The following is a 144,179-nucleotide window of genomic DNA, read 5'->3' on the forward strand; positions in this document are numbered from 1 at the left end:
TTTCTCTTTCTGGTGACAGAGACAGAAGTAACCTGATGAACAACAAGATCACTTCTGGCCTTTATAAGTCTAGGAACTTTTACATCCTACTTCCCAAGGCTGAAAATTTTTATGCTATACCATTTACTTTATATCCTTTGCATCTTGCCCAGGGTAACACATCCAAAAAGTACATAATAAAAAGAGAAAATAAAATTTAAAAAACAAAAAAAAATCTTTCCTCTAATACTTGGCTACAGATTGCATTCAGGGTATGAATAAGAGACGCTACCATAATAGACTGGTAATTTTTATTTTACAATGACAAGGCAAAATAACTGCTATTGAGTTGACCATGAAGTCACATTTGAGTTCATACCTTGCAGCTGAACTTTCCCAGTTCATCAATTAATTCCACTGAAAACAGACTTAAACCTCTGTCTGTAGATGAAGTGTAGGCCAGATTTAAACATGATGATGGAGACGGCTGACAAGATTAAGCAAAGAAAATGACTGTACTCTGTTTCAAGTTCTTTTTCTTTTTGGAAACATTCTCCATGGTAATATAAGACTCAAAATAAAGACAGATTGTCCTGGCCAGAGAAGGTTAAAGCTGTCATAGAGAACTGTAGGCTATTCTTCTATCTTTGTCCGGTGATATCCATGTCTCTCAGAGAGGTCTGGCTAAACGAGAATATTCTTTGCAATAGCATTCAAAGTCCTTACTTGGGTCACATCTGTAACCTTTAGAGAATATTCTGAGTTAGAAAGAGAGGCTCCCATAGCAACAGAGGAATTTCTGCAATGGAAATAATAAAGAAACAGATAATTAAATAAGTTGTTAAATGAACCCTCCTACTGGCACTTCATTTTAGGGTAGATTTCATGGCTCAAGAACAAGGACCCTGAACTAACATATTTCATAATTTTTATTAATTACTTGAAACACCTAGTGTCTAAATAGACCAGATAGTATATTTGATTTTATATCTGGAATTGTAAATCTGAGGCTCTTGCTTCTTTTATACCTAATTTTCCCCAACTTATAAACAGAAATAATCAACTAACTATTAAATTATAGGAGTCCTCTCAAGTATGATAGAAAATACATAATAGTTTAAATTCCTTAAAAGTGATAAACTTTCAAAATGACTAAAAATAGGGAATTCCTTGGTGGTCCAGTGGTTAGGACTCTGCTTTCACCGCCAAGGGTGTGGGTTGAATCCTTGGTCAGGGAACTAAGATTCCACAAGCTGTGAGGCATGGTCAAAAACAATAAAATTAAAAAAAAAAAAAAAAAAGAAAGAGTAAAGGTGAATAAATATTTTAAGTATTAACAGTAGGAAAGATAAAAAGGACTACAGTTCTTCCATCCTTATTACCATAGTTATTAACTTTGCCAAAGGAAATCATAGATGAATGGGCACACATATATATCTACTTCATCTGAAGCTTAGCTGCTGAATTAGAGTTTACTATTAACTGGTCTAAGTTCAGCAAAGCCTTAAAGATTTGGAGGTTAGCCTATGTTCAGAAGAGCCTGCTTATTTAAGGCAGGATAAGAGCCACTCTGCAATTAAAAAACTTTAAAAATGACTAATACTTACATGCTAATCACAACATTCTATTCATTAATCATGCCATCAACTAAGCTTTCCCTATTTGGATAAGTAAAAAGTAATCCCATTCCTTTTTGTAGGAGCCAAAGGAGTCATTTTTACCGAAACTTCATTCCTGAATCTCTAGCCGACCGAGCAGAACAGTGGAATTCTGTAGCACCTGAACCCTCAAGGATCCTTTGCAGATTTCTATCTGTTATTCCACCCCCTGTTGGAAAGAATAAGTAATATAGTAAGTAGAATAGATTTTCACATAAAATTTAGTGACTAATATGACTGCTAGCTCTACCTGGAATCTTTGTACTGAAATTCCTCATTGATATTCTCTCCTTAACCAGTTAAAATGAATTTAGAAACAAATGATGAAAGACAAGACTGCAGACTCTGGAAAACAAAGAACCTTTATGACAGAACTGTACATGCCCATTGGTTTGTATAACAATGCTCTATGTTACTGATTGTAAATCTAAAAAGATTACTCTGGGGCAAGGAAAATCATTGAGTACTCAAGCCCTGCTTCCCCTTAATTAAAGCAAAATCAAATTAAAAGGAAAGGAGGAAGGAGTCACAAAAGCAAAGACTCAGAAACATATCTCAAAGAGAAAACCTCAAAACAAAATCAAAAACAAAAATAGAACATCTCCAAGGTTCTTTCTCTGACCCATAACACATGGATTTCACTGGAAATGGGAACAATGCAAGGTGCTACACAGTCTATTACAATGCCAATTTTTTAATTTCATTTTACATAAGAATTTGATTCTAATTTATTAAACTTGCATAATCAAGGATTTTGACTCATTTGTTTTGAGAAACAATCTTTTAAATGTCTGTATATAAAGATTTATATTCTGAACTGATATCAGATTAGATGACTGTTAAAATATGTATTTTTTTACCTCAAGCTATTAAAGTTGCTTGAGATCAACTTGATTATGACCAACCTAGACAGCATATTAAAAAGCAGAGACATTACTTTGCCAACAAAGGTCCGTCTAGTCAAAGCTATGGTTTTTCCAGTAGTCATGTATGGATGTGACAGTTTGACAATAAAAAAGCTGAGCACCAAAGAATTGATGCTTTTGAACTGTGGTGTTGGAGAAGACTCTTGAGAGTCCCTTGGACTGCGAGGAGATCCAACCAGTCCATCGTAAAGGAAATCAGTCCTGAATATTCATTGGAAGGACTGATGCTGAAGCTGAAACTCCAATCCTTTGGCCACCTGATGCGAAGAACTGACTCACTGGAAAAGACCCTGATGCTGGGAAAGATTGAAGGCAGGAGAAGGGGACGACAGAGAATGAGATGGTTGGATGGCATCACCGACTCGAAGGACATGAATTTGCGTTAAGCTCCGGGAGTTGGTGATGCACAGGGAGGCCTGGTGTGCTGCAGTCCATGGGGCTGCAAAGAGTTGGACACGACTGAGTGACTGAACTGAACTGACTGGTTAAAGTTGCTGAAATAACTTGACTTACACATTCTTTCAGACTCATTAACTTTTTTTTTTTTTTTAGTCATACAGTACAACAACAAATACCACTGAGCCCTGAGAAAGAACACAGACTGAGAGGTCAGATTTAGATTAGAATCCTGGCTTTACCACTGTGGCCCTTCACAGCTATGTGGCCTTGGATAAATTATGCAAGTCTACTGAGCCTCAATTTTTTTCATCAAAGAGGGGTAGTACTGCCTACTTCACAAACTTGTTGTAAGGATTAAAAGACAAATATTTGTTACTTTCTTCTAACAAATAGCAGAATATCTGGTCACTGAAATACATGTTACTCAGTTAGCAGAACATAAGTAATACATTTCCCAAACATAGATTAACAGTTGGGACTTGAAAGAACAACTAGTTCAATACCTTCTCTTTATAAAGATAAGGGACTGGAGCCTAAATTATAAGCTTCGTTATGAAAATCCCCTAGAGGGAAACTGCTATGTTTTATCTTTATATTTCCCAGTGATGGACAGGCATTCAGGCTGATGTACCCAGGAATTTTTACTTGCTGGTATTTATTTACATGAAATTATTGTAATTTGTTTATAGATCAACTCGGTAAGCTCCTCAAGTAGAAGGATTACTTCATATACATTTCTGTGTTTTTACATCTACCACAGAACCTGGCATATAATCAGCATTTTCTTGGTAAGGTTTGTTATATAATCACAAATACTTTTGGATATAACATCATCTCACTTAAGACTATAAGCCTCTTGAGGAAGTAGTTTCTTGTGTAACTCTGTATCCCAAGTAGTGCCTTGCACATAGCACATAACTTAATAATTACATATAATGCAAAAGCAATCTTAAGTTAACAACTGTCTAAGTGTGGGTATTAGTCGTCAAGACTAAATACATTTAGTCTTAATGGAAATGCATCAGACACAATTAAGTCTCTTTAAGATTCCCTGATTAATCTTTTACGGGTCTCAATTTAACAGATAATGTATGCTTTCTGTCTGCTTATGTTTCAGGAACTTGCTACAAGTCAAAGCTTTCCTAAAATTCTGACACTATACCTCTATTTGGCCTCTTTTTAAAAGTTTTTATCTAACTATCACCATTTTGACTCCTGGTCAGTCTTGGTATTACTGGTATTAAGACAACCAGACATTATATGCCTTCTGATGTGATGAAACGTGAAGTATACAGAATTACTGTGAACTATTTCTACTAAGAATATTTAACCACAATCTAACCAAGCCTTATGATCTGACTACCAGTTTATAGGAAATACAGAGACTAGGAAATACATGCTAAACAATATTGAAAGGAAACAATCCAATGAAACCAGAAATTAGGACATTTTATAGCATAAGTGGTTCAAACTTTTTAAATGTCTTTTTTTTTTTAAGCAGAAAAAGAAAACTTCTATATTAAAACATATTAAGAAAGATAACAACAAAGTGCAGTCCTTGTTCCTTGATTGAATCCTGGTTTGAACATATCAGCTATAAAAAACATTCTCGGTACCATTAGTATTGGCTGAGTATTAAATGGTATTTTAGGGAATTAGTGTTTGTTTTGATAGATGTGATAATGATATTGTGGCTAGATGCCCACAATGCCCATGATGTAGTTAAAATCCTACCCCCCCACCCCCGCCACATTTTAAGAGAAGTATAAAGTGTCACAATGCCTTTAGTTTAATTTAAGATGCCTCAGGATGAAAAAAGATGAGACCAATGTGACAAGATGTTAAATACAGAAATTGAGTACGTCAGTATTTATATGCTATTTTCTACTTTTTTTTTATCTGTTTGAGAAATTTAGTAAGAAAAAATTAAGACTGTCTTTATATTCATCTCATTCTGGATCTAGGTCTGCTTATCTAATTCTTTAAAAATGACCGACTTCTAATGAGCCATCATGTACTTAATTGACCTTACAGTTATTAGGAGTATGTGATCTAACTGTTCTGACTACAAGAATTTGCTCATTAGAGATTTTTAAAAAATTGTGTATTACATTATTCAGGGATATTACCTAAACGTTTACTTATACTTTGTCACCAACTAGGACATGTGGCCCTAATCCAGTGTAGCAGCATCAAACTTGGTAAGTAAGCATCACCAGAAATGAACATCTACATTCACAAGATTGTATACTATGGGAAAGCAAATGTGGAGAAATCCCAATCCTTATCTGCTCTTCTCTGAGCTAAACCTCACACAAAGTTCTAAATTGCAGTCAGGATCTCCCAATCTTAAACATTTTAATAAAATTAAACACCATGTGCTAATACTTCTCCCCAAATTGTCCTGCCTCTTTTGCTCTTCCTTCCCATTTTCAGGGTTACACTAGTAAATGGATAGATACATACCTGGCATTACCACAATCCTGCCTTTGGCCTGAAAAAATAAAAAAAATTAAACAAGTAAATTTTAATATCTTTCTCTTACATGGGATAGTAAGGCAGTGAAACAGAGAATAACTATACTAAATTATTACTAATATCTAATTTCAATAGATCTTTCTAATTCTTTGGAATCATGCATAAGTAAAATGCTCAGCATATTAATTCCTTCTATCCAAAAAGGTTATTTGATTGTATTGCTTTAAAGACTTGTACTGTTATGAACATAAGAATAGGAGAACTATATATATTATATATAATATATATATATTTATAATATATAAATATAATGTAAATAAATATAAATACTAAATAATCACATTACCTTAAGAAAAGCTCTTACTGAAAATAACACTAATTCTGAATTCTTGGTATGCAATGGAATGAAAGTAGTTGAATTTAAATAAGATTTCAGTATAAAAGAAAGAGTATAGGGGAGGGGAGAAAAAAAAAAAAAGAGAGTATAGCATAACTGTAAATTACTGGTGGAAAAAAATCTGTTCAAATCCTATATCCTCAAATCCTAAATATAGGAAATTTATATCCTATAAATTACCTAGCATATTATACCAATTAAAAAACACCAGAGGTCCATTTTATTGGATAAAATGAACTATAGGAATTAATTTAATTTCTGATAATTCCAGAAGATAGGTATTGAAATCTCCTTTCATTTTAATTTTATATTTCCTAAATAAATGTAGGCGATACATACTCAGTATCACTCAAAATCAAAAGGAAATCACCCTTTTTACAAATGTATGCTCACTGGAAACACTAGTAGCAGGTAGGTAATAATAACAGAATAAAAATAACATGCTATAGCAAGCTCACTAATTTGCAGAATAAAACCCCGATCACATTGCTCTATCATGATAGGGTTTATTAAATGTCACTTGATTTACCTTTTCATACTGTTCATGGGGTTCTCAAAGCAAGAATACTGAAGTGGTTTGCGAAGAGTTCTGCCAAGAGAACGCACTGGTCATAGCAAACACCCTCTTCCAACAACACAGGAGAAGACTCTACACATGGACATCACCAGATGGTCAACACCGAAATCAGATTGATTATATACTCTGCAGCCAAAGATGGAGAAGCTCTATACAGTCAGCAAAAACAAGACCGGGAGTTGACTGTGGCTCGGATCATGATCCTTATTGCCAAATTCAGACTGAAATTGAAGAAAGTGGAGAAAACCACTAGACCATTTGGGTATGACTTAAATCAAATCCCTTATGACTATACAGTGGAAGTGAGAAATAGATTTAAGGGACTAGACCTGATAGAGTGTCTGATGAACTATGGACGGAGGTTCGTGACATTGTACAGGAGACAGGAATCAAGACCATCCCCAAGAAAAAGAAATGCAAAAAACCAAAATGGCTGTCTGAGGAGGCCTTACAAATAGCTGTGAAAAGAAGGGAAGTGAAAAGCAAAGGAGAAAAGGAAAGATACACCCATCTGAATGCAGAGTTCCAAAGAATAGCAAGGAGAGATAAGAAAGCCTTCCTCAGCGATCAATGCAAAGAAATAAAGGGAAACAATAGAATGGGAAAGACGAGATCTCTTCAAGAAAATTAGAGCTACCAAGGGAACATTTCATGCAAAGCTGGGCACAATAAAGGACAGAAATGGTAGGGACCTAACAGAAGCAGAAGATATTAAGAAGAGGTGGCAAGAAAATACAGAAGAACTGTACAAAAAAGATCTTCAAGACCCAGATAATCACAATGGTGTGATCACTCACCTAGAGTCAGACATCCTGGAATGTGAAGTCAAGTGGGCCTTAGAAAGCATCACTACAAACAAAGCTAGTGGAGGTGACAGAATTCCAGTTGAGCTATTTCAAATCCTGAAAGATGCTGCTGTGAAAGTGCTGCACTCAATATGCCAGCAAATTTGGAAAACTCAGCAGTGGCCACAGGACTGGAAAAGGTCAGTTTTCTTTCCAAACCCAAAGAAAGGCAATGCCAAAGAATGCTCAAACTACCGCACAATTGCACTCATCTCACACGCTAGTAAAGTAATGCTTAAAATTCTCCAAGCCAGGCTTCAGCAATACATGAACTTGTGAACTTCCAGATGTTCAAGCGTGTTTTAGAAAAAGGCAGAGGAGACCAGAGGTCAAATTGCCCAATCCATGGATCATCGAAAAAGCAAGAGAGTTCTCAGAAAAACATCTATTTCTGCTTTATTGACTATTGCAGAGCTCTGATGGTGTGCTCACATAAACTGTTGGAAAATTCTGAAAGAGATGGGAATACCAGACCACCTGACCTGCCCTTGAGAAACCTGTATGCAGGTCAGGAAGCAACAGTTAGAACTGGACATGGAACAACAGACTGGTTCCAAATAGGAAAAGGAGTACATCAAGGCTGTATATTGTCACCCTGCTTATTTAACTTATATGCAGAGTACATCATGAGAAACTCTGGGCTGGAAGAAGCACAAGCTGGAATCAAGATTGCCAGGAGAAACATCAATAACCTCAGATATGCATATGACACCACCCTTATGGCAGAAAGTGAAGAAGAACTAAAGAGCCTCTTGATGAAAGCGAAAGAGGAGAGTGAAAAAGTTGGCTTAAAATTCAACATTCAGAAAACTAAGATCATGGCATCCGGTCCCATCACTTCATGGCAAAGAGATGGGGAAACAGTGCAACCAGCGGCTGACTTTGTTCTGGGCTCCAAAATCACTGCAGATGGTGATTGCAGCCATGAAATTAAAAGATGCTTCCTCCTTGGAAGGAAAGTTATGACCAACCTAGATAGCATATTAAAAAGCAGAGACATTACTTTGCCAACAAAGGTCCATCTAGTCAAGGCTATGGTTTTTCCAGTGGTCATGTATGGATGTGAGAGTTGGACTGTGAAGAAAGCTGAGCACCGAAAAATTGATGCTTTTGAACTGTGGTGTTGGAGAAGACTCTTGAGAGTCCCTTGGACTGCAAGGAGATCCAACCAGTCCATCCTAAAGGAGATCAGTCCTGGGTGTTCTTTGGAAGGACTGATGTTGAAGCTGAAACTCCAACACGTTGGCCACCTGATGTGAAGAGCTGACTCACTGGAAAAGACCCTGATGCTGGGAAAGATTGAGGGCAGGAGAAGGGGATGACAGAGGATGAGATGGCTGGATGGCATCACCAACTCAATGGACATGGGTTTGGGTGGACTCCGGGAGTTGGTGATGGACAGGGAGGCCTGGCGTGCTGCAGTTCATTGGGTCGCAGAGTCGGACATGACTGAGCAACTGAACTGAACTGAACAGAACTTGATTCACTCCTCCATCCATCCAACAAATATATTTAAGTGCCTACGATGTACCAGGCACTGTTGTAAGTATGGGGACCACTGTGATTCAAGGGGTCCGAAACATGCCTCTGTGGTATAAAAATGATTTTGAGCTGAAGGCTCAAATTCCTTACCTGCCTAAAAGCAGAGCCTCCCAAAAGAACTGAAAAAAAACAAAACAAAAACAAAAACAAGAGACCTCCACTGTCATAAATCCCCCCGCCGGGAGCAACTCATCAGCACCGCAGCCAAACAGACACTATCAAAAAACCATCCTGTGTCCCATATGTTCTTCTAAGGATCCAATTATCTTTCCAAAAAGTCATTTGTTCTTCCATAAATGCACTTTCTCCTTTCACTTCTGAGTCCCTAAGTGCCTTATCCCCTCCTCTTCATCTATTAAGATGGTTTATAAGCCTCAAATTCTAAGCACCTCTTTGAGTTACATTTCTTTGTGAATGCCCAAATATACATACACATGTGATCACAATCTTTTTTTCTTGTTTATCTATCTTTTGTTAGTTTTTGTTGAATCTCAAAAACCAAACCTAAGAATGTTCACTTTTTTAAAAAAAGAGGGTAAAGAAAAAGTTTTTCCTCCCTGAGATGATGAGCAGGAGTAAGTTCCGACTCTCATGGGGTGTTCATGTTCAACAAAAACAGACAACAGGTAGGTATATTTATAAAATCTAAATACTTAAACATACAATGAAAAAAAATTAAGCAAAGAAATAGAGAATAAAAGGGAGAGGAGGCTATTTCATAAAATTTAATAATTGCTGGAGAAATAAGTGAAACAAGGCTGTTTAGTATCCTCAAATGTACTAAAGCAAATAGCCACAAAACTAAATATTTACTACCTAGAAAGCTGAAATGAGTTTAGGAGTAAAAAAAGTCATATTTACTGTAACTGTTTCTTCCAACTGAAAGCTTTCCAAAACATGGACAAATGTTTGAAGAGATGAATCCTATCACTTTTTGGGGGGCCCTTCATAAAACATTATTTAGAACTATATGCTTATCTTGGGCTATCAAAGTGACTTGCCAATATAGAGCACATACTATGTGTCAGATGTATGCTGAAGTAATCCACAACTATTCTAGGAGGTAGGCACTTTTACTATGCTAACTGGCACTCATTATGCAACTTTGTAGGTAAAGAAACAAGTTTAGGATGGTTAGGTAAACTCCCCAAGGTCACTGTTAATAAACAGCAAATTTAGGATGGTTAGGTAAACTGCCAAGTCTATTGTTTTTTGCCCAATAAACAGCAAAACTAGGATTTAAACATAAACCTTTCTAATCCCAAATTCTATGCTTTAACCAGTATATTACACAGCTACAAAATGGCTTCAAGAAGTAAAGTTGGGCTTCCCTGATGGCTCAGTAGTGAAGAATCTGCCTGCCGATGCAGGAGACACAGGTTAGATCCCTGGTCCAGGAAGATCCAATATGCTGCAGAGCAACTAAGCCTGTGAGTCACAACTACTGAGCCTGTGCTCTAGAGCCCAGGAACCTCAACAACTGAAGCCTACACACTGCAACTACTGGAGCCTGTGCACTCTAAAGTCCATGTTCTGCAACAAAAGAAGCCATTGCAATGAGAAGCCCACACCCCACAACTACAGAGTAGCCTCTACTTGCCCCAACTAGACAAAATACTCTCAGCACCAAAGACCAAGCAGAGTGAAAACTGAAAAATAAAAAAGTAAAATTAGTATGCTCTTACTTATATGTGCAATCTAGAAAAGTAAAATACAAGAAGCAGAGAACAGAATGGTGGTTACCAGGGGTGGTGAGGTGATGGAAATGGGAAGATGTTGGTAAAAGGGTACAAAGTTGCTACACAGGATGAATTAAGTCTAGAGATCAAATGAATAATGACTATAGTCATTATAATTGTACCGAATACTAAAAATTTGCTAAGAGAGTAGATGTCAGGTACTTTCACCAGACACGAATGCACACACACATACCACACAAGTGTGCTATATGAGCAGTTGAATATGAGCTTGACTGGAACCATTTCATTCTGTATGCCTGCATGCTCAGTAGTGTCCAACTCTTTGTGACTCCATGGACTGTAGTCCGCTAGGGTCTTCCTTCCATGGAATTGCTCAGGCAAGAATACTGGAGGGGGTTGCCATTTCCTCCTCCAGGGAATCTTCCCGACTCAGGGATCGAACTATCATCTCTTGCATTGGTTGGTGGATTCTTTACCACTGAGTCACCAGGGAAGCCCCTTCATTCTGTGTATGTAAATCAAAATATCATGTTGTACATAGCTGTATTAAATATTCTTATACACTAAATTTACTTTTTAAAGTAAAAATTATATGTATTTAAGGTGTACAATGTGATGTTTTGATTTACATATACAGAATATGTATTATTCTGTACATACACAGAATGAAAATCAAAATATCACATTGTACATCTTAAATACATATAATTTTTACTTAAAAAAGTAAATTTAGTGTATAAGAATATTTAACTTAGCTCTTCCTGCCAACCGACTAAACTACAAATCTGTCTCTCTCTCTTTCTCACATACAACATTTTGACATGCAACATATGACTATGACAATTATTCTCTATTCCATTCTGAGTAGCCATTAAAAAATGGACACCTGATTCATCAGTTCTTCTATTTCAAAACCCTTCAGGCTTCCCCAGTGAACCAAGGATAAAATGCAAACTCCTGAATAGTTTAAAAGGCTCTGGACAGTATTCTTCTCTTCACATTCAACTTTATAGTCATTCTTTAATATCTTAATAAGTTATGCTCACTTTTGTTTCCAGGCCTTTGCATATACTATTCTGTCTACAAGGAGCATCCCCCTGACTTCCCCTCTCCCCATTCCAGTTTAGACTGATGGCTACAAATCACCCTTTAAATGAGTAAGACATTGCAGTGTGGGGCTTCCCTCATGGCTTAGTGGTACAGAATCCACCTGTCAAGGCAGGAGACATGGGTTCGATCCCTGATCTCAAAAGATCCCACATGCTGCAGAGCAACTAAGTCCACGTGCCACAAATATAGAGCCTATGCTCTCTGGAGCCCAGGGGCTGCAACTACTGAAGCCCAAGCATTCTGGAGCCTCTGTTTCATAACAAGAAAAGCCACTGCAGTGAGAAGTCCGAGCACAGGAACAAGAGAATAGCTCCCTTTCTTCTCAACTAGAGCAAAGTCTTTGAAGCAACAAAGATCCAGCATGTTCAATAAAAAAAGACACTACAGTGTGGATGTCTTTTCTTCTGGGAAGCTAACTGCTGCGAATCCCAACCCCTCAAATCTGGGGTTAATTCCTCTTCAGTGTGCTCCTACGGTACTTTTTTTTAAAATGTAGCACTCTATTAGAAGTGCCTGTTGTGCACTAATTTGCAAGACTAGTGACTACATACACACACACACACATGCACCCTGGTCACCAGCATAGTACAAATGCCCTGTTGTTCAGTCCATAAGTTGTGTCTGACTGTTTTCGACCCCTTGGACTGCAGCAGGCCAGGCTCCTCTGTCTACCACTAACTCCCCGAGTTTGTTCAGATTCAGGTCCATTGAGTTGGTGAAGCTATCTATCTTATCCTCTATGGTCCCCTTCTCCTTTTGCTGTCAATCTTTCCCAGCATCAGGGTCCTTTCCAATGAGTTGGCTGCAAATGCCTTGCACATAGCGTGTGTGCTAAGTTGCTTCAGTCATGTCCAATTCTTTGTGACCCTATGGACTGTAGTCTGCCAGGCCCCTCTGTCCAAAGGATTCTCCAGGCAAAAATACTGGAGTGGGTTGCCATGCCCTCCTCCAGGGGATCTTCCCAACCCAGGGACCAAACCCTCATCTCTTCTGTCTCCAGCATTGGCAGGCAGGTTCTTTACCACTAGTGCCACCTGGGAAGACCCCTTGCACCTTAATATATACTTAATAAATTTTATAAAGCCAGTAAGCTGCCTAGAAAAGTTTATCTGATTCTCATGTGAAATTTCTAAAAATTATTTTCATGACTATAGAAAAGTAAACATTAGCAGATGTCTACACAAAAACACTAAATATTATTACTAATAATAGCAGTAATAATAATAGTCCCTTGGACTACAAGGAAGTCAACCAGTCAGTACTAAAGGAAATCAACCCTGAATATTCACTGAAAGCTCGGAAGAACTGATGCTGAAGTTCCAATATTTTGGCCACCTGATCCGAAGAGCCAACTCATTGGAAAAGACCCTGATGCTGGGAAAAGACAAAAGGAGAAGGGGGCAGAAGACGAGATAGTTAGAATTGCCGATTCAATGGACATGAATTTGAGCAAATTCCAGGAGATAGTGAAGGACAGGGGAGCCTGGTGTACTGCTGTCCCTGGGGTCACAAAGAGTTGGATGTGACTTCACAACTGAACACCACCACAAATAGTAATTACAAACACTAACATGTGTCATAAATCAAGCACTCTGCTAAGGCTCTTACCAAGAGCATTTCTTATCTTTCACATTATTTCTTGAAAGTAAAAGTGAAAGTGTTAGTCGCTGAGTCATGTCTGACTCTTTGTGATCACATGGACTATAGCCCACCAGGCTTATCTGTCCATGGAATTATCTAGGCAAGAATACTGGAGCCTGTTGCCATTTCCTTCTCCAAGGAATCATCCCCACCCAGGGATCGAACCTGGGTCTCTCACATTGCAGACAGACTCTTTACCAGATGAGTCACCATGGAAACCAATGCTCTTACCAATAGCATTTCTTATCTTTCATATTAAGTCTTAACTCTACCAATTCTACCTTATCTCTATAAATCCTCAGAGCAACCCTATAAAGAAGATATTAAAATTATCTCAATTTCACACATGAGGCAACAGTGGTTTAAATGCTAGCAACCTACTCAACATTACACAGCAAATGTCAAACCTCTCTCAAATCCAGAACATTCTCATCTCAAGTCCATGTTCACTCATTTAGACGTCTCTGGACTGGTGTGAGAAAACAGACATACTATTAATACAATTACAAAGCCATCTTCTGACTGTTCTACAAATGATGCGAACTCACAAGAGGAAATCACATAAGAGGTAAACATATTTCTTCCTATCTTGATAGTTGGGGAAAGATGAGAGAAGAATAGTTTTAGAATTTTTCTTTTTGGCTGCACTCTGTGGCATAGAGGATCTTAGTTCCCTGACCAGGGATGGAACCCATGCCCCCTGCAGTATTAGTGTGGAGTCTTAACCAATGGACTACCAAGGAAGTCCTAGTTTTAGTTTTAGAATTCACCACTAAATGATAATTTTCTCAAATTTCATGCAGGAACCCCTGAATATACACAGATCAACAGTAACAAGCATACACTATGCAACGCTGATGGCAGCACAAAGGTAAATTTTGCTGCGGTTATCCAAAGTAGATCAGCTATTTAATCACTGTCTATAATTTGATGTTAAGAGCCTTGGTTACTAAAAATGCTGTGTGAAAGAAATAAAAGTTATATGTTACTGCCTGCTTACTACAGAGTAACCCACAAAGTTAGTTAATAGGTAGTTTCACAACCTCTCCGAACAACAGAATATCAGAAGTAACCACAACAGACTCTTAGGAAGAAAGGAAAGAAATCACATGTACCTGATCTATGAGTCGCTTTATTAGGGGTAGTCCTTCTAGGGCTGAACTGTCACATCCACTGGTTAACACTCGTTCAAATCCCAAAGTTAAGAGGGTCTCTAGAGCTGCCACTGGATCATGAACCATGTCAAAGGCTGAAATAAATAAAACTGACTTGAATTTTGAACAGATCTCTCTAATTCAGTGCTTTCCAAGATGTAGTATACCCACAGTGGTATGCCAGACCTAGCTTGTCCTGGCTTACAAGAGTCAATTGCTAAATACTCATGAATTTTGCAAGCATGATTATTAACCCATTGCCAGCTTGAAATCAATCAAGGTGGAAGTATTTAAACCACAGAAATCAACAAACGCTACAAATCAAGGTTCCTTTTTCCTCAGAACCAGTTTACCAGTACACCATAGTCAGCATACCACTAATGGTATCAGGATCATTTTATTATTTTTAAAATATTTATTTAATTTACTTATTTGGCTGTGCTGCAGTATACTGGATCTAGTTCCCTGACCAGGGATGGAACCCAGGCCCCCTGCAAGTTCTCTGGACTTTTAGCTACTGGACCACCAGTGAAGTCCCTGCAGGATCATTTTAGATTGTACACATATGAACAGATGCATTTACTTAAATGCAGATTAGAAGCCAAAAGCTTCCATTTTTTTCATTAGTTTCTCTTTAAATTTACTTAAGATTTTAAAAATAAATTTGCACAAGTAGCCCTTGGATATGGTCAAATCATAAATGTGACAGACAAGTGACTCACATTTGGGAAAGTCTGCTCTAAGGGTTCAAACAAACTGCACAAGCAGAATGAAAACTTCACACTCATCAGTTCTAGAAAAGGCCTTGATTCATAATCTCTTTATTGACTAATATTTTATTCTAATCCATTTTACCCCATGTTTTCAAGATTCATAGTATAAAGATTGTTGTTTACGACAGACTCTATCAAGTTTCAATTCCATCCTACTTTCTACGAGACTTCTCTCCTCCTCATTAAGGAAACTGGCACTAGGAACCCCAAACAAAATGACTTCTGCTTTGACTCTCTGTGCTGCTACACGATACCAAATGCTGATCTATGGTGGATTAGGTGGTAAACTCCTTCCTTTCGCCCTTCAGTTTATGTAGGCACCTAAATCTACCACAGAGGATTTTCATTTTTTGGTGGCAGTACCTTCTCACAGTGATTATACTATCATATTATAGTAAGCAAGCCCCTACATACGAATGAGTTTCCTTCCAAGAGTGTAAGTCCAATTTGTTTCTATATCCAACAAAGTTAGTCTCAGCACCCAACTAACGTAATCAGCTATATTGAACTGTACTGTAACAGGTTTATAATACCTATCACTGCTGCCTTTACACTTACTTCCAGACATCCTGGGCTTGAATTATTTAGCACATCAAATTTTAAACTATATATTTTTCAGATAAATATTTATTTATTTAAATGACTTCATATTTTAAAACTTTTTGTTTTTGGCTAGCTTCAAAGTTCTGACTTTTAAGCGATCTAACATTTTTTAGTTATTGCTAGTTTATAAGAAACATTGCTTAACAGTAAGTCAAGAAAACAGTTCTCTGGTGTTGTCATTCATTTCACAAATTAACAAGGATAACAAATGTTTCATATGTCATTCCTATAAATGGATGCAAATGGTGGTGTCCACTCTCATCCTAATCTTTGGACAATTACTCAAAAGGACAGAAAGACATTCAATAATTTCTCAGGCATATCATCAAATAAAAAAAAACTGACTGAAGATTTTTCTTTTCTTTTCATGTGCAATAGCAGTGCCTTAAAGGCAAAATTCACACTTGTTCCTCCATTTTACCAATGCTAGGCAAAAATGTATGGGAACTGTAACTGCCTGATTTAGAGATAGGAAGTAATTTTATATAAAATGATTAGACACTTTTTAGAAATCCTCAAGTAGACAAGCTATCAATAATGTAAAATAGTTTTGTGCACTACAGTGAACATCTGTTCATTGACTATCTAGCACCTAGTTCTTCTCTCCTCTTCCTAATATTATCCAATTCATCATTGGAAATCCAGCCCCTCTCTGCCCACAAGTTTGGGAAAGTTGACCTCACTCCGACCTCCAGAATGGTCTTATCAGGTTTAAGTTAAGCAGTACATTTTATTTCATTGGCCACAGTGATTTATTCTTTTTGAGACTGCACTTGACCTGAGGCGATGCAACAAAAATAAATCTCAAGAGTCTTGCTTGGAATTCTGCGACAAGTACACACACTTACAGGCAATACTTACTCTTTCCCTCTATTATATCCCACCACCAGCACCTTCTGCCTTTAACAACTTTTCATAACTAAGGCTTCATATTTTCTAGAAATTGTGCATTTCTAGATTTACAACTGTTAGCCCCATGACAGGTATTAAAAAAAAACCAATTGGTAACACTATAGAATTGTGTTTCATGAAAAGGTTGTGGCATTTGGTGAAATGAGAAAACTGACACCGTTCAACAGAACTTCTAAAATGGAAATGACTCACCTCGGTGGAAAGTGACTGGCAGAGGACGGCAAAGAGCTATAAAAAGAAAATCACATAACAACATAAATGAAGAGATAATCACTGATTACTATTTACAGAACTCTCCTGTTAGACGGGACTTTTTTACACTTTCTTTTCCTAAGTGAAGACAGTGAGCTAAAATAATAATAATAAAATGGTAGTCTTCCAAATTTAATAGTCCTGTGTTTCCATTAATCTAAGTTTCATATTTAAAAAAACTGTCATCCACCCCTTAGAGGCACCAAATGAAAATTATACAATCTGGCAACTATAAGGAGAGCACTATATCTATCACTTGGAAAAGGCAATGGCAACCCACTCCAGTACTCTTGTCTGGAAAATCCCATAGACGGAGGAGCCTGGTAGGCTGCAGTCCATGGGGTCGCTAAGAGTCGGACACAACTGAGCGACTGCACTTTCGCTTTTCACTTTCATGCACTGGAGAAGGCGATGGCAACCCACTCCAGTACTCTTGCCTGGAGAATCCCAGGGATGGGGGAGCCTGGTGGGCCGTCTATGGGGTCGCACAGAGTTGGACACGACTGAAGTGACTTAGCAGCAGCAGCAGCACATCTATCACTTATTCTTCTGAAAATCTTTAAGAAATACTCTGGCCTAGTAATATAAATACTTTGCTTCTGTGTTCTTTATGTCTCCCCATCCTTACCAACTGTAATAGGTTTTAAAGTCTTTGCTGCTATGATTAAAGAGATCAAGGTAAATTCCCCTTAAACCCTATAGGAACAGTAGCATAATCCAATCTATTGCAGCTGAGTCAGGGGGGTTCTGTAGCACATACTGTCTACCTAAAACATCTAAATAACTAGTGTTTAAAACAGGTGAGTATAAGTGCCTGTAGGTGTGAATGAAAAGCCAGTTTTGTGATTGCGTTTTTCTGTATATGGACTATACAATGCAATCATCATTAGGGGCTTTTTGGTCTCTGATACAAATTCTTACCCACAAGGGACATGCACAGTTCTTTGTCAATGTGTCCATCTTCAGTCAATGCCCCAAATACCAAACCATCAGCACCATAAAGCTTGGCAAGACGAATGTCAGCCTTCATCACCTCAACTTCACGATCTGAATATAAAAAATCACCTCCACGTGGCCGAATCATCACAAAAACTGGGATCTGGACATACTGCTTCACTACTTGAAGGACACCTATAAAAATAGGGAAGAGACTAATTAAAATTCAAATGTAAGCTAAAAGCTTAAGGAAGTCAATAAAATATTACTGTATTGGTCTTTTACATTTGCTCTGGTGTTATCACTTCTACAAGGAACAGAAGAGTTGATGGAGTAAACCATAGAAAGATGATCTAAAGGAAAAAGGAGACACTGAGAAGAAAAATGTACCTATAGTAGAAATTTACATAATAAAGAAGTCAAGGGTAAGAACAGCAATTTAGAAAACAGAAGTTACTGTATTTTAAAAGCACTGTTCAGTTATGCTTTTAAAAAATTTTTTGTTGTGCTTAACAAAAATTCTTTTACTGGAATGTGACATTTAAAAGTGTAACAACTACCAGGCTCTATGTTCTGCCAATGTATTCCCTCAGATCTGGTTTCTCCTTCCTAATGATTACATCTCTATTTAAAACCTGCTATACAGATGGTTACATAGTTTTAAAGTTTATGATTCCTACTAGATGAAGATATTTAGTAAAGGCTTTTTATTTTTATTTTTTTAGTAAAGCCTTTTTAAATAAGAGATATGTAAAAGGGAGAAATGTTGCACTTATTTGTGATGCTAACAGGCGCTCTATGAACAAAAATGAGGGCTTCCCTGGTGGCTCAGTGGGTAAAGAATCCACATGCAATGCAGGAGACACAGGAGGTGAAGCTACAATCCCTGGGTAAGGAAGATCTGCTGGAGTAGGAAATGGCAACCCACTCCAGTATTCTTGCTTGGGAAATTCATGAACCAAATCTGACACAATTCATGAACCAAATCTGACATAATAACCAAATCTGACACAATTTGTGACTAGTTCAGAAACTCTCAATGGTATAAGATCTGTGGCAGGCAACATTAGTGTTTACCTAATATGAATTTACTTCTTTTTCCTTGCTACAAGAACCCCAGTTCTGTATGGGACAGCAATATGGCCATCACCAAGCAATGACTGGTGATGGGCATATTATTGCTGGCTTGGCCCATTCACCAAGTACATCATGCATTACCGCTGTTGCAAAAAACAGGCTGCACTCAAATTACAGATATGTTCTAGGTATTTCATAGAATGGCCAGGGACTGCCCTCCTTTATTTTAGTGAGAAGAGTCACTAAAAGGCCATTGCATACATAAACCTTTTATAATAAATAATGCTATCATCCATCTCAGAATAAAATAAAGGAGTCAAAAATTCATATAGGGACTTCTGCTTTTGACCAAGACAGAGCAACAGGAACTGGATTTACCCTTCCACTTATTAAAAAAAAAAAAAATACAAAACATATCAAACAATGGTTTGCAACAAAGGATAATGATCCCTTAAAGATGGAAAACAAATGAGGTAAGCTCTCCTAATTACCCAGATTACTATCTTGAGATTTTTTCCAGGCCACAGCATAGGGAGGTCAGGAGAGACCCTCCCCACCTGACCCTACTTCTCTCTAATACTCAACTGAGTACCAACTGATGTATGCATGCAAGGAAACTACACAAAGCCAGGGAAAGATCCACTGAAAAAAATCAGAAACAATACTGCCTGTTGTTCATACCAGGCCAGGAATAATGCCTGCTCCCATCAGCCAAACAGGAAAAGTTCCAGATTTGTGGGGCACTGGATAGAGTGCAGAAAGGGTCTTGCTTCAGTAGTGGGGAATAATGAACTCTAGACTGACCACTGTTCCAGACTCACTTAACAAATTTTAAAAACATTACCCAAAAGGAACAAACTGTTTCCAAGTAACCTAACTGCTCAGGAATATTCATAGGAATAGAAAAATATCCAGTAGCCAACAAAGTAAAATTCATAAAGTCTTACACACAATGAAAAATATCAGGTAGGAAAACAAGATGGATCATGAAGTAAAAATCAATTAAACAAAACCAACCAAAACTGGTACATATGTTAGAATTAGTAGCCAAGGCATTAAAATAGCTATTGTAACCTTATGCTATATTCCAGTACTCTTGCCTGGAAAATCCCACGGACAGAGGAGCCTGGTAGGCTGCAGTCTATGGGGTCGCTAAGAGTGTCCACAACTGAGTGACTTCACTTTCACGCATTGAAGAAGGAAATGGCAACCCACTCCAGTGTTCTTGCCTGGAGAATCCCAGGGACGGTGGAGCCTGGTAGGCTGCTGTCTATGGGGTCGCACAGAGTCGGAAATGACTGACACGACTTAGCAGCAGCAGCAGCAGCAGCAGCAACCTTATTCTATATGTTCAAAAAAGTTTAAAAGGGACAAGAGATATAACAATAAATTCAAATATCTAGTGATAAAACTATGATATGTGAGATGAAAAATATAGTAGCTAGGATTAACAGCAATTAAACACTACAGAGAAAAGATTAGTACACTTGAAACAAAGGAAGAAGATATATAGAAAATACATTAAATGTTGAAAAATTTCCAAATGTGATGAAAAGTATAAATGCACATGTCCAAGAAACATGAAGAAAACTACACTCAGGGACATCATAATCAAATGTTCAAAACCAAGAATAAAGGGAAAAAACCTTAAAAGCAACCAGAGAAAAGAGACAAATTACACAGAAATGAACAAAGGTTTGGATGATAGCAGATTTCCTGTCAGAAACAATATAGGCAAGAAGACAGTTGGAGAAGCATCTCTAAAGTCCTGAAAGAATAAAACTGTCAACCTAGAATTCTACACTCAGCAAAAATATCTTTAAAAAAATGGTGAAAAATGTTTTCAGATACACAAAAGCCGAAAGAATTCATTACTAGCACAGTTGTACTACAAAAAATGTTAAAAGAATTACTTCAGGCAGAAAGAAAATGAAACCAGACGGAAATACCAGATCTATACAAAAAAAGAGCACCAGAAATGGTAATTACACATGAGTAAGTATATGACTGTCTTATTTTTTTTACTCTTTATAGTATAACTGACTCTTTAGACAAAAATAATAACAATGAAGTGTGGAGTTTTTAACATATGCAAAAGCAAAATGTATGACAACAGCACAACGAGTAGGAGGGGAGAAATGAAGACAAAAGCCAGGATACCAAGGATGCCAGAATGGAAAAGGCAAGAAAACCAGGGTTCCTGACATGCCTGCAGAGTATATAAGCCAATATTAATAGTAATTTAATCTCAACTTTTTGATATTTAAAGGGAAAAAAATACCTATTTGATCACATCTACAACTGACAGGTTTATCTGCAACTAGAAATATTTCTTTCTTTTTTTTTTAAATATTTCTGATACAATATCCATGACACAGTTAACATGTTAGTAACTTGAGTAAAAGATCCCAATAACAGATTATCAATTGTCTCTAGGCTCTGTAAATTCCTGTGAGGAAATCCAAAAAAATGGACACTTACCCATGCTGGGTGTGGTTCCTCCTTCCAACAAGCCAGAACATAACTCTATGCGACCAGCACCTGTAATAAAAAAGCGCTGCTCAGCACAATAATTTTTTTAAATTAAAAAATTAAGAAATATTTTGAAAAGCATTGCTCAAAAGTATTAAACAGAAACATTTTTTTCTAAACAGAGGAACAAAGAATCTTAGAAAGTGAAAGAAATCAAATTATAGAACTAGACTAAAATTCTACTTTTAAACCCAACTATATTCTCCAACCCACATTATGTTACTGAGAAGTCAAATTTAACAGTTAATTCAAGTTAAGCTAGGTTTCTTAAAATTTTTTATTATAGGGTGGCCTCTCTATGTATAAGAAAGTGACTTAGAATAAAGAAATTTCTGGACTGACCACAGTGGAATGCTAATTTTTCACTGATTATAAAAAACAGTGATCTTTTCCAAGAGAGTCTTCATTATTCTAAGCTTTAAAAAGCACAAGTTACTTTTAAGTAGCTTAAATCAGGATAATTTTAAGAATAAGAAAATGCTGAAACCAAAAGAACTATCAGGCTACAGCATCACGTCAAAAGGTCTCAGGAGCCAGCTTGAAGAGGCTCCTACTGGCTAATAAGCATCATCACAAAGACATTTTGAGCATCAACAAGAACAACTATACTGGATTCAAATAAGTCAAATATGTCTACATCTAGGCTCATAATGATAAAACAAGAATACACTGGAGGATAGAGAACAAACACATAATCCCCAAAATCAGTAAACAAGGGAAAAGAAGCAAGCACTTATCCTGCCTTTCTTATACAACCTCAGTATAAAAAAGTAGTTGGTGAGGGAAAGTTCTTTATAGAAGCATACTGCTAACAAATGAAAAATAAATGTTAGACATAACATAGCACTATTTTACAAACCCTACTGAAATATGCATTGCTAAAATTATTAGGTGAAAGCCGGCAGGAAAACTTATAAAGGGTGGATCAGGCTGATAATATCTGAATCCACTGATCAACCTTAGTGTCATAAAAACCAAAAAAACTAAGATGTTATATCCCCCGATTAGATAGAACAGGGAATATGCCATTATCCATAAAGTCTGTTATTTTTAGTCGTTAAATTGTGTTCCACTCTTTTGATATCCCATGGACTGTAGCTCTCCAGGCTTCTCTGTCCATGGAATTCTCCAGGCAAGAATACTGAAGTGGGTTGCCACTTTCTTCTCCAAGGGATCTTCCTGATCCAGGAATCGAACCTGTATCTTTTCCATTGGCAGGTGAGTTCTTTACCAATGAATCAACAGAAAACCCCATCTATAAATTAGTGTTATAAAAAACTCAAGTCTGAATCTAATTACGCCTTTGAGTTAACTAAAACTTTACAGGAAATACAGGGGTCAGAGGAACATAATAAGTGACACTACATATACAGTCAGCAAAATGTAGAATATGGAATATTTTATAAGATGAAAAAAAAAGATGAAAATCAGTTTCTTTAACAAACTGTAGAAAGAAGAAAAAGAATTAAAGAGTGAAAAAAGGGAAACAGATTGAAACAGACATAAACAAATGACACGTTTATATCTTGATTCAAAGAACTATAAAATAAAACAAAACTGTGTGAGCCAGTTGGGGAAATCTGAAAACTAATTGGGTATTTTTGATGCTATTAAGAAATATTATTTTTATAGATATGTTACTGATATTGTGGTTATTATTCTTATTTTTTTAAAAGGCCTTTACCTTTTCAGTTCAGTTCAGTCACTCAGTTGGGTCCGACTCTTTGTGATCCCAGGAACTGCAGCACACCAGCCCTCCCTGTCCATCACCAACTCCCGGAGTTTACTTAAACTCCTGTCCATCGAGTCAGTGATGCCAGCCAACCATCTCATCCTCTGTCGTCCCCTTCTCCTCCCGCCTTCAATCTTTCCCAGCATCAGGGTCTTTTCCAATGAGTCAGTTCTTCGCATGAGGTGGCCAAAGTATTGGAGTTTCAGCTTCCGCATCAGTCCTTCCAATGAATATTCTGGACTGATTTCCTTTAAGATGGACTGGTTGGATCTCCTGGCAGTCCAAGGGACTCTCAAGAGTCTTCTCCAACACCACAGTTCAAAAGCATCAATTCTTCAGTGCAAATCTTTCTTTATAGTCCAACTCTCACATCCATACATGACTACTGGAAAAATCATAGCTTTGACTAGATGGATCTTTGTTGGCAAAGTAATAATGTCTCTGCTATCTAATATACTGTCTGGGTTGGTCATAAGTTTTCTTCCAAGGAGCAAGCATCTTTTAATTTTATTGCTGCAGTCACCATCTGCAGCGATTCTGGAACCCCCCAAAATAAAGTCTCTCACTGTTTCCATTGCTTCTCCATCTATTTGCTATGAAGTGATGGGACCAGATACCATGATCTTAGTTTTCTAAATGTTGAGTTTTAAACCAACTTTTTCACTCTCCTTCACTTTCATCAAGAGGCTCTTTAGTTCTTCTTCACTTTATGCCATAAGGGTGGTGTCATCTGCATACCTGAGGTTACTGATATTTCTCCTGGCAATCTTGATTCCAGCTTGTGCTCCATTCAGCCGAGCGTTTCTCATGATGTACTCTGCATATAAGTTAAATAAGCAGGGTGACAATATACAGCCTTGATGTACTCCTTTCCTGATTTGGAACCAGTCTGTTGTTCCATGTCCAGTTCTAACTGTTGCTTCCTGACCTGCACACAGATTTCTTAGGAGGCAGGTCAGGTGGTCTGGTATTCCCATCTCTAAGAATTTTCCAGTTTGTTGTGATCCACACAGACAAAGGCTCTGGCATAGTCAATAAAGCAGAAGTAGATGTTTTTCTGGAACTCTCTTCCTTTTTCGATGATCCAACAGATGTTGGCAATTTGATCTCTGGTTCCTTTACCTTTTCTAAATCCAGCTTGAACATCTGGAAGTTCATGGTTCACGTACTGTTGCAGCCTGGTTTGGAGAATATTGAGCATTACTTTACTAGCATGTGAGATGAGTGCAATTGTGGTAGTTTGAGGATTCTTTGGCATTGCCTTTCTTTGGGATTGGAATGAAAACTGACCTTTTCCAGTCCTGTGGCCCCTGCTGAGTTTTCCAAATTTGCTGGCATATTGAGTGCAGCACTTTCACAGCATCATCTTTCAGGATTTGAAATAGCTCAACTGAATTCCATCACCTCCACTAGCTTTCTTCGTAGTGATGCTTTCTAAGGCCCACTTGACTTCACACTCCAGGATGTCTGGCTCTAGGTGAGTGATCACACCATCATGATTATCTGGGTCATGAAAATCTTGTTTGTACAGTTCTTCTGTGTATTCTTGCCACCTCTTTTTAATATCTTCTGCTTCTGTTAGGTCCCTACCATTTCTGTCCTTTATCGTGGCCATTTTTGCGTGAAATGTTCCCTTGGTATCTCTGATTTTCTTGAAGAGATCTCTTTCCCATTCTGTTGTTTTCCTCTATTTCTTTGCACTGATCACTGAGGAAGGCTTTCTTATCTCTCCTTGCTATTCTTTGGAACTCTGCATTCAAATGGGAATATCTTTCCTTGTCTCCTTTGTCTTTCACTTCTCTTCTTTTCACAGCTATTTGTAAGGCCTCCTCAGACAACCATTTTGCCTTTTTGCATTTCTTTTTCTTGGGGATGGTCTTGATCCCTGCCTCCTGTACAATGTCACGAACCTCCATCCATAGTTATTCAGGCACTCTGTCTCTCAGATCTAATCCATTGAATCTATTTGTCACTTCCACTGTATAATCGTAAGGGATTTGATTTAGGTCATACCTGAATGGTCTAGTGGTTTTCCCTCCTTTCTTCATTTTAAGTCTGAATTTGGCAATAAGGAGATCGTGATCTGAGCCACAGTCAGGTCCCGGTCTTGTTTTTGCTGACTGTATAGAGCTTCTCCATCTTTGGCTGCAAAGAATACAGTCAATCTGATTGCGGTATTGACCATCAGGTGATATATATGTGTAGTCTTCTCTTGTGTTGTTGGAAGAGGGTGTTTGCTATGACCAGTGCGTTCTCTTGGCAAAACTCTGTTAGCCTTTGCCCTGCTTTGTTCTGTGCTCCAGGGCCAAATTTGCTTGTTACTCCAGGTGTTTCTTAACTTCCTACTTTTGCATTCCAGTCCCCTATAATGAAAAGGACATCTTTTTTGGGTGTTAGTTCTAGAAGGTCTTGTAGGTCTTCATAGAACCATTCAGCTTCAGCTTCTTCAGCATTACTGGTCAGGGCATCAACTTGGATTACTGTGATACTGAATGGTTTGTCTTGGAAATGAACAGAGATCATTCTGTTGTCTTTGAGACTGCATCTAAGTACTGCATTTCAGACTCTTTTGTTGACTATGATGGCTACTCCATTTCTTTTTTTTTTTTTTTTTACTCCATTTCTTCTAAGAGATTCTTGCCCACAGTAGTAGGTATCATGGTCATCTAAGCTAAATTCACCCATTCCAGTCCATTTTAGTTCGCTCCTTCCTAAAACGTCGATTTTCACTCTTGCCATCTCCTGTTTGACCACTTCCAATTTGCCTTGATTCATGGACCTAGCATTCTAGGTTCCTATGCAATATTGCTCTTTACAGCATCAGACTTTACTTCCATCACCAGTCACATCCACAGCGGGGTGGTGTTGTGGCTTTGGCTCCATCTCTTCATTCTTTCTGGAGTTATTTCTCCACTGATCTCCAGTAGCATATTGGGCACCTACCAACCTGGGGAGTCCATCTTTCAGTGTCCTATCTTTTTGCCTCTTCAAACCGTTCATGGGGTTCTCAAGCCAAGAATACTGAAGTGATTTGCCATTCCCTTCTTCAGTGGACCGCATTTTGTCAGAACTCTCCACTATGACCTGTCCATCTTGGGTGGCCCTACATTTCATGGCTCATAGTTTCATTGAGTTAGACAAGTCTGTGGTCCATGTGATCAGATTGGTTAGTTTTTTGTGATTGTGGTTTTCAGGGATACTTTACCTTTTAGGGATACTGAAATACTTGATAAATGGCATAATGTCTGGGATTTGCTTCAAAATAATTTGGGGATGGGGTAAGAAAGGTAGGAATATAGATCAGATAGTCTAGAGGACAAAGGCTTACAAGCTTGTTTTTGTTACAGCATACAAGTTTAAAATTTTTTATGTATTTAAGAAAAACACACATATCATACAGTTTGCCCATTTAAAGCATACAATTCAACAGTTTTTATCATGCTCACAAAATTTGGCAACTATCACCACTAGGCAATTTTAGAACATTTTCATCACCCCCAAAAGAAACCTCACACCATTTAAGCAGTCACTTTCTCTTCTCCCCAGTGCTCCTCAATCCATGGCAACCAAGAATCTTTCAGTCTATAAAAAATTAGCCTATTCTGGACATTTCATATAAGTTGAATCATATAATATGTGGTATTTTTTTACTTTTTTCCATTTAGAATAGTGTTTCAAGATTTATCTGTGTTGCAGATTGACCAGTACTTCATTCTTTTTAATTGCCAAATTAAGAATGGTTTTTACCCTTTCAAAGGATTATTTAAAAAAAACTTAGAAGTGGGAATTCTCTGGTGGTCCAGTGGTCAAGACTCCCAATTTTTTACTGCTAAGGGCACAAGTTCAATCCCTCGTGAGGAAAACTAAGACTCTATAAGCCCTGTAGCATGACCAAAAAAAAAGTAAATATGACAGAGACCAAATGTAGCCAGCAAGGTCGAAATACATACTGTCTTGCTCTTTATGAAAAAGTCTGCTCACCCCTGATACAACTGAAAGATTGGCCATGTACTGAAAATAATTAAAGCTGATGGGTACGTGGTGATTCATTATCCTATTCTATTTTTGTATATGTTTGAAATTTCCCATAATGAAGTCTAAAAATTTTTCTGATCCTGAGATGACGGGAATTTCTATGCTTCTTATTAAAGCAAGTTAGGGTGCAAAAGAAATCTTGAGGTAAAATATATAACATTAAAAAAAAAAGAGAAAAAAAAAAAATAAAAAAAAAATTAAAAAAAAGAGAGATACTGATAAGTCTTGACAATGAAAAAACATCAAATCTCTAAAATTAATGGCTTGGAAAAAATTATATCTTTGCTAAATTCAATTAAAAAAAAAAAGTAGGTTCATAATCACTATCATGGACACTTGACTCAAAATGTAATCTACTGGGGAAGTAAGACTAGAAGATCAGTAGGTTTTCTAGTTGGTTGGTTGTTTTCTTTAGAGATCACAAGCATTCTCAAGTTCAGTTCAAAGGATTCATTTCCAAACTCTTAATGGACTGCCAACTGCCATTCATTCCATAATTTCTCTTACCTCCTCTTTCTGCATTTACAGCTGATTCCACTGAATCAACACACACTTCCATGAGAAACCCATTTGCTGCTCCTAAAATACATGGAGAATAGTGAAACTGCATGAGGGTACTTTCCATCCAGACCAACCCAAACACAAATATTTTACATTCTGCTGCCAAAATCTAAATGCCTAGTAACAGGTAACTAGGTAAGTACACTAGGGTCCATGCATGCAATGAAATATCATATCAATGCCTGCAGAATACATTCTTCTTTATAAGGTATATATGCTTAAGAGCAGGGATGGACTTCAAATCCTTATCTGACAAACATATTTCTTAATATGTGATTATAGACCAGTTACTTAGTCTAAGTTTTCCCCAAAACAGAGTTTTTTTTTTGAAAGTTGTTCAGTCACGTCCGACTCTTTGTGACCCATGGACTGTATAGTCCATGGAATTCTCCAGGCCAGAATACTGGAGTGGGTAGCCTTTCCCTTCTTCAGGGGATCTTCTCAACCCAGGGATCAAACCCAGGTCTCCTGCATTGCAGGCGGATTCTTTACCAGCTGAGCCACAAGGGAAGCTCAAGAATACTGGAATGGGTAGCCTATATCTACTCCAGCAGATCTTCCCATCCCAGGAATTGAACCGGGGTCTCCTGCCTTGCAGGCAGATTCTTTACCAACTGAGCTAACAGGGAAGCCCCAGAGTAGGTTTTAATACTTACATCAGAGTAAAGAGGGTGAGATAATTTATATGAAGTGAATAGTACCTACTAAGTGTACAGAAATTACTAGTTGTTATTAGTTAACTACACGTTATTTCCTCTACAGGTCTCCACTTCTCCCTGATCCCCATCCCTGCTCCTGGTTATCTCCTCAATCCACAGTGCTTCCAGTTCTATCTTTGCACACTAAAATCTTGCAAGGTTCAAGTCATATCACATTTCCATGATACTTCTCTCTCCCCAGGTACAAAACTGTGTCTCCCTTTTTTGAACTCAGATAACTCTATAATCCAAATGTTCCTCTTTAAAACATTGTTTTCTCTTACTATTATTTATGTAGATAGGTGTCTGATCATTCTTACTTGAACTAAAGTTCCTAAGGTCTTTATGAGAGAAATCTTCATTACTCACAGTAAGCACAGTCTAGTGTGCTTATAGTACATAGCTCATAGTACACAACAAACACACAAAGATTTACTAAAGGCTGAATGATTACATGGATGTGAGAGTTGGACCATAAAGAAAGCTGAGTGCCAAAAATTGATGCGTTTGAACTGTGGTGTTGGAGAAGACTCTTGAGCATCCCTTGGACTGCAAGGAAATCCAACCAGCCAATCTTAAAGGAAAGCAGTACTGAATATTCATTGGAAGGACTGATGCTGAAGCTGAAGCTCCAATACTCTGGCAACCTGATGCAAAGAACTGACTCATTGGAAAAGACCCTGATGGTGAAAGATTAAAGGCAGGAGAAGGGGACGACAGAGGATGAGATGGTTGGTTGGCATCACTGACTCGATGGATATGAGTCTGAGCAAGCTCCAGGAGTTGGTGCTGGACAGGGAAGCTTTGAGTGCTGTCGTCCATGTGGTTGCAAAGAGTTGGACATGACTGGGCCAGTGAACTGAACTGAATGATTATAAATTCATAAACATTCATGTATTTACACTAAAAAGTGTGATGAAAACAGTTTTGAATTTTTTCTGTAAGCACATACTTTTTTAAAAAAAAATTAAGAATAATGAATGCATACTTCATGCAATAATATCTAGAGGAATGTTCAGCATATCCTGGTAATTGTTACTTCTAGGTGGTGGTATTTAAAATTACTTTTACTTTCTTCTTTTTACTTATATATACTGCTTGATTTTTTTTCTACCTAATGTTGCTTTTATAGTTTTTTAAAATCAACTTTAAATTTGAAAAACAAAAATCTATCATTCCCTAACATCAAACTGCAAATGCCTCATTTATTTAAAAGACTATCAGCCTCAAACTCTGAAAGGGCCAAGTGACACTCTATGCTCTTAGCCAACAGCACTGCATTAATTCCATGGGTTTCCTGATAGCTCACCTATATCAGCTGTTAGATCCATCTAACTGAACAGCACTGTAGGGGTACCATTTCCCTCACACAAGACAAGATCTTGGCAGGAATTCCCCAGCAGTCCAGTAGTTAAGGGGCTTCCCAGGAGGCTCAGTGGTAAAGAATCTGCCTGCTAATGCAGAAGATGGGGGTTCAGTCCCTGGGTAGGGAAGATCTCCTGGAATAGGAAATGGTAACCGACTCCAGTATTCTTGCCAGGAAATTCCATGGACAGAGAAGCCTGGTGGGCTACAGCCCACGGAGTCGAAAGGGTAAGACACCATTGTGCAACTGAGCATGCACCAGTGGTTGAGACTCGTGCTTTCAATGCCAGGGCCCCAAGCTGGATCCCTGGTTAGGAGACTAAAATCCCATAAGCTGCAGGCTGTGGCCAAAAAAAAAAAAAAAAAAAAAGATCTTGGCCAGGAGAGAGTAAGGATGCACATAAAAGGGTATGACAAAAAGAAAAGAGTAAGGCAGTTGTCCTAAAATAGGAAGTCATTTGAAGGGATCAAAGAGGAGATTTGTTTGGAGCAGCAGTTCTCAGTGTAGCTGTCCAGTTAACTCTGGACTAACGGCCTCTAAGACACTTTCAGAGTCTGTACAGTGAAAATTATTTTCATAACAATACCAAGATTTTAGTTGCCTTTTTCACTCTCATTATCTCACAGGCAGAGTGGAGTTTTCAAGAGGCTACCTGTCACACTGAATGCAAAAGTACTCCACTCTTAATGAGAATTCCATTAAGCCAGATATTAAAGAGATCTGCAAAAATATAAAACATTGGTACTATTCTTTGTTTGCTTAGGAAAATAGTGATTTTTTTTTTCTTAAAACGTTTCAACATGCAAAGGGCTTCTGTTTGTGAAAGAAACAAAGTGAAAGTCATTCAGTCGTTATCTGACTCTTTGCGACCCCCATGGACTTATCCAGGCCAGAAAACCTGAGTGGGTAGCTGTTCCCTTCACCAGGGGATCTTCCCAACCCAGGGATCGAACCCAGGTCTCTCGCATTGCAGGCAGATTCTTTACCTGCTGAGCCACAAGGGAAACCCTTTGTTTTTAAATGTCCTGTTTTAATTTCTAACATGTCCAATATCAATAAATTTAACCTATATAAATAAAAGGTCTTTGAGGTTCTCAATAATTTTAGGAGGGTCAAGGCGTCCTGCGATCAGTTTCAGAACCGCTAGTTTGGAGGAACCAAGTTTCCGGAGGAGGGACCTGGCAAATTCCCTAGCACCTGCCATGCCAGCCGATCCTGTCGCAGCACGAAGAACTCCTGACTTGGGGCAGCCAAGCTTTGCCATTTCGGAGCGGTGTGGCTCTAGGGACAACCCCTATCCCCGCCGCAGCAGCTATAGGTTATTAAGCAGTCCCTCCAGGTCAGACACTGATCCAGCGCTGCCGTGAGGAGGTACCAGTATCCTCGTGTGGCGATGGGAAACGCGAGGCTGAGAGAAGTTAACCAACTTGAACACGGTCGCACGACGAGACGTGGGGGCGCCGGGATTCGAACCCACACACATATCTGGCTCCAGAGCCGGGCCACTCTCGCCAACAGCCCCTCAGATTCCACATGTTTAAAGCCGAATGACAGATTACGCCTCACGGGGGGTGTTTGTGAGAAGCAGGAGAAAGTACTTTCAGGGAAATCGCGATTGATCCACGGGCCAGAACCCCCGCCCGACCCGGCCCGCACCCCGCAGCAAAGTCGGCCACCGCCCCCATCCCGCCACCTTCCGCACCCGCCTTCCCGGATGGTATCCGCGCCCGCTTCCGCTCGGAGGAGGCCCCCTGCCTCTTCATGCTCCACGCGTTCCTCCCTCGTGCGTCTTCGGTTTCCACTCAAAGAGTCCGGGTTCCAAGGCGCGCGACCAGACGGGCGCGTCCTCCCAGCTGCGCGCATCCCTGCGCGTCCCCGACGTCCACGCCCCAGCAGCCCCCGCGAAAGCCCAGAAACTGGCGCAGGCGCAGTTACTGCTCGCCCCTGCCTTCCAAAGAGGAGGGGCTCGTTTGTGTGACCCGGAAGTGCTTCTTCAGTCGGTGGCGGAGAAAGGGGACCAGAGAGCACGGGAGGTTGAAGGTGGCCGTTGGGCACTGTGTATAGTATGCAGCGATTACTCTTTACGCCCTTGAAGGCCTTGCTGGGGAGCCCGTGTCTCCGGCTCCTGGTTCCTAGGGTGGCGCCTAGAACACAGGTACCGCACTGCAGCGCACTGAATCGCGGAAGCGGGCATGGGGAGAAAGGGCCAAGAGATAATAGATCCTCACACATCACGTTTCTGTAGCTCCTTGAAGTTCACAAGGCATTTCATTGTGTCTAGGCCTCCTGAGTTCGGATCCGGACCTACCACTTACTAGCTGTGTGCTCTTAGCCAAGTTGGGTAACCTTTCTGTGCCTCAATTTACTCGTCTGCAAAATGGGGATAATAGCACTTCATAAGTGTTGTATTAAATAATAGACACAGAGGTTTAGCATATGGTAAAAGCTCAGTGATTTTTACCCATGTGTTTGATTTCTGCTCAAAGCTACTGGGTAGTCAGGTTAGGGACTGTAACTCCATTCTACAGAGAAGTAAATTGAGGCTTAATTTGCCTAAAGTTACTTAGTTAACTGGGCTTCGCAGGTGGCTCAGTGGTAAAGAATACACCTGCCAATGCAGAAGACTCAGGAGACTCGGGTTTGGTCCCTGGGTCGGGGAAGCAAGATAAAATACCAAGTCTCCTGCCCGAGAGGGAGTCACAGTTCATTTGTTTGTAACTCATTTGTCAAATCTTTATTAAGGTCTTGTTATGTAAAGGAACTGTGTATGAAAGGAAGTTTGTAGAAGCCAGACTGACCAGACACTGCTGTCCTGTAGCTCTTGGCTTAGTGGGAGATAGAGACAAACCTCTGTGTACTAAATGATACATTGCTGTGTGATGGAGAGATATAGTGTGCTGGGAGAGTGACCCGGCACACATGGGGAGCGGGGGGAGGTCTGGGAATACTTCCTAGAGGAGGTGACATCCAGGCTGAGATCTGTGATAGGTCAGTCAGGGGACAAGTGGAACCCCAGTTAGAGAAAAATCATTTAAAAAAAAAAAAGAAAATAATCCTTATTTAATCCATATTTAGGTGTAGAGTTAAGTCTGGGAGAAATATGAGAGACAGAAGGTTCATGTAGTGTGGGGACGGATTGGAGGCAGGCAAACCAGTTGGGGGTAGATGCAGCCCAGATAGAAGATGACGTTTTACCTGGACAGTAGCAGTGGAAATATGACCAGGATACTTCATACCAGACACAGTGAGACTGTATGAGTAGCAGTGGAGTGAAGGCTTTTCCTCTTTCTCCAGTTGTAATTTGTCTGTCTTGATCCTTAGTGTGGTTGCAGTTGTGGGATCAGGCGCCCTTTGAGGCCAGGGCAATACAGCACTATCTCCGATGTAGCTTTGCAACCTGGAAGGGGTACAGTATCCCTCCCTTCAAAGGCTGCTGAGCGGGCGGTGGGCCGATGGCTCCTGGTCTGCAGTGGGACAGTGGCTGGAGCAGTTATTCTTGGTGGAGTAACAAGGTGAGTAATTTGTTCATAGTCAGCTATTTGGATCATCAGTAGACATGCAGGATGACGGAGGGGGAAGGGACCTTAGAAATCATCTAATCTAGCTCCACATTTTAGTATGCAGAAATTGAGGCCTATAGAAGGAACATATCTGATGGCTTGCCCCTCTGTAGAACAGTCTAGGATTTTACTAATGCATGCATGCAATAGAAGCCCTTCATAAAGACTGGTTCAGGTCTTAACTGTTAGCTGTGCATTGTTTGCGTATATTTCCCCCTACAATCAGAGTTCAGATTTGTCACAAACATTTCTGTACAGTTTGTTTGAACTACACACAAATAAGTTCCACTTCTCACTGTTGGTTTCTGTGCATGTGCTTCATGCTTGGTTGCTTCAGTCATGTCCGATGCTTTGTGACCCTTGGACTGTAGCCCACCAGGCTCCTCTGTTCGTGGGATTCTCCAGGCAAGAATACTGCAGTGGGTTGCCATGCCCTCCTCCAGGGGATCTTCCCAACCCGGGGATCGAACCTGTGTCTCTGACATCTCCTGTATTGGCAGGCGGGTTCTTTATCACTGGTGCCACCTGGGAAGCCCGTGCGTGCTTCTTGGGTCTCTTTAAATCTGTAGAGAGATGTTATAGATTTGGATTCTGCTCCCTCCACCTCCGCTACCCCCTTTGCAGTTTTTTGCTGTTGTTGAAGAAACCCAAGTCATTTGTACTTTGTAGTTTCTCACGGTCTGGATTTTGCTAATAGCATTTATGGTATTTAACATGTTCCAAAAGCTATGACAAACCTAGACAGCATATTAAAAAGCAGAAACATCACTTTGCCAACAAAGTCCCATATAGTCAAAGCTATGGTTTTTCCAGTAGTCATATATGGATATGAGAGTTGGACCATAATGAAGGCTGAGTGCCGAAGCATCGGTGCTTTCGAACTGTGGTGCTGAAGAAGACTCTTGAGTGTCCCTTGGACAACAAGGAGATCAAACCAGTCAAACCTAAAGGAAATCAACTCTGAATATTCATTGGAAGGACTGATGCTGAAGCTGAAACTCTAATACTCTGGCCACCTGATGCAAAGAGCAGACTCACTGGAAAAGACCCTGATGCTGGGAAAGATTGAAGGCAGGAGGAGAAGGGGACAACAGAGGATGAGATGGTTGGATGGCATCATCAACTGAATGGACAGGAGTTTGAGCAAACTCTGGGAGATAGTGAAGTACAGGGAAGCCTGGCGTGCTGCAGTCCAGGGGATTGCAAAGAGTCAGACATGACTGAGCAACTGAACAACAACAACAACAACAACATTGTCCCCTGTATTTCCTGTAGACAAACTTGTTGCTTGATCAAGTTCAGGTTGGGGACAGGGAGCAAAATACTTCATAGGTGACTGGATCATTCATAAATATCTGGTGTCTGTTAAAGATGTCAACAGCCCTTGATGATCATTGCCTAAATCTGTTACTTCATTAGAGTTGCAAAATTGTAATAGGTATTTTATTAGCTCAACTATAAAGAAAAACTTTCATCAGTAATTTGGTTATGCTGAGGTACAACATGTTAGGAAAGGCAGGATAAACACGTAATTCCTTTCCCTTTATTTATCAGTCTTCAAAATAATAAGTTGGTTCCCAAGCATTTTCCAAAAGTGACCAATAAAGTGAGTTTTTTAGTGTTAATGAGCTCATAGGTTTAAATATATTTGATTTGTTTCAGTCCATTGCAGTGATGATGATTTGCTCCAGTTGTTCTATCTTTGGTCAGTGCGAACCTCTTCAGATTGACTCCAGTCTTTCTGACAGGAACCTGGCAAACTTTGATTCCTTGCTTTCTGATTAAGATGTTCCAGGCTTGTCTTGCCTCAGACCTGAAGTCAGGTTTTTTACTTTTGGAAACCTGACCCCTTTTGGTAAAAATACTTTCTAGTGTTATTAAAGTATGTCTTCCTCAAATTCTCTCTGCATTCCCTGTCCCCTTACCTTATGTGTTATGTAGGCTGTAATCAATAGATTTTGACTTTTATTGACTTTAAATTCACTCAGTAACCTCAACTGATTTATATCTGTAGCAATCTCTTCCCCTTGTGTCAATAATATTGGTTAGGAACTTAGGGCACATTTCTTTGGTCTAAGGGTTGATATTATCTGTCAGGGAATGCTAGTGAAAGAAGTAAGGAGAGTTTAATGAAATAGAACAAGGAGTAAAGAAATTTGTACCTGATAGCAGCTCTTTCTGACAGAATTCTAAGCAGTAAGAAAAGAGCAAGTTGTCAAAAGAGGAAACAATGAAATTATATGTTTACTTTTATAGGGGTCAAGTTCAGATCTGCTTGCTACTGTAAACCATTTATGAGTAATGGAGTATGGTGCACAGACATAGACACACTGAAATTTAACATACACACTCAAATTTCTTCCCTACCTTAAGGCTGACAGAGTCTGGCCTCTCCATGGTAGATTGGCATTTAATAAAGGAGATGAAGCCACCCACAAGCCAAGAGGAATGGGAAGCAGAATTCCAAAAATATCAGCAATTTCCAGAATTTAAAATGTAAGTATTATAGAAAATTGGGTAAACATCCTACTAGACCCACTCAGTCTTTTTCTTAATTAAAATATTTCAGAACAGTAGGTTCTATTCTTTTTTGATATTTGATTTAGGTATGTTTAGTGAGCTTCCTACTCTAAACCTCCATTTCCAAAGTGATTCTGAGGTGGTTGATGAGGAAAATGGCAGACTGATCAAGTTTCAAAACCAAGAATGTTCCTGCATTCTACCAGGAAATAAAAATCAGATGGATCTTTCTTATTTTTGACTTCCCTTTTCACCCAGCTTGAATCATGATATGACGCTGGCGGAATTCAAGTTCATCTGGTACATGGAGTACTCACACCGAATGTGGGGTCGCCTTGTAGGCCTTGCATACATCCTGCCTGCTGCCTACTTTTGGAAAAAGGGCTGGCTCACCCGTGGCCTGAAAGGACGTGTTCTTGCCCTCTGTGGTTTAGTTTGCTTCCAGGTGAGATTTACTCAAGTTTGGGAAAGCAGAAATGTTCTCAGGAGCTTCCTAGTGGGCATAGTTTGAAACAGTATCACAAAGGAGGTAAGAACATGGATTTTAGTGTCATAGGCCTGGCTTCAAGGCCCAGCTCTGTCACTTAATAGGGACATGTTGTCTAACCTCTGTAGGTTGTGCTTTCCTTACCTGTAAATGGGGAAAATAATAGACCCTAATGCTTAGGTTGTGTGAATATTAAAAAAGATCGCGCATGTAAAGTACTTAGTTTAGTGTCTGGAATCAGTAAGCACTCAGTAAATATGTTTTTATGTCACAAGAATTAGAGTTTCTTTCCCATCATGGCGATCTTTCTGGGTGCTTGGTCTCCTCCCTTTTTCTAACTTGCCTGCTCTATGGGGAAGTGGGATCCCTATGTTAGAATGGCTGTAGAAACAAATAGGGAAATTTCAAGAGAAACATTTTGTGGGATGAAGGATCTTTGAATACAGAGGTAACTGAGAGATGCTCAAGTATAAATGGTGATTAAAGTTATGTAAGTTGAACTTCTCTTAAGGAAAAGAATGATTCCTACAGTTCTGGGGTTAGGGAAGCTTGAGAGCCAAGTAAAGGAATGTTAGAGAGGACAATGGGAGTATTTGGGTCAAGATATACAGGCTCTAAAGGAGAGTCCCAGAGCATCGAAGAAATATCAAAATTTGGTCAGGAGGAAACTAATTGGTTGATTTAAATCAAAGTGGTAAGAATACCAACCCATGATTAGAAATAAAGGAGGGAGATGGAAGAGACAAAACAGAAGGGATAGAAACAGATAATAAAGAGTTAGACATTAATAAAAATCTAATAGAAACTAGAGATAGTTGGTGAAACAAAGTAAAAGGTTGTTTTAAAATGAAAAAAAACCATTTAAGTCAGACTTTCAGGGAGGCAAAAATTTGAAGATGGCAGATAGGGTTTTGGAGGAAGAAAGTGGGGGCTGGCAGATCACACTGTGAGCAGGCTCATCTTCCAGCGTCCTCCGCAGATGAAATCAAGGTAATTAGAACATCTAGGGTAATAGTGAAGGGGGAAAGAAATAGCCAAAAAGACCTGGAGGAGCATATATTTATGTTAACATGATTCTGTTAGCTGGGGAGGGTTGGCGTGAAAGGGCTGTACCTTATCTGATATGACTAGAACTGACAGTTTTGTTAAATGAAAAGTCAGTTAAACAGGGAATTGTAGAATAATAATACATACCTTAAACTTTTACACTTAAGCATGTGCTTTCATTATAATTTTTTTAAAAAAGGAGTAGAAATTTAGACACTGGCAAACCAATTTGCCTGAAAAACTTTACAGATTTTTATGAATTGGCCTCCCACAAACTTTGATAATTGTCTCTTCCCACCTAATATGAGAGTAATTGTTTTTAAGCAGTTATCTTTGTCAAACTTCTCCAAAGGTTTCAGTCTAGCTCTTATCAAGTCATCTGTCTTTTTACTTTCATATTTTACTGGTTTACATAATGTTAAATTATATCAAGAATTTGTCCAAAAGGTTTTGTCCGAAATACACCTTTGTGTAATTTTCTATATTTGGCTTTTCAGTTCAGTTCAGTCACTCAGTCGTGTCCGACTCTTTGTGACCCCATGGACTGCATGCAGCATGCCAGGCCTCCCTGTCCATCACCAGCTCCCGGAGTTTACTCAAACTCATGTCCATCGAGTCAGTGATGCCACCCAACCTTCTCATCCTCTGTCGTTCCTTTTTCCTCCTGCCTCAGTCTTTCCCAGCATCAGGGTCTTTTCAGATGAGTCAGTTCTTTACATCAGGTGGGCAAAGTATTGGAGTTTCAGCTTCAGCATCAGTCCTTCCAATGAATATTCAGGACTGATTTCCTTTAGGACGGACTGATTGGATCTCCTTGCAGTCCAAGGGACTCTCAAGAGTCTTCTCCAACACCACAGTTCAAAAGCATCAATTTTTCAGTGCTCATCTTTCTTTATAGTCTAAATCTCACATCCATACATGGCTACTGGAAAAACCATAGCTTTGACTAGACGGACCTTTGTTGGCAAAGTAATGTCTCAGCTTTTTAATATGCTGTCTAGGGTGGTCATAACTTTTCTTCCAAGGAACAAGCGTCTTAATTTCATGGCTGCAGTCACCATCTGCAGTGATTTTGGAGCCTGATAAAGTCTGTCACTGTTTTCCACTTTTTCCCCATCTATTTGCCATGAAGTGATGGGACCAGATGCCATGATCTTAGTTTTCTAAATGTTGAGTTTTAAGCCAACTTCTTCACTTTCCTCTTTCACTTTCATCAAGAGGCTCTTTAGTTCTTCTTCACTTAATGCCATAAGGGTGGTGTCATCTGCATACCTGAGGTTATTAATATTTCTCCTGGCAATCTTGATTCCAGCTTGTGCTTCATCCGGCCCAGTGTTTCTCATGATGTACTCTGCATATAAGTTAAATAAGCAGGGTGACAATATATAGCCTTGATGTACTCCTTTTCCTATTTGGAACCAGTTTGTTGTTCCATGTCCGGTTCTAACTGTTGCTTCCTGACCTGCATGCAGGTTTCTCAAGAGGCAGGTCAGGTGGTCTGGTACTCCCATCTCTTTCAGAATTTTCCACAGTTTGTTGTGATCCACACAGTCAAAGGCTCTGGCATAGTCAATAAAGCAGAAGTAGACGTTTTTCTGGAACTCTCTTCCTTTTTCAATGATCCAACAGATGTTGGCAATTTGATCTCTGGTTCCTCTACCTTTTCTAAATCCAGCTTGAACATCTGGAAGTTCATGGTTCACGTACTGTTGCAGCCTGGTTTGGAGAGTATTGAGCATTACTAGCGTGTGAGATGAGTGCAGTTGTGTGGTAGTTTGAGCATTCTTTGGCATTGCCTTTCTTTGGGATTGGAATGAAAACTGACCTTTTCCAGTCCTGTGGCCACTGCTGAGTTTTCCAAATTTGCTGGCACATTGAGTGTGGCACTTTCATAGCATCATCTTTCAGGATTTGAAATAGCTCAACTGAATTCCATCACCTCCACTAGCTTTGTTTGTAGTGATGCTTTCTAAGGCCCACTTGACTTCACACTCCAGGATGTCTGGCTCTAGGTGAGTGATCACACCATCGTGATTATCTGGGTCATGAAGATCTTTTTTGTGTAGCTTTTCTGTGTATTCTTGCCACCTCTTTTTAATATCTTCTGCTTCTGTTAGGTCCATACCATTTCTGTCCTTTATCGTGGCCATTTTTGCGTGAAATGTTCCCTTGGTATCTCTGATTTTCTTGAAGAGATCTCTAGTCTTTCCCATTCTGTTGTTTTCCTCTATTTCTTTGCACTGATCACTGAGGAAGGCTTTCTTATCTCTCCTTGCTATTCTTTGGAACTCTGCATTCAAATGGGAATATCTTTCCTTGTCTCCTTTGTCTTTCACTTCTTCTCTTTTCACAGCTATTTGTAAGGCCTCCTCAGACAACCATTTTGCCTTTTTGCATTTCTTTTTCTTGGGGATGGTCTTGATCCCTGCCTCCTGTACAATGTCACGAACCTCCATCCATAGTTATTCAGGCACTCTGTCTCTCAGATCTAATCCATTGAATCTATTTGTCACTTCCACTGTATAATCGTAAGGGATTTGATTTAGGTCATACTGAATGGTCTAGTGGTTTTCCCTCCTTTCTTCATTTTAAGTCTGAATTTGGCAATAAGGAGATCGTGATCTGAGCCACAGTCAGGTCCCGGTCTTGTTTTTGCTGACTGTATAGAGCTTCTCCATCTTTGGCTGCAAAGAATACAGTCAATCTGATTGCGGTATTGACCATCAGGTGATATATATGTGTAGAGTCTTCTCTTGTGTTGTTGGAAGAGGGTTTTGCTATGACCAGTGTGTTCTCTTGGCAAAACTCTGTTAGCCTTTGCCCTGCTTTGTTCTGTGCTCCAGGGCCAAATTTGCTTGTTACTCCAGGTGTTTCTTCTACTTTTGCATTCCAGTCCCCTGTAATGAAAAGGACATCTTTTTCGGATGTTAGTTCTAGAAGGTCTTGTAGGTCTTCATAGAACCTTTCAGCTTCAGCTTCTTCAGCATTACTGGTCAGGGCATCAACTTGGATTACTGTGATATTGAATGGTTTGTCTTGGAAAGGAACAGAGATCATTCTGTCATTTTTGAGATTGCATCCTAGTACTGCATTTCGGACTGTTTTGTTAACTATGAGTGAACGTCGTCTTTTTGGGCATCAGCGAACTAAAATGGACTGGAATGGGTGAATATAACTCAGCTGACCATTATATCTACTACTGTGGGCAAGAATCCCTTAGAAGAAATGGAGTAGCCATCATATTTGGCTCTACTTCAATTCACTTAAATTCAGTCACTCAGTTGTGTCTGACTCTTTGCAACCCCATAGACTGCAGCACGCCAAGCTTTCCTGTCCATCACCACATCCCAGAACTTGCTCAAATTGTGTCCACTGAGTTGGTGATGCCATCCAACCATCTCATCTTACGTCATCCCTTCTCCTCCTACCTTCAATCTTTCCCAGCATCAGGGTCTTTTCCAGTGAATTCTTCACATCAGGTGGCCAAAGTATTGGAGCTTCAGCTTCAGCATCAGTCCTTCCAATGCATATTCAGGACTGATTTCCTTTAGGTTTGACTGGTTTGATCTTGAGTCCAAGGGACTCTCAAGAGTCTTCTCCAACACCACAGTTCAAAAGCATCAATTCTTTGGCTCTGAGCTTATTTATAGTCCAACTCTCACATCCATATGTGACTACTGGAAAAACCATAGCTTTGACTATAGGCTTCTACTTCAATAAAACATTAATTCTAAACAGTGGTTAAGTATTTATGGTGCTGTATGTGGAAAGTGGGTAGGTCTCAATTCCTTGGTTCCTAGGGATGTGGGAGCGTATGGAAAGGAGGGGTCAGATAGGATACTCACTTTCTCAGAGAGTCAAGTTGAATAGACAGCTTCAACCTGGTCTTGTTTGCCCTTTTTCTTTGTGATTGTAGGGCCTTTTGGGATGGTATATGGTGAAAAGTGGATTAGAAGAAAAACCAGATTCCCATGACATCCCTCGAGTCAGTCAGTACCGCCTGGCTGCCCACCTGGGATCAGCCCTTGTGCTCTACTGTGCCAGCTTATGGACCTCGCTCTCCCTGTTGCTTCCACAGCACAAGGTAAAGTCAGGCTGTATTGTTTACCACACATGTGGACAGGGTCAGAGACATGGAAATTCTGGTCCTAACGGGAAGTTCCAAGTCAAAATGCATACATTCCGTTAGCAACATCGATCAGTTTACTAGAAGCTGGATATAACTAAAGTTTAGAGAAACAATGAATTCTGAGACTCTGGATAGCTTCGGGATGGCAAACTAAAACCTGCACTTATGATTTTAGGCAGGGGTGACTCATTCAAAGGAGAATTAGTATAGGAGCCAAATATTTTGTCAGCATTGCCTATCAAGAAAAAGATGAAAACATGAGTTTTAGTAAAAGAAGGAGTGAATACCAGCAACAAGAGACACCTCGACCACTTGACTTCTGATTCCCAGCAGGATGATGGGTGGAGAGGTGAGGAAGGCCAGAACGAGAGTTGCCTGTGGACCTTAGTGGTGTACAAAAGCCACGTTAAGTTGTTGGTTCTTTCCATGGGGACCCTACCATTCAGCAGATCTGACAATATAGTGAACCATAGTGATCTTGCCTAGAAGTATTTTCTCTGTATGCTGATTAAAAGGAAATACATTTTAAAATGCATATTATTTTAGGTGTCAAAGTCATGGTTGGCCTGAATAACCTGTTCATGGAGTGAGGTTTAGGTTGATAGTAGGACTTTTAAGTAGAATCATTTAGTAGGTACCTGGAGCCAGTGATCTGGATCCCAGTAAGAACAGGAGTTGTTGACTTGGCATTCATCCCACAGGGAAGCCAGATGGGGTTGAAACATTGGTATAGTAGGTAATTCACATCTGACTAGTTCCTATTCTTCTTACTCTCAAAGCCAGACTTCTAAGGCTAACCTACATCTAGAGCTGTACATCCTAACAACTCATTCTTTTTTCACACTTCTTGTCATCTGGCTTCCCCATCCACGCCATCCATATCCGTCTACACATTCACCCCTACACTTGCACATGTCAAGTGTTCAGTACTTAGTACAGTCTCCTAAGTTCTCCTAACTGAGTGGTACTCTTAAAGGTTACCAGTGACTTTTTAATTATTAATTGTTTTTCTCTTTTTGTTTATTTATATTCCACTAATTACAGAAAGGATTTGAGATGATAGTCAACCATATAGAACTGTGCTGTCCAGCACAATAGCTCCTAGCCACTATTGCTATTTAAATTCTAATTAAAATAGGTAAAAATAACTTTGTATAAACAAACTTGTTATCTACTTAAACTTTAAATAAAATTAACTTTTTAAAAAATTTTCACTTGCTCTAGCCTCTTTTTAGATCCTCCATAGCCACATATTGGGCAGCACAGATAATAGACCTTTTCTATCATCACAGAAAATTCTAATGGCCAGTGCTGATACACTGTCCTATGAAATCTTAGTAATGATACCTAACTCCTCACATACTAGATTGTAAATCATTTGAGGGCAGCACGCTGGCTTTCCTTTGTATCTTTCCTTTATGCTTGCATGTGTGCTTATTTTGCCTGTGTATAAAGTTCTTACTAAATATTTGTTGATTTGCTGATTATTATCACAAGCTGGCTACAGTAAAATAAAAACAATTTACCCAAAACACTAAATGCAAGAATCTCTACTCTACTCTCTCCACAGTGTTGATTGTGATTATATTTGCTAAACACTAAATATTACACATGACTTGAAAATCCAGTTCTTTACCTTAAGTCACATCATTTTAACCATGGTGAAATGGTTTTCCCTGAACAATGCAGATCATTCCATTCCTGAACAGATGTATATTGAATACCTATATGCCATCTACTGGGCTAGGATTACTGTAGTAAGCAAGTGAAATGGCAGTTCCTATCTTCACAAAACGTACAAGGTAGCAGGGAAGACAAATAGTAAATGTATACATTTAATAAAATTTAGATAAAGTAGAATGTCTTGTGGGAGTGCTTAACCTAGTCTAGGAATCAGAGAAGATCTGGCCTCAGATTGTCTCTGGAGTTTGTCCTTGGAGATCTTGCTGCCTTTCCTAATTCCTGCAGTCAGTGTATCTGGCAATTTTCTTATTTAGTTGCCTGAAACCTGTCAACTCCTGAGGTTGAGACGATTTGCTCATGGAACTGCAGGCCTGGTGTTCCTTACAGCTCTCTCAGGTAGGATTCTTCTTATCAAAGGTGGCCTAACTTCTTTTTACTCTTCAGGTGGGATCTCTTCTTGCCTAATGCTTTCCTCCTGCATCTTTATACCTCCTTCTCACACCTGCCTGTCTCATACCCACCATCTTCACCCTCTTGTTTCCTATTCCTTCCTTCCCCAAATCCTGCTTTTCAGTTAGTTGAACAAAAATATTGAACATCTACTTGGATCCAAACTGTCTAGGTTCAAATCCTGGCTTTAACATCTATAAACTGTATGACCTTGGACAAGCTGTGTAACCTGTCTGGGCCTCAGTGACCTCATCTATAAAATGGGGAAGATGATAATAGTTTAAGTAATATATGTGAAGTATTTAGCACCTCACAAGTAGCAAAGGCTATATAAGTGTTAGCTGTTGTTATCAATATAAACATTATTGTTATTACATTATACAAGATAGGTTAGACAAAAGCCTGCCCTCAAAGATGGCCTTTAGGTGGGGAGTTTATTGGGGGGCAAAGAGACTAAAACAGATCTCTCTCATTCTTTAAATCACAGCTCTACCTTTCTTACTCTAGAACTGCCCTGTACAATAATCACTAGCTTCATGTGACTGTTTAAGCCTAAGTTAATTAAAAGCAAATAAAATTTAGTCTCAGTCACAGTAGCCACATTTCAAGTGCTCAGTAACCACAGTGGGTGGCTTGCAGCTGTTGTACTGGATGGATGACAGATATAGAACATTTCCATCATTGCAGAAAGTTTGATTGGACAGCACAGCTCTAAATAAAACCACCAAACCAGTGATCCCACCCAAATCTCCCCCCCACTTTTTTTGATGGAAGAACATGAATTTTGACTTTATAAATGCAATTTAGAAAAATAAGGAATATGATTTAACATACCTGAATCTTCTGTGATCATAAATAATGGATCAGTCATCCATTAAATTCATGGATACCTTCTTTGTGTGTTTATCCAGGGTTTAGTTTATAAGATTTTTTTGAGCACTTGGGGAAGACAGATTAAAAAAAACAATAAAACCCGTAACATGCCAGATGATGTTGAGTGCTGCAAAGAAAATAAAGCAAGATAAGGGGATAGACGGGTTGGGGAGTGCTATTTTATACAGGATTATTGGAGAGATCTCTTTGATAAAGTAACATTTAAGTGGAAACTTGAGGACATGAAAGAGTAAATTAACTAGTTTCAGAATAGATCAGTTGGCGGTGGGGAGGCGAGGCAGTAAGGAGAACTCATATCACAGTCAGCAAAGGAACTTTTCCAAACTAATATGCCTCTCTCTAGAGCTTCTCATCCAGCCCTCTAGGGGAGGCATGCTAGAATCTTGGGGTGGAAGTAGGTGAGGATGCAAGGTTTTGTTTTTTTTTAAGTTTCCATGGTGAATACAGCAGGATTTGAGAACCCCTGCTGTAGATCTTTCTATTCTCTGACTATTCCTTTTGTCTAACTCTGAAATAATAAACATTTTCTATGTCAGAACTTCCCTGGTGGCTCAGAGGGTAAAGAACCTGCCTACAGTCCAGATTGAAACCCAGGTTCAATCCCTAGGTTAGGAAGATCCCGTAGAGAAGGGAATGGTTACCCAATCCAGTATTCTTGCCTGGAGAATTCCATGGACAGAGGAGCCTGGCGGGCTACAGTCCATTGGGTCACAAAGGGAACTTTCACTTTCATGTCAGAACTAGTATTTGATCTCTTCTTTCTCTCATTTTAATAAATACTATTTACTTTGGAACCCAGGGGCTTTTGTGGCAGGGCTGGATGCTGGACTTGTTTACAACTCCTTCCCCAAGATGGGAGAAGCTTGGATCCCAGCAGATCTCTTTAGCTTCTCCCCTCTCCTGAGGAATGTTTTCGAGAATCCCACCATGGTGCAGTTTGATCACCGGGTTCTGGTAAGTCTGGCTGGGGGTTACTGGCTACTACACACAAGGAGCCTCTCACAGGCTCTGGGTGTCTGAAGCACTGCTAGCAACATTGAGATGGTAGAGTGGGTACTAGAATTCTTTTTAGAAGAAATTTAGTACCAGTTTTCTGATGTGATGTTTTTGTCTTAACTATCCACATACCTCTAGCCAAATTCTGACTTGCAGGATACTGCCAGCTTTTTAAAGTTAATTCTCCTCAATCCTGTACATGCAGAGAAGAGTCATTTTAGCAGAAATGAGGCCAAGTAGAGAAGAGAGTGTAAAGACAGTGGTTGCTGAACACATAGCCATCAGGCTGAACCAAGACCCCAAGGAGCTAAGAGCATCATAAATACTCCTCATCTTATTTAAGTTAATATTTATTAAGGACCTACCATGAGTCGCGTTAAGATTGCTTGGTGGCCTGAGCATGATACATCGGAGCTCAGGGAAAGGTTAGTTGCAAGGAGGCCTGGGAGAAGCAGTAGTGCTATTGTAGTAATGCTGTGAGAGTGATAGGGTTCAGGGTTTCCTGGTAGGACCCAGACTTGAGAAGATGGATCTGAAAGAAGTTGTTTAGAGTAGAAGACTGGCTGCAGGAACAGAAGTGAAGAAAGATCAAAGGCGATCCTAGAGTTTCTTCTGTGGCATGTTTAAAACATACCAGCAGGAATGGGACTATTGAAATGAGTGTTGAGCTAGGGACAGAGGATGTCATCAGACTGAGGTATGTTGAGCGTGAGATGACAGTAGTGCACGCAGAGAGAGGGGCCCGGGGGCCTCATATCCAGAGGGAACGCTGGGGCTAGGGCAAGTTACCTTGTGCGGCCTCAGTCCCCACTGCCGCACAGCATTTTGGAATAAGTAAAGTCTGGTTGAAATTGACAGCTATGAAGAGAAAAAGATGTGAAATTGGTATAGAAAATGATAGAAAACATTTTCCTTGATATCATGGAAGGTGGGGTCGGAAACCCTACTGCCAGCTCCAGACTGTCTTTCTAAAGAAGTGGAAATGACAAGGAGACTTTAGATCTTTTTAACACTAGCTGGAAGCACCACCACCTCCTCTACTCACAGTCCAGGAAAACGGTAACTCTCACGTGCTGGGGTCAGCCTTGTTTTAAAAATACAGGATTAAAATAGAGATAAAATTAGGGATAAATAAGAGGGTGAGATGGTTGGATGGCATCACCGACTCAATGGACATGAGTTTGGGTAAACTCCTGGAGGTGGTGATGGACAGGGAGGCCTGGCGTGCTGCGGTTCATGGGGTCGCAGAGTTGGACACGACTGAGCTGAACTGAATTGATGCAAAGAGTAACTTAAAACCTGAGGGCCACACCGGGCAGACACCCACATTGGAAGGTGGGTAAGATTACTGACAGTCAGTGTGTATAAAGTGCAGTAACTTTAAGTGTAGCCACACCTCCATTGCACTGAAGTGGCGAGCAGAAGAGGAGCAGGGAAGAGCTTAAGGAGTCATCAGGTGGTTCTCTGCCTGGGGGGGGGAAGTGTTCAGTAGTTACTCAGTGGATCTGGGGGAATTAGCTGTAAGGTGAGCAGAAACCAGGGGGTAGGACATTCTTTTTGGCACCTGATGAGACTCTTTCTACCCTACAGGGCATCACTTCAGTTACTGCCATTACAGTACTCTACTTCCTCTCCCGAAGAATTCCCCTTCCTCGAAGGACCAAGATAGCAGCCACCACTCTGCTAGCTTTGGCATATACACAGGTATAAGCCACTTCTTTTGATTCTGAAGGTGTCCCCAAAACAAAATTTAAAAAGAAAGGTGACAGGCCTAGGAGAAAATATTTATAATAGACTAAAAGATTAACAACCAGAAAATAAAATAAGTAAAGGATATTAAGACAATTCTCACAAGAGAAATGATGAATGGCCAGTAAATATGAAAAACTCTTTAGCCTCACTCATGATCAGAAAGGAACAAATTAAAGCAATGTGTGCCATTTTGTACCTGTCAGATTGGAAAAAAATGAAAAAAAAATCAGGTATTGGCATGGGTATAGGAAAATATACATTTGTATATTCTTGGTGAGAGCATGATTTGTTATAGCTATTTTTCTGAGGGCATTTGGCAATATTTTTTGAAGTGTTAAAATGTTTAGTCCTTTGATCAAGCACATTGGCTTTTTGCCTGCTCTGGAGCTACTCTAATGCACAAAGAGCTGTTCCCAGGAAATTCATTATGGAATTACTGTGATAAGTGAAAAATTGGAAACACCCTAAATAAACATCTATGATACAGCCATCCTGTGGAATACTGTACAGCAGTTTAAAATAATAAGATCTCAAGACATACATTGTTACTTGAAAAAAAAGCAAATGACAAAACAATATATTTTTTTAAAGCTGTTATGTCTTTCTTTAAACATGTATATAAAAATACAAGTGTGAGAAACTGGTAATAGTGGCTGCCTTTGGGGAAGAGAACAGGGCTAGATGAAGGATAATTAGGGGGAATTTTAGTTTTATCTAATTTGACTTTCTTTTGTTGTAAGTCTGTTTCCTTGTGAAATTTTTAAGATATGTTTTTTAAAGTTCTGATGGGAAAGTGTGGCGGGTTCGTGTGTCTGGTCGTTTCTGTTCTGAATGTGTGTCTCCTGCTTGGCTTACTGCTTGCTCTTCTCTGTGGCAGGTGGGCTTGGGCATCAGTACTCTGCTGATGTATGTCCCAACTCCTTTGGCTGCCGCTCACCAGTCGGGCTCCCTGGCTCTGCTCAGCGCTGCCCTTTGGCTCATGAATGAACTCCGAAGAGTCCCGAAATAATTCTCAGAGGATCAGCTTCCTAGGACTGAAACTGTGCTTTTGAGAGATCATCAGAGAGCACAAGAATTTGAGCTTTTCTGAGAGGAGGACCTTGGCATACCAGATGGTTTCCAAGTTGGTCGAGTTATTTAAATTCTTTGCCTGTTTTTGGGACAATCACTGGATCAAGCAAGTCATTAAGTATGGTTATGCTTAAGGTTCCTTTTTAAATCTGTTGAAAATCAGATTTAATGTAGAGAAAGAATTGTCTGTCATTTGCTTCTTAACAGGCTCTGTGTCAGTTTTCTTAAATGTTGACAGGCTGTTGGTTCTACATGCATAATCTCTGTTTCCTTGACCTCCTGAGTCCTGGATTCTGCCTGAGTAGAAATTCTTATGATCTCAACTGTACTTCTGTCAGGTAGAGAATCAAATGGATGGATTGGCATACCCTAAAGTAGCCAGATAGCCTTCAGCAAGAAACAGCTGTATTCTTCTAGTGTCTTGATTTTCAAAACGGAGGAAGGCACTAACCTAGTCCCTCCTGTGATAGGGCTGTTACATCTCTACATGAGATGAATGGAGAATAGTATAAATCAGTTCCTGAAAGGGTTTCCTGAGAGCCTCATGGATAAGAAAAATACAGTCTTGATGGTGTAGTACATGGACATCTCTTTGGTTATTTAAACAAATTATTGACTAATGAGTTGGTGTGATTTTGGCCTCTGTTGATATTTCACAGGGCTCTGTCTTATTCAACATTTTTAAATCAGCACTTTGGATGAAGGCATCACAAAGACCATATTTGAGGATGGAGCAACCCAACATTGCTGATACAACAGATGACAATCACAAAACAGTTCCAGGGTGACATCATCAAGATGAAATTAAACCAGTCATAAATGTAACATCTTCATTTAAATAGGTTATGTAAGTTTGGGATAGAGAAAATTATCTTATCATCTTCATATAAAAAAAGACTTAGGGACTTCAGTTGGATACAGGCTCAGTGTGAACCAACCATGTGATGACACTGGTAAAAACTAGTGGTGTTTAAAGATTCTATGAATAGAAGTGTCACAGCCATAGTCAGAAAACCACGCTGCAAGTGCTGCATTTCATTCTGGGTACTGCATGTTTTAAGGAGGATACTCACCAGCATGTATGTATCAAGAGGCAGGAACCAGGACAGCAAGGAGTCCAGAACCTGTTTCACACTGGGAATACTTGAAAGAACTAGGAGTATTCAGCTGGAGGAGAACACTTAAGAGACAGCAAGAATCCTGCCCTTGACAAGTTGAAGCCCCTTCTTACAGAAGGAATGAGCTTCCTTTGTGCTGCAGAGCTGGGAGCAGTGGGTAAAAGTTGTAGAAAGTTAGTTTTTAGTTTTGTAGAAGGTAGGAGCCACCTGGACCAAATCAGATGCTTGCTAGGGCAGGCTGGTGCAGACAGGTGAACCAGAGAGCAGGTGCCCGTCAAGGGGCTAAACCTCTGCTGAGTGCCAACCTGTTGCTGCTCTGCAGGTCCAGTTGTGAGATGTGACTTTTCAGACAAACCAAACATCCAGATTTTTATGTGGATGGCCTCAAGTTTTTTAGAACATTATGCAGGCTAAGCAGATCTGGGAGCCATAAATGATGTTAAGACATGCCCCTGTACAGCTGCTGGACTAATGATCACAGTTCCCTTTCAACTCCAGTATCCTCTGGGTTTCAGTGTGACCAACAGGGTATCATCCTTAAGTGGTTCTTAGCAAAATAGAAGTAGCAGTTTGTCTTTGATTTTAATAAAAATCCTGGCCAGGAAACAGCTTTTGGTGTTGCCAGCAGTGGTTCCCAGCTTCTCTCACATTAGAATCTTTCAGAATCCTGACCCCAGCCATAGCCATGATCAGTTAAATCACAATCTCTGAAAGCCATAATTAGCAAATTCCGTGGGTGATTCTGATGTGCTGACAAGTTCGGGAACCACTAGTAGCCCTAGTAGCTTACTTAGCTTAGAAAGTTCTGACCAACTTGTCCCCCTTCCCCCCAGATTCCCACCTCACCCTATCTCATTTAGTCCACTGTGCTGATGCTGCTTCGTGTGCCAGCGGGGTATCGCCTCTTCCGGGTAGAATTCTCTAAAGAGAGAGAGCTGCAGCCACTGGGCAGGTTCCCAAACTATCATCTCCTGATCCCCAAATTAAGGTTGTTCTTAGTTAATAATTGAGTCTGCAGAGGGCAGTCTGACCCAACTCAAAGAACCATATGCTGTTCCCTCCAAAAACAAAAAACAAAAAAACACCAAATGAATTAAATAATTTCAAGTTGAAGATGTTTTACTTCATTTTTTTTTTCTTTTATTAAAGATGAGTTAAGTTTGGAAAAACAGATCTGATTGCATTTAGTAATATAACTTTATTAATGCCCATCTCTGAGCTCCTGGTGAGTGGATATTATCTGAATTATTTTGTTTGCATTATTCCCAGCACCAGACACATACCACCAAATACTGTATGAATAAATGGAAAATGGATGATTACAGACTGATGTCGCAGACACTGCTTTCAAATTAAGTCATCATGCCCAGAAGATGAAATGAATTTCCCTTAATATTTTCAAAAGCCAACAATCCTGTCAGTTTTAAAATACCAAAGGAAATTAAAATACCTGGCTTTCTTAATTAATGCAGAATCTCTCTTTTGTCTTTAACTTCCGTTGACAAATGCTGTCCATTGTGGCAAGGGTCATTATTAGCCACTGCTTAAAGTGATGCTGGGCTTCCCTGGTGGCTCAGTGGTAAAGAATCTGCCTGCCAACACAGGACACTTGAGTTCAATCCCTGGGTCAGGAAGACCCCCCGGAGAAGGAAATGTTAACTCACTCCAGTATTCTTGCCTGGGAAATCCCATGGACAGAGGAGTCTGGCAGGCTACAGGCCATGAGGTTTGCAAGAGAGTCCAACAACAACTTACAACAACAAAGTGATGCTGGCTGCAAAGACCAACACTGATGATCACAGTAGTAGGATAACCAGTTTATCTGCAGCAATTCTTACGGTCCTGGCATGATGGTGGTTGTATACTGGTATATGTACATATATACCCATGTCCTTGCATAAGGGACAGTGCATCCCCTCTCTAATATGCATTGTGTATTTTGTTCAACACTGACTTAACAGTATCAGAATTTCAATAACTGTTCAGCAAAACTATTATTTAATGATGTGTTAGAAAAACATACAAACTTAGCAACCCGCCACCCACCTAAAATAATGCCATGCAGGCAGCCTTTGGTTTTTGAAAGCAAGAAGGGAGTTTTTCATGGAGGGTCGTAATAAAAAGATGCCTTTCAGCACTGCAGGATCCCATGCTCAAGGCGGAAATCATGGAGGAGACAAGGTGTATTCTTGAAGGCTTCAGCTAAAGGGGGGTTGTAGAATAAAAATTTCAAACACAACAACAAATTCCAGAAATCAAAGTGGTTGTGATTCTTGCTTGCAGAGAAAGACTTAGGAAGCTAATTGGGGGCAGAGCCTTCACCACCAGCAGTTCTAACAGGCTCAACTGGCAGGTGCTCTGTAGGAGGGGTCGCAGGGCTGCCTTACCTGGAGAAGTGGAGACAAGGGATCAGCTGCCAGAAGACCTATGAGTGGCTGCACTACTTAAAAAGGAGAGCCTCAGCTTGCCTGAAGTCATCATGCATGCATGGCTATACTCATCCTGGGATTCTCAAATTTTTTCAACTTTGGCCTTCATAAAAATGGCAAGCAACAATTGAATACATTTTGAAAGTAGAAAGCCCTTGTAGTATGGGTAATGGTTCAGTTTTCCAAATAAAACGATACTATTGCTCAGATTTCCAGAGAAAGTCAACAAATGTATTCCTCCTCTGTCCCTCTAATAATGGTACTGAGAAATAGTGAAACATCAGAGGGGAAAGGAAACTAATATATTAGTATACATACACTAGTATTACATTAGTAATATATACTAATGTACTAATATAAGAAGTCTATGTGGATTTTTTTTTAAGTCTTTTTAACAAATATTTTTTGTAATACCAACAAATCCTTGCAAGTTTGACCGACCATATGGCCCTAGTGCAGGACTATGAAATGAGCATAACCTGAGACTAGTTTGGGAGAATTTGAAACATCTGCTACTACTTTTACCTTAATTCTTAATTCCAATTGAAGTTTCATTGCATACCACAGCAAAAAGGAAAATTAGATACTAGTTCTGAATTGGTTTGAAAGAAGTTTAAAAACAGCAAAAAGAAATGGCACACTGGGTAAGGGAGTCTAGGAACTGCCCCATAAATACAACCAAGTTCCTTAAAGTAGCTCTAATAAACATTTATACCTTAAAAAACTTAGATGGTAAAATCATAGCATGAGTTGCTTGGATATATTAACTAAAGAATAGATGTACTGAAAACCTGATAATATTTCTGACAAAGTATTTCATATTTTATTCCTAAATATGAGCAACCACAAATGAGTATCAGAAACAACTGTAAAGATCGAGCATGATTAGCTGCAGTCAGCTATATTATATATATTCTGTTGAAACACAGTCTTCCAAGAAGATTCTATCAATGAGCATTTTATTTGCATGTATTACTACATTCTGAGTGTCATTTTTATCATCCATAAAATCACCAGCGGTAACAAATCTTAAGTTTCAATTTTAAAAAATCTCCTTCTCTGATTGTGATTGCTTTTGGAAACTCCATTCCCACTAACCTTTATTTCATGAGTTATGAGTAAAGTAAGAGATGACCTGACCACTGGTTCTTCTGGGCAGCCTGGTCTAAACCAAGGGCCACAGCCCTCTTCCTGAAACTACTCTATCACTTCTCTGCCTTTAGTTCCTTATGCCAACTGTTCTCCCTTTGGAACTGGCCTCCAATCATCTTGGCTGGTCATAGATGAAAAACGAACCAGAGAGGGCAGGTGACTTGCCTGGGGTTCCTGAGCTACATTATGACAAAGCCAGGGCTAGAATCCATAACCAGTGAGATGTTACTGTACCTCAAAAATATAAATATGGACATGATAATAAATGTTAATGCCTAAAATGACTAGCTTAGCAATTGCATGGCAGACTCAGTCAACCACATTTTGATAATCATTGCTTAAAGCCTTTGGTCATGAATTTGAGCAAACTGGGGAGATAGTGGAGGACAGAGGAGCCTGATGTGCCACAGTCCGTGGGGTCGCAGAGAGTCAGACATGACTTAGCGACTGAACAACAAGGCCTTTGAAGTCAAAGAAAGCACTTGGGCTAAGGAGGACAGAGGCAGAATACTTTGGATAATATTGGAAGAATAAATAGAAGGTTGGTGGGAAGTGATTAAGATTTCCTAGACCAAGGAAAATCAATTCAAGGAGCTAAAGTATAGAGAGATGGTATTAAGTTGGTGCAAACTTAATTGTGGTTTCAGACCGTGAATTTTAAATCATTACAAGCTCAAACAGCTCAGAACCATTATAATCAACACATTGTGCCAACGAGAAATAATTTATTCCTGTAGCATAAAAATCCATGCTTCAGGATTTGACAAACTCTTGGAAAGCATTTTCTGCCGCCTCCTGGTTGTGGAAGCATTTTCCCTGCAAAAAGTTGTTGAGATGCTTGAAGAAGTGGTTGGTGAGAGGTCAGGTGAATATGGTGAGATGAGGCAAAACTTTGTAGCCCAATTCGTTCAACTTCTGAAGTGTTGGTTGTGCGATGTGCAGTCAAGCATTCTTATGTAGACGAACTGGGCCCTTTCTGTTGAGCAATGCCTGCTGCAGGTGTTGCAGTTCTTGATGCATCTCACCGACTTGCTGAGCATACTATTCAGATGAAATGGTTTCTCTGGGATTCAGAAAGCTGTAGTGGATCAGACTGGCAGCAGACCACCTTTCTTTGGTGCAAGTTTGGCTTCGGGAAGTGCTTTGAAGCTTCTTCTCAGTCCAACCACTTAGCTGGTCATCACCAGTTGTCATATAAAATCCACTTTTTCTCGCACATCACAGTACAATTGAGAAATGGTTTGTTGTTGTTGCATAGAATAAGAGAAGACAATACTTTAAAACGAAATTTTTGCTTTGTGGTCAGCTCATGAGGCACCCACTTATTGAGTTTTTTCACCTTTCCAATTTGCTGCCAGGGCCAAATGCCAAACCATAGAAGGGCTGACACTGAGTTCTTCAGTAACTTCTCATGTAGTTGTAAGAGGATCAGCTTTGATGATCCTCTCAACTGGTCGCTGTCAACTTCCAATGTTCAGCCACTGCGCTCCTTGTCTTTAAGGCTCTGGTCTCCTTTGCAAAATTTCTTGAACCATCACTGCACTGTCCATTAGTTAGCAGTTCCTGGGCCAAATGCATTGTTGATGGTGCAAGTTGTCTCTGCTGTTTTACAACTCATTTTCAACTTGAATAAAAGAATTGCTCCAATTTGCTTTTTTGTCTAATTAACATCATTTCCCTAGTTTAAAATAAACAGCAAGTAATAAGTCATTATCAAAAAAATAGAAAGCAAAAAATGTGCATTAAAATGATGTATAACATAACCATATTTAAGAATGTATTGCAATATCAAACAGCAAATTTCAAAAATGCAAAACCACAATTACTTTTGCACCAACCCAATAAAATCTGGATTAGAATTAACTGCAACTTAAGTGAATGTAATGCCAAATAATTAGGTGATAAGAATAATTCATTATAAGAATTCAGAAAAGTGATGGGTTGTGCCTGCATAAAGAATAATAAGCCTTACTCCTATAAACCACTGACTAAATTTTGACACTTCTGACCTATTAAAACACTAAAATAGTTCAGGCTTGCTGTTACTGTTGTAAGGAAGATTGCTTGGCAAGATTCAAAGAAACTAGTGGAATGTGAATTTTATGAAATCATAATCATTTTCACATGAAAACCACTCAGAATGCAGAAATGCAAATAGATATCTTGAAAAACTGAGGGCAAAAAGAGGGTTAAAAGATAAGGCTGTGTGATTCTATATGCAAGAATATTTCATTTTGAGAAAGCAATATATAGAAGTAACTGGCCCTCACCATTTATCCTCAGCAAGGGATAAATGGCTTCTGTTTCTAGTGAATGAGATTTCCTTTAAAATTTTTAATTGGGAGCAATGGAAGAAGCACAGGAGCAAGAACCAAGAGAAAATACTCAGTTTTTCTGAGGGGTATGACAAAAATTTGTCCTTATTTTTATACCATGGAACTCAGATGCCTTATTCATTGTAATAAAGCCTAGATAATATTAAAATAATAAACATGATAAAATACACAAAAAATCAGACTAATTAAAATAAATTAAGAATAAGAAATATGTTTATATGGAAAAAATGATAAACAAGTATCCTGAGTTTCTCAATTATAAAAAGAACAATACCAATCTGAAAGGTTGTCATGATGATTAAAATAACATACATAAAATTACTAACGGAGTGTCTGGTACACAATCAGTGCTTTGCAAATGGTAATTATTATCATCATAACCAGGATGAAGAATAACTTAATGAGAGCTTTCAAATTGGACTGATCACTACCTCCTCCATGCTTCAATTTCATTCTGAGCACACAAATGTGATCACTGTTAGCCAGCTAGGTAGCTTTGGAGAAGATCACTGAGTATATCACACAAGAAAATAAGAAAACCAAAAACAGTATTTGGAAATGAAGGTGAGGGAAAAGAGTTGCCTGAGTAGGCAATGGCTAGCAAAAACATACTATGATGTTATTTATAAGCAGCATTCATAAGGCAAGGGCTCGCTCACAGTACAGACACAAAGATAAGAAGTCAAAGAAAATCAAGGCAATTTAGAAACCTTAAAAATTAAACTGCTGAGACATAAGCCCTAATGAAAAGTTAAAAGTTCTTCCAAAGGAACCTGTCAGACTCTGCTGGATCCATCTTTATCTAATTTGAAAATGATTCAAGACTCATCATCTTTTCACTTACTTTAAGTATACTTACTTTCATCTCAGTTTATTTCCAAGAGGATCTGGATTTATTTTTCTTGGTTTTATGAAGCACTTAACTCCTTTCTACTCTCAGTATGAAATTTATTTTTTAAGAATTTCACTTTTTTTCCATTAAAGTCAAGGACTTTTCCCTTACTCTTGTAATCCTAGAACTCAAAGCTGACAAAATAAGAAAACTATTTTAACTCTGGGAGCATATTCTTAAGCAGGACATTTAAGGCTACACAGAGGAAAGATTAAAGTATAAAGAAGGTTCCATGGAGGATGAAAAAGAAATCCTTGTGCAATTTAAAGGCTAAATGCAGAGAGGAAGCAAAGATCCTGAAGGGTAGTGGATAAAAATATAATTACTATGGCTTTTCCTCTCTCCCCATTAATGGAAATGCTGTGTATGACTGAGAAATCTCTTAGGAAATATTCTGGAAGTTGCCAGGTGGATTATTAACAGATTTATCTGTCCATTCCAAAGTTTGTGATTTGCTTCTTTTCAAATATTCCAAGAGCCCAACTGAGAAAACTTCTATTTCTCAGAAAAACAATAAATAAGAGTTTGGATTTTATTGCCTTGGCCCACTCTCCTGATATTGTTCTTTCCTTCTTTAAAAACAACCCAAATGTATCCCTTCCCAAACTACATATTGATTTTAGCAGTAAAATAAAAGAACTCTTCTTGAATCTTCCCACATAAGGACTTATAAAAACAAGCCAAGAGGACAGTGACCTGAAACCAGACAAATCCAAGTCTCCAATCCCCATCCCAGTTTCTCCATCCCTATAAGCACCCTTAAGGCTCAAAAAGAAATATTAATGCCCAAACAGCCTCGGAGCCACAGAGACATGGAAAAGTTTTCTATTCTGGTCATATGAGGCATCAGAAAATATATTGTTAAAATCTTCACTGGACCATTCATTTAGAAAGGGTTCTAACCTTTTAAAATCTAACTAATATCAGCTACAGGATGTCAGGGATCTTGAGCCACATTCACAGTGGCTTCTTTGTCGAGTAAGCAAAGAAGTGTTATTTTGGTTGCCTGGAAATTCTTATCTGTTCCACTGATCTGCAAAAATCTTGGATCCCTATTAAAGGCTGTGGATCTCCACATAAATGATATCTCTGTTACAGAGAAAGAAGGGGCTGCTGCACTTGGTAGAATGTCTTCGGCTTTGAATCAGACGCTCCAAGTTTGGTTTCAGCTTAGGCTTCCAGCGTGCCCAATGCTGAACTTCATGCTTAAAGCAAGGGGAGAAAAGTCTCGATCCCAGGAGCATACCAGATCTCTCAGATAAAGAAGTAGAAGCAGGCTTCAATTGGACGAAAGTTGGTCCCCTCTGTTAGCACCAATCTCTCATTTAGTTCTTCATAGACTAAATTACAGCTTCTCTTCAGAGAAGAGGACCTGGATATTGAGAAGGAATTAAAGTAGATATTGAAGTAGAAATTCCAAGGCCAGATATCCATAAAGTCAGGCAAAGCAGCATCTGAGGCCAGTACCAGAAAGTGGTGGAATTCAATGGGCAGCAATTCTGGGGTATTTGAGCTTCCCTTGAACCTGCCTATCCTCATGGCCCAACCTGTACCCCAATCATGGGCACCACCTCCTCAATCCACAGCAAGTTCAATGGGGCTGAGGCTCGAGTTTGTCGGTGGTGAATCCGACGTAGCCGCAGAAGGTACAGGATGATGGCCAGTAGCACCACCAGGATACAGGCGAAGAAGAGATAGTGGTTGTAGACGAAGGAGAGACGGAACCAGCTACCATGGGCCTGTCGGACACCTTCCTGCCGTAGATCCCTAAATAAGAAGTTGAAGGTGGAAAGAATTGTTAAGTTTCAGAGAGAAATATTTATGCCTATTTAAAAAGTCCAGTGGTTTTATCCCATTTATTCCATCCATGCAAACATGCTATAACACCAGCTCCACAGAGCAAGCAAAGCTGAAACATGTCCCCGGGCCCAGATTCCTCCTGTATCTTCCTTTCCCTGGCCTAGAGGGAGCCTCTGAAAGTGAAAGTTAAGTAGCTCAGTCGTGTCCGACTGTTTGCAACCCCGTGGACTGTAGCCCACCAGGCTCCTCCATCCATGGGATTCTCCAGGCAAGAATACTGGAGTGGGTTGCCATTTCCTTCTCCAAGAGGGAGCCTCTACTCCTTCTAAAATCTGGAGACAAAATGAGAAGCCAAAAAAGTGAATAGTAAGACAAGACTGGTCATCTGTAAAATGTCTTAACAGTGACCCCATACCACCTCAGCCTACACAGTTTGTAAATGTACTAATGAGAATAGGGTGGCCCCTGAACCTAATCAAGAAATCAGAGTATATCTAAGTATTAAAAAAAAAAAAGTTGCTATGCTTCCTGAGAGTTTAGGATATATCCAGAGAAAGATGTCACTTAACCAATTGTAATCTGAAGAAAAAATAGAGACATGTAAACCTAAATGCAGTGGTCCATCTATCTAAAAGAGGAGCTCTTCTCTTGTAGTCCAAATACCCAATACATTTTCATTCTGTTTGACCTGCAGTGTTTTTTAAAAAATGTGAATCTCCAAACAGAAAGACTACATATAAAATGTGGACTTCTGGCTTCTCTTGACCAAGGAGAGCTGGGAGATGCTGGGCCAGCACTTCTGCACGACAGTTATCAGCCTTTTGTTTGGGGCACATGCTCTCCAGTTCCCCACTTCTCTCACTCACCTGGCTTGTGACAGTATTGAGTTTAAAGAAACAGGCACCAAAGATTAAGAGTTCATCTGACAATTCTTAAAGAGACAGGAAGATCGAGTGGTCTGAAATCCTTAAAGAGACAGGTAAGGGTTCAGGTGGGTAGGACAGTGGTTTCAGTATTACAAACCCTTCTAGGAAGGTCCAGATGCCTCGGAAGTTCAGAACTTGACTGGGAGAGGTGGGAAAGCAGAGGAATGAGGGCTTTTAACTACCAGCCAGGGGCAGGCTTTCGGGGCTCCAGGGGAGCGGGAAATATAGGGGGAGGAGCCTGTGGATCCCCGGGGAGGAGCCTCCGGGCTCCCGAGCTGGACACGCGTGGGGGCGGTGCAGACTAGGGAAGGGGCAGTGAGCCAGAAGAGACGGGTGGATGCCTTCGAGGAATTAGTCTCGTGCGTGGGGGGCATTTCCAAAGACTTTGAGGAAGGAAGAATGAGTAGAAGTCCTGATCAGTGCCCCGTCTCTGTCCCCGGGCGCGTGTAAACAGCGGCACGTGGATGCAGATTTGGGGGACACGCCCACGTCGCTTCCCATGGGAATCGTGCCGCGTGGGGAGATGGGCGAAAAAAAAAAAAAAAAGAGTTCATCTGAAATAGTCCAGAAGAAAAAGCACCTAAAAATGATCCCAAATATCTTATGGTACATAAGAGCAAGACATCCCCGAAATGCATCTCATGTCCTTTGTTCTGGCCCACCCAAAAGCCATCCAAGTCAATGACATGATTTCCAGAGTGACTCTAGCCGCCAAGAAAGACTGCTGCATAGGAAGAGCATATACTGGTTCTGTAGTCAGATGTGAGGAGATGAAACCAGTCAACCCGAAAGGAAATCAGTCCTGAATATTCATTGGAAGGACTGATACTGAAGCTCCAGTACTTTGGCCACCTGATGCAAAGAGCCAACTCATTGGAAAAGACCCTGATGCTGGGAAATAAGAGAAGGCAGGAGGAGAAGAGGATGACAGAGGACAAGACGGTTGGATGGCATCGCCGACTCAATGGACATGAGTTTCAGCAAGTTCTGGGAGATGGTGAAAGACAGAGAAGTCTGGCGTACTGCAGTCCAGGGGGTCACAAATAGTTGGACACGACTGAATGAACAACGAGTCAGATATAGTTTCAGAGTAACTTTAGTTCATCAGTCAGTATCTTAGAAATTGTTTGTAAGAGCTCAATTATAAAGACTGATTTGTTGTAGATAAATAAAATTGAATTCCCGGGAATTCCCTGGCAGTCCAGTGGTTAGGACTTGGCGCTTTCACTGCCGAGGGCAGGGCGTGGGTTGGATCCCTGGTTACTAAGATCCCACAAGTCATGCAGCACGGCAGGGGAAAAAGTAAAAAATTACTGAATTCCCGACATTACAAAGAAGAATACACTCCAGACCAATAATTCTCAAGACTTCCTTCTGTTTCAACATATGTGGTAAGTAACAGCAGTTTCACATGGCAGTAGTAAGGGGAATTTGGATGTTTTTTGTTTCTCTTTTTGAGGGAGCGGTCACTTAAGAAACCTATTTTGAGGCACCAACTACCATCCTCTAAGCTCAAGATGCTTGGTCAGTCCACTTACCTGAGTGGTAAGAAGCGTGTTTTATACAGAATGGCTCCCAGCGTCCACTGAACCTCTCGGTCATAGACCAGCTGTGCTGTCTGCAGATTTGGATAGTCATAGGGAAAGTGGAATCCTTCATGAAGAACTTGGTACATCCAAGCCGACTTAAAACACTGATATCTGTGTGAAAAAAATAATTAATTTTTTAAAGGAAGAAAAAGAAAAAAAAAAAACCAAAAACTAATGCTTTATGTATATTCTCACTGGTGTCAAAAAGACCCCTCTCTCCCCATTACACCTTCCTCACCTCTAGATGGAGCCAAATCTGAGCCTACCTTATCTTCAAGTTGACTGCAAAAGTGAGGCACACCTTCAAGCAATGCAACAATGCTACTGTGACTGTTTTTCTTTTGTTTTCTTTTTTCCCCTAACAACCTTTACCTTCAGAGAGCATGCTGAAATATCTACAAATGTAATTATATGACATTTTGGATTTGTTTCAAAAGAACCAATTTGTGGGGTAGGAAAATAGATGAAATAAGCAGCACTGGGAGTTGACAGCTGATAGGAGAGAAGCTGGATGATAGGTACTCAGGAGTTCATTATACTGTTCTAATTTCATTTATGTTTAAAATTTTTAACTAAAACGTTTACAAAATGGGAGGACTGATGAGCCAAACTGGCAAAATATTGATATTTATTGAAGCTAGGTGACAGTTACATACGTGTTTCTGTTACTGTTCTACTTTTCTGCATGTTTAACATTTTAATAAAAATGTAAAAATAAAAAGACCACCACTTTTGATTTCAGACCACTTGGAGAGAATACTTTTTGGTAAACCACCAGTTTGTTTCCCTTGGCTTCACTAAAGTAAGTTCACTGTTTTGGCCTCTACCCTTTAGAAAATCAAATCTAAAGAATAACCAAATTCTCTTTCAATGTAAATCCAATCTGTACTATCACTCACTCTCTCTCATTCATTGTTCATACATTTTAAGGCCACACCTAAAGGAGAAAAGGAAGTTACTTACTTGAGTCGATGCTCATCTGCATGTGATGAAAAGAGGCCATTCTTGAATCTCTGAGTGAGTACTGACCAAGCCATGCCACAGTAATCCTGGAACAAACACAGAGAAATGATGCAACATGAAATGGGAGGTAAACTCTGTAATTCCCCTACAGTCAGTTTTCCATTTCCAAAGTTACTTGTGGGTTATTAGTTGACAGGAAAACAGAAATGGTATATTCAGTCATTTAACACTGTGCCAGGTCCTGGGCAAGGCAAGTCCTTGAACTCAGGCCACTAGGTGACTTGAGTGGCCTAGGAATACTCCTTTTCATTCCTATTACCTCCATGTCCATACAAAGCCAGCCTGACATGGCTCCTGAGCCTCTGAGGCTTTAGAAATGGGTAAGGTTAGGATCGGGAGTAGCAACATCAAAAGCCAAAGACAGCTTCATTCTACCCTATGTAGGACTGACATGAACAAATCAAACCGATGGAACAGAATGGTCAAAAATCTATCATTGGCCTGTCTCCTTGTTGTAATTCTCACCAAAGGAATCATTCCTTTTGGTTTGTTCAATAAACTATTATTTCCTGAATGTCTACTTTGTGCCAGGTGGCTCTAGCAGTGAATAAAACAAAAATTTCTACTTTTATGAAGCTTACCTTCCAGTGGTGGGGGGGCAGACAATAACCAAATATACATGCATACATACATACATACATATACACACATACATACAAAGAGTGTGTTAGATAACATAAGTGCTCATGGGAAAGATAATAAAGCAGGAAAGGGAAAAGGGTAATATTGGGGAGGGCTGCAATTCTGCATAGGATGGCCAAGGAAGATGTCACTGGGAAGATAACAGTTGAGTCAAGGTTAAAAAAAAAGAACCAAATCATCTTTTCCCTGAGAAAGAGAACATATTAAGGCACTAGCAGTTTGGGCAAGTAATAACTTGAGTCCTATGGAGTTCAAGGGAACAGGATTTGAAGAAATTTTAAAATGAGAGAAAGATTCAGGCCATGGACAGTTAGGGAACGTTGGAAAGGAAAGGAAATATGACAGTATTCCTGGAGGCTGGAGAGGAAAGGGCAAATACAAACAAGGCTTTCCTCAAAATTTCTTAGGGACTGCCTTTAGGGAACAGAACAGTACATATACTACATATATTATTTCTTCTGAAAGCCCTTATACTAAGAGAAATTGAAGAAGACAGAGGGAGAGAATAAAAAATATGAAAGGACAGATCTCCCCATAAGTTTTTCTGCTAAAAGAGAAAAATATACAAAAATGAAAAAGAGAGGAGTCCAAATTGAACAGGAACTGTGGAATGCTAGCTAAACTTTTACCTGTCCATACTGGCCTCTTAAAAGCTCAAGGTAAGAAAATGAAAGTGGACTTGCCCACCTGTGTGACATCATCTCCAAAAGCATTTACACCTGGGAACACCCAGTAAGGGGAAAATATCTGGAGATGACACTTTGTCCATAAACATTAGACAAGACTATTGGCAAGCTGGAGGAAAAACCATTAGCCACCACGACAATATTAGCTCTGCGTGATAATTTTGGTAACTGGACACCAATGGAGACCTAAGATTAATTAATTAGCAGGCAGTAGAGCACAGCAGGTTACTTCTCTAAGTTTACCTCCTCATCTGTAAAATGACGGCTCCCAGGGCTCCTGCCAAGAAGCCAGTGAGATCACGCATGCAAAGCCGTTTGCACAGCGTCTGGTACAAAGTTAGGCATCCATAAATGGCTGCTGCCAGCATGAGTCATTTTTATGGTTAATAATGTACCTGAGCAGCCTTGGCAAATGTTGGCCCATGGTAGCGGCCACCAATGCGCAACACATCCTCTGTACAGTAAAAGAACTCGGAGAAACCATAGAACTCGCTGTTGTTGAAGTCAATGGGCGACTGGTAGATGCCATTCAGTGAGGCCTGGCTGGTGTTGGAGCGAGCCAGCAGGGGGCTCAGCATGGCTCCACAAGCCGCCCAGTCCCCTCGTCCTCGGACATGTAGGACCTGACTGTTCCTTTCCACCACATCTGTGAGTCCCACAGGCAGGCAGGGATCCAGAAAAGGATTGTCGGGACTCAGACCTGTCTTGTGGCCCAGCAACCTGTCACAATGACAAAAACAAACAAATCACATCACTACTGCACCCAGTTTCCTCAAAGATGCTTCTCAGACGTCTTGTTATTCTTCTACATGACAGCCCTAAACACAAGGATGCACATTACCACTTAGTTGCATCACATGAACTTTTAAATTATGCAAATTCAATTTAGAAAAAGAAAGAGAAATATGGCAGTGATTTTGTTCAGTCTTTTAGTCAACACACATATTTCCCAATATATAGTGAAACTGGAGATGTAAATCTGCTATTCTCCATCTGGTCTTCATTACCACTTGCCTCTTAAAAGTGAAAAGATTTCACCATGCTGATCACAGTTCTAATGTTTCGAAAGACAACTGGGAGGAGGTGAAGTGGGAAGGGCTGAGGACAGTCCATGGCAGTGGTGCAGTGGCGATGGATGGCAACAGTGACCAAGGACATGCCCAGCTCTGAGGGGGAAGGAGCGCCAAGTTTTGATTCCCACCACGGCCATCACACAGCTCTGGTTATTTCAAGTCTGTACTTGTCTAGCAATAAGAGATTAATATGCAGATCTGGCCAAAGGTGGAAATTAAGTGCAGACCAAATACAACTGTAGTTTGCCAAATACAATGAACTATTCATCAATTCCTAAGACAACTGTGGACGAAGATGCACACACAAGTGTAAAGGCTGAAGGCCGGAATGGGAATGTGACAACACAACAAAAGGCTTTGGAACAAGTGGAGCCTGTTTTGAGGATGTGACACCACCTATAAGGAAAGCTCAGAAAATTATCAAAAAGAGAGAAACATTAAGTTTTAACATCGCAGGAAGCACAGGTTTCTCTATAGATTAGCAGCTTCACAAGATGAGTAATCAGTTTTCTGAATTAGGTAACTTAGATACATAATGAGAAAAAACTCAGGTGTGAGATGATGCAAACCTGTTCTGAAGCAGCAGAAAACAGCAGGCAGATATAAAGGAGGAGCAAGACAACAAAGGAAGAAAATGGAAAAGGAAGCACAGTAGCTAGTGGAGAAGGACCAAAACAAAATTGGTGTGAAACTTTCATAGTAATTGTTCTTCAGATACCACAGTGCTAACGGGAGCCATCTGAGCTCTAGGCCAAGCAACATTTGTATGGAGGCCTGGATACGTAAGAGTATCTTCAGAACACAAACACACTGCTTGATTTTAATGCATTCATTCATCATCCGAATAACAGACTTCTCCCAAAGCACCCTGAATTCTTAGGAGCTGAGACTCAGAAAAACAAAAAAGACTTGAGACAATATTTTGTCTAACACGCTCCCCATATAAGACGATTGCTGTAGAGAAATTATTACAAGTGGGATACACTGGTACCTTTTCAAGCTATTGTTTACAGCTAAACAAATGGGGGTGAATAGTTTCATGGTGGAAAAGAACTCTGTTCTCTATTATGCTGTCTTTTAATGTGCATGATGAATTTTAAATATTAAAAACCCCACAACTATACGTATACTATGGTTTAAATACTTCATCTGGCACACAAATGAAGAATCAGTGATCCGTCCAGTGCTGGAGGAAAAAGTATCTACTCTGGACTTAAAGAGAGAATATTTTATGCACGCTAAGGAATATTTAAGTCCCACGTAAAATGCAACTCCACTGTAATTTGACAAACAGGTTCTGAGCACTTCCATGTGGAAGAAACTTCTAGAAGCTATGTTATACTACACAATTTAAATTAATGACTTAATTGATCTCACTTATCCTGTGATGCCATGTCTGAAGATGGACACTGCAAGAGGTCACCGCAATAAGCCACTGTGCTTTTCTAAGTCCTAATAACAAAAATTAGAAGGCACTCCGATGAACATCAAGCGGGACGACTAATAGACATGCTCCGAGAGACAGTGATGGACAGGGAACCCTGGCGTGCTGCAGTCCACGGGGTCGTAAAGAGTTGGGCACAACTGAATGACTGAACGACAACACGAAGCTATCCCACTAGCCGGGGTGGCAAGGAAGGAGGAGGCAAGGACATACCTATTACTATCTTGGTAGGATGTAACCATCTCTGCCAAATATCTGCAGCCTGACAACATTCTATTTCAGAATCACAGATCCCATGTCAAGCGTACCTGTTCTTGTTAAGAGTTTCATTCAATACAAGATCTTCATAGCGCTGCCGGGCAAAATTGCCCCCAAAACCCAGAAAGGTTGTGACATAAACCCTATACACGTGTTCTGTGTGTTGCACATCACAGCCCAGGTTGAACTCAGCCAGCAAGATCTTCGCAGCTTCTTCCTGCAATATGATGTAAAAGAAATTTTAGTTTTGGTTGATTTCTAGAAAGGTATGACACTGCTAATACACCAGGTTTCACTAGCTATGACTACTCTTTAAGACATTTTGTATTAATAGCATTCTTTCATCTTCATAGCGCTATTTTAAACAAAGACATAAAATGACCCTAACCTTGTCATACGATTAACATAATCACAAAACTCAGAGCTGGTGACTTTCAGAGTTTAATTATTTCAGAGATGATGAAACTTAAGCCCGTATGACTGCCCTACTCAAAAGTTTGCTCGTTCCTTACTATCTACAGATAAAAAAGCCAAATCCCCTAGTATGGCTCCCAAGACTCCTCATGATCTAACTTTCTTTATCTTATCACTTCCCAGCATTCCCTATTACCACACTTAAAAACCCCAAACTACAACAGGCTCTTCATCATTCCCTGGACATTCTGGGCTCTTTGCTGTTTTTTCTGTGCTTTTGTGCATACTGTCACCTCCATACAGATGGCCTTCCCTTAACCTCCACTATGCAAAAGGCTACTATCATCCAAGGACCAGGTAAATACCTTACCTTCCATGAAGGCAGCATGGAAGGCACCTATTCAAGCCTTTGTGAATGTGGTTCACCCCGTCGGTGCCACACTGCTGTGGCTCTCTGTTTAGACCCACGATGCTCAACCAGAGGTGATTGTGCACCCCCAGGGGCAACTGGCAGTGTCTGAAGACACTTTTAATTGTCAAAACTGGGAGTTTGGGGGATATAGGGGCATTATGACATCTGATAGAGGCCAGGGATGCTGTGAAACATCATACAATGCACCAACCTTCCAAAACAAAGACTTATTCAGCCCAAAATGCCAATTGTGCCAATGATGAGAAACCCTAGTTTAGATCAAATTACAGAACTGTTGTGGTCTGCCTGTTATCACAGGCGGTCTCCACTGATAGATCACAAGCATTTGGGGCAGTGTAACATGTCTTATGTCTTGCACATATTAGGTGCTGAAAAGTGTTTTATATCTTTTTCTTCTGTATGATAAAACTTCTCCCTCAAAATGCATTATTTACATTCTAGTAAGGCAAGGAATAACAGAAGCACAAGAATGGAATCATTTGGTAAATAACATCTAATGAATAAGTATTTATCAAATACTGTACTCTGGGATTTACATTATCACGTTTAATCCTCAGGCAACTCTTCCAGATAAGTAGTATAATAGCTAAAATGTATTAAGCTTTTATTACACGTTGGGCAGCTTGTTAAGTACTTTATACAAGTGGTATTATTTCATACTCACAACTTTATGAAATAGATACTATTATTATTCTCTTTTTACACATGAGGAAACTGAGGCTCAGAGAGGTAACTGACCCAAGATAACATAAGCTAGCAATGATCTGAAGCAATGGACCCAGGACAGTTGGTCTAAGTCAGAACATAGTGCCCTTCCTTCTCAAAGATGGGCATTCCTACCAACTGAATTTCCCCAAAAGGTAAAATACCTCTTGTGGAGAAAGGACAGAAGTTGAGGTAGGAACTTCATAAGCAATTTGGAGAGAGGCTCCTCCCATATCCAGTATCCCTACTGTCCTTCTGCGTCCTGTCACCAATTCCTGGGGAGCTTCAGCATCAGCTTCTGAAATAAATGAGGTAAGTTAAAAAGCAGTAAAGGAAAGCAAATTAGGACTGAAATAAATGAGGAAAGTTACAAAGCAATAAAAGAAGCATGTTAAGTTTTGAAAAAAGAAGGAAAAAAACAAATCAAAATTAGCACTTACATGCTAGTGATTGGTTATGACACAAACCTTCAGCCCTTAGAGCTGTCTTAAGATGACAGTATCACTCACCATCTTCATGGTCGAATCTTCCCAAAACAAAGTTGATTCCAATCCATGCATAAACCCCTAAGTAAGAAACATAAAAGCCCCTGCTTAATTCTCTACTGTGATAGCACGTGTACACGTCTCCAAAGCTGCTCTTTCCCCCTTTTCCTGGAAAAAAAGTGATCATAGTATTTTATTCCACACTCTCAGTGTATGAATTTAAAATTTTTTATCTGGTGATGTTTTTCCCTTTTAAAATGATTTGCATTTTCTAAATTTCCTACAATGAATAGGAATTAGTGTGTAAAAATAAATAAAGCTCTGGGCAAGACAGAATTAATTAAGCACACTCGCCCTGTCTCCCCACTGAATAAAGTATAAACTCTGGATAGAATGTACAGAGCAGCTGTCTGAGGACTCTGAAAGTAAGTGACAGAAGGCACGCTGGGGCAGACATCAGACTTTAAAGTACCACCAAAATTGCAGCAAGCTTCCCGTTTTCCCCCCTCAGATACTGTCTGGCCTGGACTGAAAACCAGCTTGAAATACAAAACCAGACATGCACAGAAAGAACTAGAAGGCCCTGTTTTGTGGTCCAAGGATCAGAAAGGGGGACTCCAAAGGTTCAGAAGGGAGGGGGGGAGTTCCCTGCTTTCTAAAAAATTTGGTCCTCTGCTACTCCAGGTAATCCTGCATCAGCACAGGGAGAGACTGGGAGATGCCTCTCTCTCTGAGGGGTATGAATCCTTTCTAACCAGAGGAGCTATGGCCTGAAGAGTTGGGGCAAAGTCCTATTGCTCACTTTACTCCCTCTGTCCTCTACCACTTAGCGATGGATACAGATGCAGTCATGGGAAATGCATGGCACACTGGGCAAATTAAACCCCTGACTTTCTACCGAAGGACCATGAAAGTGAGCTGCAGGGAACCAGAAAGTCTCGGGGAGATAGTGGAGAGTTGGGAATAAGGTGGTGTAGGAACTCCTGGGCTTACATGTGTGATCTGACTCTAAACAACATACCAAAGGTTCTGAGAACTGACCTACTGGCTAGTCAATCCATTTGTATGGGTTGTGCCCAGGTTCAGATTGGTCATTGGCTGGCACACACACACAGGACAAAACCCAATCTCAGTGCCAGAATCAAAAGAATCACCATCCACAGAAGGCAGGTCAGAACTTAAGGCCTGAACCTAACCAGTCTGCTAAGACAAAAAAATTAACATTCCCTTTATGACTGAAACAAGACCCAGGGTCTAACAATGTAATATTCAAAATATCTAGGACACAGTATAAAATGACTTGGCAGACAAAGAACTAGGAAAATCTCAACCCATAAGGGAAAAAATGCCAACCCTGAGATGACACAGGTGTTGGAATTATCAAATAAGGCAGCCATGAAAAGTGTTCAGTCACTCTATTGTGTCGGACTTTTTGTGACCCTTTGGACTGTAGCCTACCAGGTTCCTCTCTGTCCTTGGGATTCTCCAGGCAAGAATACTAGAGCGGGTTGGCATTTCCTTCTCCAGGGGATCTTCCCGACCCAGGGATTGAACCTGGGTTTCCTGCACTGCAGGTAGACTCCACTGTCTGAGCCACCAAGGAAGCTCCAAGGCAGTGATACAGCCAGGATATAAGAGCAGTCTTCCGATGAACAGAAAGAGTCTCAGCAAAAAAAATGGAGTAAAACCTAATGGGAATTTTAGGACTGAAAAATATAAAACTGAGATTGAAAAAGGTGAATCTTTTCCTCAATGTGAACTGCAACTAGAAGACAAACAGTTTTCTGTTTTTCAAGAAATGGAAATATAATTCACCATAGAGGGCACATTTGGGCAAAATGAGACCACGCATGCAACTCCACCCCAAAACTACAAACCCCAAGTGCAAGCTTTTACTGCTCAAGGCCCAGTACCTTCTTGCTTTCCAGAGATCACTTCTGCCTGAGACTGAGAAAAGAGGAAGTCAAACTCCAGAGGTAAATCTTTCACTAGATCAGCCAAGATAGCCAACTGCTTCCTGCAAGAAAGAACAACAACAAAAAAAGCCCTAAGAGTTAATGGTTAAACTCTCTTCTCACAAACAGCCTCAAGTTGACCTTCTACTTAGCCTTATTAGACCCCACTGTTCACTGACCCAAGCCACTTGATCCCTGCTTCTGTTTGGTACCCCCTTCAATTTCAAAGTCTTAAAATTACTCAAAAGCATAGCCTCCCTCTTAAAAGGCAATATGGTAACAGTAATACTTACCTTTTATATAATGCTACAATTCAAATAGTATTAAAAGATGAGACTATGGTTCTATGCCTCTCACAGGCTAAGTATGGATAAGCTGCAGGAAACTGGAACACAGTTTCATAATCTATAAAATAAATGTAATTACCCTATTCCTAACCACCATGAAAGGAGGCTGCTAAATTGAGGAACACACTCTCATCCTCAGATCTTACACAATACAGAAACACATCACCACACAGGAAGAAGACTTTGGCCCACAAGTGTTTATATGATCCTTTACATAAACTCCTAAATTTCCTTTTCTATATTTCAAGGGTTGATTTTGTTTTCATAAAAATCTTATCACTTGGTAAAGCCAGAGCAGGATCAAAATCCAAAAGTCATAATCTGAGGATGATACTTGAAGCTTAGTATCTACAGGGCCATTCTGTCCTCTAAAGTTTTATGTTATTAGTATGATCAGGTAAGGACAAGCAAAGAACCAAAGCTAGAAGTAATAATATGAATCTAGAGATAATGCTGGTTAAAAATAAGAGTAATTATCTTGGATTTTAAAAATTACTCATTACAAAAATATTCTGCTGGTTATACTGGTTGTCAGCATGACTTGGTAAAGAATGTTATTAGACCTTGAAAGTGAAAATTACACTTAGAGTAATAATCTTCCAAGATAATGTCAAGTATAGTTTCTAAAAAAACTCGTTGTTATATACAATAAATTTTTAAGATAAAAATTTCATAGGGGGAACAAGAAATGCTATTTTTGCCATTCTTACTGAATATGTTTCAGTAAGCATACCCAGAGAATATACCAAAGAATACCCAAATACCCAAAGAAGAGGGCTTGCTGGTCTGGTGATGATATTGAAGAATGGGCACCAACACACTCTGCTGTTTGAAATGTACATTACTGGTACAATATTTCTAAAGGGTGATCTGGGACTATGTATCAAAATTTTTAATGTGTTTAAACCTTTGACCTAATAGCTGTATTGTACGACAGCTATTGCAATAAAGTCATCAGACAAGAATACAAAGAGGAAAAATACTGCAGCATTACTTATAACAGTGAAAAATTGGAAATAATCTAACTGTATACACATCAGTAGTGACTAGCTAAATAATTTATGGTACATTCATACAATGTTATAGCATACAGATGTTAAAAGAAACGAGGTCAATTTCTATCTATGTGTATTGACATGACAAGATTTTGAGTTCCAACAGGTTAGAAAACAGTATATATAATATTAGCCCAATTTATGTTAATAAACAAAATACTCTTCATGTATTTCACAGGTTAGGACAGAACGTTGGTTTTCTAAAATTCAATACTGCTTCTTTATTTAAAAAAAAAAAGTCTATGGCAAAATGTTGACAACTGCTACAGCTGGGTGGTAAGTAAATGAGGACTCAGTACACTGTTCCCTCTACTTCTATATATATTTGAAATTTCCCATAATCAAGTTTTTTTTCCTTATCACTTTACAATTTTCTTACAATATCACTTTGTAATTCCTTAAAGCTATTTCTATTACAAAATAAAAAGGCAGTAGAATAAGTTCTATTAGTGTAGGCCTTTGGCAAAGAAATAAAACATACTGCTAATAAATCCAAAATACAGTCCAGGTGATCCACCCCCATTTTTAATATTTCTCACAGATACTAATAAGTAACAAAGCATTAATTATATAAAACAGGTTCTTGCAGTGATTGTTACACTTATGTCAACAACTATAAGGTTGTTTCATAAGCCCAGGATAGATATAGGCATTATTAAAAGAGGTGATCAAAAACAAGTTAAAGGCAAGTTCTTTAAAAATCCTTAAGATAAAATAAATATTAATATTCAGAGCTCTATGATGACAGAGAGGTTTCATAAGCCCAGGATAGATATAGGCATTATTAAAAGGTTTCATAAGCCCAGGATAGATATAGGCATTATTAAAAGAGGTGATCAAAAACAAGTTAAAGGCAAGTTCTTTAAAAATCCTTAAGATAAAATAAATATTAATATTCAGAGCTCTATGATGACAGAGAGGTTTCATAAGCCCAGGATAGATATAGGCATTATTAAAAGGTTTCATAAGCCCAGGATAGATATAGGCATTATTAAAAGAGGTGATCAAAAACAAGTTAAAGGCAAGTTCTTTAAAAATCCTTAAGATAAAATAAATATTAATATTCAGAGCTCTATGATGACAGAGAGGTTTCATAAGCCCAGGATAGATATAGGCATTATTAAAAGGTTTCATAAGCCCAGGATAGATATAGGCATTATTAAAAGAGGTGATCAAAAACAAGTTAAAGGCAAGTTCTTTAAAAATCCTTAAGATAAAATAAATATTAATATTCAGAGCTCTATGATGACAGAGAACATCTTAGACAAATGGGGTGGAGCTAACAGTTGGTTTTGTTTAAACAGAAACTTCTCTGACAGAGGAAATGATGGACAGTGCCAGGAGATGGGGCAATCCTCTCCTTTGCTCCACTTTGCTCAGAAAATGTGCCCAAATCTTCCCCCTGTTGGTTGGCTCTGCCTCTCTGACCTCTGAGTCAGCTTTTTCTCTGGCCCTCCAACCTCCTTCCTGGTTTGTGAAACCTCAGTCCATTCACAGAACCCCTGATGTGGCACCACCTGTGTCATCCCTGCTCTCCCCAGGGTTTATAAAATTCTGAATGATGCTGGTGGTGGTGTTGAGTCGCTCAGTTGTATCCGATTCTTTTGCAATCCATGGACTGCCAGGCTCCTCTGTCTATGGGAATTCCCAGGCAAGAATACTGGAGTGGGTTGCCATATCCTCCTCCAGGGGATTTCCCCAACCCAGGGATCGAACCCACATCTCCTGCACTGGCAGGTGGGTTCTTTACCACTGAGGCACCTGGAAAATCACCTGGGAAGAATGATGTATTACTTCTGTCAAAAACAAAAATTCTAAATTGCATGTGTAGTATGATAGTGATTTTGTAGAAGTTACACACAGATGCACAGATAGAAAGGAATAGAACAAGAGGAAACAGTTTTGATAAGACAGTAGAATAATACCTTTTTTGTTTTGCTTTTAAAATTTAATGATGTTAGGTTCTAGCAATAACATCATAAATTTCAGTTTTAAAAATAAGTAAAAACAAACAAAAAAATTAAGACCAAAATGTTTGTGAAAATAAGGAGCTAGAAGGCCTTTAAGGATGACAAATGGCTTCTCAACAGTAAACCAGACAGTAAACCAGTAACTCTGTCTGAGCAGCAGGAAAGCAGGGCACCGAGAGTTCTGACAGACACTGTATTGTGTGGCATGTCTGGCACAAGCAGAATGGAGCCCTACACACATGACAGAGGTTTGCATTGCTGTTGGCCAAATATACAAAATGAAGTTCTGTGGAAAGGGAACTGCTAATTATCAAGGAAAAATATTTAAGCTAATAAAAAGTGCTGATGACTATGAGACTGTGGACATTCCAGAAGGATGGATGCTCAAGGTAAGGGAGCTCATTCCTACCCCAAGACCATAGTCAGTGTAGAGGGGTCAGGGAGGTGTCAAAGGGGAGAAATCACAAACAAGGAGGGATCGGACCTAAGTATAGCCGCTGGCCTCTTCCTTTTCCTCCTCTTCTAGGATTAGGTGGCAAAATGCCAGGCTAAACTGCCAAGGTCATATGGAAAAAACTTACCTGACAAGTGATGAAAAACCTGGTCTCAAGCCATGGAGACTGAGTTTGCAGGCAGCACCAGCTGTCATCAGGGAGCCAGGCAAAGTTACAGAGAAAACTCAAATCTTACCAGAGCCCTCCTACTAGCCCCCAGGTACCCAGTCCCTCAGGTGACCTTCCTACCACCCTTGTGAAATTATGCTCCCCCTCTGGGCTTCGCTGGTGCCTAAGATGGCGAAGAATCTGCCTAGTGAAGAATCTGCCTGCAGTGCAGGAGACCCATGTTCGATCCCCAGGTCAGGAAAATCCCCTGGAAAAGGAAATGGCAACCCACTCCAGTATTCTTGCCTAGGAAACCCCATGGACAGAGGAGCCTGGTGGACTACAGTCCATGGGGTCACAAAGAGTTGGATGTGACTGAGCGACGAACACTTTCACTTTCTAGGTGCTAGATAATGATCCAAATTTATCACCATCACCGCTGCTCCTAACCCTTAATCAAAACTAAAAATCATTACAGCCATCTCAAATAGATATTGATCCCAAAGAAGCATATGCCATGGATGTGTGATCAACTGATTGTGAAATAACAGGTTGTAGGATTGGCTCTGCTCTATTTTGAGCAAGAAATCTTTTAGTGCCACCTGTCAACTCTGTGTGATGTACCCACATCCCGCCTTCAGATCAGGGAAGCACAGAGAATCATGCATGAAACTGCACTTTCAACTCTCGGGCCACCACCCTCCTGTCTCACCTCTCGGGAAGAAGCCTCATGCCCGCCGTGCAGAGGATGTAAAGGGGGGTCTCCTTGTGCTTCCTCACAGGCACATGAGCAGCAGCAAAGCTCAGCAGAGGACGAAGGTAATCGCTGGCATGTTCTGGAGTGTCTGCCATCGCAGAGATTCCTTAAATAAGATAAAATACTTTCATTAAAGAGTAGATCACAGAGACTCAGAAGACTGATACCCCATAAGGTTCTGTTTAGGTCCTAATCATTTATTTATTTCATAACAGTAGGGCAACAATGAATCCCTCCTATTATCCAGAATCTCCAGAAGAAAAGGATAGCTTTCTTTCTCCCTCTTCTCTTCTCTCCTCTCATTTCTGCAGCAGATAAAAGAGATCAACCATGATATAAATTCCATTCAGTACCTGGCTTGATTTTTTTAACCACTGGTTGGCTGTTTCGGTCTCTCATCTGTTTGATGTCCAACAAGTCATGAGGATTCCCATTATGTCTTGGCCAGAAATAAACAAAAATCCGAGAGCCGCTGCTGCCACAGTCCACAACAAGTCCATAATTCAGATCTGGGTCTTCAGTGTCAGTAGCTTCAAGATCTCCTACTCGAGCCAAGTACCTAAGCCGGGCAGAAAGAGGAACTAGTGTTAAGCGAATAGCACCACCACTTAATTCTTCTGTTCATAAGTCTTCATTAAGGGGCTACATGTGCCAAGCACATGGGACTACACATCCTAACAAAGGAATGAAACAATATCAACCATACTTACTGATGTACATGATGCCACAGCTGGTTTACACTGAAATTACGTAACTAAAAGTTTGGGAGTAGTTCTGAAACTGGCCAGGGTAGCAAATCTTTTACTAAGCATTAAAGGGTTTCTAGGCCTGAGTAAATACTGAGCCACTAAATTGGAGGGTGGTTTGCTTTGCACACTAGATAACTAAGGCAATCCTAATTTCGTTTCTATTTATCTATCCTTTCTGTATATAGACATGAAGAATATGGCAGAATGATACCTGACTGACAGCAGGAAGATGGAACAAGTAAAGATGTTACCATCAAAACCCCAAGGTTTGAGTCTCAGCTCTAGCACTTTCTATACTTTGAGACTGTCAGGAAATTACTTAACTTCTCTCAGGTAGTTTCCTCATCTGGGAAATCAGGGTAGTTGGGAGTCTCTACCCTCAGAGAGGCAATGGGTATAAAGCAGTTAGCAGCTGCTGTGCCCCTACCCCTGCTCTTACTGTTACACGATAACGATAAGGAGAACTAGCAGAAGATGCTCTGGGGGAAAGGGCTGAAAAGTTCAGAAAGAAAAGAAGGCTACAAGCTGGTAAAATCCTTCTTCTGAGTGATGAGGCTTCAGTAAATATTAAAGTCAAAAAATTAAATAAATATTAAAGTTTCCTCAGAGTGTGAGGGGCTAAAAAGTACAAGCATCACTGATGATGTCTTTCAAAGGTTTAATCTGAAGAGGAGACCAGTGAGAATGGCTTTTGGCTTATTACTCAAAAAAGGAGAGCTCTTTCTTGGTGCTAATATACAAGGCATGGTAGGCAGACTAAAATTTTGTCTTCTAGATTCTTTGAAATTTGAATAAATACTACTGTAGATTGAGCTAATAATTGAATGAATATCTTGAAAGGAATACTGTGAATTTTTCCAAGTAATATCACCCCCTCCCCCAGAACAATCATATTTGTGTCTACTGGTGACTTCACATTGCTACACAAAGTTCCTTATTTTGGACAGAAAAGCAAACTTGATGAAAAGAAGAAAAACTTGATGAAAAGAAGACCATGTAGAAACAGTTCAAAAATAAAAAAAGTAGGGCTGAGTACCTTTCCTATTCTAAAACACAAAATGCATTTTTTTTTTTAAAAGAGAGGAACATACATTTGAGCTTGTGTGCTAAGTTGCTTCAGCTATGTCTGACTCCATAGGGTCGCAAAGAGTCGGACATGACTGAAGCAACTTAGCACAAATGCACATAATCCTGTAAATTATTGCATCAGATAGGGTCAGGGAGAACTTTTTTTCTGGATCTGATATGAGAGTGAGTTGTGGGAAGTGAAGCAGATGGTAAAAATCTGTTTCACACTAGAAAGTTTACAGTCCTAAAGATTCCGTTCCACCACAAACTTCCCCATTCTAATCATATTACTGGGCTGCAATGGGCTCACAATCCACCAAACAATTCTTAACAGGTCACTTCTATCACAGGAAAGTTGGGCAGACATCTGGGTGGTGCCACAGACAGAAAAGAAACCGGCAAGATAATGGATGCCCCAAATGACTTCTCATTTCTCATCAGCAATTCTATTTCACAGATCTTTACCTGCTTTCCTTCTCTGAAAACCACTCTTTCTACTTCACTTTGACAAGATTCTGTATCCTGTCCCCTCCTGCTTAATGAATAACTTTTCCCAGTACATTGGTTCTCAAAATTTGTTGGCTCAGGACCCCTTTTTACAGTCTTAAAACTAGTGAACTTTTCCATACATGGGTTACATCCATATATATATACCATTTTAGAAAATAAAACAGGACATTTAAAATATTTATTAATTTAGACAATCAGTTCAGTTCAGTTCAGTCGCTCAGTCGTGTCTGACTCTTTGCGACCCCAAAGAGCACACAGCACGCCAGGCCTCCCTGTCCATCACCAACTCCCAGAGTTTACTCAAACTCATGTCCATTGAGTCAGTGATGCCATCCAGCCATCTCATCCTCTGTCATCCCCTTCTCTTCCTGCCCCCAATCCCTCCCAGCATCAGGGTCTTTTCCAATGAGTCAACTGTTCGCATGAGGTGGTCAAAGTATTGGAGTTTCAGCTTCAGCATTAGTCCTTCCAATGAACACCCAGGTTTGATCTCCTTTAGGATGGACTGGTTGGATCTCCTTGCAGTCCAAGGGACTCTCAAGAGTCTTCTCCAGCACCACAGTTCAAAAGCACCAATTCTTCAGCACTCAGCTTTCTTCACCATCCAACTCTCACATCCATACATGACTACTGGAAAAACCACAGCCTTGACTAGACGGACCTTTGTTGGCAAAATAATGTCTCTGCTTTTTAATATGCTGTCTAGGTTGGTCATAACTTTCCTTCCAAGGAGTAAGTGTCTTTTAATTTCATGGCTGCAATCACCATCTGCAGTGATTTTGGAGCCCAAAAAAATAAAGTCTGACACTGTTTCCACTGTTTCCCCATCTATTTCCCATGAAGTGATAGTAAACTCATTACATATTAACAAATTTTATGAAAAACAACTATTTTCTAAACTAAAAATCTAGAAGTGTGGTAGTGTTTTAGAGTTTTGCAAATCTCTTTAGTGTCTGAATTAACAGAAGATAGCTAGATTTTCATATTGATTTCTGTATTCAACCTGCTACAATAAGTTGTTTTGACTGAAGCATGTCAAGAATGACAGAGGATAAGATGATTGGATGGCATCATCAACTTGATGGACATGAGTTTGAGCAAGCTCCGGGAGTTGGTGATGAACAGGGAAGCCTGGCATGCTGCAGTCCATGGGGTCGCAAAGAGTCGGACATGACTGAGCAACTGAACTGAACTGACTGATAGGAAGAAAAATCAAGCTTCACATAATGTTGCTGGAAAAGGGAACAGTACTTCAATAGCCTTTTTAGATTACTGTGGATATTCTCCTTTGACACTACACTGAAAGTTGACAGGTGGAGTTTCTTAAAGGTTGGTGGCAATGTGGAATCTAAACTCTAAGAACTTTTCATACTGTTAACATTAAAATGCACTGGTCTATCTTTCACTTTAAATTGCTTTTACTCATGCATGATGTTGTCACATCATATACTGAAAACTACTGGTTCAGTGAGCTATGCAAATCTTAACATTGACATATTTCGTTCTACCAAAAAACCACATACTTTCATTAATATCACTTCCAACTTTATAAAAAAAAGTCTTTGAAGTATTGAGAAGCAATACTTCTGAAGTATTGGGAAACACATCCACAGTGGCAGAAACAAATATCCCAAACTTCTACTTTTCACTTAAAAGTTCAAATTTTATCATTGACAGTAAATACTGATAGTAATTTTCTGTAAAATGATAGGTTTTTACTTCATTCATTTTCAAGAAAATGTCTTATGAAATACCCATGTCTGAAATTCATGGTTGTTCTGACAGTTATTCTTTCAAGTGAAAAATAGTATGATAAAAGCAGGGCTGTGTTCAGCTCACAACTCAAACAACTGCATTAAGTGCTTTTCCTTGAGACAACCTGCATATATAGCGAAGTGCTTAATGCATATTTCCCATTTTGTCACACAGAACATTAAAAAGATATTCTTAAGTGGAACTTGACTTTTCTTCCCATTGCAACTGTGTGACAGTGAAGATACCATAATTACTGGTTTAATTTGTTACTCTATCTTGATTTGTGCTAAAGCACTAGCAGTTCTACCCAACATTGTTTTTGTATCCTCACTGTAAATGTCAACTCAGCAAAAAAAACAAATACTATCACCACAGCCAAAAGGTAGAAGCAACTTAGATGTCCATGATAGATGAATGAATAAACAATATGTGTTATATACATACAACGGAATACAATTCAGCCTTAAAAAAAAAAGAAAGAAATCCTGTCACATGCTACAACATGGGTGAACCTTGAGAACATCATGCTAAGTGAAATATGTCAGTCACAAAAGACAAACACTATATAATTCCACTTATAAGAAATATGAAAAATAAGCAAATTCACAGAATCAGAAAATAGAATAGTGGTTACCAGGGGCTAGGGGTAGGGAAAAAATTAGGGTTGTTGTCTAATGAGTATAGAGTTTCAGATTTGCAAGATGAAAAAGTTCTGGAGATTGGCTGCATAACAATGTGAAGATTAACACTTAAAAATAATTAAGATGACAAATTGTGTTATGCATTTTTTAAAACACAACCTTAGTATTTTTATCAAAATAGTTCTGGCCTTACAGACCCCCTAAAAATGTCTCAGAGACTCCCAAGGGTCACTTAAGAGCCGCTACTTGAACACAACCTTCTTTCTAACAAACACCCGTCTGTTTTTCTTCCTATTCCTTCCCCTTTCCCTTCTCTGACATGGTTTCAGTTCTTAAGGAGCCTCCACTCAACAATGCTGATGCTTGGGATACTCACAATGACCTGAAAAGGCGTCCTCCCTCTGTTCTAACAGGGAGTGTCATTATTCTCTTTAAGCAGTTTGCTTATATTTCACACTGAGCCCTAAGATGTCTTTCCTATTTGTTTGCTCCACCTCTCCATTTAGATTCTGTTTCTCAAGAGTGAGTACATTAACTGCATGCCCCAACACAGTCACAATGTTCCTCACATTTCTCCAATATGTATCAATCAATACTGACTGGTTTGGGCCTAGAGCTCACAATATGAAGCTGCTGGTCTGTTAACAATTCACCTAGGTCTTTGTATAGCTATACTCAAAATCAGTTGGTCTATTTCTTAGAAAATTTCAGGGGCTTTCCAAAGCATCCTGTCATCCTCTTTGGTTCCTGTCACAATAAGAAACCTTACAACTCTAATTTGGGTACAACTCAACTTTGCTTTCTTTTCTCTTAAAGTCGCCATGTGTGCATTGGCAGAAAAAAGTCAGCTGACACTACAATACAAGGAAGAAAGATAGGACCAGAGGGCATTTATGTTATACTTTCCACTTGAATCTCTAATCGGTGGCTGCAGAAGTCTCTTATGTTTCTCATCTTCCATACAGATGAGTAACTGAAGAAAAATTCTTCCCTTTGGCTTGAAGTAATAGTATCATCTCTTTCTGGAATTCTGACCTCTTATGACCTATTCAGGCTTCTTAGAAGCCCTTCCTCATCTAGGCTCCGAGCAAAGATGCATCGCTGGTCCTTTCTTGGATATTTTCATTTCTGATTTGCAATACTAGACTTACTCATCATGATTAACTACTTGCATTGCAGGATCCTCCTGCTTTGCTGATGCTGCACTAACTCAATCCCTAAAGAGGACTTAAAGCCCAAGAGAAAAATTCCAAAAGCTTTGGAATCCCTCATACCCACTGTCCAGGAGAGATCCAATTTACCATCACATGCACTTACTCCCACCTCAAACCCACATATCCTCTCTATATGAGAAGCATGATTTCCCTCCGGTCACTGCTGAGTCAGTGAAAAGAAAGATACCCACATATACATCACTCATGGTAGAACTGGAAGACAATTGGCTTTTCGCTGCCATTATACTCAAAACATTAACAGCATTAGAGCAATAACTGACCAAGCCATTAGCTTACAAAATCAACACAAATTATACCACTTCTAGAGTTCAAAAAGAACTCAGTAACATGCCAAAAGTTCACTAAAGTGGCCCCCATTAGCATGGAGCTACCACCTCTTTGATGAATTGTCATCATCTCAACTCTGTTCAAGGCTCGAAACCAAATATGACATTATAGCCAAAGTAGCTGTGCATGACTGATGATAGTACTACATGCCCAGAAAAGCATCTTGTAAGGTTACTACTTATTTCCTAACAAGATTAATCAGAGCAGTCAGAAACATTTATAATTTAAAGCTCTGCTTATAATGAACACCATTAAGGACAAGCAAATGAATAAACACATAAAAATGTCTTCCATTTCACCAACAAAATCTCTGAATTGCTCCACTACACATTAGAACCCTTAACTTCATCTGTATATTTGTTTACCATTTTTATTCTAACCATAAGTAAAGGCTCCTTTTCACTTGCTTTAAACAGAATTAAAACTCCTAAGGAAGGCCACTATTGAGCCAGTTACTGACACAGAAGCTCTCACTCAGTAATTCCCAGGTAGCAAAGGAACATGAAGGCACCTTTCAACAGCTACCAAAGACATTCTTCAGAACAATAAGCCAGACAAAAATTTCCCCACTAATAAAGACAGTAGTGGGGATACCAAAAAGTTGTTGTTGCTTAGTTGGTAAGTCATGTCCAACTCTTTTATGACTCTATGGACTCTATGGAGCCTGCTAGGCTCCTCTGTCCATGGGGTTCTCCTGGCAAGAATACTGGAGTGGATTGCCATTTCCTTCTACAGGGGATCTTCTCAACCCAGGGATTGAACCTGGGTTTCCTGCTTGGCAGGCAGATTCTTTACCACTGAGCCACCTGGGAAGCCCTACCAAAAAATGAATGTCATTAAACATTAAGGTGAAAAAGAAATGTACTGAATACAACAGTTCACTGTTTGTCTTGCACATTATACATGTATACATGCTAAAAAGAATCCCTTAAACTAAAAATTATTAATATATTTTAACAATTTACCAGCATCCAGGGCTAGCACATTCCAGAACTTTCTGACCTGGAGGAAATATTTCCCATCTGAACTGTCTGATAGGATAGCTACAAGCCACACATGGCCAATGAAACCTGAAATGTGACAAGTGCAAAGAAGGAACTGTGCAGACAGTATTTGTTAAGTAAGTGAATAGACGAATGAATAAATGGGTGAATAATACAAAGTCAGTCGGATGAAGCTGTTGGAGCACATATTATATGGCACATGCTAGATAAATAGTTGACTAAAACAAATCTAGCAAAATATATTCTTAAAGATAGCTTTGCTGTGCACATCAGGGGAGGACAGAGGGTATATGAGAAATCTTTGCAATTGTGCTCAATTTAGCTGTGAACCTAAAAATGGTCTAAAAAATAAAGTTTATTTTAGAAGCATAAATCAAAAAATAGTTCTGGATTCAAACCTTACTGACACTCATCAATCTCTAAATTTACCTTTTTCTTAGTTCTAGTTCTGATGTAAACCTCCTGCTTTCTCCTTCAGCAGCAATGGGAATACATGTTTACATAACAATTCTTTGGTTTTGATACTGAGGGAAAACTCCCATTCATGCTTCTAAAATTTTGGGCCATATCACCACCAAAGTTATATGCTAGGTTCCACCAATGACTGAAAAAATTCAAATTAAAACAGTTTCCAATACGATTTGAAAAAATTCAAATTAAAATATTTCCCCAATTTAAATTGGAAAAAATGCCTATTAAAAGTATGTGATATAAAAACCACAACTACAAGTCCTTGTCCTAATTTTTTATAAGGTATTGAACTTAAGTGATGGGTATTTCCCTCAATTCCTAGTTATTTGCTTAATCATTTAATCATCAGCTAATGCTCACTGGTGCCTAACAGTAACAGCCACCACAAAAAATAAATTCTGGAAGAAAAATTTTAAATGGAGTTAGTGCTGCCCCTTACCTTCATTTACTTTCATTGTATATTTGCAGGGCAGAAAACAGAGAACAGAAAAAAATCAAGATTATTTCAAATACTACTACTAAGACTAACATCCGCAATAACTGTAGAGCAATGCTTCCCAACTTAGGCTGCATATTAGAATCACCTTGAGAAAAGGTCCAGTGATTTGTATTTTTTTAAAGGTCCACAAGTAATTCAGGGGCTTCCCTGTTGGCACAGATGGTAAAGAATCCACCAGCAATGCAGGAGACTGGGTTCAATCTCTAGGTTGGGAAGATCCCCTGGAGAAGGAAATGGCTACCCACTTTAGTATTCTTGCCTGGAGAATCCCATGGACAGAGGAGCCTGGCGGTCTACAGTCCATGGGGTCAAAAAGAGTGGGACATGGCTGAGTGACTAACATGCTTTTCTCATAGAATTGAATACCATTATAGAAATGGTCTTTAGAAAATCTGAGTTATTGAGTCTACTTTATTTTTTAACAAATTTCCTCTCTCCTGCCTACTGTCAAGATGTCAGTATATCATTAACGACTGTCATCAGTGTGTCCACATCTCATGACCACCATACCCTTCCCACTACCACCATTCTAACTGGCTATTACTGGCTATGTCTGAGACAAGAGAGAACCAAGCTAATTAAAACAGTATGGACATGTACACAGTAGTATATTTTAAATGGATAGCCAAAAAGGACCCACTGTATAGGACAGAAAACTCTGCTCCATAATATGTAACAACCTAAATGGAAAAAGAATTTGAAAAGAATAGATACATGTGTATGTGTAACTGAATCACTTTACACCTGAACTAACACAACTGTTAATCAGCTACACTCTAAAAATAAAAAGTTAAAAAAACAAAAATACAGTTTGTTAAACAAAAGCAAAGAGGCTGTATCTGAGAGCCTAACTTATCAGTACAGTATGCAAGCTCCCAGTACATGAACTTAGTGACATCAAATCTGGTTACTCATAAGCTTCTTCCGGTTAATCTCTGCTTTTTAATTTTATTCCTGATTCTTGACTATGTACAGTCCCTGATTCTTTGTTCCTGATTCTACACAGTTAAACTATTATCGCATTGGGAAACAATTATTCCTTCACATCTGCCTTCCTACCTAGATTACCAGCTCTATGAGTTCAGGGGCCACGTTTTATTCACCTTTGTACTCTAGTGTCTAGCTCAGCGTCTCACATGCTGCAAGCTCTCAACAGGTGTTTGTTTCCTAAATGCCTCGTATAGGCAGACATGAGTGAAGTTTAAGGACACATGGTAATTTGTGGCCATATGCAAACAAGCTTTCAGTAAGGAACAAGGAGCTCTAAGGCTATACAGCAGCTGGCTGCTTCGCCAGAGCATTACAGAGTGTAAAGATTTTATTAAGGGTGTGAGGATTTTGTTAAGTCACTACACAGGCACAGTCTGAGTGTTCCTTAGCTCTGGGGCTAACTTGTTTCAGTTAATTCAGCATAAGTATTTACTGAATCTGGCCACCTGAGTTTAATAGTAGGTGAGAACTATCAGATCACTCTACCTCCAATGAGTCCCTCAAATTCATTTTCTTCTCTCCATCATCATTACTGCCACCCAAGTCTAGGCCATCATCCTCTCTCTATTGGAGTATTCCAATTTATTCTCCATAGTACCACCAAAGTGACCTTTTCTTAAAAAGCAGTTCTGATCACATCACTCTTCAAGTTTTTCAAAGCCTTCCTTCTACCCTTAAGATAATGTCTGCTAAGTCGCTTCAGTCGTGTCCAACTCTGGGTGACCCCATAGACGGCAGCCCCACCAGGCTCCCCCATTCCTGGGATTCTCCAGGCAAGAACACTGGAGTGGATTGCCATTTCCTTCTCCAAAGCATGAAAGTGAAAAGTACCAACACTACTCTACTTTAAATACAATTAATAAGACTGCAACAAAAACTCAAATCTAATCGTAAAATACATTAATATTAAGATAATGTCTAAACCTCCTAAAATGGCTTAACAGGCCCAGTCTGATCTGCCCCTGTAGCTGTACAGATCACCACTCACTGCCTAGTTGTCCTTACCCTAGCCATATTATCCTATAAATAAGTCCATAATTAGACCATGCTATGTTCCAGTGAGAAACTCTGCTCAGGTATGTCAAGAAAATCTCAATAAGCATCTAAAACACTCAAATTATGGACTGAGTTTTCTAAAGCTAACAGGTTCCTCAAGATCAACTGTTAATAACTCTCATGGATCTAAAGAAGTGTTTCCTCTTTGAAAAGGAAGAAAGAAAAATACAAAGCAATACTGTTACTGGAGGAGGAAAGCTGAAAACAAACTTCTTGAAAAAAAAGCACCAAGGTCTCCATGCCGTGGTTCCTATCACTCAGCACATAGTGGCCAGTCAATAAATGTTTGTTGAATGTTTTAACAAATGAGTGACCAAAGTGGATAGGAAATGAGAAATTCTGGGGACAGAACAACCCAGAAATATTAAGGGGAGGATGCATGTGTCCCAATTCTGACCAAAAAAGACTCAGGGAAAGAGTTGCTGGAAGTTTCCAGGAAGGGTCTTCATTCTTTTACGAGAGCATGGAAAGACCTGTTTCTCTCCTACAGGACACGAGTGAGTGCAGGTAGCCCTGGCTGCTATTACACAACCACTTAGCATGCTGACAAAACGGGCAACTGAGACAGAGACTCCCATCCTGAGAGCCAGCATTGAACTTGTGGTCCTTCTACCCCTGAACTTCTCATTATGTGAGCCAATAAACATTCTTATTCTTTAAGTCAGTCTGACTGTCACTTGTAGCCCAATGCCTCCTAATTGATCCTTTCTGGGAAGCAGTAAGGAGATGTTGCAGATGATGAACACAACATATTACCATTTCGTTCTGTAACCTAACCAGAAACTAATCTTTAAAAAATAGCAAAATTGGGATTTTCCTGATGGTCCAGTGGCTTAGATTCTGCACCCCAATGCAGGGGAGGAAGGTTCGATCCCTGGTAAGGGAACTGGATCCCACATGCTGCAACGAAGACCCAGTGTAGCTGAATAGAATAAAATAAATTTAAAAAAAAAATAGCAAAATAACTGTTTTAAAGGAATACAGATCTTCTATGCACTGGTAAGCTATATCAAACAAAAGCTATATTAAATAATTCCAAATGTATTTTCTATGAAAAAAGGTATTCAGCTTTCATGGAACTAACAGTAGGTTAGACTTACAGAAGAAAATACTAATGAATTGGAAGGCACAGCAATATAAAATATCCAGAAAAACACAGAGAGAAAAAAAGACTTGGGGGGTGGGGAAGGGAACAGAACATAAGTGGGCTGTGAGAAAATGTCATGTGACTCAACATATGTCACTGGAGACACCAAAGGAAAAGTGGGAGAGTATAGAAAAATATTTGAAGAAATAATATTAAAATTTTTCCAAATTTGATTAAAAATGATAAATCCATAGATCCAAGAATAAACAAATCACAAACATAAGAATCATGAAGAAAACTAAACCAAAGCCCATTACAATCAAATTGTTTAAAACCAGTGATAAAGAGAAAAACTTAAATGCAGCCAGAGGAAGACACATTACATACAGAGAGAACAAAGAGAAAAATGACAACAGAGCTCTCCTAAGACAAGCCAGAGGACAGTGATGCATCATCTGTAAAGTAAAGAAAGCAAAAAAAATGATCAACCTAGAGTTCCATACTCAGTGGATATTTCTTTTAAAGGGAAAGCAAAATGAAGACTTTTCCAGTCATACAAAAGTTGAGAGAATTCACCAACCACAGATTCATACTACTAGAAATGTTAAAGGAAAACCATTAGGCAAAAGGAAAATGATACCAAATGGAAATATGAAATCTACACAAAGGCATGAAGAGGCCCAGTAATGGTAAATATACAAACCTTTTTTTCTTATTTTTAAAAACCTCTTTAAAAAATAATTGAATGCCTAAAGCAAAAATAATAATGTATGGTAGAGCTTATAACATATGTAGAAGAAGTAAGAAGTATGACAACAATAGCACCAAAGTCAAGGAGAAAGAGAAGAATGAAAGTACATTGTTGTTAAGTTTTTACACTGTGTGAAGAGGTATAATATTACTTGAAGTAGTAAATTAAATTACTTAAACCATAAAGCAACTACTGAAAAAACAAAAAACAGAATTATGTCTAACAAAACAACAAAGGAGATAAAATGGAATCATTAAAAATGTATTCAAAAAAAGGGGGGTGAGGTAAAGAAAGAAAGACAAACAAAGAACAGATGTGACAAGCAGAAAACAAACAGCAAGACAGATCAAACCCTGAAGATAACTGATTAATGTAAAAACCTGAAGAGCCCACATAAAAGGCACACATTGTCAGACTGGGTAAGAAGACTCAATTAAACTCTGTCTACAAGAAGCACACTTGGGGAAGAAAAAAAAAAAGAAGCACACTTGAAACATAACAAAACAAAAAGGCTAAAACTAAATGAATGAAAAAACATCTATCATGCTAACACTAATCACAAGAAAGCTGAAACTGCCATAGAAATACCAGGCTAGTAGATTTCAGAGCAAAGAATATAATCAAAGACAAAGAGTCATTTAATAACCATAAAAGGGTCAAGTCATCAACAGTACGTAACAATTGTAAACATTTATGCAACCAGTAAGTCAGTCCACCAAAACAAGGAAAGAGAAACACACCTTTCATGGATAAAAGGTAGCATTAGCATTTCTCAATCAGAACCGAACATTACCGAAATAGGGATTAAGATCTTTTAATGTAGTAAGTGGCATGCAATTTTAACTAAAAGTGCAGTATTCCCCAGTATAAGAGTCAAAGAGTCAAAGGTGGTTGTTGTTCAGTCTCCAAATTGGGTCCAACTCTTTGTGACCCCATGGACTGCAGCACCCCAGGCTTCCCTGTCTTTCACTATCTTCCTGGAGTTCACTGAAATTTGTGTCCATTGAGTCAGTGATGCTATCTAACCATCTCATCCTAAGGTAGCAGTATGTTAAACAGCTTATCAAAGTATTTATGACTTCACTGCCAAAGCTGGTCAAAGCAATGTAAAGGTGACTCACCTTTCATATTGCCTATCTCTTGGTGATGAAGCACCCCAATGTCGAAAGTCCATGATTAACATAAGTAAAAGGAGACAGGATATGAAGAAGAGTCCTAGGAATGCCACCCGCTGCCGGGGAAATGGGCTCACTGTGGGCACAGTGAAGTACCAGGAGGCTGGACAGAGGAAGGAAAAACTGATCCTGAAATAAGACAAACATTAGTAAGAAAAGTCTCTACAATTGAGTGCTAAAAATGATTTTAAAGCTGGATTAAAGCCCTTCCTAATAAAGGCAAATAATTTATGCCACCAGAAGTCTAAATGTTCATTTAGTCTCAAAGTTTAGAAAAGGACCTATATGGTTCATGGAACTTTTACTATATAAACTAAAAAAGCCTTCTCTGCTCTTTTTCCAGAGTCTGCACTTTGGGGTGAAATTCAAAGAACTAACTTCATGTTAATGAAAAGATCACCAGTCTCCCTGTGCAAACTCATATAACATTGAAGAATCAGAGCACTTGCAACGGTCCCACCAAGCATACTGTCAAAAAGACAGAAGAGACAGAAAATTTATTAACTGATTTTTAAAACTATTTTAGTGGGTAACATATGCACACAGAAAGAAAAAAAAATCAGTTTAAAGGATATGTAGTGGAGAGTGAGTCTTGTGCCTTAACCCCTCATTTCCCTCTCAGAGGCAACCACTATTACCCAGGGATATTCTGTGTGTGTGTGTGTGTGTGTGTGTGTGTGTGTCAGAGGCAACCACTATTACCCAGGGATATTCTGTGTGTGTGTGTGTGTGTGTGTGTGTGTGTGTGTGTCAGAGGCAACCACTATTACCCAGGGATATTCTGTGTGTGTGTGTGTGTGTGTGTGAGAGGCAACCACTATTACCCAGGGATATTCTGTGTGTGTGTGTGAGTCAGTGTTTGTGTGTATGTGTGTGTCCTTCACTTAGTCGTGTCTGACTCTTTGCAATCCCATGAACTTTATGCAAACACAAGAATAAACACATACCATCAAGGTAATATATCTGTGTGTGTGTATCTCTACTCCTTTGGTTTTACACCAGTAGGTATAATGTCCTGCATCTTTCTCCATTTATTCTATTTGACAACTGTCTCATTTGGTATAAGTTGCCCCACACATCCACATAAATCTTTTCTGAAACCTTCAGAGTATTATAATGTATGAATACGTGTATTCAACTGTGAAGTTCACTTTTCATACTTTTCAAAACAGGACCTCAGTCTGTTTTCAAAGTTCATTACAAAACAAAAAATTTTTTTTGTTTGTGTTTTGTTTAACTTCCTCAAGGGGCACCTAGCCTCACTCAAGTGGAAATCTGAAAGAACATTACAACCTAGTAGCACTTATTAGAACAGAGCAAGCACTCACATGCAGCCCTAGAGCAAACCTCACTTATAACAATCTCCCAAGGCCTCTCAACCTGCCTGCCAGCCCCCAACTGAGCTTCCAGCAGAGGATAAAGTGTGCAATCTTACCTAGCCATGGGTTCCCTTCAGTGGTCTCAATGCCTGTCACCTCCTTTTCCTTTTTCCTTGAAAAGGTGGTCTCCTCGTCCTCGGCATCTCCTAAGTCTGCAGCCTGGAAAGAGTTGGTTGGGTTTCAGGTTCATCTCCAGCAGTGCCCACGAGACTATACCCCTCTTCCCCCTCACGAGAAGCCATGGCGCCCACCCACTCTCCGGGCTCCCACTACAGATGCGTTTGCTCTTGTTCCTGGGGCTCAGCGGTCCCTACCGCGGCTCCCTGGGAGCCGGGTGTTCTAGAGGGCCGGCGACGTCCTCGAGGAACCCACCGTCCCCAGGCGGGGATGGGAGTTCTTCTTCCCCTAGCCAACCCTTCCGGCCCCACAGCCTTCCCGTGCTCACACTCACCGGTCGAACCGCCAGCGAGGTCCCTCAGCACCGTTCTGCTAGGTCCAGTGGCGCTCCCAGCAGCTTCTAACCGAGCCGGAAGGAGGCCCGGGCAGCCGGCGGCGCCACGTCCCCAAGGAAACCGCAGAGAGCCAATGACTGACAGGGGACCCGCGGAGATGAGCGGCGGGCAAACCAGCTCCGTCGGCCGCACGTCGGTCCGCCAGGGTGGCCAATCCCCTAGAGCGCTCGGCCTTAATGCCCGCCCCAGGATTTCGTGCGCGTCCAATCCGGAAGGGTGTCGAATGGGGCTCCGCCTGGATGGGCCGGCGGGGGCTCACAGTGGGAGAGGTACCAAACTCAGCCCAGGTACCCAGCGGCTGTTCCCCTCTCGTTGGCGAGAGTTCTCTGCTGGGCTCTTTCTCTGAGGCTGTCTTCGGGACAGAGCGGCTCGCATTTTTGGGGAGTGGGGGTGGATGGGGGAAGGTTAGGAGCCGGGGGTTCGCGACGCGACAGAAGTGTATTCCTTGCCTACAGCAAATCAGAGGTTTTGTGTCCGCAAACCCTGCTGTCCAGAACGGCAGTTCTCCCTACAGTCTCTCAAACATGCCCCGGATTCCCTGTCTTGTCCCGTGAGAAAAAAAACATAAGTTGGGGACAATGACGACTACATCGAAGCACTTATACCCATTCATTCAACATTCAGTGAATGTCTACTGTGAGCCAGACATTACGAGCGGTTGTGTCCCTGACCTCCCGGACCTTACGGTGATACACACAAGGATAATGTTTCCTGAATGTTGCTTTTCTGCCATGGTTATATCAGGGGTTCCTCTCATTTCCAGGAGGGAGCCGCTTGGACAGGATGAAATCCAAGTCCTTACAAACGTGGCACACACATGGCCGTCCACGACCTGCCCGTGCAGCCTCTTCCACTGCTCACCTCCCTTTTTATGCTCCAGTCGCACACCTCTGGTTTCTGCCTCCACCTGCCTTGATCCTCTTTGCCAGATGAACTCAGCCTCGTCCCTTACCTCGATTTAAGGGTCACTTTCCTTAAAAGCCTTACTTGATCTACACCTCCTTTATAGATGCCTACTGTTTCACTTGGGCTTCCCTGGTGGCTCAGAGGTTAAAGCGTCTGCCCAAAATGCGGGAGACCTGGGTTCAATCCCTGGGTTGGGAAGATCCCCTGGAGAAGGACCTGGCAACCCACTTCAGTATTCTTGCCTGGAGAATCCCATGGACAGAGGAGCCTGGTGGGCTACAGTCCACAGGGTCACAAAAGAGTGGGACACAACTGAGTGACTTCACTTTCATTGTTTCATTTACCACGTTGAGTTAGTTATATTTATTTATGTACCTATCCCAATAGACAGGATATCCTTGAGGGCAAGGACTATCTGCTTCCACAGCAATGTTGGACACTGCCTGGCACACAAAATATGATTCATATATGACAAAAAAGTGAATGAATGACTGTGGGAATAAATGAAGACCACCCAAATGAGAACAAAGAGGCTATTCTATGCCTGATTAAACAAGGCAGTCATTCACTATCACTTGGCATCTGGCAGATAACTAAAGACTGTCAGGGGAGTGGGAAAGTTTAAGGTAGAAAAACAAAAAGGGAAGATTTCATGTATGCACTGATTTGAGAGTACTGGTGTGGGGAAGCTGGAGGCAGGCTCACTAGAAGTATGGCATCTTATGTGATTGTTTTGGTGGTGCATATTTGACTTTCTCCAGTTGGTCCTGAGTTGGAAGAGCAAAAATTGGGGAGGCTGACAGTCACTGACCAGTCATAAGAATTCTGGGCTGATTGCTGCAGAGATCGATTGCTGGGCTGATTGCTGATTGTGGGTCAGAGTTTTAATTGTCATATGTGGTCTGACCGTTATCCAGTTTGTATATTCAGTCTCTTGTGACTGTTTCTTTTTTCCTCCATTACCCTCCCAACCTGGTTGAGTTTCCTAGCTTGCTTCAATTCTCACCTTTCTTCTTTGTCCCTCAATCCTTACTCCGCTTGTGTTATATTTTATCCAGGCCCCCAGAAACTACATTGAGTAGAATAGTTGTGTAAAGTTAGGATTAATCACAAAAATATACAAATGCCAAGTAGTTTTTTTTATTCTAGAGCCCAGTTTGGTGCCTGGAAAAAGGTAGATGTGGGAAAAATTCAACAAATGTTTTGGCTTTTTTCTTTTTTAATTCTTGAAGTTGCCTACTAACTATGCAGTTATAAATCTAATCTAAGTATGTTTCAAATTTCAGTGTTCCACTCAATGAGTATTTTTGAGCAGAAATAAAATTCCTATTTCTGTTTTAAACTGTACTTAATGTATATGGCTGATGAACTATTAGAACTTGATGGTGCATTCAAACATCTTCTAATTTATATTTCATAACTACTGTTACAAAACAGAAAAGAGAACTTCCCTGGTGGTCCAGTGGTTAAGAATCTGCCTACCAATGCAGGGTACAGGGCTTCAATCCCTAGTCTGGGAAGTTTCCACATGCCGCAGGACAACTGAGCCTGTGTGCCACAGTTACTGAGCCCTCAGGCTCTAGAGCCCATGCTCTGCAACAACAGAAGCCATCTCAGTGAGAAGCCTGCTCACCATAACTGGAGATTAACCCCCACTCACCGAAACCACAGTGAAGGCAATGGCAACCCACTCCAGTACTCTTGCCTGGAGAGTCCCATGGACGGAGGAGCCTGGTAGGCTGTAGTCCATGGGGTCACTAAAAGTCAGACATGACTGAGCGACTTCACTTTCACTTTTCACTTTCATGCATTGGAGAAGGAAATGGCAACCCATTCCAATATTCTTGCCTGGAGAATCCCAGGGACAGAGGAGCCTGTTGGGCTGCTGTCTATGGGGTCACACAGAGTCGGGCACGACTGATGTGACTTAGCAGCAGCAGCACCACAATTAGAGAAAGCCTATGCACAGCAATGAAGACCCAGTGCACCCAAAAATAAATAAATACAATTTAAAAAACAGAAAAGAAACCTACATTTTAATCCCAATACTGCCTTTAAGCATTTGTAAAGCATGATTCTTTACAAAAGCCTGCAGTGCTTATTTGATTAACAGCTTACAGGGCTGAGTTCTGAGGTTTCCAGTCAGGCGGCCCAAAAAATGGATTGAGATCATTTCTCCATCTCATTTGCTGTAATTCAACATGTTGAAACAAATTACAGAAATACGCATTTCAAAACAGGTTTTTAACTGCTTTTTACAGGCTTGTCTACAATTAAATTTGCAATTTTCTCAAGATGTCCTTGACTATCCAGCAAAATCAGTCAAACCAGTCCCACACTATGTGTTAGTTGTATACTTAGCTTAATTTCTCATCAATTCTCCTTCATTCCACACTCCATCCTGCCCTAACCTCTAATGGAGTTTAATGTGGTCTTCGCTATCCCCTCCAAGTTTACTGATTTCTCCTGATGTGTCCTGTAGGTACTTTATTGTCCAAGACCAAATTGACTGTCGCTCCACTCATCACCTTATCCACCCAAACTGCCTCCATGCATATTCCCAACTTTGATGAAATACCCTGTGATTCACCCAAGCAGAAATCTGCAAGTCATTCTTGAATCTATCCCTTCTACTTCCTTTTCCCATTCCATCCAGTTAGTCACTGGGTGTTCCTAATTCAAAGACCTAAAATTCACTCTAATATCTTCTGCTGAAATCTTCTAACTGGTCACCCTACCTCCAAAGACCCATGCCCCTCTTGAGTACACTTCTATTGTGACATAGTGAAATATAATCATGCTATTTCCTGTTTTAAAATCCTTCTGTGGTTTCCCATCCCAATGAGATACAGTCCAAATTCCTTGGCATGGTGTGGCAGATTCTGCTGACTGCCTACCCCAAACACCAACGACCTCTCTTCCACCTTGTTAACAGAATCCCAATTTTATTCTAGTAACCACACTGCTATGCTTGGCTATGTGTTTCAAGAGTGCTAGCTCCCACCTCAGCCCTAGAGAGTAAACTGTGACCGGTCTGTATCCATCACAGTGGCCTATTCCTTTACCAAGTATTGAGCCTGGGCATATGGTACAGTTCTAGCTAATGGGAAGTCAGCTGTTGCAAGGAATGGGAGGAGGATGAAAGACATTTTTGGGAAAGATTTCCTCCATCTTAAAAGAAATTAAAAGTTTACATAATGAGAGAGAGAGAAGAAAAGGGCCCTTTTCTACCTCCTGAAGGATACCTGGAGCTGCTGTAGTCATCATAAGATGGGGTAGGGGGCAAGCCTGGGAATAACAGAATAGAAATATAGAAAAAACATGGGAGAAGCCCTATTTACAGACTTATTATTTAAGGTACTAAATTCATTCTTGTTCTTATTTTTAAATCAGTTGAATCAGGGGATTCTGTTAGCTGTGGTCTCCTAACTGATGTGTGCTTAAGTCGTGTCTGATTCTTTGTGACCCCATGGACTGTAGCCTGCCAGGCTCCTCTTGTCTTGGCTTAAAATGCCTGATATGATCTAACCCCCAATATCATCCGAGCTCCTCAAAAGGTATTCTCACATACAACCCTGACATATTTACAGTTCTCAGAATTATGCCTTTTCTTACCTCTGAGCCTTTGCACTTGTTATTACTTCTGTGTAAATGACTTTCTTTCACTTCTCTACCAAACGAACTCCTCAAAGCTCAGCTCACATGTCAGCTTCTCTCTGTGAGCTCCCCCAGTCAGCTCTTGTGCTTCCTGTCTGCTCGTGTAGCACTATGCTCATGCACACTTCTATTAGGGCAGGAATAATTGTTTTAAAAGCTGGTAGCTGTTTGAGTGGGCCTGGTATCAGCTGGCCTGGTAGGAAGACAGAATATCTAGGTTTTGGATGATAATGGGTATGTTTGGTCAGGGAAAGTGGGATCCCCTGGGCTTACTCTAGATGGGAGAGGTTTAGACCAAGAAGACTTCAATTACTCTGCAAATAAAACACAGAAATTTTGAGCATTCCCTCTAGAGACTGGGTTTGGGGAGCTCTGGTAAAGAAAAAAAAAAATGAGATAAAAGAAAGATGAGGGACCTGTGCAAGGTGGTGGCAGACAAAACAGGAGAGAGCAGCCCGAGAGAGTCCCTATACTGTTTGTCTACAGTTGTATAAGAAATGATCTCTCCCAGTTTCTGTGGATCAGGGATTTACAAGCAGTTTGGCTCAGGGTCTCTTGTGAGGCTGCAATCAAGATGTCAGCTGGGGTTCTAGTCATCTGACCACTGAACTGGCACTGACATATATGCTGCTGAAATGGCATACTTACACGGAGGCAGGTTGATGCTATCTGTTGGCGGGAGGCCTGTGTGCCTTCTCACATGGACCCTTTCCTGGGATCCTTGGCTGTCTTCATGATGTGGCAGCTGGCTTCTCCCAGAGCAATCTGAGAGAGAAGGATAATGTGAGTGCCAGGTAGAAGCTTTTTCTTTTTAAGACCTAGCCTCAGAAATCACCCGTCTTCAGTTATGCCACATATTATCTGTTCAAAGCCAGTCACTAACTCTCAATCCACATTCAAAGGCAGGGCAATCAGGCTTCACTTTTTGAAGGGAGAAGTATCAAGCAATTTGCAGACTTATTTTAAAATCACAAGTCCTCAAGACAACGTGGTCAGGGAAATTTGAAATAATAGCATTGACATCTAGAACTCATCTCTGAATTCTGTGCTACATTATAATCCTCTCCATGACCCTGAACGTTCAGTAAAAAGTCTAATAACACTGTAGCCATGTGTTGGAGTACCTTGAAAAATGATGGCCTAGCAGTGCAAAAAGATGACAGCAACGGTAGGAAGTGAATTACCAAGTGGGATGATTGAAAATTTAACAAACACAGGAAATCAGTGCCACAAGTCATTCACAGAAATGAAAGGCTCTTCAGAAATATCAGCTGGGGAGGTGGGATGCAGTTGAAAATGCCCACAGTACTTGGGGTGAAGGCATGGGGAGAAGGATATTAATCTCCTTCTCTTGGTTTCCATTCTTATTTTATTTGAGTGTGGGCCATGTGAATTTGAGGATTCTGACTCCATTCTGGCTCTAGGAGTGGGACATGCAAGCCAGGCCTAAGGTAATGGGCTAAGTCCCATCCTTCGGCCACAGCTGTTGTTTTCAGGAGTGGTCACACAGCCTAATTCAAGGCAAAGAGACATATTTGCTGTAATAATAAAAAGTATATTTGCTTTTCTTAGGGAGTGTTTGAGGGAGGCCCCCCCACTCCCCAAATTCTTGATGACATGTTTAAGTTACTGAGTCCATTGAAACCTGAATTCCATTCTATCTCTGGATAGCCAATTATTTGAGCTAAAAAATATCCTTAACTGTTTAAATCAGTATGAAAGGGGTTACTCTTCTTTCAATGTGTTGTATGTTTGATAATTTTCACAATTAAAAGGTAGGGGAAAATTACATTAAATACCATTTTCTCAGCTACCAATCTGGGAAAGATTAAAATGTTTGATGATATACTATGCTAGTAAAGGAGTAAAAAACATTCCATTCTTCCATGTGCTCAGGCCCCAAATCTTGGAGTTATCCTTAATCCTTCTCTTACTCTCATACCCACCCCTCACCCAGTCCATAAGAAAAGCCCGTTGGTGCTACCTTAAGAATGAATTTCAGAAGCAGCCATTTCTCACTAACCTCATTGCTACCACCCTGGTCTAAACTACTAAGGCAATGAAGAAATGCACATTGGATAAGGCAAACATGGACCAGGTAACAAGGTCAGGGATGTACCTTTAGTAAAAAGTGCAAAAAAGGGAACTAGAACCTGGAAAACAGCCAGGAAAATGACACATATAATTCAGGGCTTTAAGGTTCACAGGTTGAGGCCCACATCTGCTGTTTTCCACTAATGATGATATTTATATTGTTGATAATGTTTGTTGCATCCACAACTGTGGCTAGTTGCTTGCTTTGAAACGACACCCCATATTTATAAAGGATTCAGCACCACAGAGCGTTAAAAATATATCACATCTACTTAGATAAATAACCCAAGTATCATTCCCTGCTGATAGTTTATCTTCTTTGTATGTCAAGGACAACAGACAGTTTACATTCTCTGATAATATTCAAGGAAAGTTTTGCAATTTTAGCCATTTTACTTAAGAAATTAAAAATATTTAAATCTAGTCTTTACGATACAAATTTCATACATTAATTGAGGTCACACATGACACAGACCTGAAGTCAGGATATTATTGTCAGGGTTATTTGTGAGATATCCCTAATTTGGTGCTCTTGTCTAGAAACAAGTTGATTGTGCAAAGAAGTAAAGGACAGTAACTAGTTGTGGGCATCTTGGTTTCTTGATTAGCAGTTAGGTAACATGATGCTATCGATTTCTGCAATGGGTGAATGGGCAGTCATAAAGAAAAGTAAGTAATAATAATTATAATAATAATCTTAATAATAATTAATATTTGTTGGGTTCTAACTAGTTGATAGTATAGTAAGAATTTAACATTCTTTTTTGACTGAATCCTGAAACAATTAAGTACTTACATATTATTACTATTACCATTTTACAGATGAGGTAACTGAAGTTTGGATTAAGTCATGGAACTTCAGCTACTCTATGCTCTCTCCTTCATCTCTGACATTCATGACCAAGGCAATGTCAGGATGAGTCAGAGAGAAGTCTCTGTTTCTTCCTTTTTTAAATGATTGTAATGAACTATTTTGGGATTTATTATCTTGATCTAGAGAGGCAACACTGTGTGCCTAAGTTTACACTCTGAGGTCAGGCAGGTAAGTGTTTGAAATCTGGTTTCACAACTTTCCTAGCTGTGTGACCCTGAGAAAGTTATGTTGTGAAAGCTCATTTTCTTATCCATGAAATAACAATAATAACACTTCTAGGGTTGCTGCCCTCAATCTTTCTCCACAGCAGCCAAAATGACCTTTTCAAAATGCAAAATTTGATCATGTTATCTTATTTCAACTCAAAATGAGATCCTGCAGTTCTAAAGATATAAACTGATACCTTTAACATGACTTTCAAAGCCTCTCATGGTCTGGCCCCTAATTTACCTCCCAGCCTGCATCTCAGTTTATGCTTCCTCTAGTCCTCATCAAATACTGGCCTAAACCTCTCACTACAGGACTTTTGCAATACGACAGTCTTTTTGTCCAGAAAGTTCTGCCTCCCTTACCTCTTCTACTGCTCCCCATGATTCAGCTTAACTCTAATTTTTAAGATCTTATTTTAAATGCCGCTTTCCCTGTGTAACATAACTCTATTCAAGTCCCTCTAACATATACTTTCAGTGTATCATATGTTTTCCCTTCACAGCATACAACCAGGTTGTAATTTTACATTTGTGAGCCTCTGGTTAATGCCTGTGTTCTTCACTAGACCCTAAGCTCCACCAGAAAAGAGACCATGCCTAGGGTTACTCATCTTTGTACCCCAAGCACCTAGTTCAGGGCCTGGCATGTATCATTTGAAAGAATACGTGAACTGGCTAACACTATTAAGCTTTACTGACCCTGCTGAGACTATAACGTCAGTCTACAAAACAAGCATCATCTGGATGTTTAAAACTAGTAGGGTGATATGCTTAGTCGCTTCAGTCATGTCTGACTCTTTGCGCCCTGGTGATAACAAAGTAGTATTTCTCAAAGTGTGAATAACCTGCTGAGAAAATGCAGATGTCCATGCTTCATTCCCAGAGATGTGAGTTGATAGGTCCAGGATAGGGTCTAGAAATTTGCAAGTCTCAGGGTGACCACTGGTAAGAGAGGAAGGAAAGGAACAGAAAGGAGAAGCTAACTCACAATCTATCTGTTAGTAAACTCTTACAAAGTAATGGCAGGGCTCTTTTTCCAGTCCTGGTTTCTGAACTCTATTTTGAACTTGTTGCTTTCAAGGCAGCTGCCCAGAATTAAGGCCATGTTAGGAAAAGGATGAGCTTTGCTAGCACCCTGTTGTGTGGTGTCTCCGGCTACAGCTGCAGGACACCTAGGAGGGCTGAGGGGTAAAGGAACTGGATGCATCATTGCTACCACCTAAGGGGAGAAATAGCAGCCGAGGCCCAAGAGCTGTGTGTCTCATTCATTATTATTTTAAATAAATTCTGCCAAATTCTTACAGTGTTTCAGGTACTAAGCTATTCTGAAAATATTAATATTACTATAATGTTACAGTGGAAAAAAGAAAGATATTCCTCCTGATGGGGCTTCCCATATACTGATAAATAACTACATAAAAAGTAAATGTTTATTGGAATGTACCTCTTAATAATAGATGAATAGGGTTTAAAAACATTTTAAATTACATCCTGGATCACTAGATGGCTATTATTTTTTTGGTAAAGTGAGATAGAGGTCATCACCAATTCTATTCCTCTATTTTGTTATTATAGGTAGTACCAAAGAAGGTTTTTATACAAATAAATAAATGGGATTTTGCCAAATACTTGTCATATTTTCCCATATCCTTAAAATTTGTTAAAAGATTAGAAACCATCTCATTTGAAAAAGGATGTGTTATTCATTTGAGTAATCACATTTTCAATTTCTGGAAATAAACCCCAAAAGATTTATCAAGTGACTACTAACTGTTCTTATTTCTCTTTTACTTAGAGGCATTTTGGTGTTGGAGATGAAAACCCCTTAAAAATGTGTTTCAGGATTTTTCTTGTTGTGAATAAAGACCTACTTCAATTATTTAGGTCATGTTAAAGTGCTGTAAGAAGACAATTCAGATAGGCAGAAATTGGTATATGATATATAGGTTTGTTATTTCAAGGGCTTCCCTAGTGGTTCAGAGGTTAAAGCGTCTGCCTGCAATGCAGGAAACCTGGGTTTGATCCCTGGGTCAGAAAGATCCCCTGGAGAACCTGGGTTTGATCCCTGGGTTGGGGAAGATCCCCTGGAGAAGGAAATGGCAACCCACTCCAGTATTCTTGCCTGGAGAATCCCATGAACGGAGAAGCCTGGTGGGCTACAGTCCATGGGGTCACAAAGAGTTGGACACGACTGAGCGACTTCACTTTCACTTTTGTTATTTCAAGATCTAAACAAGTTTAAAATTATACATTTGACAGAATTAAAAGAACATGTCACCATCTGAGATGGAGATATTACTTGTAATTAAATGAAATGGTTTCCAAAAGTTCAGGGTATTATATCTTAGATTATATTATTTTGGGAACACTTCTGTTTTACCAGATACATAAGTAGATGCTTTTAAGAATGCAGTTTTATCTACTTTGTGAAAATAAACAGCAAAAAGAAGAGAAGGCATTATATGACTAGTAGGTACAGAGTTTACAAAATGGTGTAAAAATAATTGTTTAGGGGAATTATTTATACAATTTACAACATGTTTCTGTCAAAATAATAAGGATATAATAGAAATGCAGCAGTTCAGTTCAGTTCAGTCGCTCAGTCATGTCCAACTCTTTGCGACCCCACGAATCACAGCACGCCAGGCCTCCCTGTCTATCACAAACTCCCCGAGTTTACCCAAACTCATGCCCATCGAGTCGGTGATGCCATCCAGCCATCTCATCCTCTGTCATCCCCTTTTCCTCCTGTCCCCAATCCCTCCCAGCATCAGGGTCTTTTCCAATGAGTCAACTCTTCGTATGAGGTGGCCAAAGTATTGGAGTTTCAGCTTCAGCATCAGTCCTTCCAATGAACACCCAGGACTTATCTCCTTTAGGATGGACTGGTTGAATCTCCTTGCAGTCCAAGGGACTCTCAAGAGTCTTCTCCAACACCATAGTTCAAAAGCATCAATTTTTCGGGGCTCAGCACATAAAGGAAGGCAAAAAATGAGTGGCAGTGAGATTTGTGCCCAAATAATAATATGGATTTACTGTATCAAGTAAAATTTTTTCTGGTGTCTATTTCATCTTTAGTACAAAATGAACTGAAACTTCCTACTTGATAAGAACCAGTGAAGCTAAAGTAATTTGGGGGGGCTTTGCCTGTGAGCAAGGCCTGATGTTAGGTTTGTTTCTTAGACTGGTCAAAATAAGTGATTTTGTTTTGCCTTTTTTCTCTTTTATAAATAAGATCATTTAGGAGAAAACATTTTTAAAAATGTGGTGATAGTAACTACTACCATCTGAAAAAAATTATGCAAAGGGAGACAGTTTATTGCTTAAAGGATGATGTAACTAAAGTTCCAAAAGAAGACACTCTTTCAGTTGTTTGGCTACATGGAGGTTTTTATGCACCAGGGCAATGAATTCTAACAAGATGAAGGATGATGGGCAAAGGCACTCTTGTCTTTTATATGGTGGAAGGACAGACTGAGAAACGGGAGGAAGGAAAGGAGAACTGCCTCATCTGCTTTCTCAGGAAGATTAGTTTTAGGAAAGATACGGAAGATGAGGAACAACAAATCGATTCCCTTATACTGTTCCCCACATACCCATTGGAAAGTCTTCCTGTACACATTCCCCAGTTGGAAACTGCTAAAATATATAATTCTATCTTCTCATCCCTTCAGTCCTTACTGATTGCCCCTTCTCTGAATTCCTACAGCTCTTATAGTCTATTCTTGATAATTTAGGAATCAATTTCCCTTTAAGTAACTGTAAAGAAATCAGTCTTATTTTCAAGTGTAGCTGCCAGAATCAATCCCATTCTATATTATACTCATACTTCATGTCTGGTCATGAACAATGGCAATTCAGGGAAAGAGAGTAATGTGAAGTAGTAGTAGGACCTGTTTTAGACCTTCAAGATGAGATTTTTATAAGAACAAAGAGCAAAATGCATTCTAGGGAAGAACATGTGTTGGGTTAGAATATAAATCAGTTGTTGTAATGAAGACTCAGGCTAACAGCAACCTCATGAACAAGCTCTCTCCTGTAACAGAGCATGTAGACCAGAGCACTAATGTAATCCATAAGGCAGCAGGTTTTCTCTACCTCTTGCTCTGCCACCTGCTAAGCTATGCCATGTCCTCATGACCAAAAACAGTTGACATCTGGGTCTGTATTCTATGACTGGAAGGGAGAAAATGAGGAAAATATTCAAGGGGACATAATCTTTCCTTTTAAAGGCAGAACTCAGTAATTTCAAATTTGTAACTTCAAATTTGCAATTTCAAATCAATTACACTCACATCCCACTTGCCAGAAATTAGTCACACATACAAAGCTAGCTACAAGAGAAACTGGGGGAAAGCTGCTGAGAAGCCATGTGCCCAAGCTAAAACTTGAAATTTCTATTACTAAAGAAAATTAGACAATATAGTGGTCTCACAGATTAACATAGAAAATGACAGGAGGTAGAAGAGAGCATAGGGAAAACAACTGTCCTAAGAATATAAGAAATTAAGATTCTACAGTGCTTGACTGAGGAGTTTCAGGTGTGGGAAGTTATTGGGGGTTTATAAAGAATATCACCAAGAAAGTTGTCTCTTTGTTTGCTAATTTGTTTTCTAGAAGAGTTTAGGTGCTGGTGAGATATAGAATACAGTATGTAAGATGTGATGAGAGGGTGTATCAGAGAGTTAAGATGGATAAGGTCCTTGTTATTTGAAGTGTGGCCCAGGGTCTCAAATAGCATCAGAATCACCTGGGAGCTTGTCAGAAATGCAGAATCTTAGGCCCCACCCAGACCTACAGAATTATAATGTGGCATTTCTACAGATTCTTTAGTGAATAATATTAAAGTCTGAGAAGTGCTGGGCTAGCTTATGCTATGGTATGTAATAGTCCTAGAATCTATACTTTACAACCACAGATATTTCTTTTTTGCTCATGCTGAAAGTTCATCTGGAAGGAAGAGGGTGGCAAGTAAGTGACTCTGCTTCATCATCCTCATCTGGACCCCAGCCTGACGGTGCCTCTACCATCTGAACATCACCAGTCAGGTGGCAAGGGGAGGTAATGTGTGGCTCTTACACTTCTCTCACATTTCCTTTGTCAAGCAAACCCCATAGCAATGCTCGTCTTCAACAAGGTAGGAAAAACAACTCTACCATGTCCCTAGAAGGAGAGGAATCAAAATACTGGTGAAGCCAGGAGACCCCAGAGGTAGGGAGGTCTTTCAAAGGTTATCACAATGTGCATGTAAAGTGATCAGACACTGGGAAAATATAGTATCATTTGGAAGGAAAAGGAGAGTATGAACAACAACAAAGATATTTCAGAATAATTATTCTGAAGTAATCAAGGACTCCCAGCTTTAGAGTCTGATAGGGTAGAAGTGAAAAACTGCAGAGGAATTGGTTGCTGTGGGGAGCAGAAAGGCTGAGTTTGGAATCAGTCAGTCAGTCAGTTCAATCGCTGAGTCATGTCCAACTCTTTGTGACCCCATGGACTACAGCACACCAGGCTTCCCTGTCCATCACCAAACCCCGGGGCCTACTCAAACTCATGTCCCTTGAGTCAGTGATGCCACCCAACCATCTCATTCTCTGTAGTCCCCTTCTCCTCCCGCCTTCAATCTTTCCCAGCATCAGGGTCTTTTCCAATGAGTCAGTTCTTCACATTAGGTGGCCAAAATATTGGAGGTTCAGCTTCAGCATCAGTCCTTCCAATGAATATTCAGGACTGATTTCCTTTAGGATGGACTGGTTGGATCTCCTTGCAGTCCAAGGGACTCTCAAGAGTCTTCTCCAACACCACAGTTCAAAAGCATCAATTCTTTGAATATGCTAAATCAGAAATTAAAGTGGATATTCGCCCTCCACCTATCTTTCCAACCTCATCTTCTATCACTCCCTCCAGCCACATTGACCTTTCTGTTCCTTTGTATACCAACCTCGTTCTCACCTTAGGATTGTTGTACTTACAGTTTCTTCTGGAATGCCCTTCTCTGAGCCCATCATGAGCTCCTGCCTCTCATTCAGAACTTACCATAGTGTTAGTCACTCAGTCATGTCCAACTCTTTGCGACCCTATGGACAGTAGCCTGCCAGGCTCTTCTGTCCATGGGATTCTCCAGGCAAGAATACTGGAGTGGGTTGCCATTCCCTTCTCCAGGGAATCTTCCTGACCCAAGGATAGAACCTGGGTCTCCGGCATTGCAGGCAGATTCTTTACCACTGAGCCATCAGGGAATACCATAGTGTTACCTCCTCAGAAAGGCCTTTCCTAGTCATACAAATGTAGCCACCCAGTCACACATTATCATACCTCCCTACTTTAGTTATCAGCATAGTATCTAGGGCTAACCAATATTTTTAATGGCTTATCCCTCCCTCTCCATTAAAAAGTAAGCTCCATGAAGGCATGGACTCTATCTCGTATCACCAGTTTCAAATACAGTGCCAGGCAGAGTTGGTACCCAATAAATATTTACTGAGTGTTCACATGGAAATTTCACTTACAAGATACGCAATAAGGGTTCCAATGAGGAAAACAGATTTGGGATAGTGAAGTTCTCTAAACTATTAGATGAATAGGAATTATTAAATCTTTAGGAATGTTCCCCCTTAGTGGGTAGAGAAGTGTAGGAGATTCAGAAGTCTAAGGGGTATAGCAGTGTCTCCTGAAGCAAGGACAACTTTTCAGTGAGTGATGGGTCAATGATGGGCAAGTGTTACCTCTTAGTGAAGAAAAATGGGAATAAGAAAAAGACCATTGGATTTGGAAAGGTCATTTGTGACCATAGATTAAAAGAGCAAAAATGTAGGACTTAAGAAGAGAAAGGACTTGGCAGGTATAGCTCATTAGTGGAGCAGTTTGGCAGTTTAAGGGAATTAGTACTCTAGCAGGATTGAGTGAGTTTCTTTTTTATGAAACCCAGGCTTCTTAACTTGAAGTTAATGGACCCCCAGGGGGTCCACAAGTCACTTTTAGGGGCTCAGAAATTATAGGCAAAATTTTCTGTGTGCACAGGGTCAGAGGTGCGGGGAAGAGGATTTGTAGTTTCATTATTTTTCAAAAGGTCGAGACCCAAAGGGTAAACAGCTATTGCTGAATAGGAAGAAAATAAGCGAGTTTTGTTAAATAAAAAATAAAAAAACTCGGAGGCCCAGAAAATGGCTAAGCTTTAAAGAGAAAAAGAAAAACCGCTTATGTAAGCAAAAGCTAGAAAGATTTTTTTTTTAAGTTCACAATTACATCATCATTTCAGTAAAAGTGGGAGTAGAGACCTATCTGGAAACACTGGAGAAACTTGTGCAAACACGATCCAGTGAAGGGTTACTGAAGTCGGGCAAACCGAGCGCGGAAAGTCTGCGCTCATCAACCCAGCCTGAAGCCATAGCAAAGCACCACCTGTGTAACCTCATGGCCTAGGTGATGCTCAAGGCTGGGTACTGCTGACATTGTTCTTTAACCATAAGCGCCCCTCTGAGACTCCAACCCACCTGTCTGCGACAGAGAGCCGTCTTAAAAGGAATCCTCACCGGGAAGGTGGGCTCATCAGTAGTCAGCTTAGGGACAAGCTTCCCCTATTTCACGCACTTTCCTGCTGTGTTTGGGCGGCAGCGGCCTCCTGCCCAGCCTCCCCACCTGTCGTTTCTGAATCATCCCGCCCCACGTCGACACCTCTCTTCCCGGCCTCAGTTGTTGGCCAGGCTCAGGGTCTAACGTCAGCAGGTCTCCGAACTCATTCTCAAGAACTGCGGTGTTTATTGGGTGACTCCGGGGCCTGAGGAGCACCGAGTCCTCAGGAGTGTGCTCGCCCATGGCCCACAAGGAACAACACTCCCGACCTGGCAAGAGTTTAACCGGCCGCCGCCTGCATGTCGCAACAGCTTTCCTGACAGGCGAGTGGGCCAACGCCAGGGGATGCCAAGCCCAGGTCGGCTCCGCCCCACGCCAGCCCGACATCCCGCGGGAATAGAGCTCTGGCGTCAGGGCCCCCAGCCCGCACGCGACCTGCGAGTCTAGGGACTCGGGGCAGGCGCTTGAGCGCGGATCTTAACGGCACCAGTCAGCGGTTTGACCTTGAAGGCCGAATACCGCCCTTCCCCTCCCCCTCCCCCTCTCCCTCCCCACCCCCCAAAGCGACGCAGCCTGCAGCGCACACAGCTCCCCCGGCGCCAGTCTGGGGCCCAAATTCCGCCTCGGTAGCCCTGGGCGCTTCGCCCTCTTCCTGTAGCCAATCGGATCCCAACGTAATGCTAGCCAATGGCCGGGGTCAAAGCATCAAGGGTGGTTGAGCCTATCAAAGTTCAGCCTTAAGTTTCTCCCGCCCTCCAGAAAAGTCGGAGGGCGGGTTGATCTTACCTGTTGACCAATCAAATGGCCAATAAACAAGAGGCTTCCAAGATCAAAGGGGAAGGGGTGGGATCTAAGCGGTAGCAACGCCGCGGGGCGAAGGAATGACAGGCAATTTCACTAATACCACGGACAAATTTTTTAACGTAAGACAAGGGGCGGAGCTAACTTGGCGGCTGCACCAATGGCTGACTGAGGGGCGTGTCCTCGGGGCCAAGCGGGAGCCGGAGGCCCCGGGCTCTCTGGGCCGCGCCTGAGGCAGACGCGACGGGGCTGGGGGGCGGCGGCAGTGGCGGCGGTGGCGAGGGTGGGCGCCGCAGCTGGCCCGGGTGGATGGAGTTGGAGGGGCGGGGTGCTGGCGGTGTGGCGGGGGGGCCGGCGGCTGGGCCGGGGCGGAGCCCCGGGGAGTCAGCGCTGCTGGACGGGTGGCTGCAGCGGGGCGTGGGCCGGGGGGCCAGCGGCGGGGAGGCCGGGGCCTGCAGGCCCCCGGTTCGACAGGATCCGGACTCCAGCCCGGACTACGAGGCGCTGCCGGCTGGAGCCACTGTCACCACGCACATGGTGGCGGGCGCCGTGGCAGGGATCCTGGAGCACTGCGTGATGTACCCCGTCGACTGCGTCAAGGTGAGACCTGGACCTGCTCCGAACCCGACCTGGGGCTGACCCGACCCCCTGGGTCATGCCTGGAGCCAGGATCCCAGCCGAGAGGCAGAGCAGACAGGGGTTCCTTTCTGGCTCCTACCATCACCGTACTATTCGACCGATACTCCATGCAAGCAAGGTCCCAGCTGGGAATTGATCCCGGTCAGGAACCGGGACCCATTTCTAACCGTCAGTGAGATCTGAATCGGGACTCTGGGAAGAAAATCTGTCAGCCAAAACCCTGGATCCCAGCTGGGACTAAACAGGAATAGGGTGGGATGGGAAAGGAACAGGTAAGTGCTACTAACTTCATTAAGGTAACGCTTATTGAAGACCCTGAATAGGACCTTAAAAGTTAGAGATGTTCCGATTGCTTTTACAAACTCATCTTGTGTGTTTACAAGTGACAGGGCAGGAACCAGAGTCTGAGATCTCTCAGTTAGATGAAAGATTTACTTATTAAATCTTAATCGATGAGTGAGTGGAAATCATTGTGCAGTCAGAATTCAGAGTTCCTGACTGGAAATGATCCGGGAAGGACCATGTTCAGGGAAAAGTTTCGGTTTCTCTGTGCAGCAGGCCTGATACCCCACCTATTTCCTGAACATGAAAATTTAGCTGGGATTGGGGTTGTGTATGTGCAGGGAGCACGTCACCCCTCCAAGGAGGGATGGACCTCATAGTGTATATCTTTAGCCACTTGAAGTTGACAAAAAGGGAAAAGTTGCCTATAAGGGAGGCATGATAGTATTGGAAAATAGATGTTAGTGTGAAGAAAGTAGATGTTAGTGTGAAGAAAATGAAATGGGACCAACATGAGGGCATGATTCCTGGGAAAGTAAAAGTAATTTCATCCACACCAGGCAGGCTGTTGAGTGGGTACAAGACTAGGTGGTGACTCGGTGTTTCTGAAGAAAGCTGGGTAACGAGGGGGAATGCATTGTTCTTTACAGTTCTTATTTTTGTGCATTAGCAAAGGAGCCACCACTAAATAAGTTGAGTGAGAAGTAAACTCAAGGGGACTATTGAAATAAATATACTGACAGAGACTAGTTCTTCCTTTACATGTTAAGGGTAAGAGTCGAAAAATATTCTCACAGCTCTTGGATGTATATCTTCTCAAACTAGGGAAAAGTTACATGTTCAGGAGGAAAGTATTAACTTGGGAGATGCAAAATCTGTCTCTTCTGCTTCTCCCTGGTTCCAGTACCATTTCATGTTTTCACTAGTAAGGTGGATGAGGAAGTGGAGAATGTGCTTATTAAGCTTTGTAAATGACACTGAGCTGGTAGGAGTATTCTAGCACACTCCAAGGTAACTCCTACCAAAGGCCATACATTAAAACTGGTAAATGCACTTGACTAAAATGGATATTAGAATTTTAAATACCCATGTCAATTGTGAGGAATAGAAAAAATGGTAAAATCCATGAAAGAGGAGTAAGAGGATGGCTAGTGCTCTAACAATATTGAAATGTCAAACAGATAAGTACAAGTAAAAAAGATTCCGATATTTATATAGAGTCTAGATTGAATGAATATGAGTTGTTAATGCTATGTATCCAAAAGTTAGCATCTAACTGCAGAGTAACCTCACTATACTTGAACTGTGAGTAGAGTTTAAGAGTAGATAGTCTAGGGTGCTATCTTTCAGGATGGGTATCAAATGAAAACTGGATCAAGGAGAGTAATGGCTTGAAAAATACAATATAATAATGTGACTGACTTAGAAATATTACCACAGCTATTCAATTTAAGTGTTGCCCCACTACCTTGGGCAACTGTCTCCTTACTCCATATATTTACATAAATACTGTTTTTGTTGTAAACAATCTGTAACTTCCTCTGTTAGAAATGCTTCTAGAAGAGGGGTCCCTAACTTCCAGGCCATGGACTGGTGCTGATCCTGTCAGATCAGCGGCGGCATTAGATTAGAAGTAAAGTGCACAATAAATGGAATGTACTCATATCATCCCAAAACACCCTTCCTTTCTGCCGTCTGTGAAAAAAAAACTGCCTTCCACGAAACTGGTCCCTGGTGCCAAAAAGGTTGGGGACTGCTGCTCTAGAATACTTGGCTGCATATCCTTAAATGGGGCAAGTCTTTGTCCTCTGACAAGATGGAGTTGATGTTTTAGTCATTGAAGCCATTCAGAATCTAATGTGGTAGTTCAGGTGGGAGATGAAAATGGGTAATGCTAATGGGGGTCAAAGACAAGGTAGGACGGGAGAGCAAGGAGACTGATGTCCTCCTGAGCTGATAAACCCACTGAGGGAACACTTTAGAAAGAGAAGTTCCAGAAATGTTTTGCATAAATGCAGCAGCATTGCTGAAATAAGTCACTTGTAGCCTTCCAAGGTAACTGTTTTGAAGAACAGTTCTTATTCATTTACATAAGTGTTGGAATTTTTTTTTTAATGAGTAATACAACATTACAGTCATGCCTCAAAGCACTCTATTAAATAATTATTTCATCTGGAGGAAAAAAAATGCTCAGAAATTTTTCAAAAATACAAAAGCATATTTTAGAAGAATCATCTTCATTTGCCATAGATGCTGGGATTTAAATGACTATAGGGAAAAACTAGGTGAGACCATTAGGACTCAGGGTCAGTTAATACTGATTACAGCAGTAAATACTGTTGTGCAGACTTGAAAGTAAAATTCAGATCTCTTCCTTCAGAAGGGTTTACAGCAGTAGATACTGTTGTGCAGACTTGAAAGTAAAATTCAGATCTCTTCCTTCAGAAGGGGCATCCCAGTTTACTTGTCCCTAGGCAGCCCTTCTTCCTCTTTTACCATAAATAGGTGGCAGAGAGGAAGAGCAGCCCAAAGTACCCTAAGACTAGAGGCAGGTATCTGTGTTGGAGCCTAAAGGGCAACCACAGTGTTTGCCAGTGAAAGCTGACAGTGCCTCTGGCATGCAGGACTGTGCATCCCCAGGCCACTTATCAGGGTCAGGTCGACTTAAATATCCTTGGGAGGGACCATAGGAAGTCAGCATAACCTGGCTAGGCTACAGTTATTCAGCCAGCTATTTCCATGGTCATAATAGGGAGGTTTGGGAGTGCAAGTGAATTCCAGTTTTCCTCCTCTGTGCTTCAGAGGCAAGCACCAGACTATCTAAAAGGATAGGTTCTGCAGCCTTTCAGTCGGAACTCCTCTCAATATCTTGTTAAGCACCTGTCACCAAGGTGCTGCTTTTTGGCTTTGCAGTGGTGAAGCAAATAAATCTGTAAGTTAAGGAGAAAAAAACAAAGGGAAATAGATCTTTTTCAAACCAATGGAAGAAAAAAAAAAAGAAAAAAAAAAAAACCAATGGAAGATTAGGAGATGAAAACATTGGCTTCTTTGATTTTCTTGTATCTAATAATAAGTATTCAGTAAATGGCAATTGCTCATGTTTGTCATGCCCTGTCTGATGTGCCTTGCAGTTATTGATTTAATCCTTGGAACAGCTCCATGAAGTAAACACCGTTTTCATTATTTTATAGATGAAGGAGGCAAGTTAAGTAACTTGCCCACGGTCACACAGTTAGTGGCAGAGCCATGATTTAAACCAAGTCTGACTCCCCAGCCTTCCATACAGCCTCCCAAAAGCAGATTTCCAGAACCAAGCAAGGCACAGAATTTCACAATAGTGCTTCTTCCTGCAGATGAACAGCTGGACAGATCGATCATTACAGCCATAGAGGAACTTTAGGGTGAAAACAAAAAATAAAAAATCAAGCCTGATCTATATGGTTAAAATCTATATAGTGGTTAAAGAGCAGTTAGCTGCCCATCCATACCTTCAAAAACTGGTAAATGAAACAATGCTGCCATGATCTGTAAACTCTAAGATATGAACTAATATTTCTGAGAATCATATTTGAACACAATAAAAAGCCTTGTATTTCTGACACCTCATAAATTAGCAATGGCTTTTACATGCTTTAACTCTGAATCCCCCCAGTAGCCCTGTGCACTAGCCATCCTTGGTCTCATGTTATAGATGACGGCCTGAAGCTCAGAGGTTAAGTGACATACCCGAGACTACACAGCCAGCAAAGCTGGGGCTCCTACTCAGGCTTTCATACCGAAATGTGGCTTGTTTTTACCACACTGCTTCCTTCCCTATTAGTCTGACTTTTCTTCAAAGCCAGGCAGTGTTTTTTTATATCGAAGACTATTTGTTAATTCTTACTTAGAGATTTCATCTTTCTCTGAAAGATTTATTGACTCACAAATTTGGGAAGCCATGTTTGTTTTTATATTTGGTGTGGCTTAGGCCTGGGTCCTCTCCATGAGGGTGTATCTTCATTGAGTTAGAATTGTGAATTAGATTTAGACATGTGTGTAAAATGTTCAATGTAACTTACCACCATCCAGGTTTCTCTTGTGGGTAAACTGTTCCAGGCCTCTGAAGCCAGACCTTCAAGTCTGGTTACCCAAATATGATACTGACTCCAGTAGAACACTGTGATTTCTAAACATTCCCTCAATACAAGATTAGTTTTTTAACAAACCTGTGGAAACACACAGTTGTTAAGTTACCAGTTTATCTATTAGTGTCCCTACCCAGCAAAGGCCTGTAGTCTTGAATAACTCCTCTGATGAATTTTATCCTCCCAGGTGATGTGAAAGATCAGTAAACACATTCTTTATTGGAAATTAATGTTTTTTGGTTGTTTTGTGTTTTTTATTGAGAAGTAAAAAAGAATGTATCACATTGTGATAAGATCCTGTGTATTTCTGATTGAACTTCAAATAATTAATCTTTTATCCAGTTCTTTGTTGGTAGGTGGAAGGAGAAAATAACTCTAGAAGAATGTGGATTGCTTGCAGCTAACTAGGACTTGTTAATCTGGTTAGATTGTTTTCTCCCATACTTTTGAGAAGAGACATTACTCTTGGATTAGATGGACAATAGGAAGGTTCCAGCTGTTCAATCCAGATTGAATCAGTGACAGGAATGAAGTAGGAATTTAAACTGTACTTGGGCATTAGTTGCCCCTATTGGTTCACTAATGGTCTTTTTGAACTGGTGTAAACAAAACTAAGGTTCTTCATTCTTCCATTACAAACAAATCTTGAGTGCCTACTGTATTGCAGGCACTGGACATTGATTTTATACTGATAGTCTCCAAGCCACCTTAGCCTTGAAATGGGTCAGTAGACAAGAGATCTGCCCTGTAGACTCATCTTCCAGAGAAAGTTGCTGATTTGTGAACTGTAAGATTAATTTCCCAAGTTTCAATAAAACTTTGTCCAAGATTGTCAGGATATCTACCATATACATTCATTCCAGTCATTGAATCCTCTGGAGATTCCAAGGGTTATGTTTCACTGAGATTAATTTTTATTCATTGATGCCAGTTTTGGGATTTAGCCAGTTTAGATTAGAAATCTGGAATCTCCCTCAGTTTTAGAGACTAGATTGGTTTCCACCTTCATAGTTTGAGGGTAAACTTTCTTTCCCAGGAAACTAGAGCAGCATCTATTAGGAATGTTATTTCTGCCAAAACTGTAATGTGCAGGCCCAGCTGCCAATGCCAAATATTCTGAAGAAGTCAGATTATCATCAAGCTTATGTCAGAGATTGAGTCCTCATCTCATTAGTATGTGATCAGGAAGCAGGCCCAGGATCAGTCTTCAGTAGTAATAAAGTATATTGTAGACAGTAAATAGCTAACTTTAGAATCCACTTGTAAAGAGCTCTCAGCCTGAGTTTATTAAGATACAAAAGCAACTTCTCCTGAAACACAGGCTTAATATTTGTTGCTGAGGCTCTGAATCACTTTGAAGTTCAAGAACACTTATCAAGGAGTAATTTTTTGAGGGAAAATAATGGTGTTCTAATCATAGAGTCATGTGTTATTGTTTAGTCATTAAGTTGTGTTCATCTCTTTTGAGACCCTGTGGACTGTTGCCTGGAAGGTTCCTTCTGTCCATGGGATTTCCCAGGCAAGAATACTGGAGTGGGTTGCCATTTCCTTCTCCAGGGGATCTTTCCAACCTAAGGATTGAACCCACCTCTCCTGCATTGGCAGATGGGTTCTTTACTGCTGAGCCACCAAGGAAGCCTGTAGAGTCATAGATGACCAGGAAAAAAAAAAAAAGGCTTGGAAAGATTGGATATAGATTTGGAAGGCAGTAAAACTGGATGCCAGGTATCACTTCTACATATTGACGCGACTTCACATAGAAGTCTGCCCAGAGCTCAGGCCTGAGTGCTGAGACTGGGTGAGCCGTCAGATCCCTGACACTGCACTTCTCCATTCTGTACTTTCAGACCCGGATGCAGAGCCTACAGCCAGATCCAGCCGCCCGCTATCGCAATGTGTTGGAGGCCCTCTGGAAGATTATAAGAACGGAGGGCCTGTGGAGGCCCATGCGAGGCCTGAACGTCACAGCAACAGGCGCAGGGCCTGCCCACGCCCTCTATTTTGCCTGCTATGAAAAGTTAAAAAAGACATTGAGTGATGTAATCCACCCTGGGGGCAATAGCCATATTGCCAATGGTATTGAGCCTTCCTGTGCTGGTTCTCCCACTTTCTCAACTCTTTGGGCTTTGCTGCTGTCAGTGCTTTCCAGTCTCAGCATGGTTTGAAGCTGCAGCTTTGGGCTGGGGTAGGCCAGATTATAGAGAAGGGACTTCCAAACCTGATGTTCTAAGACAATGAGCTGCTTCCACCCCACGCCTTCTTCTGGGCACCTCAACAAATGGTTATAGTATCCTTCCTTATGTACTTGCTTGACTCTTTCATCTTCTCCCTGGCATCAACTTCTAATGCCCTGACAATGTAGAGACACACTCTGAGCTACCCACTCTGTGTATTTCTTGTTAGTCAGGTGTTAATCCTGCTCCTTGGGGTAGGATTGGAAGTGACCCAGTTACCCACGCAAGGCATTAATGGAGCCTCAATTCTTCGCCTCACATTTTCAGGATCCCAATTGCCCAGAGGCAGTTTGTGTCACAGAGGACAAGACAAGAGCTTAACAAGTGAATGGGGGTGGGGCCTGGGTCTTTTGTCCAAAGAAACCAAAGGATGAAGGTTATATGGGAGTGAGGGAAGGGATAGCAGCCTGGAGAAAACCAAAGTGAAAGGGGAGAGCAGAGGGTGAGGGTTAGGGTAGTTCGGGCCCTGAGAGAAAAGTCTAGATGGACAGCTGTTAGGATCTGGAGACAGGCTGGGCAGCATGGGGCAGCAGGACAGGTAGATGAGGTTCTGTGGTGGAGACCTAGTCGCCTGCCCCTCGTGTGCTCCCTCCAGTGGGCTGATGTGCTGGCATCCCCGGGCCACAGTGGATCAGCTTCCTATCTGGGGCATGAGCTGCATCAGTCCTCAGAGCCATCTTTGTTGATGAAATCCGGGCTGTTCTCTCAGACTCTTCCTGGCCTTTGTATGATAGACTGATGGCCATAGTAAGTTAGAGGGAACAAATACCCTCATTTCTCTCAAGAGGCATTTAGAAGCAGTGGGTTCCCGTCTTTTAAACTGGCTGTTAGTATCCCCTCTGCCTGGTGTGGTTATCACAGCCACTCCCCTTCACTCTGGGGTCTCCCTGAGTCATTCACCCCCTCCTGGCCTTACATGTGGCAGTTGTTTTTTCCTTTGCAGGTGCGGCTGGGTGTGTGGCAACATTACTTCATGATGCTGCCATGAATCCAGTGGAAGGTAATGATTCCTCACCCTTTCCGTTGTGGGCAGCTTCATCTACATCTCCAGGCTTTTCCTTTGTTTTGGGTTTGCAGAAGAAAGCCAGGGAGCACACCATCAGTTTTGGTGGGAAAGCCTGTTGTATTACATTGTGTTACCAGTAGAGGGCGCTCCCTTCACGCTCTCAGTGCTTAGGAAGATTCCCTTAGGTGGGAAGCATATTCATTGAGATTTAATTAATCTGGGGGTTCCCTAGAAAAACGTATGAGACTGTCTGTGGTCTGTTCCTGGGCCTTCCTGAAAGTCCACTTTGTAGTGGATTTGATCTAAAAAATTTAGCAGATTATTTCACTTCTCTTCAAAGAGATGAAAATGGATTTTGACGTTTGAAACTACTGCCTTTCTTGTTGGAATAAATAATGGTTGAGGTAGAAATGAAAGAGTAACATTAGCAGAGCTTAGTCCCTGCATGCTGCTTGGATCTTGGCTTTTCAGTTGGAGAATGAGGTCCCCAAACAAATATGAAAGGACAGCACAGTTTCCATGTTCCTTAAAGTTCCAGTTCTTTACCTGTCTGGGCAAGACCACGGCAAGGAAGGGGTCAAAGCTAAGCTGAAGATCTCAAACTCACGCCACGCCATGAGTCTGCTTGAGGGGGTGGGAGGTGTTTGGAAACTAAAGCCACACTCTTCTTGGCTAAGACTTTTGTTTTTGGTAGCCCTTCTCCAGCTCTTCCTCCTGTGGAAGAAAGGTGTCCTCATATTGTAAGAGGTCCGCATTCTCTGTACCTGAGGATTGGGATTGTTAGGGCTGCATGTTTGTCATTATGTTCACTGCCACTGAATCTTTTCTTGTTCTGGGACTTCATGAAAGAGTAAGATGGTAGTAATAATAGGTACTTATTCCAAAGAAACCCTATGGAGTCTCTCAACGGTAGATATATATTAATTGGTTGGTCTTAAATCCTACTGGAAGTGGTTCCATTATTTTTTAGCCCTTTATCAACCCTCTCCTATCCCCTCCTCTCAAAAAGGGGAAGCTTTCACTTAGCAGGCCAACTGACAACTCACTCATACTTTTTTCTCTCTCCAATCCATTGGCTGATCCACTGACTTGGGACTCTGCTCCTGGACATTCCTGCTCACCGGCTGAATGCTCTCGCCATTCCCTTCTCACTGATGGCACCGCCAGTGGTCAAGCAGAGGATGCAGATGTACAACTCACCGTACCACCGGGTGACAGACTGTGTACGGGCAGTGTGGCAAAACGAAGGGGCCGGGGCCTTCTACCGCAGCTACACCACCCAGCTCACCATGAACGTTCCCTTCCAAGCCATTCACTTCATGACCTACGAGTTCCTGCAGGAGCACTTTAACCCCCAGAGACGGTACAACCCCAGCTCCCACGTCCTCTCCGGAGCCTGTGCAGGAGCTGTAGCTGCCGCTGCCACAACCCCACTGGACGTTTGCAAAACACTGCTCAACACCCAGGAATCCCTGGCTTTGAACTCAAACCTTACAGGACATATCACAGGCATGGCTAGTGCCTTCAGGACGGTGTATCAAGTAGGCGGGGTGACCGCCTACTTCCGAGGGGTGCAGGCTAGAGTCATTTACCAGATCCCCTCCACAGCCATCGCTTGGTCTGTGTATGAGTTCTTCAAATACCTGATCACTAAAAGGCAAGAGGAGTGGAGGGCAGGCAAGTGAAGTAGCACCACATGGAACCAGGGTTCAGCCAGCACTGATGCCCTGCCCACGCCAGCCGTGTTCTCCGTCTTGAGACGCGTCCCAGCCTCGAATGGAGGAAGGAAGGCAGAGGGCTTGCTCTCCCCAGGCTCTGGGTGTCTGGCTGGGTTCCTGCCGCCCTCTGTCGCCACCGCCTTTCCTTCCGGGCCCTAAGCAAGTGCAGCGAGTCACACCACAGAATCTCTGACACTCTCCTTCCTGGGCCTGATGACCTGCTCTAGACTGTTACAGAGGGATAAGCAGCTCATTCCCCTGGTTCCTAATAAAAAGCCTTTAAATTAAATAGTTTCATCGGGTTTGTATTGCCAAAGGGGAAGTGAAATGCTGTCAACCTTTCTTGATTTGAAGTGTAAATCAAGGGGCCCATAGGGAAGGTTTGTTGCCTGTGTAGTTTTTGTATCTGCTGTTTTCGTGGAGATTTAAGACTCTGGGGTCATACTCCCCTTGGTTAGTAATAGGCTCCAAGGAATCTCTCTGATGGCAGGAACAATGGGTCTTTGACAGATCCTAACTAAAAAGGTGCTCTTGATCCTCACTGTTGCCTTTTCCCTAGGGCAGTGGTGAGGCTCAGGCAGGTAGATCTCTCTGCTCTGATTCTCAGCTCCCCCTGCAGCAGTACACCTTTCCACATGACGCCTGGTTTTCTAATGTAGTTGCAAAGCTAAAATTAGTTGGTGAAGCTTCAAGTCCTGAAGATTACATGGTAAATAATACTACTTTTCATTTGATGTTAAGGCTTTTACAAAGTACTCTAACATAGGTGATCTCATTTGGTTCTCCCAAAATCTGAAGTAGGCAGTGCAGGTATCATCTCTGTTTTACAGGTAAGGAAAGCTCAGAGAGGGTGTGACTTCCTCAAGGTCTCACAGTAAGTGCAGAACTGGGACCCCAACTCAGATCATTTATCCCCAGAAGTGAATCTAATTGTGCCCTCCTACAGATAGGGGAAGAGTGGAGGGTATGTCCTCCACCTGCCATCTGAAGGAGCTCCCTGCCTAGGACCACTTAGGCTCTGGGAAACTTACAGGGACAGGGTTTTCACTGGTGGGTTTGGTGGGCCAATTTGTTCCTTTTTTTTTTGTACCTGAGCCAGTTGTTAGCAAGTTGTTCAGTACACAGAGTGGAAATTTAACCCCCTAAAACTTCATCTGTCATCTTTGCTATGTCATCTGTCATTCATTCATTAACTATTGAGTATCTTGTGTTGGGGGCATGATGATAAATAAAACCATCCCCACTCTACCCCCCCAAAAAAGATTAAAAAATTTAAAAAAAATTGTCCCAGCCCTCAAGGAGCTTGTCTGGAAAGGAAGATACATGTAAACAGGCAATTACAAGATAAGATGACAAGAAACATGATAAGTAAAACTAGACACTTGTTGAGAGGACAGACTACCCAACCTGGTCTTGGGTGACGGGGTAGGAGGAAGTGACATCTGAAGGAATACCTGGAAGGCAGATGAGCTGGAAGTTTTATTGTTTAGTCGCTAAGTTGTGTCCCAACTTTTTTGCAAACCCGTGGACTGTAGCCCATCAGGCTCCTCTGTACCTTGGATTTCCAAGCAAGAATACTGGAGTGGGTTGCCATTTTCTCCTCCAGGGGATCTTCCCTATCCAGGGATCGAACCTGCATCTCCTGCTTGGCAGGCAGATTCTTTACCACTGAACCACCAGGGAGGCCCCAGCTGTGAAGAGAGGAGGGGAAATGTTCTCAGCGAAGACTTGGAGCAACTGGGGTTCAGTTTGCAAGGGGTTCCATGGTGGCTGACAGCCTGGGCAAGGCATGCAGCTGGAGAGCCAAGCAGGGGCTGGGTCTTAAAAGCAACACTAAGGAGTTTAGGGTTTATCCCGCAGGCAGTGCAGAAGTATTACAGGGTTTTAAGCAGAGGTATGGTGTGATGAGATCTGCAACTGATACAGATCACTTAGGCTCTCTAAGGAAGGATTAGAGGAGCAAGACTGGACAGGCAGGCAGACTTGGGAGAAGGCTGCCGAAGTCATCCCGGCAAGGCTGCACAGAGGTCTGTGCAGGCCTGTGGTGAGGGAGAGGGAGGAAAGTGGCAGACGAGCAGGGTTAGGGCTGCAGATCAGCGGGATTTGGTTACAGAGTAAATCTTGTTCTCCTTCCACCTGACAGCCCTTCAAGTATCCTGTCTGAATGCACTTGAAACAAACTGTCAAGGAAACAGCAGGGTCTCCTGTTCTGAGCCTTAAGTAAGCTCTGCCGACCCTCTGATTTAGTGATGGGAGAGAGATGTTAACAGTGCCACACAGTGATCGCTAAAGTCTGAATGGCCTGTGTAGTAAAAAGAGCATGATGAAGTCATTGCAGAGGTCATTTCAGGGGGTTTGCTTTTCAAGTGCAAGAGAACAGCTGCCTCCCAGCACCGACTAAGCCCAAGAACAAAGGGATGCCTCCCAAACCGGGGTCCTGTTGTCAGCTTTCCAGAGCTACTGCCTGGCATGGTACCCAGACCACAGCAGACACGGGGCAATAAGATCCGCTCTTCAAGAAAAGGACATGGGATAATTTCAGAAAGAATGGAAGTCACTAAAGACCCCCTCAATTCTAAAGCTGTTCACAAATAATGAGAACAGATTGCAAAGTGACCTTTCAGTCTTCAACGGTGTTCCAGCTACTGGAGGACAGTTGGTTTGGAGTTTGGACCTGGCCTTAGGTTCCCAGGTCTCTGGATCCGATCACTAGAGAAGACAGAGGCAGAACAGGGTGATGGGGTGAGAGTCTAGATGCCAGTGACTGGGTACCTGGGTCAGAAACCAAGCCCCACTTTCACGGGGCTCACCACACCCATGGGAACTGTGGATTTTGAGGTTAGCCCCCAGCCCAGAGTCTGCCTGGAAAGTCAGGTAGGTTATGTGGCACTGTGAGGACCCAGCACCAAGCCACCATCAAAGGCTCAATTCCTGCACAGTGCTAACTGATGGGGAAAATGAGAAAATAAGTCACAATTTGGCCAGAGAAAAATTTCTTCATCTGACATGCAAAACCAGTGTGAATGAAACAATCTTATATTAACACAAAGCAGTGTATAGTCATGTGCTGGACTACATAAAACCAACAATGAGATCAAGAGACAGAAAAGATTACTGTAGGTCAGAATTAACGAAGAAATGGCTCTGATGAACAGTAAAATGAAAAAAAAAAAAAAAAAACAACTTGTAAAAGCCAAAAAAAGTGCTAATTTTATAAACTTTAGAAAACATAGAAAGAAAATACCTCCAATCCTATTAACCAGAGAATATGACAACATTTTGATGTGCACATCATCTAGTATTTTTTCTATGTGTATTTTTTGTTAATTTTAAAAAATCAGACCACATTGTCAACAGCTTATTTCACATAACCATATATGGTGCCCATCCTTCCATGTTGTTAAATTTTTTTCCATTACCTCAATGTAAATGGCCACATAATATTCCATTGTTCAAACGTACAATAGCTTATTTGGTCAGTCTCTTGGTGCACCTTTATAATAATTTATTCTCAAGAGCATTGTTGTGGGAGGTCAAAACTGAACAACAAAAAGGAGAGCAGGGCAGCTGTGGAGAGAAGATGCAGGGTGGGGAGACAGTTTGGTGCGGCCTCCCAGCAGAAGCTGAAGAGATCCTAAAGGGAGACCAGGTGTAGGGTGGTGGTTGGAAGGGGTGAGGCTGAACAGCAAGAAGGTCAGAGGTAATGGGGTTCTTAGAAGTCATCCCTCCTGGAGCCCTGTCCCACTCTACAGCATCCCTGGCAGACCCACTCCAGGGTTTGGGCGCTCACTGCTACCCGAGGCCCACCATGTTCACTCGCTGCAAAGTTCATTGGTTAGAAAGTTCATTCTTTGGTCTTCTGCTTCCATTTTAGAATCATGTCACTCTCCTGCTTTTGAGGCCAAATTCCTCACCATGGGCAACAGGGCTTTACATAATGTGGCCTCTGCCTGTCTCTCCAATCCAAACCTACAACTTGAACACGAGACATTCAAAACAAACACATATTTTCCTGATAATCTAAAATATCCCTTCTGTTGTCTTCAGTCACGGATTTAGGAAACAAACAATATTCTGTCTAAAACTCTCAGAAATCTCACACAATCGCTGTTCAGCTTGGAAGTGCAGTACCTATTACCTCCTGCTACCTTACATTGGTGAGCAGAGAACAATTCTATGAGTGTCACACACAGTATTCGTGCATCGTCAGGGCTCCATAAGTGCAAGCTCTCCACCACGACCACCCCTGCCATCCACACTCGCACACTGAAAAGAAAGAACAATTCTTTCTATTGAGGCACTTAGGTCTCCCTGTAATTTCTGCCTGTGATCTCCCTCTGCTGCTGGAGCAGCACAGAATCAGACTAATCCTTTTTCTCTCTGACAGCCCCTCAAAAATATTAAGATAGCTGTCATGTCTCCCAAGGAGGGTCAGATTCTGGAGAGCCTGAAAGTGAGGCGAAGGAGTCTAGACTTGACTTGGCAGCTAATGAGGAGTTCTCGTGATTCTTAAACAGGGAGGGACAGGACTAAAGCAATGTCAGGATGATTCAAGTAACAGTCCAGATAGGGGATGACCTGGAGTGGGGGGTGGGTGGCACTAGAGAGACAGGAACTTCAGGTGAGGGCCTGTCGTCACTATATAGAAAAGGGGGACCCTCAGAAATATTGTTACTGGAAGATGAAAAGGGCTTGATGATGGTTTAGACAAACACGTGGGAACTCAGGGCTTCCCAGGTCTCAAAGACTGGTAAAGTGGTAAAGACTCCAGCTGCCAATGCAGGAGACACAAGTTTGATCCCTGGGTCAGGAAGAGCCCCTGGAGGAGGACATAACATCAGAGGATATTCCCTTAAAGGAAGGACTGAGTCTGAAGAAAGAAGAGAGAAGAGACAAGAGTTTTCCACCCAGCAGTGCTGGCTCAAGGAATAAGCCGAGGGATGGAAAAGATGTGGCTGGTCCTGAGGGCAGAGAAGGGAGGTTGCTTCAAAGACCAAATTGGAGGGTGCTGAGGTCATATGCCCATAAAAGGCATTTTGCTTCAAGAGGGACAATGTGATGAAAATGATGTTCGATGGAGAGGCTGTGTGCAGGTCTGAACTGGGGATCCGCCAAATGCAAGGAGGATGGCAGGAGATTTCTGAAATCACCTGGATGGGAGATATTTTCCTGGGTTCAGGCAGATGGCAGTGGGACCAGCTATCTGTTCACCCTACCTCCTAGCAGATTGATAAAATATGAAACTAAGAAGTTACATTTTATATGGCTCTGTGGTCTAAGATCACATTTAGACATGTAGAATTCTTCAAACAACCATTGCATGAGCTGCTCAGGTGAACCTCACAATCACGTCTGAGGGAAATATAGGAGAAGCTGTGTACCTTCTACCACTTGATACCATGTGTCGTAGACTTGCTCAAATGTGAGTCGTGTAAGAATCCCGTGTGTTAGGTATGCAGGAATTATTATCCCCATTTTGCAGGTGAGAAAACAGATGCTGAGAATGGTTAAAAGCATTTGCTCACAGCCACATAGCCAAGGACTGTCAACCAGCTCTTTGGATACGGATTTCACAGGTACAGTGTAAAACACCACCTTGGCCTAGATCTGCTGCCCACTTCAGCTAAATACACCAATTACTGGCATTAATTTACTAGTAATTCAGCTTGTTCAGGGTCACTCAGCCGAGTCTGGTCTGCCCAGACAAAGGGCCCAAGGAGCAGAAGTAGAGGGGAGGGCGAGGGGACCAGCCTTCCCATCACTTCCCCCATCTTTTAGAAGACATTGAACACTCTCTGTTTGCCCCACTGCCGACTCAGACAGGGCCTGGCTTTCCAGGAGGTGGACAACACATTTGATCTGCATTAGGTCAGCTTGTGCAACAAGATAAAGTTTGGACAGAGTGAGGGCAGGGTCTCAAGGTCACTGTTATTTCTTCATGACAGGGTGGAGTGTTAGGAAAGTCAATAAAATGCTGGTGCTTGCTTGGAATCAGAAAAAGCAAGGCGGAGATCCCTGGGGAAGCATGGTCCTACCCCTCATCCAGCAGATACTCCTGCCAGCCCTTCAAAATCCACTCCCACTCCCCAGCCACCTGCAGCCATCAGCCAACTGCAGTCCGTACAAGCAACAAGTTCTCGAGTTTGAGCTGTCTTCCCCTCCTCCCCTCAAATCATCTCTCTTTCAGGACCATGAGCTGCTTATTTAAATTTTTCTAACCTATACTATTACATAGGTAATTGTGAATTGAGATGGTTCTTGCTTTGGAATATGTGAATTTAAGGTACATTTTGCATCTGGCTAAATCCTGAAATCTCTGCTTTATCATCTGCCTGGCTCACCTGATTCTCAGACCACCTTCCACAAACTGCAGTGACAACTATGACCCAGCAGCAGAGATGGGGGTGGGGACAGCATAAGGCCCACACACGTGTTCACTACAAATTCGCAGTTACCATGGGCACTTGCTATGGGCACCTCTTAAATCATGTGCAGCTGCAGTTGCTGACTTTCAACACCCCCTGAAAGGAGTTCAGGGTGAAGAGCAGAAATGAGGCACTCTGTGCTTTGGAAAAACTGGCAGAACAAGTCTTCCGATAGAATCTTTCAGGAGTCAATTTTACGCACCCAATTCTTGTATCTCCTCACATCTGGAAAAGCACTAAAATCCTTCATGGTGACATCTGTTCCTTGTAACTAGCAATAACCTTCATGAGACTAGTAGAAACCTTTTGCAAAAAAATATGTGCTTGATTACACATACTTCCCCTTCACCAAAATCACCTTCCACCCCTACCTCTTTGGAGCAGTTTCTCAGAGCTATCTGAGATGCTGTATCCCAGGCTATAGTCCTCATTTTGCCCCAAATAAAACCTAACTCTCAACTCTCACTTTGTACATTTTTTTTTTTTAAGTCAGGGAGAGAGTACACCTGCATTAATTCTGGTCCCATTTAACAAGTCTAACAACCAAGGCAAAGGTCACCTTGAAAGAATCGTCTGGTTTCTAAGATGCTAATGTGCCATTCCCTTTACCTCCAGCACTTACTCTTGAATCATTCCCACCTAAACCAGAGCATGCCCTAAAGTGGTTGACTATTACAAGGGATGAGGGTTACTGGTACACCTACCAGAGTCCACCTTGAAGGGTCAGAACCACATCCTCTCTGAGGGGATCGGGTCTTTTTTTTTCCCAAGTGAGCTCTTGAAACAATTGCAGCTGGCTTGTTACATACAGGATTCCCTGGTGACTCAGACGGTTAAGCGTCTGCCCACAATGCGGGAGACCCGGGTTTGACCCCCGGGTCGGGAAGATCCCCTGGAGAAGGAAATGGCAACCCACTCCAGTACTCTTTTGCCTAGAAAATTCCATGGATGGAGGAGCCTGGTGGGCTACAGTCCATGGGGTAGCAAAAAGTCGGAAACAACTGAGCAACTTTTCACTTTCACTTGTTACATATGCATGTTCCCAGGGCCCCAGTCAAAGCCTTTGGAGGTATGGCTCAGGAATCTGCATGTTTAATAGCATCCACCATCACCCACCACACCCCAAGTGATTATGATGTCTCATAAAGTCTGAAAACTGATCCAGTCCAACCTCTCAATTTACAGATGGGAAAACTGAGGCTTTTGGTTACAAAGCCATATGACCATAATACAAATTTCTTTCTCAATCTCTCTCTGCTGCTTTCTCCTCTTTTCTCTCCCTCCCTCATTTCCTTCCTTCTTTTCTCTCTTTATTTCAAGACTGTAGACTTTTTCTCTTTTACTACACACAGGTCAGCATAGAGGTTCCAGTTCACTGGGTAGCTTTGCTCCCCACACAGTTACACAATTCAGATTTCTTGTGCGTTTAAATGTTTTAGGGTTTTTTTCTTTTAAAGTCCTAATTCGTTCTAAAATCAGTAATGAGGAAAGACGGTTTGACACATAGCAACGAACATAATTTTTCATCTGCCCAGGAGGCTTAAGACATGCGCAGAGTGGAAATAAATGGAAAACAGGCTTATCCATTTGTTCTTTTATTCATCAAACCACCACTGACCATCCAGTGGTGGGACTGGTGCTGGGAGTACAACAGCACCTAAGACAGGGCCCCTGCCTTTGTTCTAAGTCAGTTCACGTCACAGCGAGACTCGAATTGGAAAGTGAAACCGGATGACTTAAGAGCAAGCGCTGGCCAAAGGGGCCAGCAGCAGCCCCAAGGGAAAAACAACATGGTCCCAGGCCAGCTTTGTTCTCTCCTGTGACCATCCCCCTTGGCTTCCCTCTTCTTGGAGCAATGGGATCTGTGGTCCAAGACTCACATATAGCCAGACCGGCTATATCCTGGGTTCAAGAACAGAAGTCAGGGTGGGGAATGAAGGGGGTTCTTCCTCCCTCCCACAGCATCAGTGCCCCATGTGCTGGAAACAGGGAAGTCTGTGCAAGGCCTCCCCTGATAGATCAGCAGGCTTAGCAGTCCATGCAGAGCCAATAAACATAGTCTCCTTGGACTTTAATAACATTTTGAATGGGTTCCCACTTAAGTAGTCCTTGAGAAACTTGGAAAATATGGCTCAGTGTGAAAGTTTTATTAAGCAGGATGTTGGGAAATTAGTGGTGTCATTTAGTATCCCCCAAAATCATTTTTGGCATTAATTTGCTTTGCCCTAGATGGTCTCTGAGCCACCCTTGTCTTATCCCCCCTCTGTCTCTCTCCTGATCCCAGTGACCCTTAAAAGGGACGTGTGCAGCTTTGAACAAGGTTGTAAACTGGGACTTGTATAAAAACAGGGGTCAAGGGAGCTGTAACAGAATGATTTAAGCAAACTAAGGCTATTTTATGTTCCAAGCTAAGTGTTAAAAGCATAAAACCATTCTTAAGACATGCTGACTGAGTATATGGAGAATAAAACTTCCTTCTGAAAATAAACTTTGTCTTCTACAATCAGTCCATTATATACCATCACAAAAGTGTGGTCCAGACAGAGGGGAAGGCATTGCAAATGCAGAGGAAGGAGCAGAAATTGCACATGGGTTGAGAGTGGTGAGGAGCCAAGCTGGCTGCACAGGGCAGGAGGTGGGTGAGGCTGAGGGAACTGCCCAGGGATCCTGTCCCTCCCTCTGGAGGTCACCTCATAAATGCACAGCTACCTGCCTGCAAGAGGCAGAAAACAGAAGAGAACAGAGAAAATAACAGCTACTGATAGTTACAGCCACCATGGCTCTGCGCTTCCTAAATGCAGAACACTGTGCTCGGAGACTTCTGTACATTTCCTCACTTGATTTCTCCAATAAATGTGCAAAGAATGCATTATTCCCTCCTTCCCACATAATCTAGCCATGGTCTAGCTTAGGGGGGATTTAAACTCAGCACCCGACCCCCACTCTAAAGAGTATAGTATTTTTTAAAAATCACATCATACAGAAGATGAATACGAGTAACTGCCTGTGATGACACGATCATTTCTTACGGTTTTCCTGCATTTACATATACTTCCTGCATATGTTTTTTTGGAAAAATAATTTCTTATTTTAAAAATACAAGTCATACATATTTGACACATTTTCATAAAAGCCAAAACAATAAGAATCCTCCTTATATTCCTATAATTAAATAGCTGTAAACACAAAAGCATATTGGAGAAAAAATTTTTTGAAGAGAAAAACAAAATCTACAGTCCCTCCACTTTCAGGAAGCAACTGGGAGTGATGAGAATATTACTTTTCGGTCTGATTTTTTTTTTCTTTCCTGCATCTGTTTTGTGATATACATTCACATTTTGTATTCTGCTTTCCTCAAATTATGTCACGGGCATTTTCTGTGTCATCTGCCTGGTCTTCTTGCTAAGTAACATTTAATTGAGAGCCACAGTTGCTTAAACATCCCCCTATGGCTGAACATTTAGATTGTTTCTAGCTATTTGCTATTATCAAGTGTGCTGTGATTAAGATCTCCAGGCATTTTTTCCCCCTTTCTCTCATTTGGATTATTTCCCTAGCATTCCCAGAAGTGGAATTATTAGGTCAAAGGGTGTGAACATTCTTAAGGCTCTTGATCCATACTGCCTAATTGTTTTCCAGAAGGATTGAACCCATTTTTATTACTTGGAAACTGGCTACTTTCTCTGTGTGAGAAGTTCTGGGGAAAGACTTTGTTTAAGATTTCTTATTCTGCTTAACTGAAATCACTACACTTTCATTTTGCTGTTTCATACGGCCCCTTTCAAAGTTTGTTGACAGTGTTTGACCAACTGATTACTGGGTGGAAGATTTATAGCAGTCTCCCTGTCTCCAGCCTCTTCCTGCCTTCAATCTGTTTTGCTCACTGCAGCCAGATTAATTCCTTTGGAAACATCACTTGCCTTGGGTCACTGCCTGCTCAATAACTTGTAGTGACTCTGTTTTCTCCAGGATCAAGTCCAAACTCGTCTACTGAGCCTTAAAGACCCTCCAGAGGTCCCACCGCCCTTCCCAATTCAATCGGCTCTCCTACCAACTTCAGCAGAAACTTTCAGCCACTCCGCTTCTAATGCTCCAATTATGCACCATCTGCTTTCCCCTTTTGCTTACATTTTCTCCCGCCTGGAATGCTTCCCCATCCTTTATACCTACTTCAAATCCTCTGCTTTCAGGGTGGTTCGGTCTCATCCAGTCAGTTGAGAATTCTTCAAGAAAAGTCATGGAAAATGGGGAAAGACCTAGAATCAGGAATGCAGAAAGAGGGGGAATCAAGGGAAGGAATGCAGTGGTGATGGCAGGTATGCCATCGGGGGCCAGGAGGACCCAGGCGCCCTCTCATTAAAGTCATGAATGAATGGGTTGGCAACAGAGATCAGACTGAAGGCAAAATTCTTTGTAGTACTGATGACTGTGAGATCTGTGAGAGAACAGGATTATGGGCTAGGGCTAATAAAATGATGATGACAATCATAATTAGGATTAGCTTCACTTTGAAAAATAATGGTGAAAATGAGAAAATTAATTTATATTTTATGAAAAGAAATCCTCAGGAAGTCCAGTGCTGGAATGGTAGCTCTCTGCTCATCAAAGACTCTTTAGCCGTCTGGAGTGCCATCCCTAGGGTATGGCCCTCCTCCTCATGCTCCAATATAGTATTTGGGGCACCAGCCATCACATCTAGAGTCCAGACAATAACAGGCATAAAGATGATGAAGAATGTCTCTGTTTAGGGAGAGCTCCTGGAAGTCACAGGCAATGATTCTGCTCAGAACTCATTGGCCTAGTCACATGGCTGCACCTAGCTATAAGGGAGCCTATATGCCCAGATAAAAATCAGAATTATATTACTAACCAAAGAGAAGAACAGATGTGGGGGTATGCAGCTAGCAGTCTGTGCTACCAGCTATTATGAAGCTAGACTAATACATTTATATCTATTTTCTCTTTTAATTTTTATACCAATTCTATGAGCAAGTACATAGTGGAAAGGAGAGTAAGACCTGGACTGTGTTTGAGTCCAGAGCCTGGGCTCTTTTTTAAAAATGTTTTTAGGCTTCGTGGAAATTTATGTTTCATGATATTAAAAAATCACAAAATAATCGGTGATTTTTTTTGACCGTGCAAGGTCTCTGTTACTGTGTGAGGGCTTTCTCTAGTTGAGAGCAGTCTTTGCTGGCAGTGCTTGGGCTTCTCACTGTGGTGACTTTCTTGCGGAGCACAGGCTCAAGAGCTCGTGCTGGTGGGCTTCAGAAGTTGCAACAGCAGGCTCAGTAGTTGTGGCTCTCGGGCTTAGCTGATCCGAGGCATGTGGAATCTTCCTGAACCAGGGGTCAAAGCTGTGTTCCCTGCATTGGCAGGAGGATTCCTACCCACTGTACCACCAGGAAAGTCCGATAATTTTTTTTCTTGACCAAACACACACACTTCACATTTCAGAGATTGAGTCTTACAGACTCTGAAGTTGCATCTCATCACACAGAACTGACTGGAGCCCCTTCTTTCATATGAGTTTAGTTACATTTTTATACTGTAGGTCTTATTCGTGAAGAATATATAAGATTTTCTCTGTAGGTTGTAAAAACTCAAGCGGTTCTCAATAAATAATATTGAAGTAAAGTTCTATAGAGAAAAATAGCAGTTAATTTTGTAGAACGTTTAAGTTAAACAGTTTTCACAAGTGAGATGTCTACTGAAATAGTTGTGAATGTGAAAGAGGGTAAGAAAGGTGAAATTCTTCCTTCTTCAATTTGTATTGTGTTTCAAATTGTCACTCTGGTTTACCTAGAAAACAAATGAATGGGGAACTGCCTCATAGACAGCGCAGGCAGGTTTGCTAATGCTTATTTTGTGACTGACTGGAATCTGAGATGCTAGGAAGCATGAACTTTTGGCGGAGTTGGATGGCTTTCATAGCCCTAATTGGAAAGGCAGGGTGAGGGTGAGGCAGGATGGTAGGGGGCAGAGGGCATATTTGATTACAGAAGGAAAGCTGCTTGGAAAAGTATTTTCAGACTGAGAGGGATTGCAGACGGAGAAGGAAGAGAGAGCATAGTGCAGAGACTACTTTTAAAAATACTGTGGGCAGGGAATGTGGTCGGGGAGGCCAAATGGAATTAACTACTTACAGATAGACAGTTTTAGCTTTACACCACTGGCTACCCTGAGTGCTTAAGTTCCCAAGGCCGAATTACATTCAAGGACTGAAGCTAAAGAATGGTCAGACCCAGTAACTGCCAGCATTTTGTCCCTGTGTCCTGCTTTTGGTGACTGTGAGCCTGAGTTGTCTGCAGGCTGCAGTATAGGTCGGGTTGCATTCCAAAGGAATGACAGAGTCTAGATGCTGCCAAGGGAGAGGAGCCAGAGAAAATCAAAGGGAGAGGCTAGTTCCCAGAATGTAAGCAGCTGGAAGGCAAGCACCAGGTCTGTTTTCTTCCATCTACATCCTTATGCCAAGTACACGGTCTAGTCCATTGTTCCCTCTACCCTTACCCAATGAAGTTTTGTTAAATGAACAAATGAACAACTTCTTAGCTGAGATCACAAGCTAAGAAGGGTCTATAAGCACCTTCGTGCTGTCCCTTTAAGGTGACCAGTTGGGAATGTCAGGAAACATTCTATGGGAGGCAGCCCTGGCCAGCATTATCACATGGGCAAAGTCCTAGTTGAAGCCAGGGGCTGGTTTCAACAATAAGGTAGGTCTCTGGTATGGGGCCTAGGACCTCAAATGGCAGTGACTGAGAAATATCTGAGATTGGATAAGGGGAGTACTTCATCCTTTCTGTCTCTTTTGCCCTCTTCCGACCAGATTGGATAAGGGGAGTACTTCATCCTTTCTGTCTCTTTTGCCCTCTTCCGACCATTTATTGACCCTTTATTAAGTCTCAGGCCTTCCCTGGTGGCTCAGACAGTAAAGAATCTGCCTGCAATGCAGAAGACTGGGGTTCCATCCCTGGGTCAGGAAGATTCCCCTGGAGAAGGAAATGGCAACCCACTTCAGTATTCTTGCCTGGAGAATTCCATGGACAGAGAAGCCTGTCAGGCAACAGTCCCTGGGGTCGCAAAGAGTCAGACACGACTGAGTGACTAACACAACTAAGTCTCAGGTATCATCTTAAATGCTGTACATATATTATCTCATTTAATCTTCTGATATTCTACAGAGGCCAGCATTGACAATCCCCATTTTTCAGATGAAGAAACTGGAACTAGAAGAGTTTAAGTAACCTGTTCGAGGAATGAGAGCTCTTAAATAGAAAAGCAAGATACCAACCCAACTCTCCCTGACCCGAAAGTTTAAGTTGTAACTCTTTGCAACCCCATGGACTACACAGTTCCATGGAATTCTCCAGGCCAGAATACTGGAGTGGATAACCTTTCCCTTCTCCAGGGGATCTTCCCAACCCAGGGATCGAACCCAGGTCTCTCGCATTGCAGGCAGATTCTTTACCAGCTGAGCTGTCAGGAAAGTCCCCGACCCCAAAGTTCTAACCTTAACCATCCCACTCCTGGCCTCTGTTGGCTCTATGTTCCAACTCGCTTACTCAACCTGGTTGGAAACCATTTTGTTTACCTATGTACTTAACATTTTATATTGATATATTTTCAGATGAACAGAAATTTTGCAAAAACAATACAAATAATCTTCACATAGCCGCCATCCACACGCCCTAAATGTTGGTCTTTTATTGCCAAGAGTAAGTATTGTTTTCATTTTCTGACTACATTTTTATGTCCCGTTGGTCTTAAACTTCCATCGATTTTTTTGGGGATTGCAGATCCTGGCTGAAGGTGAGGAGAAGAAGCAATGTGGCAGCTGGCTGGTGGGGAGGACGCTGCACTGACCACATGGGAACCCTGATCACCCCGGAACAGATGTGCCGACTTCCAGCATTCCCCCAGAGGACAGCAGGGTCATCCAGTGACTCATCTAATGGTGAGGCTTCTGAGGAATGTCCCAGATGCCACACTTGAGAGATTCATTAGCCACAAAACATGTCTAAACAACGGAAACATTAGCAATGATGGCCCCTCATAATAATTTCACCTCTTCCTTTTGCTGTCAGTTCAGGGCAGAAAGACTTACTGTGAACCTACTATGTGTCAGGCACTGAATTAAGTACTGGGGAAAATGATAACCTTGTCAGTGATGCTGCCTCAGAAAAAAAACGAGATGGTTAAATAGAAAAGACAGGGGAGCCTTGGTAGGAATTTCCCCACTGGTATTCGATCAGGGACCCTCAGTTAGGGAAAAACCTCAAAGTATTTTGGAAACAAAATTAGGAAGCTGGAGGTGGGGGAGGGGGATAAGAGAAGATGGGACAAGTTCCTGCATGAAAACAAGGTAACCCAGCTCTGTTTCCTGCCTAATGCTGGTGGTCCTGGGGTGGGGGTGGGGTGCAGCTCAGAGGGAAGCAGGCCCTGTGAGATGTGGCCCGAGAAGGGAGGGGGCCAAATACTGCAGTTTTAAGGGCAGAGAAATACAGGTAGAGTCCCCAAGCAAACCTATAGGCTATAAAAAGATGAGAGGATTTGGCTAATGCTTCTGAGACAATATCTGCCTACAGAGCAGAGAGAAAAGTCACAGGGAGCACCCTTACCCTCCAGGTCCTGTAAGGCCTGTAAGCCTTCTTGGTCCTTTTTCCTTTCATCTTCTCCATGCCTCCCGCATGTCCAGTTTCATCCTGCAGACTTCTACAGACCCAGAAAACCCCAGAGGGGATCTGCTGAGGCTCTGAGGTCAGGCAGGTCTGGATTCATGTCCCAACTCTGTCACTAATCAGCTGGATGGCCACTTAACTAACCGCTCTGAATCTCAGTTTCTCATCTATAAAATGCAGTTGATGATACCTTCTCATGAATTTGATGTGATGATGGAAGGAGCTTATGCATGGAAAATGCCCAACCTGGCTCCAGACAGTCTTCTTTCCAACTTCTCAGGCGCTTTCCCCTCCCACCTGCCTGCCCTTCACCTCTGATAGCAACAGTACCCAGTGTGTTGCTTTCTCCTTGTCCATTTTTCCCAGGTTATGGTGGAAACAGACACAGAACCTGAAGATCTGGGTTTGATTCCTGGTTCTGCCATTTAAAAGTTGTATGACTTTGGAGAAGTCACTTGACATCTCTGAGCTCCAGGTGCCTCACTTGCAAAATGGAAATGATAGCTACCTCAAATGAGATCATGTAGGGAAGTATTTTGTAGGCACTGAAGAACTTTACGAGACTCAGTTGATGTTTTGCTGCCTTTCTTATCTCTTTCCACAATTCTCCCGTTTCCACCCCCATCCTTTGACATCAGGGTAGAAAGGAGCACTGAATAGGGAGCTAGGGGCTGTAAGTTCTGGTCCAAGCTCCATCATCAATTTTGGGTCTTCTGGCAAATCATTCTTTTCCCAGGGCCTAGGTTTCTGTCTGAAGAGACTCTCTCTCGCAGCCTCTTCTACCATGAGGTGCCACACATTTTTGGCTACAAAGGTCAGGAGTTTATTTTCGAACAGGAATAGAGTCGGACTTGGAGGACGTCACTGCTCCTGTGCGCAGCTCGGCTCTCACCACATTCTTCTATTAACACGTCCAAGATCATGCACTTCTGGGTCGTGTGTGAGCCTAAGGGTGTCTCCAATACTCAGTTTAGAGTAATTAGTCTCTTTGACCCTTAGCAGGGGAAATGTCTCCAGTTGGGGGGAAATGAAGTTGTCAAACATAGCCCTTAAGGAGAGGGAGATTTATAGGAGATCACATACAAAAGCACAGGAATTAAACAAACAAACAGGGAAGGAGCACTTAGCAGCTCAGACCAAACAATGTATACCTCACGCTATGCTCAGGCAGGTCAACCAGTGGTCTGAGGTCTCCCCAGGCACCACCCAAGTGTAACAGCCCAGACCATTGTTCATCGTCCCAGAAACCCTTCCCAGAAACCACAGGGTCGCAGGAAGGTAAAACCAATGACGTCACTGAGGGGAAGAAACGGCAGTGGTCAGTACGTCCTTCAGTGTCCATTTTTTTTAAACATGCCTTTGTGGAGCCCAAGATTTGGCCCCGCTGTCTGTCCTACCCCTCCTCGTGGTGCCCTGCTCCCCAACTGCCCATCACACTGCACCTCCTCAGGTCCCTCCGGCTCTGCTGCCCTCTCGGTCCTGTCTCAGGTAGAACCTCCATAAAATACAGGACGCAGGGCTTCCGTGGTGGCTCCGTGGTAAACAATCTGCCTACCAATGTAAGAGACACGGGTTCAATCCCTGGGCTGGGAAGATCCTACATACCTCACATCAACTAAGCCGAAGCCCATGTACCCTAGAGTCCATGCTCCAACAAGAGAAGCCGCCGCAATGAGAAGTGAGCGTACTGCAAGTAGAGAAAAGCCCACGCAGCAATGAAGAGCCAGCACAGCCAAAAGTAACTAACTAAATAAAATTGATTAAAAAGACCAATTATGAAAAAGACCAGGTCAACCAGCAGTTCAAGGTCTAGTTTTATTAAAAAAATAATTTCAGCTAAATCACAATTTTTTTTTAGTGTAAGTTTGTCCTGTGGAATATTTGGGATATACTCATACTAAAAATTAGTCATGGTTTAACTGAAATTTAAATTTAAGTAGGCATTTGTGTATTATTTTTATTTTTTACCTTTTATTTTGTATTGAGATATATCTCTTTCCTTGTGGCTCAGCTGGTAAAGAATCTGCTTGCAATGCGGGAGACCTGGGTTCGATCCCTGGATTGGGAAGATCCCCTGGAGAAGGGAAAGGCTACCCACTCCAGTATTCTGGCCTGGAGAATTTCATGGGCTGTATGGTCTGCGGGGTCGCAAAGAGTTGGACATGACTGAGCGACTTTCACGCACTCACTCATAGCCAATTAACAATGTTGTGATAGCTTCAATGAAGGGATTCGGTCATACATACGTATACATACATCCATTCTCCCTCAAACTCCCCTCCCATCCAGGTTGCCACATAGCATCGAGCAGAGTTCCCTGTGCTATATAGTAGGTGTTTGTATATTTTTATATGCTAAATGCTACTACTTTCAAAGCATTTTTTATTTGTTTCACCTCTGTCCAGAATATACCACCCCCACATCTTTCCTTGGCTGGGTCTATGTCATTCAAGTTCCACTCAAGTGTCCCCTCCTTCGAGTGACACTCTCTGAAGCTCCCCTTTAATACAGATTAGCCACACTCCCCACATAGTGCTTTTATAGCATATTCCCCTGTATTACCCTACTCTGAAATGAGTTTGCCTAATTGTTTTCTTGCTTAATGTCTGTTTCTTTCAGCTAGAATAAGAGACATTGCGGTGTTTTTCCCTAATCATTTGCCATCACCTGAATGTACCTGGCACAAGCTCAGCACTTAATAAATATTGGTTGAATAAGTAGAATGTATGCTTCAGAGCAGTGCTTTACAAACTTTAATGAAACCCTAGAGATTTTGTTCCATTTTGTTAAAATCCAGATTCTGAATCTGTAGGCTGGGCATGGGCCTGAGATTGGCATTTCTGACAAGCTCTCAGTGATGCTGAAGCTGCTGGTTCACAGACCACACTTTAGGAGGCAGTGGAATTCTCTGTGATGATGGAAATCTACACTCTCCAATATGGCAGATACTGGCCACATGTGGTTATGGAGTACTTAAAATGTGGCTGGTGTCACTAAGGAATTTCACCTAATTAAAAATTTTACTTAATTTTACTCAGTTCTAATTAATTTAAGTTTAAATGGTACACCTATTTGAACATCACAACCCTAGGGAAGTGATTCTCTATCTTGGCTACACATAAGAATCACCAGAAAGACATTTAAAAATACAGGTGTTCAAGACCTAATCCAGACAAATTAAATTAAATTAAGTCAGTATCTCTGGGTTTGGGTCTTACTGTATTAGTTCTTACTCTCTTTTTTTTGGCCATGCTGCATGGCATTCAGGATCTTAGTTCCCTGACCAAGGATCAAACCCATGGCCCCTGCAATGGAAGTGCAGAGTTTTACTCACTGTACCACCAGGGAAGTCCCTACTCTTGTTTTTTAAAAGCTCCCCCAGGTTATCCCTAAGTGCATCCAGAGTTGAAGACCTCGCCTTAAAGTTTTCAGAGCAGCAATATTTCCATTCAATTCTTATCACAGCCTAGACAGCAGATAAGACAAGTGTAACTAAATATCATCCATCCCATTCTACTGGGAAAAATTGAGGTTCAGGAAGGTACATGGATTTGCCCCATGTTATATAGCTGGAGAAACGGGCAGCAGAGGATGAGATGGTTGGATAGTATCACCAACTCAATGGACATGAGTTTGAGCAAACTCCAGGAGATGCTGAAGGACAGGGAAGCCTGGCGTGCTGCAACCCATGGGGTCTCAAAAAGCCGGACACGACTTAGTGACTAAACAACAACAGATATATCTGGTAATTGATGGAGTCAGGACCCACACAGCCCTGTTTCCACGTCCATCCTCCGCCTCAAATTCTTTGTGAAAAGAGGCAAATGTCCTCAGTCCACCAGTCCTCCACAGCTGCCATCCTCTACCCACAGCTGCCACCAACTTCCACCTGCCTTTGATGCCCCTTTCCCAGGGCCGTGTCTGGCCTCATCTTTCCCCAGAGAAGAGAGCCGATTAGAACCCACACCCTATTTTCATTGCTGATAGAGAAAAGAACAAGTATCCCTCTACCAGACAGGAAGGAGATCCAAAATTGAATGGAGGAGGGCACCTGGCCGTGGAACTCATCACTTCCGAGGTGGGGCATCCAAGTGGAGCAGACCCATTCCTTCCTGTGGCACCTGCCCATGAAGGCACAGACCCAGGGGTCTTAGGGAGGGAAGTCAACAGTGACAACACAGGAGACCTGGGGGGATCTCCCGAAGAGTTCACAGACCCTGCTGGGGTTTTCCAGGGCAGGGTTGCGAGGGTTAGTTTTAGGTGATCCATGGAAAAATTATTAAATATTTAATACTTATGTGTTTATTTTAATGTATATTAAGAAAAACACAACTCATTAAATCTGCAATTTCACAGACATTTCTGATATAAAGTTCCTGGAAAAGTTAATTTACTTAAGAAAAAAGAGAGCACATTTAAAGCAAAATGTTAAGGAAATAAGAGCTGACTGGGTCTTGGATATAGCTAACATGGTGATGGCGGCCTGGGTGTACCCCGAAGGTACAGTGGGAGGGGGTGGACAGTGTCCTTTGTTTGGGAGGTCAGAGGTGGAAGGGAAGGCTTTCATGGAAACATTCTTATCCGCAACATGTCTTCCAATAATGAAGAATTTCTTTTGTTGACAAGAAAGCCATTGTCTTGGAATAAAGGCCAGGAATGAAAACAGCACCGCACCAAGCCCTCCAAGGCCCACAATGAGGTCCAGGTGAGGGAAGGGACAAGTCCCCAGCTCTTTCAAGTCCTAACAAGCCTGCAGCAGACCACACCCAGCCCAACACCTGGGTCCTGCTGCAGACACGCCGGGAGAACTGCGGTTGTCAGAGTGAAGGACAAGGACAGGCCCTCGTGGAGACCAAAGAGCCTGGTCCTAGCTGTCCAGGGACACCTTAGTCTCACCAGTCCCAGCTCCCGCCTGGAGCCCAGGTGGACTAAGCTCGGAGTGGCTACAGCCAAAAAGCACACACCTGTTATCTATGGGTCCAAACCCACATACACTCAATTCACACCTCTAACTGCCAAGGGGACTTGCAGTCCCCTGGGGAATGGATGAACCAGGACTCTGGGATGGTGACAGGATGTGTACTCAGTTTAATGGGGTGACTGCCACACTCTGAGAATGAAGAAGGACTGGATCTAATTTTTAGGAATGAGAGTTGCTGTTTTTAAGATGCTCCTCCAAGAGGGTAGGAGGTATGAAGAGGCAGAGCACGGAGGACTTTGGGGCCAGTGAAAATACTCTGTGTGATACTAAAATGGCGGACACACGCCATCATGCAACTGTCCAAGCCCATCGAATGTACACCACCAAGGATGAGCCATAATACAAACTATGGACTCAGGTGATTATGTCAATGTATATATCACTAGTAACAGAAGCACCACTCTGTGGGCTGGTGTGGAATATTGATGTTGGGGTAGGCTGTGCATGTTGGGGGTAGGGAATATATAGAGATTCTCTGTACTTTCCTCTTAGTTTTGTTTTGAATCCAAAACTGCTCTTAAAAAATAAATTAAAAAAAACAGACTCAAGAGAATTTGTGAACACACACCCAAAATCCAATCAAAATAACCTAGGGGTGGGTGGAGGGTGACTTTGAGAGAACCAATTTAATTGTGGGTGTAACTGAGGAAGCTTAAACTGTTTATATTTCATGGGACTTGGGCTAAAGAAAGAATGTGCTCAGAACTGGCGAAGTCTGTATAAGGCACCCATGAAAGTTTGCTCAGAGAGCCAGTTTACAGCTACAGTACAATGTGGGGGATGTGGTGCCCAGACCCACAACTTGGAGATCAGCTGTGGAGGCAGGTCACAACTACAACCACAGTCACATCAGTGGCTAACATTAAGAGAATACTTACAAGTGTCAGTCACAATTTAAAAGCATTTAATCTTAAAACAACCTTAGGAGGGAGGCATTAATAATATCCCCATTCTACAGATGAGGGAACTGAGGAACAGAGCTGTTAAGTGACCCACCCAAAGCCATATCTGGCTAGTAGGCATGGAGCTATCTGGCACTCACAGCTGCACAATACTGCCATTAAGGCCATCCAACTAACGCCCATGCTCCAAGCTCATGCTCACCAAGCTATACGCAAAGGCAGTGCTGGCTAAGACAGCAAGTGATGGTTTAGTCATTAAGCCGTGTCCGACTCTTGCGACCCCATGAACTGTAGTCTGCCAGGTTCCTCTGTCCACGGGATTTCCCAGGCAAGAATACTGGAGTGTGTTGCCATTTCCTTCTCTAGACGACAGCAGAGTGGGACTCAAATCTTAGCTTTGTCACAGTTCAGTTTCTTAACCATTTTATGCCCCAATCCCTCATCTGTATAATGGGAATAGAAACACCTGTCTTTCAGGGTATATGGGAGGCTCTACTCAAAGCCCTTAGCAGTGTTCTTGGCATGGGGGAGGCCGTCTTGGTTACTGACTGGCTTAACCTCCCCAACAGGTAAATCTTCTTGGGGAACCTCATAACAATGGCTCCCTTTTACTAAGGGCTTCCCATATGCTGTGCCCTCTGCTAAGGGCTTTGAGTACATTCTCCTGTTTCATTGTCACACACCCTGCAAGGCAGGTGATAATCATTCTGATTCAAACATCTGAATTCTGGTTTATCCATTTGCTTCTTGGGAATGTAATCATTTCCTCAGAAACAAATATCATCTGGGTATGGAAACCCAAATTGCACCTTGGAGCCTGAACAGCTGAGGCCCTGGCCCAGAGGGCTCCATGGGGATGCCTGGAGGGCCACCCCCCTCCTCCGGGGCACCAGCCATCTGCTGCACAGAGCCACCTCTAAAGGCTGCCACAGGGTATGTCCGGACACCCTTAAGCTGCTAATCCTAGCATCAACACAGTGCTTTTCCTTGAAGGATTTCCTTTAACAGAATTGGTATTGACTAATATTAACACACAATCACAAAACTGTTAACACCAATGCTTGTTTGATGTATGGCCTCCTAGGCAGATATCTGCATGTGTATCTATACATCCTTTTTAAAAAAAACAACAGAATTCTCTTTTATGTACAGTTCTTGCTTTTTCACTTAATATATGATAGAAATCTTTCCACGTCATAATATACAGCTCTATACCATACTTTAAAAATCTACATAAAAATGCAGCATGCTTAAAAAAATAAGCAGCATGCTTTTAACTGGTTAAGGAACAGTGAACATTTTTCCTTTTTTAACTCCTCAATATGTTTAAACTTTTCAACAATGAAGGTATATCGCTTCAGTGAAAAAGAGATTAGAAGTGCTTTTTTAAGAACTGGTTAAAAGTCTATTGAAAAGGGACTTCCCAGGTGGTGCTAGTGGTAAAGAACCTGCCTGCCAGTGCAGGAGACATAAGAGACTTGGGTTCGATCCCTGGGTCAGGATGATCCCCTGGAGAAGGAAATGGCAACCCACTCCAGTATTCTTGCCTGGAGAATCCCATGGACAGAGGAGCCTGGCGGGCTACGGTCCACAGGATCGCAGAGTCAGACATGACTGAAGCGACTTGGCACATTAAAAAGATAATGGAACAACACTATAAGTAAACATAGTTTCAGTTTTGTTCATTATTTTCCAGTTCTTTTCCACATACAGGAACTAGAACAAATATTTTTACCTAGTTAAGACAATGCTGAAATACTCCTTTATCACACTATCTGAAACACTTGCCCATTTTATACGGAGCTCCCTTAAAGGTGTGTAGAGCACGGGGGCGATGGGAGGTGACAGGCTATTCCACGAGACAGTGACCAGAGCAGCGCTCCAGGGACAGAGCCCTTAGTGCTCTGGTGAAACCCCTGGACCCCTACTCAGAATAATACTTTCAAATGTATAAAATAATATATACAGGATTACAGGAGAAGCCAGTTCCATTGAAGCATAATTATCAAAATAGAAATATGTAAAATAGTAATAATATATGTATTTGTTTGTGCACTAAGGAACAAAGTCTAGCAGTGAGTATAATTTCTATCCTTAATTCCAAAGTTGTGATGAACACAAATATTTCATGGTATCTATAACACAGCAATGTGATTTGAAAGCATCTGTGATTTCTATTGGTGACAAGTCTCAGGATCATGAATATGGGTGTGGTTGTTGAGCACATTTGTAACTCAAGGAAACGCTATATTTCATGTTAGCAAAAATAAAGATGTAATTTTTCCCCACCCAAATTCATAGATTCCCTGAACTCTTAAAAGAGAAGTGGGTTCTAGGTTAGCATTCGTAGATGCCTGCTCTACAGAATTTCTATACTTCGTAGCCCAGGAAAGATGAAGGAGAAAATTAAGTCTTTTTTCATTTTTTCTTATGTCTTCTACCCAAACCACCATGCTCTCTAGCTCCCATGATTATGAGATCATTCACAATTAATTTTCTAGAGATGGGTTTCTCCTATCTCTAAACAATTGCCCAGCCCCCACCCACTTCCACACCCCGGTCATCCTCCATAGATACATAGAAAGAAGCTCTTCTCACCATCCTCCAACTCAGCATATTTCATATTTGCACTAGATTTAACATGTACAACCCTCTTTCTTCCTTCCTGATAGTTACAAAGTCGTCAAACAAGTCCAATCAGTTCTGAACGAAGGAAGCTGGATAATCCGCCTACTTATTGGAGGCTGCCTAATCCAAATAGATGTTTTTCATCACTGACGGTATTTTCCAGGACTCTGCAAATCCAGAGGATCAGTCTCCTTCCTTCACACAAGCATCGGCGCTGGATTCGTTTCTGAAATCGCCGGCACCAAACAGGCTCTTGGTTCTTGGCCCAAGTTTCAGAAATTATCTGCAATGATTGCACTCGCTTTTCCTTTCACTAATAATTATATAACATATTGTTTTGTGTGGCACCTTATGCTTCTCAGAAGTAATGTTCGCACATGAAATGCTATTATCCCAGAGGCAGGATGTGGACCAGGAACTCTGGATTTCTAACCCAATGTTCATTCCATGATGCCAAGATTCAATTATTACTATTTCCGTTATAACAGAGAATTCCTGAAACACAGTGAGCTTACGTCCCCTATAACTAAACATGAAAGTCTCCTGATCTCCTTTAATATTATTTGAAAATTTATTTTTTTTTCATTTATTTTTATTAGTTGGAGGCTAATTACTTCAAATTTGAAAACTTAAAATGCTTAAAATATTGAGGCTAAAAACAAATTGAAGCAATGGGAATTTTAAAATACTCTAGTTTTAAAAGTACTACTCTTATTTTGATTTTTAAAGACAGCAGAATTTAACTTCAATTACATTATATCCTAGTTGTGTTTTAAAGCCTTTCCCATACAAACAAGAAACAGGGAACACAGGGGGCTCCTGTACCTGGGAAGACCCTTCAGGGTCCGGCTCAGTTTCAGTATCTCCAGCTCCAAGGGGGTATATTCCCATGTTTCTGGGAATGACATGTACCCCCTGAAGTAGTGCAGGGTGGCCCCGAGAGAAATGGATGGCTTAGGGTTAGAGGTAGTTCATGAAAGAGATGGAATGAACACTTGGTCTCCTGACTTTCAGGTCTCTCTTCCTTGCAACATCAAATTAAGTTTGATAAAGTCCAAGGTTTGAGAAATATATGTTGCACTACCTCCCCAGTGACATATATCCTGTTAGTCTGTTACAGGACTACAGTTGAAATGATTGGTGAGTGAGGAAGACAAGTTCTCTCTTACATTCTAGCAAATCAGTCCTGGGGAGACTGCCTTGTGCTTCTTCTAGAAGCAAAGCACTTCGAATCTCCAGTGTCCTGGAGTCATTCTGCCTTGCATGTTTGTCTAGCCCTGTTCGGCCCCCACCCCCACTTCTCTCCCAACACCTACTCCTTCTTGGCAGTGTTGGGGGTGGGTGTCTCTTTGATCTTGGTTCAGGTGGAAACCAGAGGAAATCCTAGATTAGGCTCTGATGGCCAAAGAATGCCTATCAGCCCCAGGGAGGGGCACTCAATTGGAATGAGGTAACAGCATGGACTTTATGTTTATGAAAAAAAGTTGCATCTTGTGATTTTTCTGTAAAAATTGAGCTAATTTGTGTAGGTACTGAGTAGTATGAATTTAATAGAGGGAAAAAACACACATTGCATGCGACAATAGGGTTAAAGGTGACCAAATGTCCCAGTTTTCTCAGGACCAAGCAATTTCCCAGACTTGGGACTTTTCAGTGATAAAACCAGGTCACTTCAGTGGTAAATACTACTTACTAATAATAATTTACTACGTGTCAGACACTATTCTAGCACTTTACATTCATTTACTTCTCAACTGACTCAATGAGAGAGGTACTGTAGTTATTTCTGTTCAACAAATAAAGAAATTAAGGATTAGAGAAGCTTTCTAGGTAGCACTCGTGGTGAAGAACTCACCTGCCAATACAGGAGACATAAGAGAAGTCAGTTCGATTCCTAGGTAGGGAGGATCCCCTAGAGGGGGGCATGGCAACCCACTCCAGTATTCTTGCCTGGAGAATCCCATGGACGGAGGAGCCTGGTGGGCTATGGTCCATGGGGCCGCAAAGAGTCGCACACGACTGACGTGACTTAGCTCGTATGCACAAGACAAGTAACTTATTCAAGGTCACACAGCTAAGTAAGTATGGAGCTGGGATGGGAACCCAGGTCTATCTGACTCTCAAATCCATTATGGTCCTTAACCATCATCATAATATTCTTTCAAATATTTATGAAGGAAACACATATTGGGACTAGCCTTTTGGGGATTATTGTATTGAATTGTGTGGCTCTGAATAAGTCACATCTCTATGACCACTCCTCAAACTAGGAAGAGGTTTAGAAAATAATTCTTCTTAACCTCCTGCTCTCCCACCTCCTCTTCCTCTTCCTCCTTCTTTTTGACACATGATGCTTACTCAATTTTGCAAATGAAATAGAATATTCAGGAATATATATAAATACATATAGGAACTTACTATTTGATAAAGATAGGACCTCAAATCAGTGGGGGAAAAGGTGGCTTATCCAATGAATGTTGCTGGAACAACTAGGTAGCCATCTGGAAAAAATAAAGTTGGGTCCCTATTTCACACTTTATACTAAAATAAATTCCAAAAGGAGTGAAGGTTTCTGTAAGGGAATGACATCAAAGAAATACTAGAAGGAAGCATGGGAATGGAGATGATCTTTCTGAGTATGATACAAAATTCAGAAGCCATACGAGATAACTAATAAGGACCTACTGTATAGCACAGGGAACTCGACTCAATATTCTATAATGACCTATGCTAAAAAAGAGTGGATATTACATGTAAACTGATTCACTTCATTGTATACCTGAAGCTAACACAACATTCAGTATAGTAAATCAACAATACTCCAATTAAAATTTTTTATAAATAAGCCATAAGAGAAAAATTGTTAAATTTAACTACATCTTAAAAATACTTTGTACAGCAAAACAAAGTTAAGATAAAAGCAGCTGACGGAAAGACTTTGAAAGTATCATAAAGCAAGAATGGTGGCTCAGATGGTAAAGAATCCACCTGCAATGCAGGAGACCTGGGTTGGGAAGATCTCCGGAGAAAGGAATAGCAACCCACTCCAGTATTCTTGCCTGGAGAATCCCACGGACAGAGAAACCTGGTGGTCTACAGTCCATGAGGTTGCAAAGAGTTGGACATGACTGAGTAACTAATACTCACATATACACAATGGATAAAACATTTGTACAAATTGTGAGAAAAAGACTGATGAACAATATAACAATACAGCACAACATAATAAAGAAATAATGAGGATAGACAGTTTGCAGAAGAGACTGACTCAACCATTTGAAAAGATAGTCAGCTTCACTGATAAGAGAAAAGAAATCAAGGCTACAAGAAAGCATAATGTCTCACCAGTTGCACTGGTAAAGATTCAAAAACCAGATAAGTTTATATTGGTGAGAATTTAAATTGGGAAAACCTCTTTAGAGGGCAATTGGCAAGGTCAACCACAATTTAAAATAAATTATAGCCTTTGATTTGACAGTTCTATAGCAACATCACACACGTAGGAAAATGACCTGCAATGATTTTTATTACACTTCTTTTGGTCATTGGAAGAAACCTATATATTCATCAAAGGGAACTGGTTAGACAGTTGTGCTACATCTATCAGTTCAGTTCAGTTCAGTTCAGTCACTCAGTCGTGTCCAGCTCTTTGCGACCCCATGGACTGCAGCATGCCAGGCTTCCCTGTCCATCACCACCTCCCGGAGCTTACTCAAACTCATGTCCATCAAGTCGGTGACGCCATCCAACCATCTCATCCTCTGTTGTCCCCTTCTCCTCCTGCCTTCAGTCTTTCCCAGCACCAGGATCTTTTCAAGTGAGTCAGTTCTTCAGGTGGCCAAAGTATTGGAGTTTCAGCTTCAGCATCAGTCCTTCCAATGAATATTCAGAACTGATTTCCTTTAGGATTGACTGGTTTGATCTCCTTGCAGTCCAAGGGACTCTCAAGAGTCTTCTCCAGCACCACAGTTTGAAAGTATCAATTCTTTGGTGCTCAGCCTTCTATATGATTCAACTCACATCTGTACATGACTACTGGAAAAACTACTGGAGTGTGTGCCATTCCCTTCTCCAGGGATCTTTCTGACCCAGGGATCAAACCTGGGTCTCCTGCATTGCAGGCAGATTCTTTCCTGTCTGAGCCACCAGGAAGTCCCTAACACTGGAAAAACTGTAGCTTTGACTAGAAGAACCTTTGTTGGCAAAGTAATATCTCTGCTTTGGAATACATTGTCTAGGTTTGTCATAGCTTTTCTTCCAAGGAGAAGCGTCTTTTAATTTCATGGCTGTAGTCACTGTCCACAGTGATTTTGGAGGCCCAAAATACAAAATCTGTCACTGTTTCCAATGTTTCCCTATTTATTTGCCATGAAGTGATGGGACATGATGCCATGATCTTAGTTTTTTGAATGCTGAGTTTTAAGACAGCTTTTTCACTTTTCTCTGTAACCCTCATAAAGAGGCTAATTCCTTTTGGGTTTCTGCCACAAGGGTGGTGTCATCTGCATATCTGAGATTATTCATATTTTTCTAGGCAATCTTGATTACAGTCTGTGATTCATTCAGCTGGGCATTTTGCATGACGTACTCTGCATATAAGTTAAATAAGCAGGGTGACAATATATAGTTTTGACGTACTCCTTTCCCAATTTGGAACCAATTCATTGTTCCGTATTCAGT

General features: G+C 41.2%; 4 protein-coding genes and 1 pseudogene across 6 annotated transcripts; 3 read left to right on the plus strand and 2 right to left on the minus strand.

Annotated features, from left to right (window-relative positions):
• Positions 1-273: 273 nt before the first annotated feature.
• CUTC (cutC copper transporter) lies at positions 274-31,790 on the minus strand. 2 transcript variants are annotated; one of them, XM_043475754.1, is made up of 9 exons: positions 31,586-31,790; positions 27,766-27,837; positions 21,441-21,500; positions 18,012-18,077; positions 16,887-16,922; positions 14,368-14,501; positions 5,429-5,456; positions 1,701-1,806; positions 274-778 (listed from the first exon to the last, which is right to left on the minus strand). In XM_043475754.1, the coding sequence occupies exons 1-9, from the start codon at positions 31,644-31,646 to the stop codon at positions 664-666; spliced, it is 678 nt and encodes a 225-aa protein (XP_043331689.1). In that variant the 5' UTR covers positions 31,647-31,790; the 3' UTR covers positions 274-663. The 2 variants fall into 2 exon arrangements, with proteins under 2 accessions (XP_043331689.1, XP_043331688.1); XM_043475753.1 differs by having other exon boundaries at positions 17,868-18,077.
• Positions 31,791-31,854: 64 nt separating this feature from the next.
• On the plus strand, positions 31,855-48,676 carry LOC122446050 (cytochrome c oxidase assembly protein COX15 homolog). The gene is made up of 9 exons (XM_043475751.1): positions 31,855-32,038; positions 33,205-33,395; positions 35,817-35,939; positions 36,222-36,408; positions 41,414-41,581; positions 43,624-43,705; positions 45,453-45,607; positions 47,240-47,353; positions 48,279-48,676. Exons 1-9 carry the CDS (start codon positions 31,949-31,951, stop codon positions 48,408-48,410), a joined length of 1,242 nt encoding a protein of 413 aa, XP_043331686.1. The 5' UTR covers positions 31,855-31,948; the 3' UTR covers positions 48,411-48,676.
• Positions 48,677-55,329: 6,653 nt separating this feature from the next.
• On the minus strand, positions 55,330-89,869 carry ENTPD7 (ectonucleoside triphosphate diphosphohydrolase 7). Its single transcript, XM_043475750.1, has 13 exons — positions 89,712-89,869; positions 89,317-89,419; positions 87,828-88,010; positions 74,917-75,122; positions 74,519-74,669; positions 69,791-69,894; positions 67,902-67,958; positions 67,557-67,690; positions 65,891-66,057; positions 63,461-63,785; positions 61,678-61,763; positions 60,664-60,825; positions 55,330-58,166 (listed from the first exon to the last, which is right to left on the minus strand). Exons 2-13 carry the CDS (start codon positions 89,322-89,324, stop codon positions 57,935-57,937), a joined length of 1,815 nt encoding a protein of 604 aa, XP_043331685.1. The 5' UTR covers positions 89,325-89,419; positions 89,712-89,869; the 3' UTR covers positions 55,330-57,934.
• On the plus strand, positions 64,105-64,838 carry LOC122445990 (annotated as a pseudogene).
• Positions 89,870-106,084: 16,215 nt separating the features above from the next.
• Positions 106,085-116,177, plus strand: SLC25A28 (solute carrier family 25 member 28). Of its 2 annotated transcripts, XM_043476141.1 has the most exons (4): positions 106,085-106,485; positions 112,778-113,006; positions 114,108-114,164; positions 115,338-116,177. In XM_043476141.1, exons 1-4 carry the CDS (start codon positions 106,195-106,197, stop codon positions 115,853-115,855), a joined length of 1,095 nt encoding a protein of 364 aa, XP_043332076.1. In that variant the 5' UTR covers positions 106,085-106,194; the 3' UTR covers positions 115,856-116,177. The 2 variants fall into 2 exon arrangements, with proteins under 2 accessions (XP_043332076.1, XP_043332077.1); XM_043476142.1 differs by lacking the exon at positions 106,085-106,485 and having other exon boundaries at positions 112,838-112,947.
• The last annotated feature ends 28,002 nt before the right edge of the window (positions 116,178-144,179 follow it).

Source organism: Cervus canadensis, chromosome 8, assembly GCF_019320065.1.
Source record: "Cervus canadensis isolate Bull #8, Minnesota chromosome 8, ASM1932006v1, whole genome shotgun sequence".
In the NCBI taxonomy this organism is placed as follows: domain Eukaryota; kingdom Metazoa; phylum Chordata; class Mammalia; order Artiodactyla; family Cervidae; genus Cervus; species Cervus canadensis.

Excerpts from the sequence above, each read along its gene's own strand:
- CUTC (XM_043475753.1), bottom strand. The coding sequence starts at position 31,646 with ATGAAGAGGCAGGGGGCCTCCTCCGAGCGGAAGCGGGCGCGGATACCA. Across the intron at positions 21,501-27,765 it reads TGTAAATGCAGAAAGAGGAG|GTGCTGGTCGCATAGAGTTA; the intron begins GTAAGAGAAATT and ends TTTTTATTACAG. Across the intron at positions 18,078-21,440 it reads AGGAACCACACCCAGCATGG|GTGTCCTTCAAGTAGTGAAG; the intron begins GTAAGTGTCCAT and ends CTATTTTTATAG.
- LOC122446050 (XM_043475751.1), top strand. The coding sequence starts at position 31,949 with ATGCAGCGATTACTCTTTACGCCCTTGAAGGCCTTGCTGGGGAGCCCG. Across the intron at positions 36,409-41,413 it reads GTGGTTTAGTTTGCTTCCAG|GGCCTTTTGGGATGGTATAT; the intron begins GTGAGATTTACT and ends TTGTGATTGTAG. Across the intron at positions 47,354-48,278 it reads TAGCTTTGGCATATACACAG|GTGGGCTTGGGCATCAGTAC; the intron begins GTATAAGCCACT and ends TCTCTGTGGCAG.
- ENTPD7 (XM_043475750.1), bottom strand. Across the intron at positions 74,670-74,916 it reads GGTTAAAAAAATCAAGCCAG|GAATCTCTGCGATGGCAGAC; the intron begins GTACTGAATGGA and ends ATCTTATTTAAG. Across the intron at positions 58,167-60,663 it reads ACACGCTTCTTACCACTCAG|GGATCTACGGCAGGAAGGTG; the intron begins GTAAGTGGACTG and ends CTTCTTATTTAG.
- SLC25A28 (XM_043476141.1), top strand. The coding sequence starts at position 106,195 with ATGGAGTTGGAGGGGCGGGGTGCTGGCGGTGTGGCGGGGGGGCCGGCG. Across the intron at positions 106,486-112,777 it reads ACCCCGTCGACTGCGTCAAG|ACCCGGATGCAGAGCCTACA; the intron begins GTGAGACCTGGA and ends CTGTACTTTCAG. Across the intron at positions 114,165-115,337 it reads TGCCATGAATCCAGTGGAAG|TGGTCAAGCAGAGGATGCAG; the intron begins GTAATGATTCCT and ends TGGCACCGCCAG.